At 40.6% G+C, this 102,613-nt stretch overlaps 1 protein-coding gene across 2 annotated transcripts; it reads left to right on the top strand.

Annotated features, from left to right (window-relative positions):
* The first annotated feature begins 27,944 nt into the window (after positions 1–27,944).
* SLC1A3 (solute carrier family 1 member 3) lies at positions 27,945–102,000 on the top strand. 2 transcript variants are annotated; one of them, XM_006207663.4, is made up of 10 exons: positions 27,945–28,077; positions 29,685–29,956; positions 48,776–48,913; positions 84,542–84,746; positions 87,619–87,661; positions 90,552–90,844; positions 93,270–93,503; positions 94,056–94,250; positions 97,868–98,002; positions 100,246–102,000. In XM_006207663.4, exons 2-10 carry the CDS (start codon positions 29,776–29,778, stop codon positions 100,448–100,450), a joined length of 1,629 nt encoding a protein of 542 aa, XP_006207725.1. In that variant the 5' UTR covers positions 27,945–28,077; positions 29,685–29,775; the 3' UTR covers positions 100,451–102,000. The 2 variants fall into 2 exon arrangements, with proteins under 2 accessions (XP_006207725.1, XP_031532500.1); XM_031676640.2 differs by lacking the exons at positions 27,945–28,077; positions 29,685–29,956; positions 48,776–48,913 and adding an exon at positions 49,265–49,366.
* The last annotated feature ends 613 nt before the right edge of the window (positions 102,001–102,613 follow it).

Here is a 102,613-nt window from a genome sequence, read left to right as displayed (position 1 = left end):
AATTGTACATTTATGGAGTTATTTATTTATTTATTTATTTATTTATTTATTTATTTATTTATTTGTAATGGAGGTACCGAGGATTGAACCCAGGAGCTTGTACATGCCAGGCTTGTACTCTACCACTGAGATATATCCTCCCCCTGTAGGCATTTATTTTTGAAAGCCCTTTTGGATCTGTTTTTTCATTTGATAACCCTACACAGCAAGCAGATGAAATATTTTCATCCACATTTATCCTGTGAAAAACCTGAAGCCCTGGGAGATAAAGTGATGCTCAGAAGATCATAGTAGAAGTTTAACTTAGCCAGAAATGCAGCTTTAACCTCTTAAATCCAAGCCTGGGACAGGTCAACCATACTTCATTGCCTCCCATTCCCCTCCTGGAGTCTAACACTGATCATCAGCCCCTGAGACTCATGGCAATAGGAAGAAAAGAGAGGAGCAGAAAGGAAAGAAACTCCACTAAATACTCTGGATTTTTTTCTTCACTGAAGACCCTATAGATCTTATAGAAAACAAATTTATGGTTACCAAAGGGAAAAGACAGGGAGAAGTGGGTGCAGGGAGCGGGGGGAACAAATTAGGAGTTTGAGATTAGCAGATACAAACTACTGCTATATACAAAATGGATAAATAGCAAGGTCTTACTGTATAGCACAGGGAACTATATCCAATAGTTTGTAATAACTCATAATGAAAAAGAATATGAAAAAATACATATCTATGTATAACTGAATCACCATGCTGTACACTAGAACTAACACAACATTATAAATTATACTTCAACAAAAAATAAAAATAGAGGGCATGTCTTAGAATTAGGGCCACACTAACCATAGAGTAAAAGTGACTCCAGTCTAACTTTAATAAAACTTAAAAACAACCCTCCAAATGATGAAGCCGATCTGCCAGTAAATTAATTGCATCACACAGCAAATCTATCCAGTCTTCCATTAAAGGAAAATAAAAAGATCTAGCCAGGAGGAAATGGACCACAGTTTTTTCAAGTGTAAAGAGAGAGGAGTGGAAGTCAACCTAGAATTCTATTTTAAAAAAAGAAAAAAAAAAACCTTCAAAACTGAATTTGAAAAAAAGACATTTTCAGACAAACAAAAGTTGAGAGAATTCATTGCCGTTGTTAAAGGAAGTGCTTCAGGCTGAAGGACAATAATTTCAGATAGAAATTTAAACCTCTGGAGATAAATATAAAAGACACTTATTTCTCATTTTTTAAAGTCTTTAAACAATAATTGACTTTTAAAACAAACCAAAAAATGAACTGTGAGATTTATACCCTAAGGAGAAGTAAAAATCTATCACAGTAATAGAACAAAGAAAGGGCGGGATAAGAGGAAGTATATTGCTATAAGGTTTTTAAATGTTATGAGAAATAGCATAGAATCAACTTCTTACTTAACTCTTATCCAGCTCTTACCCTGACACTATCTTATCCCATCAAATCCTAATGAACCCAATCTTTGTCCTCATCCTGACTTCCAGTTCCTACTCTTCTACTCTGCTGGCATCATTCCCATGCCTTCTCACTCAGCAGGACCCTGTGGCCACAACAGACACTCATAGATGCTAGAGTGCTAAGGGTCAGATATCATCCACTGCAAACTCCTTACTTTCTAGATAAAGAAAGAGAATTAGGACCTACAGCTCCTTTTCCTGCAGTGATGTTCTTACCATGACCCTTTGCTTCCATGACCCATGCTCTGTTTGCCTTGCAATCCCCAATCCCTATGCTATGCAAACACCTCCATTTAATATCTCCAACTTCATCTTTTTATACTTATTGCAGTTAATTGCATAAGAAATCATTAATAGTACCAAGGGCTTCTGTTGCTATTTTCTGCATCTAACTTCAGCCAAGCTTTCAACATTGTTCCACATTCTTTTTGCCCAACTCTGTTTAGTTCCCTAGTAGAATTCATTTCCTTTTTTTTTTGTTTCTTTAAATGGAGGCACTGGAGATCAAACCAAGTACCTCATGCATGCTCAGCATGTGCGCTACCAACTGAGCTATACCCCCACCAGTTCCCCCCCCCCCAGTAGAATTCATAATTTCAATCTCAGATGCTTATCTTTTAGTTTTCCTATGCCTCTATTTGTCCTCTTTCTTCCTGTAGTGGCCATGGTAAAGTTTTTGATTTCCCAACATTTGAGCCACCTGTACACCTCCCTAAGTTTGGGAAATTTCCCATTGTGGGAAGCAGATTTCTAAAATAGCCTCCAAGATTCCTGGCCCTGGTGTACATACACCTACTCCCAGTTATTCAGACACTACTGCTGTGAACTCCCAGTTATTCAAACACTAGTTTCAGATGTAACCATGTTCCCAAATCAATGGGCCTTAAAATAAGGAGATTATGCAGGTGAATCTGACCTAATCCCGGTAGCCCTTTAAATTTGGACCCAATGGTCAGAGACAGAAAGTCAGAGAGTGTGAAGCATAAGAGAGGAATTCAATGAGAGAGAAATTCTCCACTTCTGGCTTTGAAAATGGAGGGGGCCACTTGACAAGAACTATAGGCTGTTTCTAGTCTCTGAGAGTAGCCCCTTGACAGTCAGCAAGGAAGCAGAGACCTCAATATTACAACTACAAGGAACTGAACTTTCTACAACCACACGAGTTTGGAAGAGGACCCCAAGCTCTAGCTGAGAATGCAGTCTGACCAACAGCTTGCTTGGAGTTTTGTAAGACCCTGAGTCATGATCCCAAGACTACTGAGGTACAGAATTATGAGCTAATGCACAAGTCTTGTTTCAAGCCACTAAGTCTGTGGTAATTTGTCAGGCAGCAGAAAAAAAAAAAAACTACTATATCACCTTTACCTTTGGGTAAAAGCAGAAAACCATCCCTTTGCAGGATGAGGACATATGGTTTAGCTATGCCTCTGGAAAAACAAGACAACAGGCCCAAAATGGAGTCACTTATGCTAAGCCCCATGTCACAAAACTGACTTAATTATAGTCTCGGCTCTCCCAGAAATGGAATCTTAAACCAGTCCATTAGGAATCACCTGATCAGCACTAGTTAGGCAGTTTGCCTGATAGACCCCTGCCATCTCCTAAAAGAAAGTAACTTTGAAATAACCAGCCTGCTTTTTGGCCTCATATAATTTCCTTCTTCCTGTTCCCTTTTGCCTATAAAGTCTTTTCATTTTGTACAGCTGCTTCGAGCTCCGTTCTGTCTGCTAAATTGGATGCTGTCTGATTTGAATCGATTTTTGCTCAAACTCTTAAAATTTGTCATATGTCTCAATGTGTCTTTTAACAGTTCTGGTATCAGAAGAGGGGGTCGAAGGAAATCCCCACCAGGATCAGACAGAGGCCCCTGGGGAGCCCCTTGACCTCTCTGCCCTCTTGCTGCCCCTGGAGGTGGTGGGAAAGACCCTCTCCCCAGTTTTTCAGCTTTGAGTTTTTAGGCTTTATTTAAACATTTCTTTTTACTGACTAGGCTCAGAAAGTGACAAAGTGGTTTCAACTTAGAAACCAGTCTGCATTGGACCAGGTCTGACTTAGAAACTGGACTAGGTTCAGGTTCAGACTGGGGTCCAACATAGGAACTGGGAGGCCTCAGCTGAGCAAAATGTCTTTTTAAGGCTGAACAAAGAGGCTAACCTCACCAAAGATAATCTGGAATTACAGTGGCCAATTTTTAATCTTGATAGGCTTATCTATGAGGTGCCCCTAGAGAGAAAGTGGTCTCAGCCAAGCACTCACCACCAAGGGTAGAAGGAGAATTATTTTTCCTCCTCTACAGTTTTTGGTGACCAGGGTGAGACCCACTGGGACACCCAGCTCAATCCAGAACCTGCAGACAGGATCCTGGGAAAACTGGCAGAAGCCTGCAAACAGTGAAAATTCTTAGCCAAGTCAGTGCTCCCAGTCTGTGGTGCCAGCTCGGGAGAGAAGGTAAAGTTTCATGTTGTCCTTTCCTTTTACATTGGCGGGCAAAAAAGAAAGAAAGAAAGAGAGGAAGAGAGGAAGGAAGGAAGGAAGGAAGGAAGGAAGGAAGGAAGGAAGGAAGGAAGGAAGGAAGGAAGGAAGGAAGGAAGGAAGGAAGGAAGAGGAAGGAAGGAAAGTAAGAATCAGATCTTTGAATTGTGACTTGTGAATCTGCTTTCAGGTACCCGTTGGCTGTCCATCCTTTCCCAGAGGCAACTATCCACTTCTTATTTGTCTCTTTTTTGTCTCCTGAGAACTTGACTTGACAACTGTTAGGTTAGAGGCCCCCAAAATACAGCCAGATAGAAATTTGAGTTGCAATTCATTCGCAGCTGGGATTCTACAAACTGTTGCCAGCTCTCAGGGGAATTATCTGAGTCTTTCTTTTGATTATCTGAGAGAGGCTCCGGATCTTGGGAAGGTCATATATTTTGCGCCCTCTTTGGGAACTCCTCTGTGTTCATGGAGTCATTTGGTACCGCCAGGAATATTTGCTCTTTGTACCTGCTGAAACCTGACAAGACATTTGAAATTATTTTTTCTTTTACCTTTATTTACTTATTCATTTTTATTATCTCTGTGTTCTGAAGTTGGGCAAATCAGTAGCTGATATTCAGAGCCTGATAGGAGCTTTTTTTGAGGTCATCTCCCCTAAGCTAAAATGAAACTATGTACCCAGCAGGAAAGAAAACCTTTCTGAAGACTTTGTGGAAGGATTCACTAAAACACTCCAAAAAAGCACTAAATCGACACAGCTCTAAATCTGGAACATAGGAATCTTTTGATTTTCATCTTATCTGAAGATCTTCTCCCAGATATAAAGAAACAATTTGAAGATGTCTAGTTGGATGTGGGGCAGCCTCCCTACCATCCAGGTTGCAACCTAGCTCCTTAAGAAATTAAAAACCACAGCACTTGTCTTACAAACTGAGTCTTTTACAAGAACAGAAATGTAGCTCTAGAAACAATTCAAAGCCCACGTATTCTTTTTTTATAAGTCCTTTAAAACCTCCCCTATTCATCTCAAAAGACTTGAAGATACTGTAAAAGATCTGGACTTAGGAAACTAACGTCTTTCTTGGTGGAACTTACCCTCTTTCTCTGTGCCCTTTGAGATGTAGCTGTTCTGCTGGTCTTTTCCAGGAATTGAGGTAAGTCTTAACAGAAGGAGAAAAAAAAAAAGGAAAGGGTATTTTGAAAACTAGGCCAATAAAAATAAAACTTAAAAGTCTCTTTTAATCACTCAATCACCATGCTATACATTAGTCTCTGGTGTACAACATTGTACAAAGCACAACAGTGTAAATCAGCTATACTTCAATTTTAAAAAATCTCTTTCACAAACATTAGCAAAAAGCATTAGCCATCTGAACAGGCAATCTTAACTTCTGCCAGAAATACATTTTGGCTCTGTTATTTTTTGAACTGAAGAGTTTTATATCATCATACTAGTCTCATGATTAAAATTTTAAAACAAAAGCTGTAAGAGTTCTGGTTGAGTATGTATGTTTATGTCTGTCTAAGTACGTATTTATAGATGTGTGATATTTCTCTACCATGGGAAGGTATTGCCAAAATTAATTTCTAAAAATCTCTACTTAATAGGCTTAAAGACAAACAAGCACTTATGTATATCATGTACACTCTCAGAAATGTAGAAACTAATTCAAATGTTCCTCAAGTTCATGTGATCCAGGATAATCTTCAATAAATAAAAGCTAGTTTTGAGTTTGTTGGCTTAATTAAAACGTTGGTCTTTAAAGTTATCAGCATTAAATAGAAGACCTTTATTCTACCTAAGTTTACCAAGTCAAATAACCTCATGCTATCTCTGTTACAGAATTTATCTGCCGAGAGAGAACTTTAAGTGATGATTGGCTATTTAATGTCTCATGAAAGTTATATGAATGATCCAAACATAATTGTTAAGAACAAGTAAATTAAATAGACATGAAAGTCTATAAATAAACTTTTCAACAATTATTATGCTTTCTGGTAAGTCTACTTTAACATAGTTTCCATAATCTTTTTGGTAACTTGAAACCTTTAAGTTGCACGGAGATAAACTAAATGATGAATATTCATTGACTATCTGATCTTTTCCAAATAAGATAAAATGCTGAAACATTAACTACTGAACACAGGTTTACCCATGTCACCAGAGAATTATATTACCGAACACAAGTTCATGTGCCTGACACGCTGTGAGGCCAAACAAACCAAAACGTTGGAGTTTGGAGCAGAGGAAAGTGTATAACAGGGCCAAACAAAAAGAATTGGTGGCTTGTGCTCAGAAAAACCCCAAACTCCCTGATGGTTTTCAGGGAGAAATTTTTATAGGAAAAATTTGAGTTGAGGGCTGCCGGGTATGTGACTTTCTTCTGCTTGGTTGATGGTGAGGTAACAGGGAGATGCTTCAGGGACCCTCTGTGCTCAGCCTGAAGTTACCATCACCCACCTGGGGGAAAGGCGGGTGTAGTTCCTGCAGAAGAACTCAAAGATACACAGTTATGTATATCCCTTGAGGAGGAGCCAGCACCCAGCTTTAATCGCTGCACTATTGTTTTTTGATTGCCCCTCCTTTGTTTCTGCATTCCCTTACTTCCCTGATTAGAAACTCTTTGAATCTGCCCTTTGCAATTCAGGGAAGTTTGTAGGAGGCTGAATGAAGTCTGTTTCCTACAAACAAGAAACCGTGGACATGGAAAGGATTTGCAGCCAGGAGGGCCCCACAGGGCATCTCAGATCCCCCAGAGATGGAATCTTCAACCAGTCAACTAGGAATCTCCTGATCAGCACCAGTCAGGCAATATGGCTCTTAGACCCCTGCCATCCCCTAAAGGAAGTAACTTTGCAATAACCAACCTGTTTTTTTGTCTCATAACTTCCTTCCTCCTATTCCCTTTCACCTGTTAAAGTCTTTTGCTTTGTGCAGTTAATCGGAGCTCCTTTCTATCTGCTGGATCAGATGCTGCTTGATTCAAATCAGATTTTGCCCAAATGAACTCTTAAATTTTTTTAAATGCTTCATTTTATCTTTAACACCTCTCAGATCCACTTGTGCCATATTCAGGAGCCGGTAGCCCAATAAAAAGGAATTGTGGTGTTTCCACTCTCCCAGTGTTATTAGTGTCAGCTACTTAAAATCAGAATTTCCCCATGTAGAAGTGATGGTGCACAGGTGTCAGGCTAGTAATGAACAGCAAGGGCCAACATTCCCCAGTCCTTAGCCTGGATATTCTGTGGCACTGGAATGGATTGATTTTTCTCTTCATTCTCCTGTTCAACAGACTTTCATTGACCACACACTATGTGACTTCTTCCATAAGCATTAACAATACAGTGGTTTAAAATAAGACAGGTCAGGCCTCTGACCTCACGGAGTGTGATAGCTTAAAACATGTTCACAAATTCCTGACCAGTCCTCTCATCAAGCCCTGGAACATGGGCTGGCGTCAGTGATTCACGTCTAATGAATCAAATGCAGTAGAAATGCCGCTGTGTGACTCTGTAATGAACAGCGATACAGCTTCTGCTTGGCTCTGTCTAGGATGTGTGTTCCTGGAGCCCAGTCACCATGCTATGAACAACCCAGGCCACATGGAGAGGTCACAGTCACATAGAGGTTTTCTGGCCAACAGTCTCAGCTGAAGTCTCAATTGATAGCCACCATCAACCAGACGTGTGAGTTTTGGGGATGATTCCAACTCCAGCTCTTGTCTGGCTAGAACAGAGAGATCCTGAGTGACAGTCACTTAGCTGATTCAAGTCAACCTTCAGAACCATAAGAGATAATAGTAATGAAGAATTTTTGTTTGTTTTATGCCACAAAGTTTGAGATGGTTTATTGCACAGCTATAGGTAAGTTTATAGTCTCATGCTCTAATGTCTAGAGCAGACATTAAACAAGTACCCAAAAAAATAAAAGTAAATTCAACTTTAAGGGTACCATGAAACTCTCTCCTTCCCTGGCTCACAAGATGCTACCCAATCCTGGCTCTTCTCTCTCCTCCTCCCAGCTTTCCTGTCCTTGTTCATGACATCGTTGTCCTGACAAAAGCCAAGCTGAAAAATCTGGGTTGTTCTTGACCCATTTTTCTCACACCCATACTCAATCAGTTATCATATCCCTGGTGATTCTGTTTCCAAAGGTGCCTCCCCTCCAGTTCTATCTGACCAATCCCACCACCACCTTGGCCCAGTTCAGGGCCTCAAAACCTCATCCCTGGTTTATTGAAATGACTTCCACAATTGGTCATTCACCTCCTTGCCTATTCACTACTATCAGATATGTGTTCTTAAACCACATCCCCTCTCTCTTCCTCCCCTCCAAAAAAAAAAAAAAAAAAAGCCTTTCTCTCTCTTCACTGCCTGAAAAATGCAGTCCAAGCATCTCGGGCCCTTCAGTGGGCTCTGGCTTTGCTTCGCACGCATACTGCTATTTCACTGCAGGTAATCTGGACTTCTCAGTGTGCTCTGATCACACCCCCTCTCTGATGCCTCTGAGCTCTGTCTCCCTCCATTGAAAATGTTTTTTCCTTCTCCCGTGTGTCCAGGAGTCTACTTCCTATGACTTCTGAGGCTCCCATGGCCCTATGGCTGGGTAACACTGATAGCGGAGATGGTTCGTGGCAATCATTTCACACAGCATAAGTTGTAAGTTTTAGCTGAGCACGTGGCCAGCCAGACCTTACAATTCCTGCCCTTCTAATGCAGCTTGACACCATCAGATGACTAAATTGTGGCACATGTGATGTAACCAAAAACGGAATGTGCCATTTCTGGGTTATTCCCTTAAAAAGAATAAGCAGGGCCTCTCCTGGCCTTTTCCCTTTCTTGCCAGCTCGGATGTGATGAGGGCTGGAACGACCATCTGGGTCTTAGAGATGAAACTACATTTTGAAAATGGCAAAGATATCATTACAGCCCCAGACCTCTCAGCTCTGAACAGAGAAAATAAGTTTCTATTATGCTATGCTGCTGGATTTGGGGGCCTCTTTGCTACAGTAGCTTAGATCATATCTTATCTAATATGATAGCTAATCTCTAGGTTGAATGTTGATCACGTAGCAGACACTGTGCATCACTTCATTTAATTCTCACGATAATAGTATGAGGCAGATGATATTAGAGACAAGGAAATTGAAGCTCAGAAAGAGTTTGCAACTTGCCCAAGGCCACATAGCTAGTAGGTAATGGAGTTAGAACTCAAATCAAGGCCAGTTGCTTTCGGAAACTACACCGTTAGTCACTACTCATCCCTTTGCTCTGATCCACAGTCTTGAAGGCATACACAGACCTCATTGAGTTTTGCCAACCGTCCCCATAAACACTTAGAAAAATGCTTTGTTTGAAGTAGATTCTCAATAAATGTTTGTTGAATGAATGATTTATTGGCTTTAGGTGAACAGGCTTTTTCAAGTTCTTAACTACAGTCCTATGATACAGTTAACTGTTTCTGGTCAGCCAGCAGCCCTATATCCCTGCTGTATACAGAACACTCTCCTGCGTGCTTAACACCAGACAATTTTCTCTCTGAAGAATACCATGTGTTGTTGCACATTGGGCCCATGTCTTCATCCACCCTGCACAAAGTCACAGAGTCTATGTGAGTGTAGCAGGCAGTTGGGGAAGTGTGCAGGCAGTTGCAGTCATCTGTATTTATTTACACAGCTGCCCTTCCCCCTGTTCGGGTAGAAGACTCTGGCCCAGAAATCAGAGACAGAAATAAAATTAGGGGGCTTTTTGAGGACTGCTGCGCAGTATCCTGCATCCTGGGCTCTCAGCAGGGATGTGGGGTCCAGGGACGTTCAAAGTCTTCCTTTGTGCTGGGTTAAGGGTACTAGTACAAAGTGAATAGTGCTTGGGGCTGTGGGAGAGGTTATTATAAAGTACTGATGTCCCGCTGTGAGGACTGAATGTGTTCCCTTCTTCAGGGCTCTTATCTGGAGCCCGAGGATAGAAAAGAAATAAGAGAGACCGCCTGAACTGTTCTAGGGTTGCCTTCAGCCCTCCCCTGGGAAAACTTTTAGCAATAAACACAAATCAAGGGGAAACTAAAGAACGATTTTTTAAATGGGTCTTCAAACAGCCAGGCTTTATTTTTTCAAGTGGGGGGACTAAAAGAAGAAATTAAAGCCAACTTTCTTTCTAATTAAGTTCCACGGGCCTCCCAAAATACAAGACAGATGCTGTGACGAACATTACCAAGCTCTTCAGCAGAGTATGCTTGAACTCAGTAGCAGCACTAAGACAGAGAATAATTTTTAAAACTAAAAAAAAAAAAAAAAAAAAACCAAACCAAAAACCACCACACACAGACAGAAAGACCATAAAAGCCTGTTGTAATCATGACTTTAGGAGGTTATGCAATAAAGCTGAATTCTTTTTCATCAGTACATTCAAAAGTAAATTCATTCTTCTCCTTTGGTTCCAATAATGATGTACATTTAAGATGGTTCTCTCTCTTCCTTTGGGCACCTAGCATATTGATATATCTATCTAAAAGTAAGCACCAGGGTTCAATCTCCAGGACCTCCTCTAAGAATAAATAAATAAGTAAACCTAATTATCTCCCCCCACCAAAAAATAAATAAAATAACAATAACAATAAAATAAAAGTAAGCGTTATTTTGTTTCAGAACATATGTTTGGGAGTAATGTCCCTGCCCTGGAATTCCGCAGAGTCATGGTCTCAAGGGTAGGGTGCAGGGGTTGGAGGGGTAGGATGGATTTACCACCTAGAGGAACATGTAGATTAGGAAGAGCTAAGAAACTGAAGAAACAAGTTTGATCCACTATGTTTGATCAGTTTTGGTGCAGCCAATCCTGTGGGAGAGAAGTAGATTGGGTATAAGGTAGAGGATTGGTTTTAGGTAATTCTAGCTTCAAATTCAGAAAATTGGAGGATGCTGGGTATTTCTCCTTCAGTTTTAGGGTCCACAGCAATAACCCCATAGATATTGTCAAAGGTATGGAAAATACACAATGGAGAAGAAACTGTGCATGGAAGTTGGCATCACTTTGGGGTTAATGAATATGAGGTAAGGGTCAGACAGGAACAAGCTATGTGATAGATGCCAGAAAGATAGATGATATTGTCCTGAAACTGAAAAGAGTAGATCTCAATGTCAGAATTCCAAATGGAAGTAGTTCAAGGTCGGCTTGAAGATTATTTGGATTATTTATTGTATTAAGGATTATTTGTAAATCTTGTCAATGAAGAAAAGAAACCAATGGAGAAATTTATCTTTATGATTTCTACTATGTTTACATGGAAATGAGAGACTCTAACAATGTAATTAACATAGGGGGTTTGTTGAAGGCAACAAAGCTTTGCATACAGAGTGAACTGAAGTAGGAGATGGAGGTTTCTATGTCTCTTCTTAACATCTCTGTGTACTATGTATCTCATCTAAAAACGTGGAATAATAATTTACTCTGCCCAACATCAAATTGTTAGAAGAGAAAGCCTGAGCTTTCTTCCCTGTAGAGGGTTAATTTTCAAGGCCTCTTTCTAACTCAGTCCTCCATCTCCTTCTCTGGCAAATTTGGGAAGAATGAAGTAGACCTTCTTGGCTCCATTCCTTCCTTTTTCTTGGAAGTGAGCAGGCCACAAGGATCATGATTTCAAGAGTCTTACCTGAACAGTTCCCATTTCAAGAGGCCATCCCCAGTCCAAGGTTGCCTGTGGCTTGGGGACATATCTGCCTAATTCTAGGTTTAGTTCACAAGGCCATTTGGAGGTATATTTGGCTATCTAACTCAGCCGTAGTCTCTAATAAAGGTTATATTTTATTTCCCATATGCCTAATTCTTTACCTTTATTCTTACTTTGTTCATAACCTGGACAGAGAAAAGAAATGCTATATATTGGGCTCCCTGGGAAATCTCAACAAAATAATAAGATACTGGAATACATGAGCTGATGTTAAAGTACTCGTGGGAAAATAAGCAAGCAAGAATAGCTAAGACAATTGAGAAACCAAGAGCAGTAAATCACAAAGCTGCAATAACTAAACCTGCTGTATTGGCACATATGCAGATAGATCAATGGATCAGAGTAAAAAGGCATGACACAGACATAAATATCTGTGGAAATTCAGTAGTTATAAAGATGGCATTTAAAATCAATGGAGAAAAGAAAATTTATTTAACAAATTGTGTTGGGCAGTCATCTAGGAAAGAAAAATTAAGTTGGGTCCTTATTTTATGGCATGGTAATTTCAGGCAAATAAAACATTTAAATTCAAAAAGTGAAATAATAAAAATTCAAGAAGAAATCACTGGAGTCTTTTCTATAATCCTGCAGTGGGAAATGTTTTTCTTAGTACCATAAAACCTCCCAGAATCCAAAAAAGGAAAGATTGATCATTTAAATTCCATACAAATGAAAATTTATGTAAGGCAAAACTGATCAAATATCAAAAGATAAATGACAAACTGGTCAAAATATTAGAAGCTTAAATCACAGAAAAGGCCAAAACTTCCTAACACATACCTTTTATAAATCAGCAAGGAAAGACTAACAATTCAATAGATAAACAGACAAAAGATATGAAATAGAAATGGCTCTTAAAGATATGAAAAGATGCCCAGTACCATCCATCAAAAGAAACATGCAAATAACTCTACAACGACTGGTCATCTTTTTGCCTACTAAACTGGCAAAAATAAAAAACCTGCATAGAACAATGAACGGAGGAACCAGCACTATCAATGTATTGCTGGTAGGAGTGTAAACTGATTTATCCTCTACTGAGAATAATATGATCATATCAGTTACAAATGTACATACACTTTGACCCAGAAATGCCTCTTCTAGAACTGTATTCTGATATATTTGCATTTGTGCAAAATGACATATATAGGGTACCCACTAGAGCACTGTTCGTAATAGCAAAAAATTAAAAACTATCTAAATATCCATTATTAGGGAGCTGGTTAATAAACTACGATCAATCTCATTAGAATATAAGCTCTACGAAGGAAAAAAGGATTTTTGTTTGCTTTGCTCACTGATATATTAGAGCTTAGGAAAGTGCTTCACATGTAGTATGTATTTGTTGAGTATATCCATACGACAGAATTCTAAGTACAAGTAAAAGAGAATGAGGAATCTATTTAAATGATGTCCAAAATACATTGGTGAAGAAAAACAACATGTATCATATGCTGGTTTGTGGATGTACAATATATATGTTTGCTTATATATGCATAAATATTTCTATTTTTGGATAGTCAATCTTTTCCTCCCTTATATTTTTAGCCGTTTCCTGAAGTATAATTGATATATAGTAATGAATATATGCATAAAAAACTGTCTCTGTGAGAACGCAAAGTAAACTAATGACATTGATTGAAATGAACAGTTGGGGCTGGAATTGAATACGAGTAACAAAGAAACTTTTTACAACATAACATTTTGTGTATTTAAATTTTGAAACATGTGACTTCATTAACTATTCAAAAGGTGAATAAATAAAATGTAAGATATTAAGAAAAACTATCTTGATTGCAATGATGATTTCATGGGTGTATACATATGTCATACTTATCAAGTTGTACACTTTATTTGTTTGTTTGTTATTTTTTAATGGAGGTACTGGGGATTGAACCCAGGACCTTGTGCATGCTAGGTATACATTCTACCACTGAGTTATACCCTCCCCCCAAATTGTACACTTTAACTATGTAGAGTTTATTGTGTATCAATTACACTTCAATAAAGCTATTAAAAAATATGGTAAATGAAGAAAAGATTGCCTATTCAATAAATGGTGTTGGAGTATTTGGCTATCATTTTAGGAGAAGAAATATAAAAATTAGATCTTTGCATCACAGAAGACATAAGAACAAATTCCAATTGGATTAAAGTGCTAGGTGAAGAATGAAACAAAACAAAAACCCCATTAAAATGTTGGAAGAAAACATTGGAAAGTACAGTTCTTTTATAACTTTAGACTGGGTGAAGGCTTTTCAAGAAATACTCAAAACCCAGAAGACATGAAGAAAAAAGTAACAATAGCAGACTTCTGCCTAAGATTTCAAACCTCAAATGAGAAGAGACATGATGAACGAAGATAATGTCACTGACCAAAGCCCCAAGATATCCAGTAGACTATCATTACACTATTTTTAAGAGTGGGATGTGGTGCCAAGAACTAAGAAGTACATGGAAAGAAGGATCAGAGACAGCAAGCGCTCTCCACCTTTCTGCACCACTGTCCCCTTCGGCAATCTAATGGCGGCCCTTCTCAGAATAAAATAAAAAATACAAGTACATAAGATATAATGCAAAAGATGACAAAGGGAAACAATTATATTGAAATACACTTACATGGACAGGTGCTTCTTAACTAACACAATAAAAAAGATACAGAGTCAGCTCTAATATCGACTGCAATTATGAAGCAGTGAGGAGTGTAGATGACAGGCTGAGAGATCTGAATTGTCAGGCGATGTAATAATGTCTGTTCTTTCTATTGGTGACAAAGGCCAGGAGTTGCTAATACTAATCTCTAGCTACACTCACACCCTGTGGACATGAAATCCATGTTATTAACACTAAACTGTGCAATAGCTTTAAACACTCTCTAGAGGTTGATAACACTAAATTTGATCTGAAACTAGACCTCTCCCCTGAATTCCTTCTCTTATATCTAACAACATATTTAACATCTCCACTTGATTGTCTTTTGATTTCTTGCCCTGAACACACCCCACACATTCACAAGTGAAGGAATTGCTGCATTTCAGTTAATATTAATTCAATTAAAGTTAATGAAAATAAGTTCATTTGTATGATTTTTAAAAATTCCACATGTAAGTGATATCATATATCATAAATGATTTCACATACACAGAAAATAAAGTTGTAATGTGTTTCACATCCAAGTTCACAGGTAGGCCTGGGTTCTATCCCCAGAAGACCCTTTGGACAGCTCCTCCATCCTTAGGTTCAGAATTCCAATGGAAGAGTTTGACTTAACCTCAAAAGATAAAGAAACGCAAAGTCCAATCAAGTGCTGTAGCTCCTCTGTGGTTGCTTAAAGACTCCAATATGACTTAAATGTTAGGTAAAGAAACTCACCCCCTGGGAGTTGAGTTCTGTGACCACCAGGCTCTCTACCCTCCAAACTCATGACAGAGAGACTTAAAGAGCACTTCAGCATGGCAGTCAGGAGATAAGAAGCCACACCCTGACATCTGCCACTTCACCTATCACCCCCAGCCAAAATCTCTGGTCAGTGTGCAACACTGATTAGCTACAAATATATAGCTGGAAACATAATTCCAAAACATTCATTTGAGAAAGCCACCCCCAAATCATTTGAATGACATAATTATTTTCTTAGCAGGCAAGGATATAAAATCCTGGGGAGATTTAGAATTAAATACAAAGACCATGTCCTCTCTGCTTGTGTTAAATTTAAAAAGAATCTGTGACTATTTGATATTTTAAGTATTTGTAATGTTTAAAATAATTTGACGTTATTAGGCAATACTTCTCTGCTTTTTCCTCCCTCACCTCATTGTCTCCCTTCTAATTCCTCCATATCTTTTCCATCTCTGGATATTGGAGAGCCCCCAGGCCCAATCTTGACTATCTATTCTTGATTATCTCTCTCTAGGTACACTCACACCCTGTGGGGATGAAATCCATATTATTAATATTAAACTTCGCAATAGCTTTAAACACTATCCAGAGGTCGATAACACCAAATCTGATCTCAAACCAGACCTCTCCCCAGAATTCCGTCTCTTACATCTAACAGCCTATTCAACATCTCCACTTGATTATCTTTTGATTTCGGGCTCTCACCACACCCACACAAGTCTGTTCCCAGTCTTTCCCAAATCAGTAAACTACAACCACAATCTTCCAGTTTCTCAGGCCAAAAATCTTGGTGTCATCCTTTTTTGAGCCAGTAGATGCTTATAAAAAATTTGGCTAACAATATGGGGCAGAATAATAGAGATTCCATTAGATGGAATTTCAGTCTTTGAAACAGTGTTTGGTGTACTAGCATGTATAATGTTAAACAAAATAAACTGGGCTATTTCATTTTCAGTGATTCCATTCCATTTCAGTTACGAATCTGCTGCTCTGTCTCCATGCGCTCACACGCACACCCTTGGCACATTCGTGCAGAGCTGGTGCTTTTAATCCCATGTGTGTGACAAGCCCCGAAAGTGGCCTTCCAGCTTTCTGTCTCTCTTGAGTGCCACTGCCACCTGGCCATCTCCACTTGGAGATCTGGAGGGATCCAAAAGGGAACTCTTTATTCCCCTACAGCCAGCCTGAGCCGTAGGCTTTCCACTCCCATTTCAGTGAGAGTCTATTAACCCCATTTCCGTCTATCAAGCCTGAAACGTGAGTTCTATCCTTTGCTATTCTCTTTCTTTTACAGCCTTTGTCCAATTTATAATCAAATCCTGACAGTTCTTTCAAAAGATATCCCCTAATAGGACAGCTCCTCACCACCTCTCTGCTTAGTCACCTGCATCCTAGCCACCATCATCTCTCCTTGGGGCTTTTCCAGTGGCCTCCAGCTAGTCTCTCACCCTACTAAACATTCACCAGGGAGCAGCCAGAGTTTGCTTTTTTAAAAGGCCATTTCACTCCTCTGTGCTAAGCTAGGCCCTACAGTGGCTTCCTATCCCACTCAGTGAGGTCCAAAGTCCTTTTCTGAAGCCATGTGCATTTCTTTGCTTAGTAGGGGGGCTCCGTCTTCCCCCACTAGAATGTAAGCTCCAGGAGAGTCCAGAACCCTTCTCCTTTCTTCCCCACACTACTCAAAGCACCTTAAACAGTGCCGTGCATGGAGCAGGGACTCCAGAGATAGTTTTTGCGTGAAGAATGAATAAACTGCTGAATGTGGAGTGAAGATTGGGGGTGTGAAGACATATAGAAGGGCAACACTTACATTTTACTTTAAAATTTTTACTCTTTTGTAAAGAAAAAAAAACATTTTTAAGACCTAAATGCTCAAAAATTTTAGAGGAAAAAAAAATTTTGCTTAAAAATGTTAGCAAGTCCTAGCTCTCTAAATGGACTAAAGAATGAGAGAGAGAAATCTACAGGTCCCACGTTGGTGGAGAAGAGGAATCTGAAAATGTTAAATCAATCATAAGAGAAAGATCAGAAAGAAGCCTGCCTCTATTCTACGCTGACTTTATAATGAGAATCAAAATCCCAGCTTTCACCATAGCCTGTTTCCATTCTTTTGAAGATTGTTTGTGCCCTTGCCCACTCTCTTCTCTTGTTTATTCTTTTCCTTTTTCTCACCCTAATCACACTGATTTGAAATCAGACCGTCAGTTGTGCATTTTTAAATCTCCAGGCAACTCTTAGCAACCCCAGACCAGCCTGAAGGCAGGCCCTTCATCCATAAAGCCTCAGTATCTCAAATACAAATCGCAGCAAGAGAGCAGTTCTAAAAGGCCAGCGAGAAAGCAGTGAATTATCTGTGATAAAAGGTTGGGAAGACCAGAACTTGTAGGTGGACAAGGGAATGCCAGAGGCATAGCTCTGGACTGACATATATATATTGACCGTATTCCAGGTGTAGGCTTTGCTTGGTCCCACCCTGATACTGAATTTGTAGTAAAAGACGGGTCAAAAGGTTGTTCATCCAGGGGAAAATGTACCCTTCAGCATGCCTTCTTTCCCTAGTGCCAACCCCACACATTTCAACCCGGAGACAAGCCCTGGGCTGAAATTAGGTTGGGATTACATGTTACTCACTAAACTGCTCCATAACAATTGGCCTCACCTGGTGGCTCCAGTTTCCTGGAAGAATTTGAAAGCAGGACCGGCAGTTCTGAGTCACAATGAATCTGGTGGAAAATATCATCTAAGCAGAGGAAGGAAAACTCCAGCTACTGTGTTAAGGATGAGAGGAGTGAGTTCTGTCTTTAAAATTACGTTTGAAAAGCTTAACACTACTTAAACTTAAACTAGTGTATAGCACAGGGAACTATATCCAATTTCTTGTAATAACATATAATGGAAAAGAATCTGAAAAGAAAAAATATATATGTATGTACATGTATAGCTGAATCACTTTGCTGTACACCTGAAACTAACACTGTAAGTCAACTACACTTCAATAAAAATTAAAAAAAAAAAAAAAGAAACTTCACAGGCATCTAAAAAGGGATTCCAACAGATTATCTAATAAAATCATTCACTCTCTTCTATATGCTGGTGAAAGCTGCTTTTCCTAGGCTTCTCAGTCTTCCATGTAAATGTTAGCAATTATTATCCTTTCGTACATTGATTGCCCCCGAGACAGATCTCCTTGAATGCAGAAGAAAAGTCAAGATTTTGACCAGAGCATGGAGTGGTGTGGGCTGGGGCAGGGGTGTAGGTGAGAAGGTATTTTGTTTCTGCTGATAAGGATCCTGGAATATGAAAGAATGTTGGCCACCAGGCGATCACTCCTGTGGTGTCCTTGTTACATTTGAATATACTATTCTTTTTGACTCTTGTAGATCTTGGGAGATCTTAGAGGCTGATTTTGCAGTGGTTAGAGTGAATGCTGGTTTGGCCAGATTCTAGAAAAAAGGACTTGAGCATTTTACAAATTGCATTAATACAAAGCTACCTTTGTTTTTGAAAGTCACATCTAAAGACTTCTTTTTTTTTTTTTAACCCAAGAAATGCTTGTCAAGAAAGCAAGGTATCCAAGCCCTTTCCAACTTCTTGCTTCCCACTCCCCTCTTGTCCAAAACATGAAATGCTCTGCCTCTTCAACATTTTCTTCCACCTGCACAATGTATGAATAACCACTCTGCAGTCTGTGCTGTGTCCTTGCTCCTGGGTTCTTCCAGGAATGACTCTCCCTTGGAAAAAAATTCATTTTTATAGAGTTTCTTCTGAAATATTTCCTCTTCTGTGCAACACTCCCTTACCCTACCCAAACCGGGAATTAATCTCTCTCCTGTCTAGAATGTTTGATGTTTCAGTCTCCTCGGGTCTTATTTCGTCATTTATCTCATCATGCATATGTTTCCTCTGCAGGATTGTAAGATCCTTGAGGACCACAGCCCTTTCGATGCAGGAAAAGGGATATGGGGCATGAGAAGGGCTATGTCCCAGATCTCAGTTGAGCCCCCGGGACGTGCCCCGCCAGGTGTGGGTCCTTGGCTTCAGGCAGGAAAGAATTCAAGTGTGAGCCACCGTTGAGTAAAGGTAGATTTATTTAGAGAGATACATACTGCATACAGCATAAGGCAAGAGAGAGGCAGGAAAGAGGTGTGGGAATTGGGTGCTTAGTAAAAGTAGGTACACACTCCATAGACAGAATGCGGGCCGTCCAAAGGGGAGAGAGAGTGCAAAGGGCCCCTAGGCGTGGTGTTGTCACTTTTTATGATCTCAGTAGCTTCACACGCCTACAGGTGGGATCAATCCAACTGCCCTGGGGAAGGGGCTGGGATTCCCAGGGACTGGGCCACCACCCATTCTTCGGCCTTTTGCGGTTAGCCTTGGGGCTGTCATGGCACCTGCGGGCATGTTATTTGATCACGCTGTTACAATGAGCATGTAATGAAGCTCAAGGTCTACTAGAAGTTAAACCTTTTAATCTTCAAGGCCAACTAGGAGGTGAATCTTCCACCATTTTGGTTGCTATCATTTCTTGAGTGGCTGTGCCCTGCCCCCTTCCCTCCTGTCTCACTTTGGCCCGTCTCTGTGTATCCTACCTTCCCTCCAGGGTCTTCCAACCTAGTGGGCATGTGTAGAACTTGCAGGGCAGTATTTTCACTGGGAGCGCCCGTTCCTGCACAGCAGCTTTGTGTGGCACTCAGGTGCCTGAGCAAGTGGCCTGGGGTGGAATCTCCGTCCAACCACTTAACCAGCTTGTGACCTTGGCTGGTTGCTAATTCTCTCAGGAGCTCAATCCCTTCGTTGGTAAAGTGGGAACAATAAAACCAAGTAACAACAGGGTTGTTGTGACAAGTAAATGAGGCATATGTAAAGCACTTGGCACAGTGCCTGGTGCATAGCAAAGATTTCATAAATGACAGCTATTTTTATTATTACTACTATTACCATTAGCATTAACCTCTGGGCAGACCAAACTATTGTCACCATGGGCTGATCTATTTAAATAAATTGGAAGAGAATGGGCTGGGGAGGAGATTTTGCTAGCTTGGCCAAGTCCAGGAACTCCTCTATAGGGATAAGTTGGGAGTTCAAGATTTGCAGAAACTAGCTACTATATATAAAATAGATAAACAACCAGCTTCTACTGTAGAGCACAGGGAACTATAGTCAATATCTTGTAGTAACCTATAACGAAAAAGAATATGAAAACAAATATATGTACGCATATGTATGGCTGAAACATTATGCTGTACACCAGATACTGACACAGCATTGTAAACTGACTATACTTCAATAAAAAAGAATGCAATTTTTTTTTAAAAAGAGTAATTACTTCATAACAATGCTGTCCAATAGAAAAACAATGCAAGTCACATATGTCATTTTAAATTTTCTATTAGCTACATTTAAAGAAGCAAAGAGAAAGAGGTGAAATTGTCCTTAATATATTTTTAATATATTTTACTTAACCCAATATCTAAAATATTGTCATTACACGTATGTAATAAATATGAATAATTATTAATGGGATACTTAACATATTTTTGGATTAAATTTTCAAAATCCAATATATACTTTACACTTACAGCCCATCTCAGTTTGCTACTAGCCACGTCCAAGTGCTTCCTGGCCACGTGGGACTAGTGGCTACCATATTGGGCAACACAGCTTTATCACAAGGGATCTGGAAATAACTGCCTCATAAATGAATCACATCATACCAGGCTTTCACTGAAAATGTGTCTCTGAAAATGATCAGGGCTGGAAGTGTGAACACCAGGGTCTGGTGCTGACTTTGACATTCACTTGGTTGACTTTAGGCAAACCATTACTTGGGCTGTGTTTCATTTTCCCCATGTGTGCTGGGGCTTAGCAGCTAAGTCACCAGGCCATAAAAAATATGACGAGTCCCTCAGTCCAATCTGTCTCATCAACACCCACCCTCTCCCCTACCCCAGGCCTGGGCCTGAGCCCTGAAAAACATACCCCCACACATCTTACCTCTTTTGAATTTAGTAAAACAAGTCATGCCTCTGTAAGATTTATTAGTTGAGGCATCACTAACACTGTGGGGTCGTTAGAGTTTACTTTATGTCTTTTGTCTTTTCCTCTGAGGTTATCCCAGTGTATGTTACTCTTAGAATCTGAGTACTTCGACTTACCTGATCCTGTCGTATCAATATGCTGCCCTGGGAACCCACTCAGGGTCCAGGTGCTGCTGGTGGAGACAAGGCAGGGGAAGCCAGAGGCAGGGCAAATCTAGTGGCTCTGAGCATCCTACCCCAACAGTTGGTTTATCCTTGATCATCATATTGCCGTTTGTTTCATCATGAGATTTTATTTGAACAAAGGGTTTGTCACATGACAAAATTAATACAATTTAGAAATGAGTTTGATGTCCTTTGTTCAAGGGCAAACAATCCACAGACTGGGGGAGAGCAGTGCCTCCCAAGCAGTGGACCACCCATCCCGAGGGATTCTGGGCAAAAGTGCGTTTACAGAGCTTGAGGAGAGGTCACCCTGAAACAGGGCATGATTGGCCAGAAGGCCATTATAAGGCTAGCAGGTCCCATCCTCTAAGGGGAGGTAAGCTAGCTGAAGCTGAGTTGGAGGTTTGTAGTTCGTGTATGTTAGGTTTCCATGGGCAGACTGACTCAGGTTTTAATTTGTGATATGGGCTGATATATGAACTAACTTCATCCATTTAAAAAATGTTGGAAACTCAGCTCCTGTCTCACCTTTTCTTTAGAAGGGAGGATCACAGTACTTGCCCAAGACCCCAGCCTCAGTATATTTTTTCTCCAGTGCTATATTAGCTCCCTTAGTTTCACCTGTTGATATTAAGAGATTTTTGAAGAACTTAACGAACTCATGCAACTCTGATAAAAACACTCTTTTACAATTGAGGTCTGTCGACAGGAGTGAACTGGTCACCCTGGGTGAATTTCGTTTCAACAGATGTGATGCTGGGTGGGGAGGCAGCAGGGTGCAGGAGGAGGCTTGGCTTTGCCACTTCTGTGACCCAGAGGTGAACTGCCTCCTGAGGCCACAGCAGGTCCCCTGCCCAGCCAAGGACAGGAAATTGGTAGCATTTTGGAAGCTTTTTTTTCCTGGTCTATCGCTTTAGAATCAGTCTATTGTCATGGCATTAGCAGATAATAGACTTTGAAGCACAGCACAAATCTTAAATGTATGTTTTAAAGCATAAAATAACTTTATTTTGACCTCACTCCAAATTACTCGCACAGCATCTGATGACCAAAAATTATTTCAGTGGTTTGTGATTGATTTGTGAGCAAGACCCAGACAGTTTCCACCATTCACCCTGTTTTCTCAACTCAAAGCTGCATTTTCTCTTGCTTAAAAAATTTGCATATTTTCTCAGTGCCTGTTTCTGACTCACAATAAACAATGCCCAGACCTCCTGCCAAAAAAATGTCCAAATGTGAAATAGTTGCTATAATAGTCGTTTTTGTGATGGCAACTTTGAGCTGTGTGCTTTTAAATTATAATTACTTTTTTTCCTTACAAAAGATGTGTATCTGTCTTGATTGCTGTAATTATGATTCTATACTAGCAAACACTTATAAAAGATTCATGTCATCACTGTGCTTCATAAAACCCATGCCCTTCAGTAAGCTTCCTTTGGTGACTGTTTATATGTTTGTGTTTAATTTGTGGCAGAGAAATCTAATGAGAAGCCATTAATCACTGAGTGAATATAAAAATTTGTGTCCCTTAACTAAATAGACCAAAGTGGAGGGGGCAAGCCCATTATTGGCATGACATGATTTAGAATCATAGAATGTTAATAGGGAAAGCAACTTGAACAAAGTAATCTAGTCTAACCTCATTTTACAGATGACGTTCAAAATTGGGAGGGGAGGAATATGTGGTTTAGTGATTGAAAACACAATGGGAGCAGGAATGGGGCGCCCTAAGTTCTAATCCTGGACCTGGCACTGAGGAATCCTGGGACAAGCCAACTTGACTTCCTCATTCATCCTTGTTCTCAAGCATAATAGGTGGAATCCATGGATTGAAGAGAGACCTACCTGAGGAAGAGAAAAGGGGGTTACTGAGATAGGTTCTGCCCCCCCCCACCTCCCACCCATTCCATTACAGCAGCTCCAATGGGACCTATTCTATGGTAATGATTGAAAAAGGAATCCATTGGCTACCCCCCCACCTTTTAATGTTGATGTTTACTGATGTCTTTTCTCCAAGTTTTAAGATTGGAGATGGATTGATACAATGTCTCATATTCTTGGTTGTGTTGTATCCATTTATTCAGGCAGTGACACTTAACTGAGCACCTTTTGTCCTGGTGACTGGGTATGCAGTTATAAATGAAGGCTCTGCTCTCAAAGAGCCACAGTCTAGAAAGGGAAGGTTCCAGACCAGGGTGGTAATCACTCTGGAAATTTAAGCCCAGGGTGCCTTGGGAGCACACAGGAGGGGCAGTCAACCCTGTTAGGAATTGGAGGAGGAGGAGAGGGAAGGGGAGTTTAGGATTGACTTTCCAGAAGAAATAACAGATGGCACACCTTTCTTTTGATGTTCTTTTCTTTTCTCTCTGTCTTAATAAAAGCTACCGAGGACTTCTCTGGAAAAAGGTGAGAAACCAAAGTTCAGAGAACTGTTAAGGACTCTTGTCACTCACTGACTGTAATCCTGTGAAAATTGCTTAATCCCTATGAAACTCCATGTCAACATCTGGATCTACAGGACTGGTAATGATAGGATGTACCTCAAAGCACTGTCACAAGATCAAATTAGATCATGTGTGTACAAGTGTTTGTAAAACTATAAAGCCCGATAATAACATTGACTATCGTCATTGTCAACACTCTGCCGAAAACTGTAATGCCAACTAACCTACCCAATCTTTCCCAACTACACTAAGATTCTTGTCCTTCAGAGGTTTGACTCATGTTGAACAACTGGGAAAAGAGCCATTTCTCAATGTGAGTCATAATTAATAGCAATAACACTTGTGAAATCTTCATTAAAAAGCAGATCCTCGTCAGTTTAGGATGGAGAAAATGTGTTAAATTTCTTTCAACTAGCATTATGGCCAACTCTTAGCTCACTGGTCATAGAATGGTTGGTATGATCTCTCACTACCTGCGGATTTCATGAGGCGGTTCCTGTTCTTCTTCCCTCTTATGCTGGGGTTCCCTAGGCTTCTACCCTTGCTCAGACTGCTTCTTAAACCCCTTCAGAGGTCAAAACATTAGAATGTGCTGAAGGAACATGCTGGTAACTAAAAGGAGAGAAGAGGGCCGGCACAGTGACCTGGAGAGGAAGCACCTTTAGTGGAGGTGGTCTCAACTCTATGCCACCCTATCCTTTGAAGGGCCTCAATATCGTGAAGTTGTCTGTAATGTTCAGTGGCATCTTTTTTTTTTTTAATATATGAACAATCCCAGTTGCTAAATGCTCCTCTTCCCCCTCAGCTTCCTAACTCAAGTCTTGTTCCCTTAAAGAATTTACATCAACCTAAAACTAAAATCATTCCTCTGTTTAAGTCCTGTGCCTCCCTCTTGCCTAGGGATAGAGTTCAAGTTCTTTAATTTGGTGTTTTGGGCCCTCTGTACATACGGTGTTGAGCCAGGCATATCTCCTCTAAAGAGCTCTGTCTTATAGGGAGACTTGGTAAATAGGCTCCAGCACAGAGTTCCCGTAATTGTCTGTGGGGCTCTCCCATCACCCACAACATCATAATTACAGGTGTGTCTGTGGGCTCCTTGAGGAAAGGGACTGGTATTCAGAGCACAGTACTAGTTCAAGGTTTCTTGAATAAGTGAATATGATAAAGCTTAATAGGTTCACTTTTACAGTTGAGTTTTCCAGGCTTCATATAGGCTTGAGATAAACCAAATCGGCAAAGAATCTAACTAACCAGAATTCACTACCAGTTTTTTGTTGTTTTGCTTTTTACATTCAAACCTAAGGAAAGAATTTAAGACAAAATGAAAGCCCACCTTCCAGAAGTGCCACTTCTGCTCCTACTATGTCTAGTACTTTCACTTGGGTCAAGTCGTATCCCCTACATTGTCTGAAGATTCTAGAATTTCCAAAATGTAGAAGGAAAATTGACATTTTTTCTGATGATCCTAAAATGCATGCTATTTAAACAAGGAATGACGAAATCTCCCATGAAATTAAAAATTAAAGTGGAAAATATTCCATAAAGGTTAATAGGGTTTCTAACCATTTTCTTCCTCAGTTTCCGGAATTCCCTTATCTTGAATGCTGAAATCTGACTTTTGTGTTCTATGTTACAGCACTTACTTGTTAATCAGGAGCCCTCATGCTTCAAACTAATGAATGGGAGCAGTGCATTTAAGGATAAGTTGGACTTGGTTGTTTCTTGTGATAGTGACATTCCCTGCCCTATTCCACCAAAATGAATTTACCCACAACCTACTTCCTAGTAGCGTGTTCAAAGAAAATCTTGAAAAGTTTTTCAAAAGGAGCAGCATTTGCTGCATCTTTTTTTTTTTTTAAACTCTAGAATACCAAAATTAACATGATTTCCTGGCTCTGTGTTTCCTACCCAGAGTAGCTTTAAATGAAATACAGCACATAGAGACTTGTTCATAATTTCCTGCTCTTTCACTGATTTAATATTTCTAGGAAAGAAAACAAATGTTTTAACGCCTGAGGGTCTTATTTATAAAATAGAGGAAAAGGAAGAAACATGTGTTGAGTAAAGCCAGGTTGTCCTGAGGGCATGATTGCTACAGCTTTCCAAAAGAGAAAGTGATACTTAAAAGAAGTAATTTCCCAATATTTCCCCCAGACTAAAACCTTGCAATGCAGATGAACTCTGAACCAAGACTCTTTGCATCTCATTTTCTCATTAGGTTTTTATTACAGCCAACAAAACTTTCAAAGGTGAATTACTTCCCTTCTCAAGGGTTCACTAGACTCCCATAATGTCTGTGCAAATTAAAATAGTGAAATGGTTTTTAACCAAGCTTTGGGGATTAGGAAAAAGGAAAAAGAAGGAAGGAGCACTAGGGCCTTCTCATCCCTCTGCTAACCAAAGTGTGGTTTTTCCAGTCCTTTTTCTTTCCTATTAAAAAACAGAAATGCCACTTGTCTTGAAACTCCACTTAAAATCATATAAAGAGTTCTCTTTTAAGTCCTCTTGACATGCAAGTCACTTCCACAAGAAATGTAGACAAATTAGTCTTAAACCCAAGGCTCAGAGAGGACTCAGTGTAGTAAACAAATGCTTTAAACTGTCATGGTACTGAGACATGACATCTGCTCTGTGTACCTAGGCCAGAAGCACCAACATAAAAACTAACGATTTTGTTTTAACACAAAAGGTTGAAAAATGTTTTGCTTAATACCCTTATATTATGCCACTCATTTATAGGAGCTATTTAATGTTCACTATGTATCAGACATAAGACTGGATCTTGCCCTCAGAGAACTTACAATTTAGTTGGGAAGCCAAAGGTTAAGATTTTTTTTAAAAAAGGAGTTGTAGGAGACAGTGTGATTAAGTGTTAAGCAATGTGATGCAGATGCTAAGTGACCTGGGAGATTAGAGGAAGAGAAAGATTACTGAAGGTTGGGACTGTCAAGAACATATATTTTCAGTAAACTCTCAAAATGACGCCAAATGTAAAAGTTGCTATAATGGCTGCTGATTTATAATTTTAAAGCATTTACATGATTCACCATTGCTTTCTAACTAGTAGCTGTTCAAAAGGGTATATGGAACAGCTGAACATAAAAGGAGATAAATCTTTAGAATCTCCCTGGATTTGCTAATGAGGGGAAAAGACAGACGTACTTTTCTGTTGGAAAACAGACACAAGAATTTAGGAGATTTTGAATAGGGAATATGAGATTTAACAAACAGAAATACAGAACTCTAGCTGTAATTTTTGGTATGGGTTTTTGTTTCCATTAAACATTTTTCTTTATAAATTCTAAGTTTTGAATTGAGTCAGGCTCAAAAAAATTTTTTTTAATTTTTAAAAATCTATTTTCACCATCTATTGTCCTTAAGAAAAGTGTACACGAGGTAGAAGTTATAGTCTCAAGGCAATAAGAATTTTCTAATTCCTAAAAATGATGAGGTGGGAGGGGGTGTGGGAGACATTTAGCCTCCTTTGAAATTAAGGCATCTGTCTGCACAGCAACTTGTCTTTTGAAAGTACTAAACTCCAAGCATGCATTTATAATCTCGGCCTTAAAATGCTTTTTATAAGTAGTTTAGCAAAGATCCTGGTCTCTTTGTGTTTCTTACCTTTTTTAGTCTTTGCAATGCAGACAGTTTGAGCTAAATTAGGTTTGTTATAATAGAGTTTAAACTGCTAAAATAGAGACATGTCTCATCTTGTACTTTGAGTAAGCTTAGAAAAGTTTAGAGAATTGTAGTAAGCAATTTTTTCTCCGTACTTGATTGTGTCCTGGGTCTTCCCAAGAAATGTCAGTTGTTTCCCCAATTCTAAAAAGAGGGACTCTTTCGTAACAGTTGTACAACCAGGCAAAAGAGCACACTCTCGCGTTTCCTTAGGGGAGGAAACTTGTGATAATGTGAGATAATTAAATTTAGCTTTAGAAAAGTCTTCTTGGAAACCTTCTAATCAAGACTTCAGCTTTCCGAGTGTGTGTGCGCTTTATTTGTCAATTCTTCCTGGTCCCCGTATTGCATTTCTAATGAAAGTGAACTGACCGAGCGGGTAAGTGGTCTAAGAAGCAAAACAAAGCCAGCAAACGGGCTTCTAGTGCGTCAAGATTAATCAATATTCCAGAAACCTCGGGCTTGCCTCCTCCTTTCCTGTGGTGTTTTCATTTTTCCCCACTCCCCTTTCCCGGGCGCAGACTCCTCCCCTTTTCTTAAGTTGCCCTGATAGTAATTTGCAGTTTCAGAGCACATGCACGCCTTGCTCGCTGCGCTTGGTTGCTCCGCTCTACCTGCTGAGAATTCACCTTGTCATTGCCTGGGGTATCTTCCACCCGTTACAAAATCAGAAAAGGTAAGTCTAACGTCCTGTATTCTTGCGGGGCTTAATTTCTCATTCCGTTTCTCTGCCAGTGGATCCTGTTTCCCAAGCAGAGGAGTAGCGAGAGTAAAAGCTAGCCATTTTGGTAGATAAAGTCCACGTTAGTAATTTAATGCAACGAGCGGCGTGGTGTCTATTTACGCTGTGCCCTCTCTTAATCTGGAGTTGAGTCATTCAGGGTGGATTGGGGGCAGACTGTGGCTCCAGCTCTAGAAAAGAACCAAGGCTGAGCTGGTCTGTTTAAAAGTGACTGGTAAAGGGAATCAGAGATTAGCAGAAGAAAAGAAAATCTGATCTCTCGCGTCTCCCCTTTTTTTGCTTCTCCCTAAACTTTTCATCTGCTGTGAAGCCTTAAACAAGTTGTAGGTCTTAGTATCACTGACCGCAACTTGCAATTTTATTTAAAAGTCAAAACTGTTAAGACAAATCTTTTTTTCTCCGCTCTTGGATTTGCCAAAAGCTCCCGAGGAGTCCCCTGCTTTCTAGTTACCTCCCCCACGGACGCACACGCTGGCTGTTCGCGTGGCCAGATACACAAGTCTACAGGCAGGACTAATTTTTACTTCGATTTATCATGGGAAGGATTATGGATTCGAAATCTTATTAAAAACAGCAGGAGCAATCCCTTGATCTTTCAAAACAGCTGATTTCCACCCAGGAGAGATTTACTTAGAGATCTTTGAATAACCTAGGAGCACTTTAAAGAAACTAGAAACCACACGCTGTAATGTTTGGAATGAAAATTGGATTCATCTCATCTGTTCTCGAAATCTTAAATTTTAAAATACTGAGAAGTCGCTGAGAGTCTCCTCAGAAGACTCCAGCATGTGTACCACAAAGGCAAATGTTACTTTGTACTTCTATTTGCGACAGAAATGAAAATGAATTATGATTTCAGATAATATATAAATGTGCCCAACCTACTTTGCTTATTTCACACACAAAAAATTTATAAGTTATTATGTGAAATAGTCAGAAGTATTTCCCAAGTCCTGGGGGTAGTTGTGTTCCTTTCATAAGCATATTTACTGGTTGATATTATCAGGTTTTTTTTTTTTTCTTAATGAAGAAAATAGTTCCTTTATTATATATAACAGAAAGCTCTCACTGTGAAATCTCAATATCTTAATTCATTTTATTGACCTGGTTATGCCTTTGCCATGTATACAACAGAAGCCATTAAGTAATTATTGAGCACTTCCTGTGCGTTCAATTCAATTGGATATTTATTAAGGATGCACACGGTGCAAACAGCGCTCAGAGCGCTCGGCTAGGTTCTGGGGGATTCAGTGGGGGCGACACCCAGCTTTGATGAGCCCTTTTGTAGCTTTTCTGGAGAGGGAAAGACACATTTTTTAAAATGTTAACACAACTTTCTGCTCCTATTCTGAATTTATGCACATGTCTCACACGTGATCAAGGAAAGGATGCACAGTCTAGCCTTGAGACCTGGCATTGCAGCTCTCCAGCCCTCGATTCCTGTTGAGATGATGCGGTTTGGCAACAGCTTCCCCTGCAGTGGGGCAGCCCTGATTTCTCACCCCTGGACGCTGTAACGCTCCTCTTTCTCTCCCGTCTAGTTGGGTTCTTTAACACCAAAGACGACTGGCTTTCTGGGGCTGATTCCGTGACACTGAAGTGTGAAGAAGAGACACTCTAGAGAAGTAAAATATGACTAAAAGCAATGGAGAAGAGGCCAGGTTGGGAGGCAGGATGGAGAGATTCCAGCAAGGAGTCCGCAAACGCACACTCTTGGCCAAGAAGAAAGTGCAGAACATCACAAAGGAGGATGTTAAAAGTTACCTGTTTCGGAATGCTTTTGTGCTGCTCACTGTCACCGCAGTCATTGTGGGTAAGTCATTTGATAACAACCAAAAAAAAAAAAAAAAAAAACTGGATCTTGTTTCTGTGGGGCCTCTGACTGGGAATATTATCAGATGAACTGCTTGTAGATATTCAGAATGATAGCCCAGGCTTTTCTCTGAATTTGTAAGTTTTTTTTCCATTAAATGAATGACTGTTTGGAGCAATATATGTAAGCACATGGGAATCCAAAAGAAGCATCATTAGGCATTCTGCAAATCAATGAATTGTGTGGAGAAGGAAAATAAATGTTTTTCCAGCTCAATAATAGGATAAAAGAGGATAATTGAATCGTTAGGCCTGAGTAGTTAAATAGCAAGATTTGGCCAAAATATGATGATTATACAATGTCACTTTCACTTAAAACTAATTTACACAATTAGTACACCCAAAATGAGACGCAGGCCCCTAACAGTAATTATATTCTAACTGGTGCTGACTTGAAGCTGAGTATCAACACTTAGATGTAGATGTCTGCGCACTCTCTCATCCAGTGACGGGAGAAGGTAAACTGGGGAAAATGTGAAGCCAGACCTCTCATTCATTGCCTCTAAGAGCCTGTCATAAAGGGCTATACCTTTTTGGAACCATTTTGGCCTCTTGCTAATTTAGCATTGTTGACAGCAGTCTGTCCAAATAAAACATGGTTTTGTTTGATTTATTGGCATCTAAAGTTACAGTTCATTACTTGTGGGTGGCATTAATCCTTCTTTAAAATACAGCTGAAAAAAACGACTTGCTTGGAATTTTTGACTGAACCAACATAGAAATCCTTAGGCTGGTAAACAAATAAGCCAATGCCATGTTGTAAAAAAAAAAAAAGGTGCTATAATTGAAATTTCTATTAATCTGCCACAAAAAAAAAAGTCATTTGTATACAGATTTAATCTCTACCTTGGAGTTCGCCAAGACCTCCATCAAATATAATAGGTAATGACAATAAAAACTAAGAAGACTCTGTAGTAAATACTATTATAATTTTATTTTAATAAATAGGATTCTTAGATTTCAGACAAATAGGAATACAGTAGAAGAGTAGTTTGTCACAAGATTTTAGATATATTCTGTTTCAACCTCTTTGGCTCCTTTTAGTAATTATTGGTGATGAATGACTTTTCAATTAGCTTTAGAGATGTTCGAAGAGAAATTGTCCTGATTGACTCGGAGAAGTAATGGCTTTCTTTAGGAGGTGCCCCGGTTTGAATACCTTCCTGGAAGAAGTATTTCAGTATGTTTCATTGTTTTGGAAGTTAATGTAAAATGCGATACTCTCACCTCATTTTTTGTTTCAATTACAATGATTGTCAAGCCAAGCAATAGCCTAATAATAGTGAACGTTTATATACTACTACGGCTACTTTCTGGGTGTTTGCATATATTAGCTCACTTAATCCTTAAATAAGCTATGAAGGCAGTGGGTAGGTATGATTACTCTCTTCATTTTGTAGTTGAGGAAACTGAGCATGGAAAGATTAAGCAATTTGTCTGAAGTCATGCAGCTGGTAAATGCTAGAGCTGGAAGTCAAACTCAGGCTGTCTCGTTCCAGAGGCCATTCTCTTAACCACTCTGCCATCCTACCTCTGCTCTCTTGACTAGTTGACATCCTCTGAGAGAGGCCAGGAAGAAAAATGCTGCGATGCCTTGGTAGAGGCCAATTACCAAGCAATGTTAGATGCATGCACACAGCATTGTCATTTTGCTATATGATTTACCCAGTTAAACTCAGCAGAAAACGTGTAATTCTCCTACAAATGATTAAGCCACATCCCTCTCATCCATTTAACAAATACCCATTTATTTCACAACCTTATACATATAATAGAGCTCAGTGATACTGGAGTATGTTTGGAAAGATGCAGAGATGCTTATTCAAAATGGTGTTCTAAACATAAGAGTTCAATTTCTAGGACAGAAATGTTTCAGTTGAAGAATAGAGAAATGGAAAGTGATAAAACTTGAACATGGAAAGCAGATGATGGAGAAGGAAGTTCCTAAGTGATTACAAAGAAATAATATCTCTAATAGAAGGAGATAACGCCAGGATTTAAGAGTCCGTTTTCTCTATGAGTTCTGGGATCGTTTCCTGGCCCAATGAGGACTTCCTAAGATTTGTGAGAACTGTGATGAGTTGGCTGAGCTGGGGTAGATAAATTGGCAGGAGGCCCTCAGGGTTGGCTTTACTAATGGAAACTGAGGAGGTAGAAGTAACAAGAAGAAGGCACTAACAAAGAAACCAATAAAAAGAGCTCATTGACAGTCAGAGAGACCACTGAGTCTACACCAAATACTTGGAATCGCAATTTAGTAGCAAATAGATTAAGGAGAGTGGGAAGAACTGTTCAGTTATCTCTTGGTGCCTCTTGCATTGAGGGCCCAGTGAAAACAAAGACTCATTTAGCTTGTTACTGGGTACCATGTTTACATCAACCCTAAAAGAAATAATGGGGAAAGCACATGTCTGGATATCAGCTCTCTAATTTATTTGCCTCAGCATAAGGAAAGATGCTAGGAAGGAAGAAGAAAATAGTTGTTTTCACCAAAGATGAGATGAGAAGAAAGAACTATAGCTATTACAAAATTTTCAATTTCTTAGCTTTTGATTACTTTCACTTAAAAAGACTGAAAAAATGTATATATTGGGGTGAATTTTTTTGTTAAATCAGTTTTCTTTGTCTTTTTGAAATAAAATAAGCATGCAGTTGGTATGTGAAAGAAGGAACTAGAAAAATATAGAAGAGGAGTAGAGACATGTGTATCCATATTTTCAAAATAAAGCACAGAATTGCAAATATTTCAATACCAATTTCTCCACGAACACAGGCATAGAATCATGTGTGCAATTTGATGTCATTTCTATGCTATGACATTTCTAATGTCATTTCTAAGCAACATCAAAGTCTGAAAGCACCAGGCTGCAAAGCCAAGGTAACAGGAGCAGGTTAATAACCTGGGAGAAGGAGTGCCAAGTCCTAAGTCCCTTTAAGATGGTTCATCACTAAAGCACTAGATGAAGTGTCTTCCGGGGCTACTGCAGACATCTGTCTGACACAAACCACACCGAGAAGAGTGGTTGCTGTCTTTCTTCCTCCAGGAAGCACTTTCTCATGTCAAACTGTGGTAAGTTGTGTTAGAGTGACCTCAGACATCTCACTGAGAGAAAGGAAAACCCTTTGTCACATTCAAGTTACAGAATGACACTCTTCCCATGTCCAGGGAATGAATAGCACAAGTGAAAATGAAATCTCAGTTCAAAGAATTATGAAGAAATGGATCGTAAGATCAGCTTCAAGGGGAGGGAATCTGTAAATAGAATTGTATAGAGGTAGGTGGTGGCTTTACCTAAGGGAGTTTGCAAACACAGCGACTAACACCTTTCTCTGCTTTTGGTCTTGACACACACACACACATACACACACAAAGTTAATGTTTAGGTTGTTCTTTATATGGCTTAGAAAGACACTGGTGACTTTTCAGGAAAGAAAACATACTGACTAAATGTGTAAAAAGCATTTCTCACCATTCCCTAGTACTCTTCAGCAATAAATTTAAATTACACTAAAATTCAATTTGACTGGATAATATCTCTAAAAAGATACACAAGAAACTGGTTGCTGTGACTGCCTGTTGGCATAAGAGCTGGTATCTGGGGGGTGGGATGAAAGGAATATTACTTTCCTCTAAATAACTTGTTACATAGTTTAAATGCATTTTACCACATTCACATATTATCCATTGTTATCTATTATCTGCTAAATAAATAAGTTATTATTTTTTAAAGATTCAAGGGAGAGGAGGGTATAGCTCAGTGGTAAAGTGTGTGCTTAGCACGCACCAGGTCCGGGGTTCCATCTCCGGTACTTACACTAAAAATAATAAATAAACCTAATTACCACCCCCCAAAATTTTTTAAAAAAATATTCAATGCTATTCAGCAATTTAACAAATATCAGATGTTGTGTATCTGACCCTGTTCTATGCAGTGGGCAGTCTCTGCTCTCGGATCATTTAGTAGGAGAGATGGATGAAATAATGAGATGACAAAGAAATACAAGAAGTTCAGAGGTGGTAACAGGAAAGTTTGTAACATCTTTTTAAATGAGACTGTTGCGTATACTGTTCTGTATCAGATATGATGTCTTCCTGCATTGGCACTTTAGAGGTTCTACATTCTTATTAATAACCACTTTTGGATCCCTAGCTGTACCATGTGGAAAAGCTTTTTAAGTGTGGCTTTTGGTGAAGGATAGATCTGGACTCATGTGCCAGCTGTGTTTAACTGCCATATGACCCTAAAGAAGGTGTTTAATTGCTCTGAGCTTCAGTTTCCTCATCTATTGTTACATGTGTGATATACATTTGTGAACACTGACATGGTGCCAAGCAGTGCTATAAGTATTGTTATATGTAATTAGCTTTATTTAATCCTCACAACAAGCCAGAGAGGGAGCTATTTTTATTCTCACTTCATAGATCAGGAAACTGAAGCTCAGATACTTTATCCCACAGCTGATGCATTTTGATCGAGATTCAAATCCAGCCTTCCAGCTCCAAGGTCATACTCTTATCTACCACAGTATTCTGGGTGCTGGCCCCTGCTCTCAGGAAATGTCCATTCTTATTACAGCAGTTAGCTAGTGATGTGAACTGACACGTCAACAGGAGGGGTAGAAAGGAGAGGTTGAATTGAGAACTCATTACAAGGGTCACTCCTGAGTCCTGGTGACTGATTGCATGTGAGTTGACAGAGAAGGTGGACTGCAGGCCAGTGGTCCAATTTCTGACTTGGGTAACCAAGTGGTGATGATGCCACCAGGAAAGGTAGACCACAGGAAGCAGATGGGGACGGGGGCCTAATAAGTTCCATCTTGGATGTGTGGAGTTGGAGATACAGTTGCCACTGCAGTGGAGAAAGTGCAAGAGGTTCAACGTAAACAGATTTGGAAGGTAGTCTTACCATCCCCCGATGCAATGAGGACAGGTTCTCCCTTTGAATGTAAATGAATAACGATCAAAGAATCAGGTTAAGTGAGTCTATTCCCACAGCAGTATTAAGTCTAGGGCTCTTCTTTATGACGAGAAGCAATCATCTCCCAGAACTGCAGCAGCGGTGTTCTGAGCCTCGGACATGTAACACAGTATCTAGCAGAGTCAGTTAGCTCAGCCAGACAGGCTCATCAATGCGGGTAACTATCAGCTGCTGCCCCGAAGTCACCGCTGGTGGGACCAAATGAGCCAACTGCTCGAGTCAGTGTGGTGCCCACGCCGGCATCTTTCAGCTTCCCACGCGGCGGGCATCTCCACACAGGTTGAACAACGGGAATCCTGAATGGTGAACAGGTTTCTGGGTTCAGATTTGTAGTGTCTTCAACACTCCCTGGAAATCAGGAGAGGGAGCTCAGGAAGCTGGGGGAGGGTGGCTCCCAAGGCAGGCCCTGCCCCGATGTTATCAGAGCCCAGCTATCTGTTGTCACTCACAGAGTCTCCCCGGGCTGAGGACTGGGAGGGCGGAAAGAGGCCTTCAGAGCTGAGGGGCATTTGGGTTCATGATGCCCTGCTCTGGAGAACTGACACAGGGGGCGGGGGTAAGGACTAGATTCTGATTTTTCTCTGCTTCTCTCCCCCAGGGAGCAGAACTACAAACAAATTGTCAGAGACAGCCATAGCAAATCCCTGACCTGTGTTAGACCCCAGCCCTCTCTCCCACCTCCTCCACAAGCCGCCTCCTATCCTGGGGATGTAGTCCAGTGTGGGGTAAGGGAGCGATTTGGAGCCACGGATCCCGGAGTCAGACACTTAGGTTTATGTCCCAGTTCTGGCAAGGAGCCTCTGTTTCTTCACGTGTAAAATAGAACAATTACAACACCTCTCAGCCAAGATTTTTATCCAAGTTCTGCCGCTTACGACCATGTAATCTTAAATAATGTCCTTAAATGCTTGGCAGGTAAAATGTCCATAGAATCTGTAAACCCTTCGTCTTTGGCTTCTGCCTGTGCTATGGCATCCAGGGGAAATACACACGGGTTGGATGATGTTGATGTGCCAGACACCTGAGACCCAGAGATGAGGGAGGACTGGGGCAGGAAGGGGAGAAGATGGTCACCTGGTTTAGGTCTAGAAGTGGCTTCAATTTCCTTGGCTGGAGAAGAAAGCCAGGAGAATCTTAGGGAGAGACTTAATAGGTGTAAAGGGCTTGGAGAGGCAGAGATGAAAGCCTCGGGGTAAGGAAAACCATCATTGTCTGTCCCTTACCTACTTGGCCTCCTGGGCGGGAGCAGAAAGCAATCCCCAGACGGCATTACCACAACACCGACCTCTCAGTGCAGGGAGCGCCTCACAGCAGTTGTCTGTCTGGAAAATGGGAAGCTGCTGAGGAAACGTTTTCCATAAATGTTTTAACATACCCAGTAGTGTATTTTTGTTCATACCACTTGGGACCATTCAGAGAGTTCACCACCTCCCTGGTTTTTCCGTTTTCCCAGCGTTTTGGTGTCTATTGCTCATAAACTGTCACCCCCATCAGGGTAGGGGCCAGCGAGATAAGTGGTTCTAGAAACTCGGGGAAAATGTTACTGGGTTTCTAACAGAGATGGTAAAGGTTATTTGGAAGTAGGGGTTAGTAGGTTTAATGCGCTGAGATTATCTCTGGATTTTATTTTGCTTCTGTTTTCTCATATAATAAAAATAAGCAGGCAATTTCAAATTTGTTTCTCTTTCAAGTAAGTAATCAAGTAAGCAGGTGCGTTCAGAACAATTACCTGCAATAATAATACCTTCCACTGTTGCAGTGTTCCACTTTACAAAGCACTGCCCCTTGCGCTCTGCTCTGTAGCAATGCAAGTCCGTGGCCAGTTCATCCCCCCTTCTGGTTAGCATCTGTGAATGTCTGAAACACAGCTGAGAAAGCACTGAGAGGCTAACAGTCCTGCTTACAGACCTAGCTCTGCCATCAGCTCCCTGTAGGATTTAAGACAAGTCTCTGGACTTCATATTGCCTCATCAGCAAGGACCTTTTCCCCCATATTCACAATCTCCCAACGCATAATCAGTCTCTCTAATCTAACAAGCAGCTGCCTTCTCCTGCTTTGAATTCTTGATGACCTTCATGTTCCTGACTCTGGGTGTGATGACCAATGTTTCTTAAGCAATGTTGCAGGACACAAGTGAGGCACACCTCTGCGGGAGCTACTTCTGCCCTCCCATCTTCTGCTCACCTTTCATAAATCAGAGGATGAAAATTGTGGGCCGTTGTTTTTGCTACAGAGTAAACAAGGTTGTGGAAAGCCTACACTATTTGGAAGAGGCAGCTGGAATTTAAGCACTGTCTTTTCCAAGCTGTACATTCCAGGTGTTCGAGTTCTTGATATTTATGGAACACTAGGGCGCCATCATTCATCAAGTATTTGGCCTGGCAACTAGGTGAGCTGTGTCAGGGCTGTGAGATGTGGAAACACAGAGCACATCAGGGCACAGAGGTTAGCCATTGTGCTCACTGAGGATAAAAATTATGAAGTTTATGTCAAGCTTTAGTGCTATCAAAATGGCCCAGAGCTTCTTTCCTAGACCAAGAATATTCTCAACACTATGGCCAGTCAACAGGTGTGCTCAGGTGGTCTTGGAACCGAAAAGAGAGGAATAAAACCCCCAAAACCAGATGAAGGAAGAGAGACCCTGGCTGAGTCAAGATATAAGGTGGGGGAAAGGCCCTCCTTTTTCTCTGTGTTTCTTATCAGAGATTTGAAGGTAAATTTAGAAGCAGTGAGTTGAAAGGTACACTTAAGTTCTGAATTTCAAGACTGAGCTCCTGTCTCCCGAGAGGACAACTTCATTCTTCTTGTCCCCAAAGAGACTTCTCCAGTTCTCCAACAACAGTGATTCCAGGCCACAGACGGCTGCTGCTTCCCAGAGAGAAAACAGTGGGCTATTAGTGAGAGACCGTTCTATTCAGAATCTTGTAAGACGAAGCTCATTTGTCCCTAATGAGAGTAAAGATGGACAATTGCTGCCCTTCTCTCTTCAGTGACACATTGCATCACTGGAAATTCCATCTTTAAAGCAAGTCAAGCGAAACCCCAGGGCTACATGTGCCTGCCACTGTCTTAAGTGTGTTGAGTGTGAAGGAAATTACATCTTTTAAGAGACTGCCTATGAGCCAAGTTGTTTTTTATTACGTATTTATTTTTGTCTCCTTAGATTTGCTTTTTTAAGGCAAATGAAGTAGCCCGGTACACAGAGCTGAGACTCAGTAAACTTGCCAGGGCTTTGCAAGTTCTGGCATCAGGATGCTTTACACAACATTGTGATGGATGCAGAGAGAGCCTACCTTAGCCGAGGGGTGTACGCTGTGGGTTTTCAGCTTTGGTATCCCTGTAACTCCGAGGGCTAATTGGAGCAGCACATGAGCCTATAATGACTGTGTTCAGAGTTTTTTCAGATTTACCTCCTTGTCTCCAGAAAGAGAGGCATTTGGTCAGAAAGTGACCCACTCACTAGAAATCTGAGCAGAACTGGTGTCCCTCCTCTCCATGGCCCAAATTAAGTGAACTCATTGTTAAAGCAAATTAAAGCAGATTGAGGTGAAACCAACCCAGACCCAAAATGACTTTTTAGAAAGATCCAGGCATCTAGCAAAAAAGATGGAAAATAGAATTCAGTCAGATTTTTTAAAATTGTGGGCCCTTTCTGTCTGTGTGTTTGTTATGCTACTTATGGAATAAATCTACATTGTCCAGAGTCAAAAAGGACAAAAGGATATAAAAGGAAAGTGTCCGACCCACCCAGGTCTCCCAGGGGTTCCGTTTACATCGTTATCAGTTTCTTCTGTGCCTTTGGAGTTATTTTACGAGTATAAAAATAAATTAACATTTATTCTCTCTCTCTCTCTTTTTTTTTTTTTTTTTTTTTTTGCTGTTTTCACTTTACAATATTCCTGGAGTTTATCGTTCCTTCCTGGCACATGAAGAGCCTGCTCATTTTCTCTTGGGGATGGGGGTACCATAATTTATTTAAGCATTTCCCAACTGATGGACAACCTGTTTCCAACAACCTGTTTCCAGTCCTTCAATACCATTTTTCAAATGGGCATAGTGAATGATCTTGGATAAAAGTTATTTCACCCTGGTAAGACATATCTGTGGGATACATCCCTAGAAGTGAAATTGCTGAGACTAAGGGTATATATTTTCATGATTTTGATTATTACCACTAATTTGTATCCCATAGAGGTTGTAGCAAAAAACTCTCCCAAACTGTGAGATTTAAAAGAGTTTGCCCTAGTACTGCTAATACCACAGGTAAAGATGAGTGGACTTTGCAGTTTGTGTGGCTAGCAAGTGAATGACACAGTTTGCACAGAGGGAGCCTGGAAAATTTAAAATGTTTCGTTTCCTGCTCACTCACAGCTATATATATATAATATATTATATATATTAAAATATATTTTATTGTTTAAATAATATATTATATATATAATAAATAATTAATATGTAATAAATTGTATATATGTATATAACCAGAAGGGAAGGCAACAGATTCTGGTGTTTTTAGTTACTATTTCTAAAGTAAAAAGAAATATATATATACAACTGAATCACTATGCTGTACACCAGAAACTAACACAACATTGTAAATTAACTAAAAATAAATAAATAAAATAGAAGATGCTTTAAATGACAATGGATTGGACATGTAAAAAGCCTGCATGATTATTTATCAATTAAATTACCATTTTAAGAAGAAAGCACCTGGCTTTTCAGAACTCCAGGGTTCTTCTGATACAGTTGTCTCTCGGTGTTGCCCACCACATGGAAGGGAGTCTGCATCAGCACCCTGCTCAGTCTTCAGTCACCCAGGGCTGATTATCTGGGCACCGCTGGTGGAGCAAGGCTGGAACAGGTATTTCCCACCTCCAGCAACAGGAAATACCAAAGGACAAAAGAATGAGCCAAGCCAGGGCCCAAATCTCTGAAGGATGTGGGAACAGGAGTGGGGGAGGGTTGCAAGGTTTGCCTCAAACACAGAATAGCTCCTCATCAGGAAATGCCTGGAAGTTTGGGCTGAACAAAAGACCAGGGACCAAGACCTCTTAGGCAGGTAAATTTGCCATTATGCCCTTGCCCTCTTTATAAAAACAGGCTATGGAACTTTATTCTAGTCACTTCAGCAGGCTGGCATGAGAAAGGCCTACGACGTCTCCAAAGTGGGCCACGATCTAGCCAAGTTCTGAAATAGAAACTTTGGTTCAATCTCTCAGATAATTATTCATTGAGTACCTGCCATTAAAACCACAAGGGCCACGCTGATAAAGCATTTTATGACTTATTACAAGCTTTCATAAGTATTATCAAGGACTTTAGGATTCATTAGAAGAAACAGGATGAATTCATATAAAGCACCTAAGATTTATAATGCTTTTGGTTTACATGTTCTCTTAAACTCAGAACATTTAGCTGAGAATATTAAAGTTCAAGAAGATCTTAGATACTGCCTTTCTGATCTATGTCTCTCATTTTTCAGATTAAAAAAAAGGAGGGGGAAGGCAAGGATTTGATTTGAAGATGTCAGCTGTGAAAATAGGTAGATCTAAGTTTGCACTGCATTTTGCCAACATCATTTACTGACCATGTCATCTTAGTCAAATGGCTTACTTATTCTGGGGCTTAGTCTCCTTGTCTATAGGATGGTGATGTTAAGTTCTGTAGTTTTGCTATGAAGTCATTTAAATAAAGTATCTACTAACATAATTTACTGGCAGCATCAGGCCCAGAATCCTCATCTCTGACTCTCAAGTCCATGATCTGTCTACAGCATCATACCTGCTTTCCTTCATACTGAAGAAAAAAAACCCAGTCTTGTCAGAGAATTAGGGATCGAGAGCTATCACTCTTAGTTTGTGAATCTAGAAACCATAGTTTAGTCAAGAACCAGTTTCCCAAATCATAAGAGAAATCAGTTTGGAAGAAAGGGGCTGTTTCTAAGGGTAGGCACCTGTGTTCACAGAGTGCAGTAGGGAATCAGATTCCCTGGAGAGCTAAGCGATTCCTCTGCTCAGGGAAGGACTTTGCAGGTCAGACAAACTCCTACCCAACCTATGCAGCTCACTTGGTGGGGGTGGGAACTGTGACCTTGCTCTTAACCAGTAGAATGTGACAGAGGTGACGCCACTCCTGTGATTTTTGTTTCATCATGCGTTAGATTGTTGTAACCTTGAGGGAAAGCAGTGCTAGCTTTTTTGTTTGTGTGTTTGTTTCTTTTTTTAAATAAATATTTTTATTTATTTATTTTGGTCTGAGGTGGGGAGGTAATTAGGTTTATTTATTTATATTTTTAGAGGAGGTACTGGGGATTGAACCCAGGACCCTGTGCATGCGAAATGTGTGCTCTACCACTTAAGCTACACCCTCCCCACTGTGTGTTTGTTTCTTTGCTACAAAAATGAAAAGCTGCTAGCAGGGAAATAGTAGTATCTTATCACATAAAGTCAGTGGTGCGCTGTCAACAAAAATATGTGATACTGTTGTACCCTTGAGACATCTTGCATACAGGTAGACAGCCTGGCCTCCTTTCTGGCTGAAGATCTACAGGCCACGCTGTTTCTGGGCAGCAGTTTGAATGCGCTTTGACTGGTTTGCCGTGTAAATACTAGAAGAGCTGGTTGGTATTTGGTAGTTTCCTTATGGTTGGCCTTAGAATGTGAGGTCTTTCAAGACCAAGGCCACTACTATTTTTAAATTCTCCTTTGACATCTGAGCTGTTGGGCATCATCCCTTTTTCTGGAGAATTCTGCAGTGTGAGTAATAATTCTAGAAGGCTTTGGTCTATCAATCTGTTCATGACAGAGGATGCAGGTAAAGCAGGGACCTTAGTAAAATTTTACTATTTTAAACGCCAACATCCAGCAAAAGTTAAATTGAGTGATTCGGCCTAAATTTTACTTCAGATTGTACCTTTTTCTTTTATTCGTAAGCCTCTTAATATTTTCAATAGTTTTTTCAGATTAGATGTGGATCAAATTCTTAAAACAGGTCTTTAGCTTTTAACCTGTGTGTGTCTGGCTTTCAAAAGCAAGCCAGTGAGGTGCTCTTTCTGAGGCTACAGTGTGCACATTGTGCCTTAGTTTAGAAGATAAAGTGATATTTAATCTTCCAAAGAAGTTTTTGTTGTATAGAATCCCCAGGGGAAACAGTGAACCCCTGAAGGTCTTCCTTTTTGAGCTTTCCATGTTAGGAAAGAGAAAGTATTTAAGTAAACATGCATCTTTGTTCATATCATTCAACCAGCACAGTTAATTTTGATCACTGTGGATATTTTTGTGAAGATATTTCCTAGATTCTAGAAATCTGGTTAACGTGCTACAACAGGAATGCTGTAAGACTGTTGGCCGATGCTGTACAGTGTAAGCTTGTTGTCTATCTGTTTTATGTACAGAAACATGCTGTGCACCAGAGACTGACACAACATTGTAAACTGACAATACTTCAATAAAAAATAAAATTAAAATTAAAAAAATTTAAAAGACACTAAAAGATAAATTAATAAAAAAGACTGTTGGCCAAGACAGCAATCCGGATATTGCTCATGACATCTATGTCACCGAGATGCCAACTTCGCAGTTTGCTTCACCTCTAACAAATCCTGTTAGGAAGTTATTCTGGTTTTTATTGTTATTTTTGCAGAGTAATCAATACTAAAGGATCTTTTCTCCTGCACTGAAGGTCTGGTGGCCATAAAGGTTTTTATTAGTTCTCGGAATATCAATCAATGTGCTTACGTAAATGCCCACTAATGGGACTCAGCTCTGCAAGGGAGTGAGCTGCCTGACCAAAGGGACCTAGGCCTCTCCCCACCCCTCTCTCTCTAAGTGGTCTTAAGGGCATCGTGGAGGGGGCTCTGAGAAGTCTGCATGAGGCTGTGAGGGAGGCCCTTTTCATTGCTGGGCTCTGTAATCAGAAACCTGAACTGCTTACCCCAAAAAGCAGTCTTCGCATTCAGAGCATTTCCTCTTGATTTGATGCTGATAACTGACCTTCCCATACTGGCTTCACCTCTAACGCTGCCTGTCCCAGCAGAAAGCTGAAGGAAAAAAAAGTCTTTTGTTTTTTAATGCAAATTCTGAATACTACATATTATTATTAATTTATTTTTTGCAGCAGGGGGAGGTAATTAGATTTATTTGTTTAGTTTTTTTACATTCTATTTTTTATTTTTATTTTCTTATTGAAGTACAGTCAATTACAATGTGTCAATTTCTGATGTACAGCACAATGTCCCAGTCATGTATATACATACATATATTCGTTTTCATTAAAAATGTCTTTTGTCTATTCACTCAACAAATGAATTGAAAAAAGGTAGATGTTGACTTCATTAAGTAAAACCCACAAAAATCCTTCTTCAGCTTAAGCTCTGCATTTAGTTAACGTAATTCAAAATAGAATGAAAAGGTAGATAAAATATTGTATACTAACAGGCTCTTGAAATTAGTACTGTGACTACCTAGAAGCCGTGAGTACAACAGAGTGGGTGGCGGTCTGGGCCCTGGAGCCGGACAGGCTGGGTGTGAAGTCCACCTCAGTTGCCCAGCTGGCTCTGTGAAGAGCTTGACCCGTGTCTGTGTTGACTGTAGCCCCAGCTTGTGCAGCTTTGTGATTGTGGTCAGTAACCTACGTTCTCAGTGGCTGCTTCCTCATCTGTGATATGGGTAACACCAGTCCTGGCCTCCATGGCATCTGTGCTTGTGAGAACCTGGTGTCTTGCCTGTGCTCAGGACTGCTAGCTGCTGTCGTTAAGCATGGGAACCTGAAGCATGTTTTCATTTAATGCCTCTCCCACCCTTGTTGCTGACAGTTACCAAGGATTAAAATGTACTCAGTGGAGAGAAAAGGCAGGCTACTTTAATTAATAAGTTCTAAGTAAGTTTAGTTAAATCATTCCATAAAAAGGGATTTGGTGTTACTGTTTTAAACAGTGACTTGATACTAATAACAGTACTGTGAGATCCTCAAAAGTAAGAGGACCTGTGAAAAGTTCCAAGATGTGCTGGGTGCCTCTGGGACATCTCTATCTAGCAGGTCCAAGATTAGTACCCAAGTGCTTCTACAATGCAGTGGGCCAGAGATGCTGAAGACCCGAGGCCAGGCTATAGGATATGTTTGTGTTTGAGAGACATTAAAGTGTAGTATGAAGAGAACTGGCTTTTGTTTAGAATCCCCCAGGTCAAACACTTGCTTTGTAACCTTGAGCAAGTTAACTAACTTCTGAGCATCTTTAAAATAAATATGATAATGCCCATCTCATAAAGCTGTGATGAGGATCACCTGACCATTAACACATAGTAAGAGCTCAATAAACATTGACTTCCCCTAACATAGTCTCTTTCCCGAGAAGAGAAGTAGCTTACTTAGTAAATCCGGAGGTAGTAAACAGACGAAAGCATAGTCAGGGACAAAACTGATTCAAAGTGTAATTGCAATGTGCTATCACTCTGCACAACTCCTCTATTCAAAGCATTTGACCTAATGCTATCCCTTATAAATAAATGATATCACCTTTCTGCTGTTACTACTATAAATAAGAGCTTTTCAAAAATGGGGCTTCCATGTTGGAGAGGGTAAAGAAGCACGGATATTCTAGAGTAGCTGATGCCAGGACTACACTTCCCAGCAAGGCTAGCTTGTTGACTGGAAAGAGACAGATGAAAAATATCAACACTTCTTGAGATTTTGCCTCCTTGACTGTCTTTCTGTTGCTCTGTTAGACATCTTCTTAGCGTATTGGAGAGTTAAGAGGCATTGTCATTCACATATTGCCCAAAATTCATTCACTGAGCTGACTTGCTTCCCCTCCTAACACCTAGATGAAAATTGGTTGCACCAAATAAATGTGGGGTTTCATGAGCGAAGGGAAGAGAAGGTACATGGAGAACTCAAGGAGAGAAAGAGGCTGGGGACAGCTGATGTGGTTGTAAGAGGGGAGTACAGTCAGTATTGGCAAAGGTTCAACTTTGGAAAATAGGATCCAATGCACCCAGTATTAGAAAGAATAATCCCTTCTTTCGTCTACACTGGCTTGTCTCTTGCCCCTAGAACCTGTGTTGGTAGAGCAGCTATTCTGTCATTTTGTTCTAAATTATAACTTAAATAGGTATTTCTGGACTAGCCAGGGGCATACTCACCCTTAGAAATATTGTTGTATGTGAGTAAATACATTTCTAAAGACAGTCAACTTAGGAATGAACTTGTAAAACCAAGCCTGCTCTGAAATTGTTATTTGAAGGGTATCTAAAATTCCTATTAACTTGGTATGGTCAAATTCCAAAAGACCAAAATGAGTTTCTTGTGTTTACTGTCCATATTTTTTGTTATAATTGAGTCACCAATGTTTAAATGCAGTTAAATAAAAGCCAGGAAACATAATCAACTCCAGTAAAAATATATTTGATTGAAAGTAAACTGTATAAATATTTATTTGTTTACTTACACACATTATAAGGAGATGCACTTACTTTAATGTGACTTGACCTTTATATGAACACGCAGGAAAGAACCAGATATAACCAGAGCCTTTTATAATTCCTATGTGCTGTTAATACTGCTGTGTTGAATAATGCATGCTGAAAATTGAAATTAAATGCCTCACCCCAAACTGAGTTCCAGGAAGATTAAAGATTCATTATTTTAGAGCCAAGCAAACTATCAAAAAAGCAAAAATGTAATAAAGATTTATCAAACATGAGAGGGTGAAGGAAATTAAAGTTTACAACTCTTGAAGAAATCATCTAATAAAGAAGATGTGTAGACATTACTTTCATAAAATGCAGAACACCTGTACATTTTAAGTGATAATATATGGCAAGCAAATTAGAAAATTGTTATAGCAAATATTATTTTAAGTATAGGCAAAGGGTAATTATCTTTATTTAAAGAATCTATATGAAATACATACACACATATGCAAACTTTTAACCATTAGGATTTAGTAAATGATTAGAGAAAATGCAATTAGGAAAAATGGTCAATATCATTAGATGTTAAATAAATTCAAACAAAAACAAAAAGAAACATACATACTGTTTACTCATCTCATTCACAAACTTTGCTTCTTTTAATAATTTTTTGGATAATATTCTGCTCCTAGAGATAGGAAATAAAGCCTTCTCATTCACGAATGGAACATTAAACTGTTGGCCAACCCACTGGGAAGGCAGTTTGACAGCATGGATTGAGGCAGTAATAAGCTTTATTTTTCTTTTCCTTCCAGTTTTATTAGATATAATTGACATATATCACTGTGTAAATGTAAGGGGTCCAGCATGATTTGACTTAACACACATCACAGAATGACCATCACAATAAGTTTAGTGAACATCCATCATCTTACAGATTAAAGAAATAGAAAAAAAATTGTTTTCCTTGCGATGAGAACTCTCAAGATTCAGTCCCTTAACAACTTTCATATATAATGTACAGCAGTGTTAATTGTATTTATCATGTTGTACCTTATACCCTAGTACTTACTTATCATGTAACTGAAAGTGTGTACCTTTTGACTGCCTTCATCCAATTCCCCCTCCTCCCACATCCCAGCTCCAACAACCATAATTCTGATCTCTTTTTCTATGAGTTTGCTTTTGAAGTATAATTGACCTACAACAAACACTATGGTAGTGCCTGGTATAAAACATGGTGATTCAATATTTCTGTACATTTCAAAATGGTCCTCATGATAAGTCTAGTTACCATGTCATGCTACAAAGATATTACATAATTATGACTATGCTCCCCACATTGTACATTTCATACCCATGACTCATTTATTTTGTAACTGAAAGTTTATACCACTCAACCTCCCTCACCTATTTCTCTCTTCCCACTACCTGGTAGTCAGATTCTTTAATGCACTGGTTCCCTTTCTCTAAACTACACAAAACCAAATATCCCTAGGTAAAAAACATCCTTCATATATTCATTATGGTGTTATTCATAAAAGTAAAAAATGCTAAACAGCTTAGTGTTCAAAAAAAGATACAGAGTAAATTTTGATACAATCATTGGATCTGATATCATGAGGCTTAAAAAGCTCTTTATTGTGACCATATATGGAAAAGTATAGCCCATGTGATTTCTGTATATTTAACTCTGTTTGGGAACATTCTGGAAAGAAACTCTCAAAAGCACTAAAAGCGTGTCTTTGCTCTACTGAAGAGGCAGGAAATGTGAAAGGTAGTCAAGAATGTGAGATTGAGTCCAAACATCCTGGGTTTCAATCCCAGCTCTGCAACTTGAGTGCTATTTGACTTTGATATGGAAGAGCTATTGGAATCGCGCAAGTTTTAAATTCACTACGATTTGATTTCTGTCAGTATATTGGTGGTAAAATAATACCTACGTCCTAGGGTTTTTATGAGGATTAAATATACTAATACAAGTAAAGCACTAACAATAATGCCTGGCAAATAGTAAGAGCTCAGTCAGCATTAGCTCTTTGCTATTTAAAAACCAATATAAAAGGCTTTTTCCTCCACATTTCTACATTTTCCAAATCAACTTTTCTCTCCCGAATATATTACTGTTATATTGGGAAAAAGCAATATATTTTTTCTGAAGGTCCTGTAAACAGGGTCAGCCGGATTTTCTAGTTAAATAGATTCAGCTCTATTGGAATATCATGGTATGTAATCAAAGAATGGATACTTCATGTTGCTGGGACCCAAGAATTGACGCTGGAATTGCAGTGACGATTGAAATGAACTTTGTGTTCCATTTCATAAGTTAGGATGGTTCAATGTCTTTAAAGGACTGCTTGCTTCCTTTGGAAAAATTTGTGTCTGCACAGTATTCTCTCCCCTTTCCTAACCTCTAGCTTCTAGACAACTCAGCACTTCTCTATAACTCACATGTTTTAGTAACAGCAAGGCAAAGTTTTTGAAAATATTTACGATAATGTAATAAGCAAATTTGGAGGGCAAGGAAAGTTGATTAGGGAAAGGGAGTAAATTTATTCAATACATTCGTTAATTTCCAAACATTTCAAAAGGCATCATGCATAATTTGGTTTATGTATAAAATTATGATTTAAAACTATTTTTTAAAGTTCCAGGAGCAGAATCAAATTAAGGGGAAAATTGCTCTCTCTTTCCCCTATTTTCCCTTAAGTTTTTTGGGAAAAAAAAACTGTTAATTTTGGAGTCTTCTCTTGCCAGCAACTAGCAAGTCTGTACAATTCAGTTGCCAAGGCAATATCAAGACCATGTAGACAGAAAGTGTGGTGTGCAGACAGGGAGATGATGAAAACGAATTAATAATGTGAACAAGAAGAGTTTTTTTGATTGGAAAAATAAAATTACACCACCTCTTTTCACCCTTTGTAAGTGGCTGCGCTAGGAGTTCTAACATCTGTTGTTACAAAAGAATTTCAACATAAGGTTTTATTTTTTCCCTATATTGCTTTGTTCATGGATACATGATTTTTGTTTCCAGCTTATGCCCCAATCTTCATAACTCTGTATTGAGCCATGTCAAAATTGGTCCCACAGCATTCAAGTTAGACAAAGGAATTTTTTACTTGCTATGATCAGGAACGTTTTTTTCTGTAAGGTCTACTTGAAGCCCTGGATTCAGCCAGACCTTTCCAGACTACAACTGAGAAGATAAGCATACCCCTTGCTCCCAAGCAGCACAAATATTTGATGCTTAACTAAATTTGCTCTTGTCAGACAGAAGTGATCACCAGCCAAATACTTGCTTATTTTTCTAGGACTGTTACTTCAGTTTCAAAAAAGACTCAGTTTTTCTTCTTTTTCTCTTCTTTCAGGTACAATCCTTGGATTTACTCTCCGACCGTACAAAATGAGTTACCGCGAAGTCAAATACTTCTCCTTTCCTGGGGAGCTTCTGATGAGGATGTTACAGATGTTGGTGTTACCACTTATCATCTCCAGTCTCGTCACAGGTACCATATGCAGTTTTGTTTTGTTTTTGTTTTTCAAGTGTGCTTATCGCAAAAGATCGCTTAGAAAAAAACGAATGCTTTAGGTTTCTGCTGGATGCATGCTCTGTTCTAGAAAATAAAAGTCCCTTCGAAATGATGGAAAGGAGGCTTTAGTAATGCATGAATGATTATAACTCTCGTATTTTACCAATCACAAGAGGAAACGGATTGAAACAGCCACGTAATCTGGTCCGCCTCGCTACGAAAGAGGCGCCCTGCTAAACACTACACAACCAGTCTCCTCTGACCACAGCGATGTAGTTGACAACAGCGTACAACAGGTCTGTTTTCTCACCCTCTTATCCCACCCAGATAACATCTGGTTGGACAGCCTATTAGCTATTGATGCAAGAATGCTTGTTCTCAGAGCCACCACGACTTGAGCGGGAGCCTTCTTGGAAGCCTCATCAAGAGGTAATGCCCACAACACACTCACCAACTCTGCTGCCACCAACACTGTATCTTTTCCTGGTGAACCCGCATGATTTCATTCCCTTCTCCATTGTCCCCCACCCCCGTTGCCTTTTACGCTGGTGGGAGAATGGGGAGGGGGTGGGCGATTTCCCCAGCCAGATGTTTTGTCAGTTGACGCTTGGATTTTCAAGGCTTGGAAGCTTTGCAGGCTAGGAGTCTTATTTTCTATGACAGAGAGAGAGCGATTTACTCCTGCATGGGACGTGGTTGAAGAGTTTTGGTACATGCGATTGGTGAATACAGACAGAGCCAAGAAGTTTTAGAAGAATGTTGCTGTACATTCCTTCCTGCCCACTCTTCTCTTTCCCCACAGCACATCTCTGACTTGGAGAAGGAATATCCGTAGCCACTGCCCCAGCAGGATGGTTTCTAGGTTTGTAGCTAAAGCCCAGAACTCAGGTATTACTGGCCCTGTTTTCTTTTTCCTCCTTGGCTTACTGTCCACCCTTAGGCAGATCCTTCTGTGAGTTGGCTCTGAGCATCTTTTCCCCTCCCAGGGAGTTCTCAAGGATATTTATAATCTCCTTTCAAGATCTCTATAATAAGAACTTCATAGAACAACTCAAAAGTCTTGGGGCAAGATTCTAACTACCACATGCCTTGGAAGGTTGGCCATTTCTTGGATAGAAACTATGTTAGTTTTTGTTTTTTTCGATGCCTTGCAGATCTCTGCTGGCTTCTACTTGTCCAGGTGTTTAGACAAGTGATTGCATGTACAGAAAGCTCCCATTGGAGGATTAATTGCCCACAATAAAACAACCAGGTAGACAGGGTGATTTGGGGGTGCTTGTTTTTGAAACTGGCCTGGCCCATTGCTGATCAGAGGTAATCATAGCAGCCACGATTCTTATCACAGAAGCTAGATTAATGCTGACACAAGGGCACATCCTCATAATCCAGGCTCTGCCATTGTTCTGGGAGACAAGTCCAGGCAGTAAGCACTTAGAGGATAGAATTCTCATCTGCCATTTTATTTAGTGGAGCAGAGGCTCCCTTTCCACCATCTCTACCGGCTGGAGTCTGAACTGAGTGCCTACAGGTTCCTGGATGCAAACAGAGGGGTCCTGGATTCCTTTATACTATCTCTTCAAGGGTGAGACCAGTGTACAGAGGTTTCTGCTTTCAGATAATTGTGCTGAAAAACCCACCTTGTTACCCTTTATGGGAGCAAAGCCTTCATTCGGTACAATTAGAGAAAATATTACTTCCCCTTAGTAGCAGTCCTAGTTAACAGTGACTTTGAAGTGGAATTTCCTCATATTTTCTTAGTACTTAATAGATAAACTTTACTGAAGGAAAAAGAGTTTTCACTGAGTAATTTTTCAGGAAAAAAAAAAACCACTATAACGCAATCCCTCTGTGTGGTTAAAAAGAAATTTGTGGGTAAACCTTGGAGAAATTATCAATATTTATAATATTGGTGTTAAAGAAAAAGGAATTGTAAGCTGCAAACAACCAGTGTAAAATGAACTTTTAAAATGTAACCTAATGAAGTTGGGAAGGCTGCCACTGGGACCATTAAAGGAGTCTCCGCTCTTTTCCAGGACTGTTAAGACAAGGGGCATAATTTAGTTTGCGAAAGATCTTTTTAAGATGTTAGTCTCAAAGGAATACTTTCCAAACTACATGGTAATTTAGATCCTTATGATCAATTGCAATGAATGATAGATTCAATAAGAATTTCCTTCAGGGTTTTAAGTATCATGATTCTAAACCAAAGCAGGATGAGGGGGTGGAGGGAATTCTGCAAATTACACACACCTCTGGAGGATCCCTGTGTGTGCTGGGAGATGTGATTGGAGAATGTGTTGCCTAGGGAGAAAACAAAGTCAGGGTCCTCTATTTGAGAATGGAAAAGCAAACCAAATTTCACCCAGTGGCCAAGCAGTTGACATGTATATATATGAAGCTGCCCTTTTTGTTTTCCTACATAACAGAATCATGAATACAGAGAAATATTTTTCTTTGACAAGAGAAGTAACAGGGACAAGTGTGATGATAATGGAAAGTGACTTGCTGCAGAATAATGTAGACAAAGGGAGGCAGGAGGCAATAGGGACCTGAAAACTACCAGCTCCAGCCCATTGTTGCCATGTGCCAACAAGGGGCACGTCTTCCAATTTCTCAAGAGAATCCAGAAATCTAGAAATGTCTAAGAACCTCTAGATTTTTAAATGTTGGTATCATTAACAGAACAAGAATAGGGCAAGCCAAACTAAGCACATCTGTAGGCTCAGTCCAACCCTTTGGGCTACCAATATTGGAACTCAGGATTCAGTGTCAGTGCTATTAACACTAAGAAATGCACTGATAAACTTGTGCAGCCATCGGGCTACTGCTGGGTTTCCTGTGTTGCGTATTCCACTGTCGGCAGTTCCACGCCAAAGCTTAACTCTAGGTGGAATCAGCTACTGAACACCACATTCATTGTCTGCTAATAGTTGGTGGAAAACCTCTCCATCTTCTGTGTATAACCATGTTGTGGTCAGAGTTGTGCTGTCCTTTTCTGCCTGTGTCAGGAACACAAGACCGCAACGCTCCAAGTTCAAAAATCCCAGGGTCTGTGCAGACAGAAACTGCTATGCATGAAATTATTGCATTGTTTGCATTTGATGTTTTGTTTTAGAAGATTCTGTACATTTCATCATTTTTAAAGTCTGAGAAATTTAAGTTAGGTTTTCATACTTAAGACATCCCTGTTGGTGAATTATGGTTCTGCAGCCCCTGGAAGCCATGTTCACCTCCCAAATTTGAAATTTTAATCTTTCTAAACATCTTTGGTGTGTACTAGCATTCCAGAAGCTGCCAGAGAGAAGCTGCGAAAAAGCCTAATGGCTAGATTTGTACTCAAGTACCTATTTGTTTTGAATAAGAAGAATATATCTGGGCCAGCATACTACACAATAAAACAGGGGGTTGGCGCCAATTTCTGTTGATTTGGTCAAGATAGGTGGTCAAACTAGATACATCATGCCAGAAATATGAGTTGGATTGAATGATTTACCCTGATTAAATCCACGACGTAATACTTAAATTCTATTTCAGGTTGTTCTGTGTAGACATAGCGATCACCTCCTCTTTCAGAATCTTTTCAGGAAACTAGTGCTTTCTCCTTACTGTAAGTGTGCATTCTGCCTCAATCACTTACCTCGAAAGGAAACTTTTCGTGTCTGCAGTTTTCTAGAAGGGGGAAGTGTAAGCGTCATTTCTGACAGTCCCTGTGGAGGTGGGCATTTTGTAAGTGAAAGTGGGGGGGGGGCCCACAGGAAGAGTAAAAGCAGAGCAGGGTCTGGGCCAGCGGCGGGCACCCTGGAGGTGGGATTATAAAATGGATAAAATTTCTCTTTTAACACTCGTTTGTTTCATTCATTAACAGCTATTTTTTGAGCTCCATGTCAAATATCAAGCTAGGAACAGGGACACGTGAACAGAAAGATACAGTCCCTGAGAGAAATGTTGGGGGGGTTCCCCACATCCCTTAAATCACACAATATACATAAGCAAATTCCAGTTCCAACTAGTGTAAGGGAGTAAGGCTGGTCCTCTGTACTCAGAAAGAGGATGTTTGATTGATTTAAGAACATGACCCCCAAGTCTGATTTTTCTACTCATAGCATCCCCATCCCAAAGTAATATGTGTACCACATCTATTCTCATTTACTTAAGATGGTCTTTAAGCCAGCGCCTCTAATCATTACAGAAAATGGAAATTTCCTTTTATTTTTCTTTTGAGGAAGGTAATTTACAATATAATGAAATTCTGAATTGATACTGTTGAGGGCCAGAGTTTCTGAGAGCCTGAGACCTGACTCTCATTGTTAAAAAAAAAAAAAATGTGTGTGCGTGGAGGTTGCAAATTAGTACCAAAATAAGACTTTGTCTTTCCTGTGATACAGGGGATTAAAAGTGAATTGAAAGGAATGATTTTCTTATTATGTGATATAATATTAATTATGGAGGGAGTTTCTGTACCACCAGAATAAACAAATACCACTGAATTTACCCCATCTGGGGGAGCCCTGATCTAGTCCAACTGTCCTTGCAGTATCCCTTCCAAGTCATCGTCCAGCATCTGCCTAAACATCTCCAAAGACAAAAGATCTTTGGAACCCATTCATCCTTGGAAAACTCTATTTTTTGTAGCCAAAATGAAACAATTTTTTTTAAACAGGGAAAAAAAAACCACCCACCTGCCTATAACCCCTCCTCTATGTGGCAAGCTCTGTGACATGTCATACTTCTTAGGCAGCTTCCTTCCAATCTATAGGGCAATGAATTCAGTGGGATGTGGGGCTTGACTATAGTTGAAGCCAACAAGCTACACTCACCAGCAAGGGCTCTCTTACCAGAGAAAATAAAAGTAGAGAAGACAATGTTGTAACTCACAGTATGACCCTAAGCTTCAGAGACATGACAGTTACAGTAAGAATGAGCTAAAGTTTTATCATCTTATTTAACACCAGAGGGCAAAAAAATGAACTAGACAATTCTTAATTCTTGGACATGTGAAGAGTTTGTTAAGGGCTTGCAAAAATGAAAGCCAAAAGCATTTAAGAAAAATTTAGTATTTTGAACTACTCATTGCCATGGCCCTGGTGTATAGCTGAGGCCTTCTTAAAATATTCCAGGCATTATGCACAAGAAAAGGGACTGTAGATTTCTCCCCTTTGCCCTCGCATGTACATTTCATAGAAGAAGAAAAAAAGTATCTCGGGTGGGGAGGGGTTTCTTTGGCCCTTCCTCCATTTTATTCCCTGTAAAATGAAGGTGAAAATAGTGTCCGTACCTATGTCATGTGGCTGCTCAGAGGCTTTACGTGTTGCACACAGTGTGCTCTCAATTAATGGTACCTATTAGCAGTAAGAGCTGTCCTGGTGGTCTACACCATAGAAATAGAAAATTCTAGAACAAGAAGAGCTTCAGTTCAGGGGCAGGTAACTAAGCCTCCAGATTCCACGGGTCTCATTTGTCTGTGATCCATGCAGCAATCACTTTCCTATTAAGGCTAAATTAAAGAAACCATGAAGTTAATCAAGGAACATGGGAGCCAGGGAGAATTCCTTCCTCTCCACTGGAAGGGATTGGTTTCTGCCCTGCAGCATGAGATGTGATTACCTTATCACAGCTGCATATTTAATTCTAAATATTATCATTGGTTATACAACCGCCCGGTCTTTCCTGAGAAACTCAGCTCCAGTGTGTGGCACCCTGGAATCCACGCGGCAGCAAATTCCACACGCTGCTTCCACGCTGTGAGCAGAGCCTCTCTGGCTAATCAAACTGAGTCTCTGTCTCAACACGCGAACACACTTCATGGTGGCCTGGAAACAAGCCAACCAGAAAGAAGCTTCTGCCCAGCTCATCTAAAGCCAACGGGCTGGCCTTGGTTGATTTTCTCTCTAGATCTGTTTCCACACATGGGAAGGGAGGCTAAATAATGTCCATCTAGAGAGGGAGCTTGCCGGAGATAATGGGAAGACCCACCTGCGGGCTAGAGAGATCACCTGGCTTCTTTGCGTTGTGTAGAAAGGAAAGCTGGGTAATGGAATGCTTTTTGTTGATTTCTTTTTAGTGGATTTGGGTTTTAGTAAAATAAGAACAAAATCATTTAAGTCTAGCCGTCCGAGAAAATGTCCATCTTTCCATTGCGGACAATTTTGTTCAATAAGCATCTGTTGAGTTTTTTTTTTTACATACCAGCCACTTTTCCTAGGACCTGAGGATACCAAAATGAGGAAGATAAGGCCCATGACCTCAAGGAGTTCAAAGTCTGGTTGGGAGATAGATTTGTGATTGTAGTATCACAGAGGATCAGTGACCCAGGGAGCAAGAGCCCAGTGGGGGACAAAGTAGGGAATGAGTAACAGGCCATCCCCCTTCCTGAGTCTCCAGTTTTCAGGCTCCCTAGTCAGGAAACAACTCTATTAGCAGGGAAGAAGCAGCGTTTTTTGTTGTTTTCCTCACACTTGACTCACCCTTAAATGAGGTAAGGGCCAGAGGTGGGGCCCCATGAGGTTTCCAACAAAAGTAACCTTGGAGAAAGTGGCCTCACAGATGGGAAGCCAGGGAGGAGAAGCACCTGACAGAGTTTCAGCCACAGAAACTTTCCCTTTCAGAGCAGAGCCACTCAGCTTTCAGGAGGGGAGCACAGAGACCTGAGGCTCCCTGAGCTAGAAGGCCAGTAGAGGTAATACTGTGTGCAACCTGGCACCCAGAGTGGGAACCCCCTCCAGCACCCCTGGAAGGTGGCCATCACTGTGGTCTGGAGGTTTCATTCTTAGATGTTGAGCTGAAGTTGTCTCCTGTGTGGTCTACCCACCAGTGGTCCTAATTGTGCCTTATGGAGCAATAAAGGATGATGGTCTTCAGATGGTTTCAGGAGGGCGCAACTGAGCACAGCCTAGAATTTCTGTCCCAATTCTTCTCATGTACCCAACTCTTCTAGGCCCTTCACTGACCTGGCTGCCCTTCCCTACACCCCACTGTGTTCTCAGAACTGACCCTAGTGCTCCAGGTGTCACATGACCAGATAGGGACAGTCACCAGGACTAGACCCTCTGTTAACATCATCTGGGGTTGGGTCAGCCATTGTATCGGCTGCAACAAACTACTGGCTCAGAATGGTTCAATTCTAACCCCTCAGAATTGAATGTTTGTGGAAAAATTTTTGTGGTAAACATGGAGCAGTTCTTGAAAGATCCGAAGCCCCAGGCTCAAGGCTTTGTGTGAGATTTAACTTTCTAGAAGGCTTGAGCCTCTGTGAGTTGGGAATTCTTATCTGTGAATTTCAACAGCTTCAAGGTAGCCTGTGGTTTTGATCAGTTCTGGTTTGTAAGACATTTTTGAAAGTTTCTTGAAAAAACCTAAAAAGAAACGATTAAAGCTTCCTTTAAAATTAAATTACTCTCTAAAAAAAAAATTTTTTTCCCCATGATATTACCAACTTGTTGATTTCTTTCAAAGCTCTGTGGGAGGTGTTGGAAAGAGATGCTTTTCTTCTGTTGATATGATTATGGGTTTCAGTAGAGCGATGATGAATTCTGATGAATTCTTACTGGAGATTTGTACTTAAGGATGTACACAGTCACCCAGTCTATTGACTGTGATTTGAATGGACTGTTGTTGGGAGAACCGTTCACCTTGGGAATGATGGGGAGAGAGAGAAAGAGAGAGAGAGAGAAAGATTTTACTGCCAGACAAGGCTTTCTGTGACGATGTCATGGATTGTATGTCTTCAGAGGACAGTACCTCATCTTCCTTCTTTTCCATGGTTAGTAGGTCTTGATGAGCAGAAAGAAGGCTTTGGATCAGTGGTATTCTCTGCTGAAGGACAGATAGATCTGCCAGAATGATCCAGCCAATTTTGAATATGGGTAGAATCTAGGTTCCCAAGTCTTATGCTTGTGCCAATTCATTTCTCCAGGCAAGATAAACAACTTTTTAGCTTCTTCATGGGGAAGATCTTTGCAATAATCCCAGATCCCCAGGCTGGAAGCCAGTGCACCACCTGTGACTGCTCTTGGTTTGCTAACCCATCAACATCTACATTACCAGTTAACACTGCTTTCAAATGTCCATTTCCTCATATGGGGAAATAGGTTTTGCCATCTTTATATTTACTTTTTTAAACAGTGTTCTTCCTCAGAGGGAAGAAACTTCCCCTAATTTACTAAGGGGATTTCCTCTCACAGGGCCCTGGATTAAGGGTGACCAGTGCCTGAGCCCTGTGATGGTGGGGGCAAGCAAATAAGACAGAAGAAGATCTTGGCTAATCATTTAGAAAGGGTTTCACAAAAAGAGGAAGATGGCAAAATGATTGTGGGCCTCTTAGATCCAGCCTGTTGAAATGACATTCATATTACGAGGAGTTGTCACTACTGTTAGGAGAAAACACACACACACACACATACAAACACACACACAAACACACACATGCAATCTTGTCTCATCTATAATGACCCTGGATCCCCTTCCCCGCCTACACTCCTTCACACCACTGGATTATTTTGAAGCAAATACCAGTATTTCATTACACTCCTAAAAGCAAAGAACACAGAAGACAGGTACAATATTTTGACATGATTTTAATCTGTTTCATGTTTCTTTAATGTCTTACGATACACACACACACACACACACACATACATCCATCCATACACACCAAGAGCTGTCAGTCACTTAAAAGTGTTGCCAACCAAGCTCTTTACTTTCTTTCCACTTATGGTACAATCTCCTCTACCGGTGCTTTGTATTAATGACCACAACTGTCAGACAGCCAGGACATATGTCTTTAGTAGGAGATAGTGTAATAAAATATGGATGCGGTGAAATCTGGGGACAGTTTTTCATTATAGCACAATATGAGTGTGTGTACATGCGTGCATAGCTTTGTATGTATGTTTTTTTCCAAAGTCCCTCCAACTGTGAAAAGTACTGCAGTCTGATGGTGCCTCTACTGTTGGTAACTCTTTAATTTACAACTTTTCCTGAACTTGTTTCTGTACTCTAAGGCTTCCCAACTAGATCGTTTCTAGTTAAGCTGTCATTTGAATGCATTGATCTCAAAGGGGTTTGTGCTCCAAGCTGTAGTTTCAAATAAAGCTAACTTTTCCAAAAGGATATCATGATATTTTCCTAAATTGTAATGTACATACCATAAAATCCTTAATATCAGCATGTCTTACCTAAACACTAAGTATTTAAGAAAAAAACAAACATTGTATAGTATAGTAGCTTCTATACTAGAATCTTGCTGTATTTTTAAATTTTAGAATAGAATTTGGTAGTCTTATCTTGGGACCCATGTTTAATGACATCTGAAAGCATTCCTTTGGCATGGACCCCAAAGTTAGTCTTAGAGCCAGACATTAATGTAGTAGCTCTTTCTTAAACATTTAAAAGAATAACACACTAGAAATGCCTAACATTTTATGGCTACATTGAAAATGTTTACATATTGGGGGGAGGGTATAGCTGAAGGGGTAGAGCACATGCTTAGCCTGCACAAGGTCCTGGGTTGCATCCCCAGTACCTTTTCTGAAAAGAAATAAACCTAATTACCTCCCCCCACACACAAAAAAAATGTTTACATACTGAATTCTGTATGACATAGAAACACATGTACTATGAGAAAATATGGCTCTTAGGCAATGCCAGAACAAAACTATGAGCATATTTCCATAAACAGTATAAGCTATTAAATCTAAGCATGATGACAATTTCAAATTTTCTAACATTTAGGTATAATATTTCATAGTTTTTAAGCCCTTTTTCTGCTGTCATTCACATGAATAGAGGCAAGAAATGCTAAAGAAAAACGTATAATTAAAAGTCTTTAAATTGAGAGAATTCAGTCTATTGACTTTAATTTATTCATTTTTTTTTTAACCTCGGAATTGGGCAATGGCATCATTACTTGATTGTAGCAGAAAACAGATGTTCTGTGGGAACATGGCTGACATCACTATAGTTCCCATTAAATAAACATCTGAACACTAACTTAACAACTACCAAGGGAGGTCAAGTGCCTGAAAAGCACTGTATACATCACATAAGCACATTTTCCATATGTGAAAGATATATATATAGCAAATGCCCATCAGACTTTCAACTGCTAAAAACATCCTTGTTGCCAAAACTTGCCCTCCACCACTAACTTCCCCTTGTTCCTTGGAACAATAGAAATCTATTTTACGATAGAAAGAAGGGTTCTTTTATTTATATGATGTCCCTAAAATTACTTCTTGATATTGGTTGACTTTGGTTTATCCTATTTCAAGATGGCATTTATTTTTAACAGCTTTATTGAAAAATAATTCACATGCATACAATTTACTCATATTAAGTGTGTAATTCAGTGGCTTTTAGTGTATTCACAGTCATTGTATGGACATATCATGTTTTATTCCTCTGTTCATTAGTGGGTGGACATTCGAGTTTTTTGACAGTGTGTGAGGGTGCTCTTATGGATAACACTGCTACGAACTTTCAGTGACGTGTTTTTTCATTTCTCTTGGGTGTATACGTTGAAATGGAATTGCTGGGTCATATGGTAACTCTGTTTAACCTTTTGAAGAACTGCCAGACTGATTTCCAAAGTAGCTGGACTATTTCGCATCCCCATCAGCAGTGTACGAGGGTTCTAATTTCTCCACATTCTCGTCAACACTTTTTTTTTTTTTGCTTTTACCTGTAAAAGATGTATGTTTAAGCTAAAACTTTTGAGGTCATAAGATATGTGTCTGGCTATTGTAATTGCGCACTTTACATTTCAAAAAAGGTAACATTCAAATATTAAGTCTTTGGTTATACTTAAATAATTATTGAAATCCTTCAAAATGTATGTAGACTCAACCATAACTTCATACATTAAAATATAATGCATTAGTTTCTTATTACAGGGAGGTAAAATCAGCTTAATTTTTAAAAAGGCTTAAAATACTTAACATTACTGAACTGTACATTTAAAAATGCTTAAGATGGTAAATTTCATGTTATATAATCTTTAACGCAGTTAAGCATTTTAAAAATAAGGTAGGTGAAACATTTTAATGTCAGTTCTTTGGAAAGGGGCATTCTCAATGCTTGCTTCCTTATTAACCTACTCTACCACAGCTTAGGGTTTTACACATAGCTTTCAAAGGACATCATCACACTGCTTGTGTCAGATAGCTTTCTCTTCGTGCCTTCACTTTACTTTTGGAAATGTGTAGCACAGATGCTTGCGTTATCCAGAATGTTAAGTCTTGAGGGCAGTGATCAGATAATCTCTCCAAATTGAGACATTCCTCAGAGGCCCCTGTGGTTGCCCTGAGAAGGTGGTTGGGGTGAGGGTGGGGGTGGGGGTGGGGGAAGAGACAAACTGAAGCAAGAGGACCTCTGGATTACATACTCGAATTTCCTCCAAGGAATGTAGATGCTAAGCCTGGAGTGCTGATACAAACCTGACTGGTTTGAAGTGGGTTTTATAGGCTCCTTCAGTGGCCTGGTACATCTTAATTTACAGAATGGCACCCATTTTTGAAGTTCTGTTCAGATCTTTTACAGCACCATTGAATTACATATTCATTATAATTCTTTTCATTATGATCTAAGATTCTGAGTCACTTATTTTCAACTCAGAAAGAAAGTGTTTGCTTCCTTAGGTGATCTGCACTCGGGTCATTCAGGAAGAGCCCCTGAAATTCCATTCTTTTAGGACATTCCCCTTTTTAAAGCACTCAAATCCGAATCTTGAGCTATGTCTTTGCCAAATGACTTCTACTGCCTTTTGCCCATTAGTAAGACAGTGCAGCTCGCCGGCTGACCATTCTCAGTAATTTGGGGATTGTTTCATTCAGCTTCCATCTCATTTCTTGAATTCCCAGCAGTGAGTTTTACTTCTGCTTGATGAGCTAGTTCGTTGTGATACTGATTATTGCTAATTTTTACACCTGAATAAGGTTAATAGCCCAAGCAACTTCTTGCATTGATGGTGACATCCTCTTACAGACATATAAATAATTTACAGGCTAATTACAAGTCATTCCTCTGTGTACATTACAGTACACCCCCAAGACTTTTTGCTGTAAGCGAAATTTAAGCCACTGACCACTCTATAAAGAAACACAACTACATTGTCGAGGGAAAACTAAAGATGGTTGGGTCTTTTGAAGTTGGTGTCAAGGATGGCGGCACTGGTGCTGCTGCCAGAGACAGGATGGATTATTGCTCTGACCAAGGGAAGTCTGGAAGTTTAAAGAACGCTGATAGAGTATTACATGGACTATCCTTGATAACAAAGGCTGGCTTTTTTCCCCCTAACGATTGGTTTCCTCTGTTTGTTTTGCTGTTTCAGATTATCCTTTTCTTTGTCAAAAGCCACACAAGGGGCATAAGATTAAAACCCTCAAAAAATAAACAAAATATCCCAAGCTTTTTGGAAATCTAAATGTTAAGCATTGTTCAGTCATGTCTGCGCCCCGTGGCTGGACAAACCACGCTCTGGTCTGTGTGTCCGCTTGAATCCGCCAGCCCTGGGATTTGCTTTGGGTGGCTCCGGGCCAGAGTGTCCTCCCCAAGTGCAAGCTGCATGAAGGGAGACAGCGCGTCTCCGCTCTGATTAAGCTTTGCAGTCATGCTCCCCCATCGGTGCCACCCTGGCACGGTGCTGCGCAACTCTGTGCATGTTGACAATGACAATTTAACCTCCTTGCTGGGAAATGGGAGTGGGGTGGTAGAAGGAAAACAATTTGTGGTATCCTATTTGTGGTCTCTTTAAGGAGAAAATTCCTAGTGGTTCCTCAGTCTTTGAGAACCTCCTATTTTAGTATTTCTATTTCAGGAATACTCAGAAATAATGCTCAAAGAATAGAATATTTTTGAGAAAAAACAATATTCCTTGCAAATTTGGAGGTACAAGAAAATTCCTGCCTCGGTAAAGTACAGATGTGCTATGTGAAGGAAGCAGAGGCGTGGGCAGGAATTTAAGAGTAAATTACATCCACCCGTATTCCTTGTGCTATTAGGATGTAAGGGTCAGGGGTTGAATTGGTCCCATGGGATGCTTCTCATTGAAATCATTTCTGTCCACAGTCCTGGTGTCACTAGCCAAAATGTATCCATTCTAATGAAATATAGGTTCCGTATGACAACATATCATTATGAAATACGTATTTGTGAGAGTTGTAATGGCATTAGACTTTGCCCACCTCATGCTGACACACAAGAGAGGCAGAGAAATCTTCATGATTCTGCATAACTAATTTTTAGGTTTTTACTTGTCTTCTTTAATTACTCTATTTGAAATATGCAGTTCTTCTTTTTGCAGTTTCAAGTAAGAATCTAATTTGACCATTTTCTGCTTAATACTTTGAGTCCTGTGAGTATTCAGCTAACACTCACTGGTAACCAATTCCTATTTTCAGCCACATGCCAGTCATAATGCAATTTATTAAGAGGATTTGAATAAAATGATTATTTTCAATACACAAAAGGCAAAATTAGCTGCCGTGAATTTCTCTGGAACAAAGAATACTTAATCCTTCCAAATAAATGTTCATTTTTGACATTCAATCTCGATACACTCAAATTCAAATATATCTTTTGCTAAGTAGACTATTTCATTTGGCATTCAGAATGATTCCAAACTTTGCTCAGAAAAGACAAAGAGGGAGAAAGATCAAATGTATTAAAGAGGAGGGAAGGCTATAGCTCAGTGGTAGAGCGTGTACCTAGATTGCACACTGGGTTCAATTCCCAGTAGCTCCATTAAAAAATGATTTAAAAAATCTAATTACCTCCTCCAACAAAAAAAAAGTTCGAAAAAAAAAATGTAGGGGCAGGGGAGGGCAGCTCAGTGGTGGAGCCCATGCTTGGCATGCACAAGGTCCTGGGTTCAATCCCAGGTACCTCCGTTAAATAAATAACATAACATAACATAACATAACATAACATAACATAACATAATTACTCCCCCCCAAAAAAACCAAAAATGTAATTTTAAAAAGTGAAAACAAAATAAAATAATGCATCAAAGAAATTTAATCAATTTTACTTTAGCGCATTATTCCTGCCAATCTACCCATTGGTCTAGTTACACCACAGAGTACCTATAAAAGTTAAGATAGAATCCGTGATTCTTTTATGGAAAGAGATCTTTGTCAACACTAGAAAAAGGCAGATTTGGGTCAAATTTTGACTGAAAAGCTATTTCCTTAAATATCCAGACTCCAATCATCCATTTTATTTTATTTTTACAACTGAAATCAGTTTTTGAGAAAAAGCAGGAGTTGCAACAACTAATATACTTTAAAAGAGAGCAGTTTCTTTTCTCTCAACTTATCACAATAACTTCATGGCTTTTTTGTTTCTTGTTTTTGATTTATCCCAACCTTCATGTGCAGGAGGCTAAAATGGACTCTGGGCATTGTGACTTTGTAGTGAGCGTTCTAGTCTGATTTTTAAGTGATTACTTAGAACGTTCTTTTAATTAAGTGTTAATTAGCATTAAACTTACCATTTGGCTCTATTTTTTTTTTTGAGGGTCAAGCATACAGATGTGCAAGAAATTGTATTTTTCTGCCAAATACCTTTCCACCATTTTTTTTTTAATGATTGCACTGTCTCAATGTCAAAAGGAAAAATTTTAAGACTTGTATGTTTGACTGTTTTACCTATAGTCAGAACTATGCCACTCTGAGCAACAAACTCAGGTTTCAGGAATTTAACTGGGGAACTTTTCAGGAAAAATTTGAGACTTGTCTCAAACCTTTTTCACTAACAGAAGTTGGAACACAGCCCTTAAATTATCTCTACCATTTTTGCCCTCTAGTTAATCAGATCTTTGGACAACCTCCCAATGCCTTCTGTACCACACCTCACAGTCTCCTCCTCTGTGAGTTGGAGTTTGGCTTTTACAGCCTGTGGTCACCTGTGGAAGGTATTTATGGCTTCAGTGGGCTTTGTTCACATCACAGCGTTCTTATAGAATAAATCCCTTGTCTTTCTTGTGACACTGAACTACTGATACCAACTTCTCACATGTACAGATAGTCAAAATCCACATTCAAAGAGTGCAGCCTCACAGGGGAGGGGCTGGGAAGGGACTTCTTAGGTGGGAGCAGGCCCCCTGACTGGTCTTTAGAGAGAGCAATTCTCTCTGTTTTTTCCTTTCAACCGCAGACATTGTGAAAAGACTCAACGGATTAAAATCCAGGATTTGATCTCTTGACTCTTAACTGCATTAATGACTTGTGCTTCAAGAGGTACTAAGAATTCAATAGAAGAAAAAAAATATGAAAACAAAAACGCCGCAAATACAGTTTTTTTGCTACATACAATGAGCAGTCCTAACTGCACAGTTCCGGTATTAGATTCCTTATGTATGTTGAATTATAAAAGTCACGAGCCCATCCTAACTGAAAGCATTCATCTGATTGACTCAAAGGTAAAAGATTCTCTTTCATTATTTCTAATGGAAAAATGGACAGTTGGTTTAAATTCCTATTTCTAGACTTCCCCAAGAAAAAAACACCATCCTAACTTCTGTTAGTTGACAAGATCAAGTTTGGAAGGCAGGGCTCTGGCCTCTTTGCAGCTTGTTGTATGTTAAAAAGAAAGATATCCCGGGGGAGGGTATAGCTTAAGTGGTAGAGCACATGCTTAGCATGCATGAGGTCCTGGGTTCAGTTCCCACTACTTCCATTAAAAAGATAATTAAATTTAAAAAATAAAAAAGAAAGATATTCCTAACTCTTTCAGGAACTTCTTTCTAACATATTTGTTCTAAAACAAACCCTGACTGTGTTGAAAGATCAGGCAGACTTCATTTTGAGAAAATACCCTAAAGTGAAGTCCAGATCAATGATTCTCAAAATGTTTCCAGTCCCAACTTGAGAGGGAAAAATCACTCTTCTTAAGGAACTAATATAATCCCTTATTTTTGTTTTTGTTGGCGTGGGGGGAGCAGAAGGAGCCTCGTAAACGTGCATTGCTTAAAAGGGCTTTAAAGATACACGTTCTGATACTCGTTTCCCCCGCTCCCCAGCTCTTGAGGGAGATGTGCCTTCCTGATGGAGAAGAATTGTGTTTTCCAAAAATAGTACGTTATAGAATGATTCACCGTGGATTACTTTAGCACATTTAAAATTTGACTCAATCTTTTAGGAAGCTCGATTTCACTTTCAGTTCCCTTTCAGGATTAAATAGCTGGGCAAGTGTGAAAGTAGAGTTTGGGAATGTCAGTCTACCTTGCTGTTTTCATCTGGGGCATCCAACTCTTCATGTAGAGGCAGGTGAGGAAAGTAGATTAAATGTTAGGGAAACTTGTCCACTGTTTCTGCCCTGACCTCCAGCTCTGGGATGAAAGTGAAAGTCATCTTTTCTGAATACAGGCTAGGGACTTTTATAGCCTGATGGAAAGTCTGGTTTCTGTTGGAGTCATTCGGGTCTAAAAGAGAAGTGTTTTCCCTACACATAACCATAACGCCCATTATCACTTGTTTAATAATTAACAATAATCTCTTAATATCATCCAGTTTTCAAAAATCCCCATTTCTTTTCTCCCTCTTTTTTTTTTTTTTTACAATTTGTTGATTTGAATTTGTTTTGTGTTTCTTTTAAATCTCATGATCAATAGGGTCCTTCTGTCTCTCTGTCTCTGTATATGTCTCTCTCCCTGTTTCTCTTTCTTTATGTCTCTATCTTTTCCACCCTTTTCCTTTGCAATTTATTTTTTGAAGAGAACAGATTGTTCCCCGTGTAAAATTAGTATTCCGCATGTTGGATTTTGCTGATCACCCCTCGCTGGTGTTGTTTACCATCTTCCTCTGTCCCCCAGACTATGGTCTTTTGGTCAAGAGAGTCATAGATAGATAAAGCAGTAGAAATCTGTATTGGAAAGAGGCCTTGAAGAGCCTTAGTAACTACAGCTTTTAGGAGCTGAAGTAAAATTCGAGTGGCCAAAGGCTATTGAGTTAGGCCACTTTTGACAATGTGATTGCTTCTTTAGACTCAAAAAAATTTTTGTTTCCCAGATGGGAGATGTGTTGCCAGGTATATGAACACTAGAATCATCTGCAAAATAAGCTTAAAGACACAGTAAAGACTTCATAATTCTGAGCCTGTCTCCCTGCCTGGAAAGGACCCACAGGTCCTTTTCAAGTTACTGAGATTTTACAGAGCTGGTTCATTATTATGAAGACAATGTGTACAAATAGAATAAATGTATCCCTGGTGAAAGAACACAAACGTGGAGGAGAATGCAGCCATTTTAGATTTAGGAACAGTAGGAAACTATTAAAGAGTTGTGTTTTTTTCTAAATCAAAGGGAATGCAGAAAATACAGGCTAAATCAGAAATTCTGACACTCCAGCTCCCCCCTACCCCTAGACTTGTTGATTCTACCTCCTTAACTCTGACTTCTGGCTCTGGCCTCCCCTCCACCAAGTCCAGACGGCACCATCTCAATCCTAATCTTCATCGGCAGTGCCCTCACTGGTCTCCCGGCCTGCTCCCCCCACCCCCGGGACTTGCCCTTTCCTGACCTGCTTTTTTACATGGAGACGGTATGGTCTTGCTAAAACCCAATTCTGAGCCTATCCCCCACTTTGCTTTTGAAGTAAAGGTCAGAATTCTGAGCATGTCTTGTATGGCTCCTGCTTATCTCTTTGCAGCTCATTTCTCACTGCCTTCCCCCCATGTCTGCTTGGACTCTTTTCTTTACCTGAAACCCCTCCTGACCCTCAGGTCTTATCTTGGATGTCACTTCCTCCAGGAAACCTTTCCTACCCGGGCTATGCAATCCGGTGGCCCCATTGTCATACTCCACCTCCTCCAGCCAACTGTCAGTTTCAAGAAAGTGAGGGACCATTTTTGTTTGGTACTCTATCCCTGGGAGCCAGCAGCCATCATTTTTTGAGATCCCAGAGAGTCTTTAGTTATTTTAGAAAAAGTCATGAAAGTCTCCGTTTTCCTGTAAAAAAGTGTTACACCCTGCATAACATTTTTCAGGGAGGTTAATACAGGAGGGAAGAGGGTCAAAGTTCCAAGGTGACCCAGGTCCTCCTGAAACTATTCTACTGCTTCCGTAAGCAGCATCAGACCAGAAAAGCCAACATTTGGAATCCTGACTTAGAGAAATGTTGCATCCTCCTGCCAATTTATGCAGTTGTTTAAAAAAAAAAAAAAGGCAAAGAGAGCTTTGCCATGCTTTTCCTGGAAAGATTTGCTGATTCAATCTTTCAGTTAATATTTGGTGGCGTGCCTTCTAAAGCTACAGTATTGGCATGCAATTCTGCCCTAGGACATGAGAGTGTGTGCCGTTTAAAACAGTGAACATTATGTGGGAGTTTCTGATTGCCAGCTAGTTTGCTTCCCTGATAGGCATTTCCGGATGTGAGGAAAGGTTTTGGCACCCCCAGCTCCAACTGGTATGCACACACACATACACACACACACACACACACACACCCCGTACTTTCTCCCTCAGTGCTTAAGATCATCTGTCTTCAAAGTTTGGAAATTGAATTTACACCACAGCAGAATAACTGGCCCTCGATAACTTTCAAGGGGAGAAAGGGCATCTTTCCCTTCCTTGGAACTGAGTACAACAGCTTAAAAATAGAACAATGTGTATTTGGTATTTTTCTTTTCATCCTTTGCATCAATAGCAGGTGTACAGTTACAGACACAAAGAGCTAGATTCACGTCTTATGCACGCCCAGAGAATTCCCATAGTTACCCAGGGAGCAAGAACTGGCCTAAAATGTTTAGTAAAAGGAAAGTAACCCAATATAGCTGAGTGTTCCTAACACTGCCATATCACATGGCTTTATTATTCTCATCACATACTGATTCTAGGAGGTACATGCACAGTGGAAGAAAATTTCACCAAGGACAATTCTTAGGTACCAGTAAACAATATAAAGTCAAAACCTTGAAAAGTCAAATTAGAGCCACTGACAAGGCTTCTGTAAATTGCAGGCTTGGCAATGGTTACGGTGAGGGTACTGAAAATTGAAATGCTGCCACTAGAGAGCAGAGGTACAGTTTCATAAGCAAATGTGAGATGTCTGGTTGATTTGCTAGTTTGCTTGTTAATGCATTTTCTAAGATGTACTTAAGTTGTTGTATGACCTCTTAGCAGCACTGACTTCTCATGTGCTGTGTGACTGAATTCCTCGTCCATTTTGTGGCCTGGCCATGGTCAGTGATGGTGCTTCTTACTGAATCAGTTCGCACATAAATCTGCGGCGTGGAAGTGGCATCCCCGGCTAGCACGCTTCTCGGCAGCTGCTTGCAATTCTTTCACGTTCCTCCCCGAGGAAATGGTTCGTAATAGATTTGAGCAGATGCTAGGTGTTTGGCAGCATTGCGAGGGGTACTAGTTTTCAAAATTGGGGTTATTGCATGTCTCGTAATTAGAATTTCAACAGCCTTCATGCCTTCGATGTGCTCCAGTGTTCACATAAATACCTAACCTCTGACTCCACATTTACCCCTGAGTTCTCCTAACCTATTTATTGGTTCTGACGACACCACTACTAAATCCTTGGCTCCCGGAGTCCGATCTGGTAAACATGCACAGGCAAATCTGATTTGGCACTAAAATTGCTCCTTCTTTCTAAATGTGCTTTTCCGGTTGTCCCGACAGCAAAGTCAAGTGTTGCCAGAACTCCAGCTTATAGGTTATTACAGTCCCCAGGAGCCCCTTCCCCAGCGTCTCCTCTTTTCTTCCGCCGCACACGCGGGCCTCCTTTCCCACCCCCCGGAATGTGGCTCACCCAGCACTGCCCTGCCTGCCGGGACAGGACGCCGGGCTCCCCGCCGGCCCGGGGGCATTGAGGGCAAGCCCTGGGGAACACTTCTGTCTGTTACTCTGGGCCTGACATACAATAAGCGCTCAATAAATTTCTTTCAAATGAGCCAAGGATGGTTCTGTAGGAAAAAAAGGAAAATGTTCATGTTTTCTTATTCATCAGCTTTAATGTCAGAATCTTCCTCTGCAGGGGTTCATATGCGCCTCCAGGGCCTCTTCAGGAGCACAGAGAAGACTGTGCTGCCGGGAAATGCACCGTGCTCCCAGGAAATGCACCGTGCTCCGAGAAGCCGGTGGAAATGTTCTCACCGAACACCACTGGTGGATTAAGGGGCGTGTTTGTGTAGCATGTGCGCTGATTCCCCAGGGATGGCTAGCCCATTCACCTTCTTTACACACTTCGCCTCCCTCTGCTCACTTGAAAGTTATTCCACAAGCACTCCCGAGGCGTTTACATGTGCTGTGGCCTCGATAAGACTGTCCATACACATCTCAGGGCGCAGGCCCTGCACCACCTCCTTTATGTTCCCTGTCAAACCTTGTCTAGCTCTGCGCTTTCACCGAATACACAGTAAATAGTCCTGACAGCATCTGCCATAAGTTCTCGTGCTTCATTCCGTTCCGTGTCCACGTCGCTTCTGTGCTCTGAGTCGTGTACAGCGGCTATTGTCTGGTTGAGGTTGTCGCTGCATTCAGTATTGAGCCCCGCCAGTCAGCTGTGCCAGGTGCTGGAGAAGGAAGTCACAGGGCTGCTAGACAGAGTCTCCAGACCCTGGATGTCTTTACTCTGCAGAGAGATGAGATGTTTAATTCTGCAGAGTCTAGGATCAAAGACCACAAGTCTCCCTCTGGCTGCATTTATTTGCGGTAATCCCTGTTTGGTTCTTAAGAGCACACACTCTGGAGCCATCAGACTGATTTTATACCAGTCGCAGCACTGACTCACTGTGGAGAAAGTCACTTTGGCATTCAAGGCTTATCAATAGAGTGGAAATAATGGTAAGGATAGAATTAGAAATATTTGTCGTCCATGCCACGTCGGGGACTCTGAGGTAAGTTCAGCTAGGATTGCAGCTGTGGGCGTGCTGTGAGTGTGTAGGCACTGGACCAGTGTGGGTGATTACTGCCACTCTTGGATCTGCTTCAATACTGTAAACATCAAGTTCAAAGGACCTATGGCTTCCTTGCTGGAGAATATCTGTTGCAAGATCCTTCCTTGATTGCGCATCTGGGTTGTGCCCGGAGGATCATTTCCTCCATTTGGTCCAGGTCATCTGATGGTGCCCTCATCAGTGACCACTCCTGGGCTTTGTCACTGATTCGTAGCCAGTTTCAGAGATCCGTGTTGTGTGTTACTTTGCGTCCTTTCAGCTGATTTGCTACTTCCTAGGACAGGCTGGCTGCAGCTTGTCAGTATTCCTGAACAAGAAAGCTGCTTGTGGCTGACCCTGAGTAAACGATTAAAGTTGCTTTTTTTTTCTATGTTAGAGTGAAAAACCCATTTGCCAAAAATGGCTCATAACCTTCCAAGACTGGGAAAAGTTTGTCGCAGACTTCACTGGTTTCAGATTGGTATGCTAAGACAGAACTTTAAATTGCTTTGCGAAAGCCCACGGTGAAGTTTTGATTCTGTCCTAGTCTCACCACTAACTAGTGGTGTCATTTTGTACATTATAGAACCTCTTGTTTCTTGGACTCAGTCTTCTTAGCCATGGCCTAGCCCCAGTTTTAAGCATTTAATTTTGGCTTTTTGATAACAGACTTGGTTTCCAAGGGTGTTTGCAGATTCCCCATGGGATTATGTTCTCTACAATCAGGTTTCCATAGCATTAGGATGTGTGCAAATTAGACAGTGCTACATGGTTTTCTTAGTCTGGGACAGAGCCTGGCACATGGTAATTCCTTAAAAATTGACCAAACAGTGTGTGATTTACATCTGAAGCTGAAGATGTATGAGAACATTGGTATTGCCATTAAGATCATGTTTAGTCTCTTCTACCTCAAAGTGGTGAAGTGATGATCTTGATTGTAGATTTATTCTCTGATTGGTCAGTGACTTTTTAAATTTCACCTGCATAACAATTGCTAGCAGTTGTGAATCTAAAAGACATGTGGGGCCTTGAGCACACATACTTGTTACTCCTTCTGTAAGGTCATTATTATTCTCTTTTTCAGATGAGGAAACTTCCCAAGGTGTCCCTGCCAGTAAGCGGCTGAACTTGTGTTCAAACTAAGATCTGTTTGTCACAAATGCTCTCTCTCTTCTCCGTCTCTAGCACCTTAAGTGGTGTGGCCACTAGATTTGTACGGGATCAGTTTATAAAGCTAAAGTGCATTTGATGCCTTAATGTTACTGCCTGTGATTAAAGTCTTTTCTCCACGGGAACTAAGTATTCCCACACTTTCTCCATACTTGTGCACTTAACTTTTTATGTCACACGTGGTTGATCATTTGATTATTTGGTGAGAATATGACTTGTCTACTCGATGAAAGAACTCCTTGAGAACAGAAACTACTGTTTGTACCTTTGCAGCTCAGCCCTTGCTACAGTGACAAGCTCCTGTGACACTAGATGTTACATAAATAACTCAGTGATTTGTGGACAGCTGCTTAATTCTATCTCACCTAGTGAATTTGCAGACTTTGTCAGTCATCATTTATTCAACAAAATATCTATTGAGTCCCTATTGTAATTCATAGTCACTGGTCATATAGCAATAGACACAGACCATAATGTATATTTAGAATTGAAAGACTATAACCTGGAGATAAAAAACTGATATGTTATTGGTGGAAGGAGTAAAAGTGAAGATGAATTAAAGGCATGTATTTCTATATAATGGACTTTCCAATGATCAGTGTAACACATGCAGAATTATTTGCCAGTGAGTTATCTAATGAACTTTCCTGAAGTCTAAAATAATCATTATGCCTTTTCTTTCTCATATGCATAGCTTCTGTTTGTGTTAATCCTTGATGTATTTACATCTCTACCCAAATGATATCACATTCCCATTTAGTAGAGAAAGAAATTTATCAGCGTATAATTTTCTAGATTTTTTTTTCTACTGACAGTTTTAGGGAAGGAGAGTTATTTCCTAAAGTTACAAAGTCAGGCTTACTGTATTCTCACAAGGCATCTTGTAATAGTTTCCTATAGTACAAGGAATCTTTTTATGTCTTAAAAATATTCCCTTTCTATAATAACATCTGGCTGTGGAATTCCTGATACAATTTATTTTGTTTATTCTGAAAATTTGAGTCTTCTATAATACCTTTGACAAAAAAAAAGATAAGGCATAATGAAACAGTGAAAAGGACTTGAAATTGACTGAACATTTAGACCTAAGGAGCGTTTAAGGCTCCACGTCAGCCTGGAAAGATACCTGGTAAAGTACTCTAGTGTATTTAAAAATACCCTGTCCTGTTCCACATTTTTATCAACAACTTAAAGACCTAGAAGGCACCTACATTGTGTTTTCAGATGATATAAAGCCCCCCAAAATGGCTTCTACCACGTATGCCTATGGGCACGATTCAGAATGACTTCAATAGGCTGCAATGCTGGATGGAAACCAACAAGATGAAGTTGAGCAGGGGATAAACGCACATTTCTGCTTTTCGATTCAAAAGGCTATTGCGCAATTGCAGGATGGGGAGCGAGGGAGCTTGGCAGCAGTTCATGTGACTAAAAGCTTAATGTGAACCAACAGTAGGATGTGATGGCTAAAAAAGAATGAATATAGTCGTGTGCTTCCTCAGGAGAATTATTAATAGTTCACTGTACTCTGCAGTGCTCACACTGCATCGGGAGTAGTTTGTTGAGTGCCGAGCACATTCGGGAGCACCTTTTGACAAAGCAGAGTAGCTACTGAGAGGGTGTTGAATCCAATCCAAGACATGTCTATTGGACTCCTGTTTTGGACAGACAATGTTCTAATCGGTGTGCAGAATAAAGATGTGAAGAGACATGGCCCGTCTCTAGCCTCAAGGAGTTGAAAATGTTAATGGAGAGCCCAACAGGTATGCACACGACTGTAAAACAAAGCCAGCTGTGACGCCAAGAAACACAAAGAAAGTGCTGTGGGAATTCAGGAGCTGGACTGGCGGTAGGATTTCCACAGGAAATGAGGACAAGAGCAGGGGAAGCCTTGAAAGCAAAGATGCAGAGACAGGAAAACTCAAGACTTGTCTAGGGAATATTGAGTAGTGTAGGTTGCCAAGATGAATGGGGTAAGCTCTAGTAGGAAATGAAGCTGAGAAAAGAAGTTTTGGATCAGAGCGTGCGGGCCCTGACTGGTCGGCAGGGGGAAGGATTACAGGTTGGCGAACATCTGAAAACAGTGATATGTGGGGGTCAGTTGAACAAGTGGTGTGTATTTAGTCTGGGGGAAAGATGACCAAGGTCCCTCTGGTACATGTGGACCAGACTTGCTCTGTGTTTCTCCAGAAACAAAAATTTATCTTAAGGGAAAAGAGTTATAAAGAACCAGATTTCAGTTCTTTCTAAGCACTGTTGTTTTTTTTTTTTATATCAAAGCTGCTCAACAATGAAGAGCAAGCCTAGGAGATGGTGCACGTCATCACGGAGGGGCTCAGAGAGTTTGATAGCCAACACTCTAAAGGGCATGGGGTGGAGGGGGTGCTGCAGCCTCACTGAGAGCCCTGGGAGTTCTAGGAAATAGCCAAGGCCTTGGCAGTAGGTAATTATTCATGGCTGAGGTTTCTTTTTTCTTCTTTGATTTAGGATATCCCTCAGTATATTAACTTCTGGATACAGTCGACATGTTATGACTCCCCAGTTCAATAAGATGTCAGACGAAATCTGGTGCAGACTGCCCACTGCTTTGACAGTCGCCACTCAGCCTCACCGTTTTATGCGCACACAACTTCTTACCATGATATGTGACATCCCTTCAAATGTGAATTTAACAGATCATTGTCAGAATTCCCCATTAGGCGAATCGATTGCAAATCAACAATTGATACAAGTCCAGTGCAAAGAAGACTATTTCACAAAGAATCTCCAGGGCAGTAGCTGTAAACAGTGGGTTATGGGGGTGGAAACATTTGATTTCAGATGCCAGCAGTTGCCACTTACGAGCTTTGTGATCCTGAGCACGTGATTTCACCTCCCAGTTTCCTAATCTGTGCATGGGAACTGACCATTGTTAAGTCCCAGCCATGCAGGTGGTTTGGGAGGATTAAATCAGAAAAAGCACTTAGCATGTGCCTGGAAATAAAGGGTCTAATTTTATTTACTGACTTCTCACACTTTACAGCGGTGTTCCAAGGAGTCTTTCAGACCTAAAAATATTTTGAAAAAACAAAGAAAAAATCACCATCATCATGGCTATGATATGTGCCAGCTATTGTTCTAAGTAAAGCATCACATGCTGAACCTATTTAATCCTCAGAACAATCCTATGAAGTAAATACTATTATTATCCCTCCTTTACTGAGAGACTGAGAGGTTACATATCTCCACCGGTCACAAGCTAGTAAGTGAGGGAGCCAGGATTCAAACCAAGCAAACGCTACAGCTTACTACAACCATTTCCTTCCAATATCTACCAACAAATTTCCTTGTTTTCCTCTCAATTCCATTCCAAATCATTCTACTGGATAATTTCATGCATTTTATTTGTTCAGGGCTGTTTTAAGTAATATATTTTTAAGTCCTACTTATTACTAAGTACATGAGGGCCCTAATGAGTGTGTCTTTGGCCAGAGCATTAATGAAAGTTGAATGAATACATGAATACATGAGAAAATTTTAATTGTAGAAGTAATCAATATAGCCACATTCAAAAGAAGTAAGTTGCCCTTAATATAACTTCACTACCTTACAGCCTCTTTCCATTGTTTGTGATGGAGCGGTCAGAGTCATTTGAAATCAATGATTTTGTACCCGCTGTTCTTTACCTTATTAATAGATCTTTTATACCATATTCCTGTTTAACAACAATGTCCCCAGTTCATTCTCTCTCTCTTTCTCTTTGCCATTTTGTGTTACCAGATTTTACTCAACTGTGTGTTTTTTTCCAAACACTCTGGTGACTATACTGTTACCCAACCCCCATCCTAAATTACAAGTTAGAGAATAACACGACCAGTCCAATGCATGCAACATCAGTCTCAAACCAGCCAAATGTCATTTCCACATCTTTTCTTTGACAGCCTTCTCCATCCCTGAAATCTACTCAGGGTAAGTGAGATTTGATGTAAGGGACTGCCCGTAATTTTCTTTGGAGAATTTTTGGAAATTCCTAAATACCCCTTAAAAAAAAACCCATCAAAATATGAAACTGATGTTACAAAACTAAAGTAGAATTTGCAGAAACGGCTCCCTCCTGTAGAAGGAAAAAAGTTCTCAAGAGTTGTGCCACTTCTTGCAGAATATATCAGGAATCATTCAGTTCCATTGTCGCCCTTGGCCTTGGGGGCAAAAATGCAGCTTTTCCTGTTCCAAGGAGAGAATGTTCTCTTCCTTACACGTAAGGCAGAGATGAGGGAAGCCCATTAGTTCCAGAGTTTACAGTCTTTTTCACTCCGTGAATTGATACTGCTTTCTTGTCTGGGTCAGGTAGCGGGAGCATAATCTCTCACTCCCTGGGTGCGACTATTCCTTTACAGATTAGATAAGAACAATTGATGAACTTTTAAATGCTGAGAAAACTAATAGAACTGAAAGGGGGGTGGGGGGTGTTGGCCACAGCCCAAGAAATATGCTGACTGAGATAAAAGCACCTTCTGAACTTTTTCTCCATTCCAGACGTCTGTGCTTTTAAGTCGCCCTTTCTTTCTCTTTTCTCTCCTCTTCTCTCTTATTCCCTCAAGTCTCTTAACTCCACAATCTCCTCCTCTTCTCTTCAACCTCAGCTCCATCCCCAAAGACTTGATGCTGCAAACTCTCAAATGGCCAAAACATGGACTTAAATTTTTTTTTAATTTTATTCTTTTATATAGTATATAAGATTCTCCATTCAGGGTTTAATTCAGAAAATAGCTGAGATGAACATGTTTTACTCTCAGTTATTATTATTATTACTACTATTATTATTATTATTTTAAGAAATACACCATTTGGAAAGTCTTAATTGAAGTTTCAGGCAACAGACTTAACCTCAGTTCATTTTGGAGTTTTCAGGTTGGACTATGGTCCCAGAATCATTTGATGGTAGGGGATTAGAGGGGAGGGAGGACCTTGGGTGGCACAGTTTGTAGGACTCCTTTGGCCCCAGCAATGTCTGCTGCTTCCCAGTCTTATTTCAAGGCCTGGAATCTCATTCCTGCTTCAACTGTTCTGGGAATCTGGGCCAGACAGATTTGGGTTTTAATGTCCATATGTTGCTTTCAGTTTCTAGGAGGCTTTCAATGCCTTTTTTGCTTGAAGGACAGGTCTTCCATGGGAAGAAAGAGCACCCCTTAGGTCTGCCATATTCTGCCGTCAACCTGTAACAACCTTTGATTAACTCCAAACAAGTCTGGCCCGGTGTGGAACTCAGTCCCAGTCAGCATCCTGCCAGTTAGAAAACATGCTGTCTTGATCACCATCTCCTTTAGAAAGTTGCACGAGGTCCAGAACGTAAAGTTCTTTTCCGTAGCAAGTTAGACAACCCAAAGTCAAAGAGGCTGTTACGGAAATTGCAAACACCTCATCTGGTGGTTGGTTGTAAATCGTGATTCTTTGGGGGAAGAAAAGGCAGAGGGGGCTGGAGCTCTGGCCCTCAAAGAACTTCCTCTCATTAAACCAAAGCAATTTGCTGCTCTCTTTCTGCTCCGAGTGAAGTCACCTACTTTCCCCATTCACACCAGTGCCCCTGATGGGGGCTGGTTGAGGGTCCACTGATTCTTGGTGCATCTTTCCACATTGTAGAGGTTCTTTCTCAAGACCAGGCTTTACAGGTATGACCAAGATTGGTCTGATCGGCCCCTTCCTTGCCCCCACTACCCAACCCACACTTTATCTTTTAGCTGCTATTTTGTGGTCCTGGGTTTCTAAGTCTTGGCAAGAAGACAGTCATTCCTTTGTGCTTGGCTGTTACAATGAGGTAACCAAAGAAAGGGTCTTGGTCCGAGGCTGTCAGCTGTTACTAATCACTCCTACCCAGCCCATCGTGGGTCCCGCTCGCCTCTCCCTCTTGCTCTGCTTAGCACACATAAAGAAGATGAATTACTCCCTGGTTGCTCTTCAAAAAAGCACATTGTGCGGCACATTCCAATACCATGAGCAAAGGATGGGCTGGTGTGCGGGGGAAAGTGGTATCTCAGTCAGCCCTCGGCGGGCCTTGCACCGGCAGCTGTGGCCTGTGAGACGTGAACCTCAGAGCTGGCCCTTCAGAGAGGGGGGACCTTGCAGAGACAGAGAGGACGTTCGAGTGCTGGGTTCCCCGACAGAGTGCGTCACTGGGACCATTGCGGGCTGTACTGGGCTGTGACGAGTCTGTTGGATGGTTAAGACTACTTGGTGTGGAGAACGGCAAAGCTTGCCCGCTCAGAGGGCCTCACCAGCTAGTGAGCCAGGAGAAGCAGTCTCCCCCTAATGGTGACGGAGAAGGGCCCAGAAGCTTTCAGATAATCAGAGGTAGCAGCAGTTGAAGTTGGGCCTCAGTTTCCCCCCTGTGAAAGTTCATTTTCAAGGTTGTCTAGAGCCAGGGGATGGAGTTGTCTGCTTAGTCCTACCAGACTGAGAAGAAAAGGTGATTTATGATACGACTTTTGCTGCTACTGATAACAGCGTCCCCTCCACTCATTTTTCTACTTAACAGTCTTTTGAGAGAGCGTTTAACCAGTGAATGCTGGGGCTCAAAACGACTTTTGTTGACAAGTCATAAGGGTCAAATTAAAAATTCAATTTGCCTGACAAATTATATGCCATTGCAAGTGCTAAATGTGTAAGGAAGCTTCCTTGCCTCCCTGTGGTATAACCTCAGAAAACTAAGTTGTGCTTAGCAGCAAATGAAATGTCAAGTTTTGTGATACTGTGAACAACCCTCATGCAAAGGAAATGCTAGCCAGGGTGAAAACCCACATAAAAATACTTGTGACTTAATTGACTGAATTCCACAAAATCCTTTGCAGATCTGTGTGGAGATGCTGTAACTCTATTCACTAAGAATCACTGATTAAATGCTCAAAATTCCATGAAGTGGACCTCTTCTGCATTTTCTTCCCTCACTGTAGTGTCCAGAGAAGTTGGAATGACTTGGCTAGCTACCAGAGAGCAGCACGCTCGTTTCCGCAGTCTCCACTCGTGAGACGGAATAAGTTCATGGGTGTGGAGGGTGGGCAGCCCAAGGTGATGCGAAGCAGGGTGAGAGGCAGGGAAGACCAAGCTCGTGGTTCCTTCTTAAAGCCCCTGCTGATAACTGAATGGGGATACCTACCAGTATTTGCAAACTTTTTTTTTTTAAGCCAGAACCTACAAATAAAATACAGATGTGTTTTACACTATGCCCTGGCCACACACAAACACACACCTACACAACTGAAAAAAGTTTCACAAAATGATATTTACCTTTACCACCTGGGATGCACTCTAACCTTTACGTTTTCTATTTATCCTCTTTCATTAATGGATAAAAGTACTAATCATGACCCACTAAATTGATCTCACGATTTGCATCATAAGCACTTAGACCCCACTCCCTTTTCCCATTCCCTTCTCTGCGTTTAGTTTTCCGTTGATTTGCTCATCCTTCTGTTAACATGTGGACCAGTAGGACTATAGCAATTACTTACATAGGTTCATCTGCAGGAGTGAGTCCTGTTCCCTGAAGAGGGAAAATAATAAAGGAGTTGGGGAGGGAGAGGAAGGGATGGAGGGAGGGGTGCTCCTGGGGTGAGTAGTGGAGTTATGCTGGCCCCCTGCCCAGCTCTGATGACCTCCCAGTGCCCGAAATAAAGCTCCAGGAGATGCTGGGTCACTCTTTCCCTGCAAGGTCTGTCTCTCCTTCTTCAAGGTAGAAGGAACCTCACTCTTTTGGATTAACTGAGGGAAGAGCCACCAAAATTGATGAGTCAGAAATTTCAGAGTATTTTAAACAAAGGCAACTTTAGTGCTTGTCATTCATACAGTAACCTAGTCCAAATGTTTTTGAAAGTGTGTGGTTTCCTCCCAGTGTAACAACAACAGTGGTTGTTAAGATGGACTATTCAACAAATATGGATTGGGTGCCTTCCTGTGCAGGCACTGTGCTAGGCAGGGAGGCTACATCAATGAATCAAGGAGATGGTTCTGCTCTCTTGGCACTGAAATTCTAGTAGAGAGAGTCATAATGGTCATAATGATCTTAATCAGCATTTATCAAGGGCCTACTTTGTACAAATCCTTTATGTCAGTTTTCCCTAAGCTTACAATGTAGGTATGGTTATCTTCTTGTCCAGGTGAAAGAGAGGTCAAATAACACTTACAGAGTAGATTGTTTATTATTTAATCTGATTAATTAATAATAATAACAGCTAACATTCGTTGAGTGCTTACTGTGTGCCAAACACTATGCTAAGTGCTTTCTGTACAGAAGTCCCTTTAAACCATGAAAACTCTGAGAGAGCTTTCGTTATTCCCATTCTACAGATGAGGAAACTAAGGCTTACAGAGGTCATATGGTACCGGAGCTAGAAGTGGAATCCAGGTATTCTAACCCCAGAGCTTGAACCCTTTAATCACTGTATTGCAATTTTTAAAATAGAATGTGCTTCTAAAAATGCCTCAGGTTGGCCTTAAATAGTTTGAAATATTATCTCTTAGATTAAATTCTGAGGTTATAATCAGCTTATTCATTGTGATGCAAAATTGTGATACAACTTCTAACTTGTAAAGATTTGCCTTCTGTCCCCAAACCCCTAGAATCATAGAACTTACAGTTTTTTTTTTTTACAAGCTAGTCTGTAAAGAATCAAGAAGAAAATATTTCAGTGAAAAAAAGCTTAAGGTAGTTTTAGACAGAGATTTACAGTGCTTTGTCTGATGCTCACTCCCGCCCCCTCACCCTGAGCTTTTTGGCCTCCTTGCTCACTGTCTGTGGTGAGGGTTCCTGTGTCATCACCTTGTATTCAAATAAATACGGTACATAAGAGTGCTCATCCTTGATTTCCTTGTAAGCTGCCCATCTTGGAATTCTCCAGGGGTTGAGAACAGGCGGCTTTCATTAGAGGAGGGTTGGAGATGCCCACTGTGAAGGAGGAGTACACCTAAAATAAAATAAAAACTGAAACAGAACAGTATTCTTGAATCAGCAATTGCCACCCCTCGGTTTTCGTTCTTTCTGGGCCTGGTCCAGTGGTCCTGGAAGAACAGTGAAACACAGTAAAACAATTCCTAACAGAAGGCTACATTTTTAGATTTCGTATTTCAAGACCAAAGACAAGAATTTCTGGGGAATATACTGAGACCCATTAATGTACAGATTTTTAGCAGATGGGAGAATAAAATCCATGTAAATAACAGAGCCTTGGGAACTTGACATTATTTATATGTTATCCTTTAATACTGGACTGAATACATATTTCATTTATCCAAGAAGTCATACCAGATATTATATCAGAAGAAATCTAATTCACAATAGACTTACAGAGTTCCACACACATTTGTGAAACACTCCCTTTCTAACCCAGCACCCCCAAAACCATGAATTTGGTGCATATCTTTGTACTAAAGTGATTACCAAAAGACTGTCTTCATAAATAAAAGGTAAATGCATGTTGACCATTTGCATCAGGAAACTCTCTTCCCTTTCCTCTCTTTTCAAAGTGACTGCTGCCTAAAATACCCAGGTAATTGTAGCAAAGTCTAAATCTTTTACATTCTAGAAAATGTCTTGTTTATTCTCTTTTAGATGCTTAACTCACTGGTGAACATGTAATAGGTTTGCGGAAATGAATGATTGATTGCTTTCTTGGTGACTGATTATTGATGAGTTGATTTTTAGAAAGGAAAGTAAGACTCATGTGCCCACAGCCAGCAAGTATGCATGGCCCACCGCACTCTATGAAAACATGCTCTGGACTGTTTTTCTTGGAACAGTGAGGAATTTGAACTGATTGATCAGCTCTCTAGCCAGTCCTTCTGGTGACCAGTCTTGCCCATGTTCCCTCAAGGTGGAGAACACTGAGGAATGTGTCATCGTTTTTCCACAGTTACCTCTCACCACGGAGTTTTCTTCCAACCAGGTGGCTCATTTCAGCATTGAACTCGAATGCAAGAAAGTTAGAGAAAGCTAGCATGGATAACAAGCAAATGAAATGTGGGTGACTCCTAGCTTGTCCATAAGAATCAAGGTATAGTGGGAAGGGTGCTCCCTGGAGTGTGGGTTCAAATCCTGCCACTGCTGTTTACCAGCTGTGCAACAGTGGGCAAGTAACTTAACTTCTCTGGTCTCTTGTAGCTTTCCCTTTAAAATGGTATCAACAATATGCACAATATACAGGTGTCTTGAAATCAGATGAATATGAGCCATTGATCATGGAGAATTTGGTTAGGGAATTAGTGGATCAGCACAAAAGTTAACTCACAATATACAAAACATAAACTTGCAAACACGTCATTGTAATTAGAAGAGCTATCACAGTACTTGTAGAAATAGTACAATATAGTACTTCTTTAGGTTTCAAAAGGATCTCAATCCTGATGACAGATTGTTGACATAATAAAGATGTCAGGATGTCTTGAATGAGGCTGGTGTAGCTAAGCCCGGATCAAATGAAGAAAAAGAGACCAGTCAAGATCATTATCTTTACTACTTGCTCTGGAATGTGTTTCTCAAATACGTATTTATTTGATCGCATAGTTGTCATAACACACTCCCAGAAGCATCTACATACCCAAGTGGCCTCCTCTTTCCCCCTGCCCCCCATACCCTTTGCTATCATATATTTTAGAATGACAAGGTTCAGTGCAAACTGTCCCCTTCTCAAACATTTAGGGCACTTCCTGCCAAAGGTCCCTTTTCTACAAAGTGATTTAGTGCTTTCCCCCTGCGCCCGGACACGCTGACATTTGTGTGTAGTCTCTGGTGTAGAGCTCTGTCTGGAATTTCAGGAGGCTGGGGAGAGGAGATGGTCACAGAGTTTGGGTACGAGAGAGGAAGAATGACATCTTTGTGGGGTTTTGTCTTCCAGCTCTTCCTCCATTTTCCTGGTTCTGTCAGAATCACGGCCATTCTCTTTCAGGCCCAGTGCTGTGACAGGTTGTCCACATCTGTCCTGCTGTTGCCCTGAGGACAGGGTGTGGCCTTGCTTCTGCTGGTCCCTTAAGTTTAACAAGCCTGTCAGAAAGGTGGAGTGGTTGGAGTTCGAAGGGGCTGGGGGGAGGCTGCTGGGGGAGCGGGAGCAGAAGCAAGCAGCCCACTTAGGGGCAGGACCTACTTGGAGACTTGGTTAATGAAGACAGCCCCGCACACCCCCTTCCTTGGCTGAAATAACAGCAGCGGCTGCTTCGTTCCCTTTCAAAGGAAAAGGTCAATATGCAGAGGCTGGTGACACCTCGCATTTGACTATGGATTCTCCTGCTGGGCTCACTGCTAAAAAAATGCCTCCGTGTTTGTCTTCAGCTATTTCAGAATTAGAAAGTATGAAGAAAATACTTTCACACTGGTTTTCATTTAAAAAAAAATTTTTTAAAACATCTATAAACTTTGCTATTGCTGTGGATTCTGGGATGACGTCCTCCACCCCTCCCCCAGTGGTGGGAGGGAGGGAGATTTAAGCCTCCTCCTTTGTCTGCCACGTTGGTTTCCAGTGCTCTGCCTTGACCACTTAGCGCTCTCTCTGAATAGCTATAGGTTGGGAGTAGTGGGCAGGAGCCTCAGAGAAGAGTTGGCGTGAGAACGGAACAGCACCACAGGATAGAAGGCAAGAGGGAGAGAAAGCATCTCGGAGGAAGAAAATACCGGTACCCCTAGCAGAGATATCCGGCCTATTGTGCCCCCACCACTCACCCGCCGGAGAGTTGCAGGCTTCAGTGGTGACAAGCTCAGGCAATGATGGGAAAGAGAGTGGGCCCTTCTGGGAGACGTGATCTCAAGCACAGGAAAGCCAAGATGTTTTGAGATGTGACTGAGACCTGAGAATGAACCTGGGGGGATGGGAGCACTTGGATTGAGGACACATTAGCCCATTTTTAATGATGGTGCCGTGTTAAATGGGCACCACCCCAAAAAGTGGGTATTCACCCTGGGTTTCTTGAAACCTAGGGCAAGAATGAAATAAGCTTAATTTATGCACGGAAACCAAAATTGGCCTCCTCTTTGTGGGAGCTGCAGTTGCTTTTCTCAGGGCAGAAAGCACGCTCAATTCAGTTACACAAGATCTGGGTTCAAATTCCCACTCCATTTTACTTGGTGTTAACGAAGACCTTAGAGAGTTACTTAATTGCATTTCAGTCATCTTATAGGTTGTTGTTAAAAATAAGAACATGTCAGGTACTAAGTAAGTGCATATTATGAAAATTTTGAATGATGTGATTCATATACATGTGAAACTATAAATTGAAGATCATGGCTTCAATTTTCATATAAGTTCATTATCATTGTATCATGAATGGGGCAAACCCAGCCAGTTATCTGGCAGTCATGGACACTATTTTTTTCAGTGCTTTACCTTACTCTAAGTATAATATTAGTATGAACAGGGTCATTATCTAAATATTGAACAACTATTAAAACCTGATCCCAGTCATTGAACTACAGTATTTACTTTTAATACATTTATAGAATCACGATTTAAATAGTAAAGAAAAAAGTTTGACTACCCGTAATTGGATTATGCTATAATTGAATTTTAGTGTTTCAGTGGGTTTGGGGAAGAGAAAGAAGTGAACAAACAGCTAATGAAAGAGAATGGCCCATATTATTCTAGATGGCCGAATCTTCTAGGAATTTTGTGTCATTTTCAATTTTTTTCCCATTTCAAGGGTCACGGAGATTTATTCCATTTGCCAGAGCAGTTAGGGAACCCTTCAAAGTCATGCCGTCTTTCTTACCAAGGATAATACTTGCCTGCGGTAGACTTTGAAGATGTCCTAAACATGAGGGGAGGAATGTTCCACATGAGATAAGGCGCTGCAGGCCTGTGGGACAAGGGGGAGGCAGGCAGAGTGCAAAAATGAGAAGAACTCCACCAAAATCATTCCTTTTAAAAATTTTTGGTTAGATGAGATCAAATGAAACAACTGAGAAGCTATTTGAGAACTTTGGCCTACTTGAAATGCAAACTGAAGATACAGGAGTAGGTGATTAGACTATAACTTCAATTTTACATAAAAACATCCCCCAAAAGTTTCCCAAATACATACATAAGATAATAATTCTTGAAAGAATTTAATGGCAGTTAATCTATGTGAGTCACTACAGTGCTTGAACTTGACTGCTTAGATTATCCTGCTAGAAATCTTTTTAAGGTATCTCTTCACACATACGTGTACACACACACACGTGTACACACACACACACGTGTACACACACACACACACACCTTCACTAATTCATACTCACAGCTTCCTCAGCTAGTAGCAACCTAGGAAAGAATCTTTCAAACCATTAGAGAGCCACAGGAAATCAACTCTCGGGGCAGAAAACATTTGGGTGATGACATGTTGGCTGACACAGCTGATGCCCTGCCATTCTAAGGCTTTCCCTCTCACCTTTTGTGATCCCTTGATTAAATTTTGTGTCAAGTTGTCATAATGTGTATAAAACCCCGTTGCCGGGTGGGAGAGGGTAAGGGAATGTAGAAGGCAATGCTCTTCCTGGCATCCTCCACTGAAGACTTCCCTGAACTGATTTCCTGAAAATCTCCTTCTGTTTGCCTTCACCAGGAATGGCGGCCCTAGATAGTAAGGCATCAGGGAAGATGGGAATGCGAGCTGTAGTCTATTACATGACTACGACCATCATTGCCGTGGTGATTGGCATAATCATTGTCATCATCATCCATCCTGGGAAGGGCACAAAGGAAAACATGCACAGAGAAGGCAAAATTGTACAAGTGACAGCTGCAGACGCCTTCCTGGACTTGATCAGGTACGTCCTTGCGAGCCCATCCTTTTGGATATATTTTGACCACTCAACCCCTTTTCTTGGGGGGAGCTAACCAAACCCTAGAAGAGGTGTCCAACTGAACCAGCCCTGCTGGGCTTGAAGTGAAGGTCACATCTTCTTTCTAACAGAAACTGAAGGATCCATTTTCTGATCTCCTGTGAAAGAGGTGGGAAGAGCAAGGAAATAAAGATTTAAGAGCCCTGCTTTTAGGATGCTGAATCTGATCACTCAGTTCTCTCAACTGTGTAGCTCACCTTGTGATAATACTCTTTTGTGTGTGCAATTTTTTTTATTGAAGCATATTGCTGTACAACATTATGTAAGTTACAGGTGCACAGTATAGTGATTCATAATTTTTAAAGATCATGCTCCATTTATAGTGATTACAAAACATTGGCTGTATTCCCTGCATCATATTATATCCTTATAGCTTATTTTATGCCTAATAGTTTGTATCTTTTAATCCTTTTCCCCTATCTTGCCCCTCCCCACTTCCCTCTTCCCACTGGTAACCACTAGTTTGTTCTCTACATCTGTGAGTCTGCTTGTTTTTTTGTTATATTCACCAGCTTGTATTTTTTAGATTCCACATGTGAGTGATACCATACGGTATTTGTCTTTCTCTGTCAGACTTATTTCACTTAACAAACTGCTCTCCAATAATGATGCCCTCCTTAACCTACTTTCCTCAAGTCTTGCTCGCTAAGGCTAGTTTTTATTCAAGTGTAGCCTGTTCATTGGACTTTTCTAGTTTGGAACCTGTGATCTGTATCATCATCCATTATACATAATAATTGATTTCTGGAAGGGACTTTAGAGATCATCTGATCATATCTGGTCCAAGCTTTTCCTTTTGTACTGTTAAGGAATTAAGGCAAGGTTAAGGGAACCTACAACGGATGGTGAGACACTAGGAACTAACAGCTATAGGAAGTTGTTTTGTTACCACCTGTAGCTCTGAGGGGCAAAGGACTGGAGCTGTTAGTGGAACCAGGAAGAGCTGTAGCCTTGGGAAAGGGCCTTGAAGACAGGAGCTATGGCTGTAATTGGGAGGGAGGGAGTTGTTGCCCAACGTACCAAAGAAGAGAGAGTTGAAAGAACATATACATCCGCTCCTCTCCCACTGCCCTGTGTTCTGTCAGCGCCTCCCACTGGACAAACCCAGCAGGAAGCCAGAAAGCAACAGGTCAGCTTCTCAGGGCAGGAAGCAGGATGGAGAGTGAATCTAGAAGGGCAAATGGAAGACAGCCCAGCCCAGACATCTAGATCCCCCACCTGCTTCGTTTTCCTCCACCAAGTAGCCCACCTGGTCTGTCTCCCCCAAACCTTGTCCTTTCCTCCCTTCTTTACAGCTTACTTACAGTGACTGGTTTGCCAATCCTAGATTTCTACTCTAAAGAATTCCCCATTGATCATCTCAAACACGCTCCTCCTAGGGACTTGATGTCACATGCCATCTCAAGGAACGGGTCTGTGGCTCACAGATTCAAGAGCGATTTGGGCGACAAAGGGTCTCTTCGGCAGCACCTCTCAATTCTTCCCATGAGTGACTTTGTACCCTCTGTGTGTAAGCACAACACGGCCCCACAGTGCCTCTTGAAAGCCCTTTACAGGGAGTTAATTCCAATTACCTGAAGGTAACAAGCCACTCTGTTATTTCATACCAAGTTGTCACCTGGTAGCTATGATTTTATTTATTAGTTCATACCGTTCATTAAGGCTTTTCACCTTTATTTGCCCCCCAAGGAACTTTACCCTCATGTAGTTTTGATTAGGAGTATTTTATTACAGTCTCTTTCTGTATAATTTCTACTCCTTGTTTGAAGATTTGGGATCTTCATTTCGGGTTGCTCCATTGGCGCACCATGTGTTTCTGCCCCCTCCTTGCCCCAGTGACAGGTATATGATTAACCTGTCCCCACCCAGTCACGTAGTTTGAGCATTTATCTTGGAATCTCCTAAACTCACATTTTTATCAGTGTTTGTAGACACGGACCTATAGAGCATAGATGGGAAGGACAAAGGAACAGGATGGTCCAGACAGTAAGAAGAAAGCACAAGAGCTTATCATCTTAAAATAAGTCTTTGATGGCATACATCTGCTGGACTCCATGCCTCCTTCTCCCACAGGCTTCAGTCTTGGAGCCCTAGTGATCATTTCATTCTCTAATCTCTGCTTTATCAGATGAATCAACTGACACCTAAGTAGGTACCATGAATTAGTCAAAGTCACACGTAGAGATTCCCCAGCTAGAGTGTTGCCCCTTCTTCCTTCCCCATCATGAACTCAAACACTGCTCTGAGGGAGTGACGAACTCTGCCTCGAGTTAAATTTTGTGGGGCCATCTCTCTAGGGTCACCAAATAGCCTCAGAAGTTCCAGCAATTCAGAGTCCATATCTTGTTCTCCAGAGGGCCTTTGGGAGGACTTTGTGAAGAACTATTTCCACAGTCCCATCATGACATTTAATTCAGAACATTTGGTCCCTAAACATAGGGCAAAACACCAAAATGGCCACTGATGAATAATACCTCAGTTAGCCAAAATGCTTATGGTAAAGGGCATTTCTGTTCTTACTTGAGTTCTTCTAGGAGCAGCGTTTGATGTCTGAATAAAGAATGTCTGATGAAAGGACAGATGAGTTGAATTTGGGACTTCCTTGAAAAATATGAACTACATGGGCCACCATTAAGTATGACCTATGTCCCATTTAATAAAATCCACCAAAATCATTCTCTTTTTCCATTTGCTGCTTAGTTCAATGCAGTTTTTACCTTAGACAAAATCAAAAAGCATTTAAGGAGCTAATTTATTATTTGGGAAAATTTTCAAGTGACTGTTACTTTCTTTGCAGGAATATGTTTCCTCCAAATCTGGTAGAAGCCTGCTTTAAACAGGTAAATACCCTATAGCTAGTAATTCACCTTTGAAATTCTTCTTTGACATACCAAACAAAGTGGGACTCTCTTTTTTATTTTATCTTATCTTATCTTATCTTATCTTATTTTATTTTATTTTATTTTATTTTCCATTTCTTTGTAATAAGAAACACTTCTCTCTCCAACCAGATGGAAAGCACTAAAGTTTTCTGGGGAATTGGGAGGGGGGAGGTCTTTCCTTGTCTTGAAGGCTATTAGTTGCCAGACACTGTATGTCTTGCATACAAATGGCTTATTAAGTCTCTGTTAATTGTTAAAAGGGCTGATCAGGAGACTCCCTCCCCCTCCCCCACATCCCACACACAAAAGTTCACCAAGCAAGCAAACTCCAGTATTAAATATATTTATATTTTGTTTTAAAGATTAGGGAGGTTATTCAAGTTTCTGGTTTTGATTTTAAAAATCAATGGGTTGGTTTTTTTTTTTCAAAAGTTTATGTAGGGTCTTATAGATCCTAAAGGAGGAACCATGTCGATCAGAAACAATTGCCACCGTCATGTATTGAAGGTCTGCTATGTGCCAAGCACTGATGTTGTCTTTACTCCTCACACAAATATGACAGGTATCATTATCTTCATTACACTGATGAGGCAACTCACCGGTGATAATTCAGAGGGGTTCTGTAACAGGCACAAGCTTTACAAGTAGTAAATGGCAGACTGAGAATTCAGATCCACTGTGTTGACTTCAAATTCTGTCTTTTTTATACGCCTACATTTTATTCTGTCTCATGGAAAGGGGTATCCAGGCTGATGAGACACCTACCAGGGGACCATAGTGAGGTCTAGTTCCTTTTAGCCCCCAATCCAAGCAACTCTTGGCCCTCTCTATTGAAGATACCAATACATTTTACTATTAAGGGATGAAATTAGTTCATTCTAACCTCCCTAGAGTAAAAAAGATTTGTTGCCTAAAATATTAAAAGGGAAACAATTAGACATTCTAAAATTAATAATCGTTCCCAAACATTTCTCCAGATGGTGTCACTTCAGACTTGTTATAATTCCCTAAACTTTCTGCTTGGAATCTGTAAAACAAAACCAAACCATGATCTCATGGGAGACCAAGTATTACACTTTCTTTCCCCCTTTTCAAAATTTGTATTGACCATTTTTAATGGGTGATGCATGTATACCCTGCAAAATTCTAACAGAATTCTTTAAAAAAAAAAAAGCCTGAGAGGGTAAAATCATTCTTTATTCAAAACAACTGTAACCATAAATAATAAACCCTTTTCAATTCAACCAGCCAAGCCTAGCACCATGGGGCTGACTATTCCAGTTAGTCAGCTGGCACTGGACAACATCAAAAATGCTGATTTCTAGCAGCCCTGGGAAAAGTGCTGACTCACGCAGATTTATTGTATTTGGTTTTGGATTACAGTCACAAGATTTTGAAGAGGAAGCAAATGTGTCTTCCCGATGTATTTGTCTTAGATTGGAATGCAAATGAGATTGCAGTTTCTGTGTAGGCTGCAAACTGTGTCTAAGGGGAAAGTGTTAGAAGCATAGGAGAGACTAGTCAGGATTGAACATTCAGCCTAGACAACCCATAAAATGCATAAGCTCCCCCAATAGAACAGAGATTTGAGAGTTGACTGGAATAGGAGACAAAGAGGGATCAGTTTCTTTCTTAGAACTGCCAGCAGTGCCACAGATTGTTTAAGGATGTGTCCACAGTATTGACAGCTGGCCATGTCCTTGTTTGGGAGTAGTGATTTCCCACTGGACAAAAATGTCTTCCGTTTATTCTTTTTTTTTTTTTTTTTTACTTTTTTTTATTGAGTTATAGTCATTTTACAATGTTGCGTCCCATTTATTCTTGGTAAAGAAATGGCCCAGCACTTCATGTACAGCTGTGCTTTCTTCCCCTGGATTCTAGATGCAGTCAACATCTGTACATTGTTACTCTCTCTAGGGTTTTATTACTATCAACATGGAAGCCTGGAATCCTACTCTCATTAAAATCATGGCGGGATGGGCTTGTTTCAAATGGCCGCAGTAACACACTCAGTATCTTCCCCTTGGAGCATTTTGCAGAAGCTATGGGAAAGAGACCATTTATTGAATAAGAGGAGAAACTCCTATAGACTTGATTAAGCAAGCTCTAATATTAATCAAGCACCTCTTCTTAAGAAATGATACTATCAGGAACCTTGAAGAATGTTATTCGGGGATTTTAAAACTTAATATTCACTGAAAAAAAAAATATTCACTGAAATCTCCAGCTAAGCCTAGTCCCTGAAGGGCTTTGTTACTGAGCACCATTAGCCAATATTAGTATAGTGCTTTAGAATTTACCAGATGTTCTCATATTCTGTTTAATTTGACCCTTCCAACCACTCTGGGAGGTGGAACCAGCACAGTTATCCCTGTTTCACAGTTGTGGAATATGAGGAAAGGGATGGTAGATGATTTGTCCATGACCCCATGACATGAACCCATGGAGAGGAAAGGGACGGTTTTGGATCTTTGAATTTATAGTTTTTTAAAAGCCTGCTATAGTCATTTTATTAGGGTTTCAGAAAAAAGCAAAAACATGTATATGTTTTCTCCAACATCTTCAACCAGATACCTCATTCCCATTATGATTTGTTAATGTATCTGAGTGTGTGTGTGTTTGTCTCTGCTGAGGAATTAATAGAAGTTTGATAGATTAGACACATAGATAGATAGATAGATAGATAGATAGATAGATAGATAGATAGATAGATAGACAGACAGACAGATTTTCTATTACAGTATCCAAATTGAGAGTAATGTATATCATTACAGAAACTTTGAGCGGAAAAGTACAAAGAAGAAAACAAAAGCCACCTGTAATTCCTGTTGTGCCTTTTCTTTTTAAGTTTAAAACCAACTATGAGAAGAGAAGCTTTAGAGTGCCCATCCAACCCAATGAAACCCTCATGGGTGCCGTGATAAACAATGTGTCAGAGGCCATGGAAACACTGACGAGGATCACAGAGGAGTTAGTCCCAGTTCCAGGGTCTGTGAACGGGGTCAACGCCCTGGGCCTAGTGGTCTTCTCCATGTGCTTCGGATTTGTGATTGGAAACATGAAGGAGCAGGGGCAAGCCCTGAGAGAGTTCTTTGATTCTCTTAACGAAGCCATCATGAGATTGGTAGCAGTGATCATGTGGTATGTATTTCCATTTGCTATGTATGCTATATAGAAGATGCTTTTTGCCATCAACGTGTGTTCTGTATGAGGAAGATGCCACCAGGCAGGATGGCCAATTGCAATGATCTCATTCGGGTAAGCACAAGAGAATCAATGACTTTCTGGGTCAGTAGTGACCCTGAATATATCTGCCAGCCTCTCTTAATAAATTTACTTCCTTGTTTTTGAAAAGTGTCAACTCCTTTACTTCAGTACTGATGAGATCCCACTCCTCATTCCTCCATTTTTAATCTACCTAATTATTCATTCAATACATGTTTATTGAGTGTCTACTATATACCAAGTAAATAATGCCAGGCACTATGGATGTAGCAATGAGGAAAACAGACAAAGATGTCCTGGATTTTATATTCTTAAACAAACAAAGAAATCAACCATATGCTTTAGTCACCATGCTATGAGGGAAAATGATTAAATAAAACATCAGGTTTTATTTTATGTAATATGGTATCATGTTAAAAAGTGACTGAGGAAGAGGCTTAAAATTTGCCTTGGATTGGACAGAAAGGCCTCTAAGGAGGTGGGTAACATTTTTTGCTAATATCTGAATGACCAGGAGAAGCCAGCCAGGCAGAGCACTAGGGGAAGAGCATTCCTAGGAGAGGAAAATGCAAATGTAGAGGCTCCTAGACCATCAGAAAAACTAAGCTCTCCTCTCCTCCATTTCGGCCCTAAGAAAGAAGTGCAAATGGTCCTTCTACGGCAAGCCTGAAAGACTCATGGGAAGTATTACCGAAGGCCAAGCCATAACTTACAACAAAACTTCTTTCAAAGCAAGTTCAGAGCAGGAGACAAAGGGAAAGACTAAATCCAAAGAGGAACATTGACCTTGCAAAGTAAACTCTTCCCAGCAGGGAGAGAGCCCTGTGATTGGTTTAGGCCTCCTGTGGGGGTTGCTTTCCCTTTATCTTTTATTTTTAATCCGGACTCCCTCTTGGCACCTGAGGCAGGAAGGCATCCATTCCTAAGAAAAGCACTCACCAACATGATTAAAAATATCCTTTGTCTTTATTGCTAACAAAGCCTAGAGGAATCCATTTTTCAGGAGTCTGTACAAGATGGATGTGAACTTGGGGGCACAAAAGTGAACAGAATGTGATCTCCACAGGAGTCCCTGTTGAAATCCTGGGGGCCCTCCTTAGAAATCCTGGCAGGGCTGAAAGTGGACATTTATCTTCATATTATTCAAATGCCTCCACCTCTCACCTCTTTTATGAAAGAAGCCTATTCAAGGCAGCTGAATGAACCACACATGTAGCTTTTCTCGCCGTCTGTTCGCCTGCACGTTCAACATTGAGTTATTACATTTCTGAAAACAGGTACTCTTATGATTTCCTGGCCTGTGTTTTTAAAGGACTTTTCAAAGAACCATTGTATTTTTCTACTTGAAATAAGTCCTCCACAGTTCCCAGCAGACCCTTCTCCTGAAGGGTGATTGGCTCCTCTGTTTTTGGTAACGTGGGTTTGGTTGTAGTTTTCTGCACACATCAGACAAAAGGGAGTTGACAGCCAGGCAGCAGGGCCTTGATTCAATAAGTGCAAGCCATTTCGTGTCTCAGTTGTTCGTTCCTGCTGGGTCTACAGGGGGAGGGTCACAGATGGCGGTAGCAGCCTGTGGATAATAATTGCTTAATTAGAACCCCTATCCCCTGATTTTGGTGGTACATTCATGCAGGTTGTTAACTGGAATAGCTCAATTTATTTTCTGATTGCCTTCCACTTATGGCAAATGGTACTAGTTTTTCATTTGCACTAAAACATAAGATTTTCTCTTAGAGGACCTTTACTTAAGTAAAAGAGTTGATTTCAATATGACTTAGTAATATTGTAAGTAGTGTGTCATATGGGAAAAAATAATAAATGTGGTTCTTGATTAAGAGAGCTGACTGCAAATCTAAAACACTGAAATGGCATTGTGTGCATCTTGTTCTAGCTGGGGAATCAGGCTCTGATGTGGGAGAGGCTCCTAGAAGTCTGGGCATTGGTTCAGTGGATTCTGACTGTTTAAAGTATTTAGCAGGGGAGTGGGAGGCAGAGGGAGTGGGTGGCATCTGAGGATCACAAAAGTGACCCAGTTATGGTGACACGAGAGTTATTTGGGAAAAAAGAGGTGAGTAACAAAACCTCCATACCTGCCTTTTCTCATGGTTTAGGAGAAAAAACAAAATTGTGACCTAGAGAAATTCTGAGCGAGGAAAGCCTAATGATGCACTGTTTATATTTAGATTTATATTTTAAAAAAGTAAGGAAAGACGTTCAGAGTTTCTGCAAGTCCTAATAGTATCCTGGGCAGAAAAGTTCCTTTTCTTATCACTTGGTAATGTCTGTGGAACAGCTTGTTGGAAATCAGACTTCCAACTGTGCGTGTGTTACTTCTACATAGGTACGCCCCTCTGGGCATCCTCTTCCTGATTGCAGGGAAAATTGTTGAGATGGAAGACATGGGAGTGATTGGGGGGCAGCTTGCCATGTACACAGTGACAGTCATCGTGGGCTTACTCATTCACGCAGTCATTGTCCTGCCCCTCCTCTACTTCTTGGTAACACGGAAAAACCCCTGGGTGTTCATCGGAGGGCTGCTGCAAGCACTCATCACGGCTCTAGGAACCTCCTCCAGGTACGGAGAGATCCGTGGCTTACTCCTGTGAGAAAATGTGTCTCAAACTTTACTTCAAACCAGAATTTTCAGAAGTGGGGTGAGTGGGGTGGGTGGGCATTTTTGGAGGGGGGTTTAAACTGCCAGGTATATGCATTGGCTTTTTGACTCTGATCAGATCTAGGTGGGATAAAGGGAATGGGTGGCCAAATACCCTTTTAGAAAAAGGATGAGATGGAAATCAGCTCTCTTCGTCTGCCCACTCCCACCTCCCTCCTCCCACTGCCATTTGCGGGGAGGGAGAGATGGCAGAGGAGGGTGAAGGCTGTTGTGTGGGGGAGTGATTACAAGCGATATGTCATGGAGGAACCCAGAAGCAGGAGAGTTGCCGAATGACCCAGTGAGGGGACCCACTGTTCCCAACCCTGCTCCCCGACTTACACTAGTGCTGACTTAGTTCCCTTTAACTTAGGATATGGGAGAGGAAGGAACTCTGTCCAAAACACCAAACACACAGGCACGGTCTGAACTGTCAGGATGGTCAGCTGACATGCCTTGTTTCACTGTGCTCAGCTCGGCCACCCTACCCATCACCTTCAAGTGCCTGGAGGAGAACAATGGCGTGGACAAACGTGTCACCAGATTTGTGCTCCCGGTAGGGGCCACCATTAACATGGATGGGACTGCCCTCTATGAGGCTTTGGCTGCCATTTTCATTGCTCAAGTGAACAACTTCGAACTGAACTTTGGACAGATTATTACAATCAGGTACAAGGAAAGTTCTATACAACATTTTCTTAATGACTTTACATGATGAGACGACGATCGGGAATTGGGTGAAGAAACTGGTTGGGAAGGGAATCACGTAAATAGGAGGTTGGGGTATAGGGGAATCATTTTACTTTTGATATTTATAGATTTTTATTTGTTTTTTTAAAAGTGCAGATGTGCACACTTATTAATAATGAATTTCTAATAATACAGACATGTATAAAGTAAAGAGTGAGACTCGCCACATTACTCCCCATTATTTTGTAGGTACCACTGTTAATGTCTGGTGTGCAAAGATCTTTTCCTATGCATAGATAGACACACACTTTTTTTTTGGTAATTAATGGAATCATACCATACTGCTTGCCTATTGGTTGGTTTACTTATCAGTGTCCCATTTACAAATATATCTATAGCTCTTTCTTTTTAAAATCTGTAGAATACGTAATACGGTTATCACTCTTTTTTTTTAAATGTTAGATTAAGCCTCAATAAAAGGCATTAAAATTTTTGCTTCTATTATTCATTAGCTCTTATTGAGAGTATTGACACATAAAAATACACTTGAAAAACTGGATTAACATTTTCTCTTAGGTCACTTATTAGGCAGTATAAAACAGATGACACAAAAAAATAGGTTGAGGATTTTATTTGTGTGGACTATTTTTTAAACTATTATATTTGAGGTGTCTAGTGAAAGGTAGCTGTCTGTCTCATACCTTCCCCTAACCTCTTAGTTTCCTTCTCCAGAGGCAAACATTGTTGTTGCTTGTTAGTTTCTTTTGCTAATTTCTTCTGGAGACAGTCCATGCACGTTCATATGCACGTGCGAATATACTCCCCTCTTTCTGCTTCCTGAAAGTTAGTATGCACAACAGACCAATAAGTGTGATGGAGACTTGAAACCTCACAATCTAGATCAAACCCTGCTCTTTAGTGTGTGTGCATTTTAATTATTAGTAGTAAGTTGTGCTGGAGATTGAAATAGATTTTTTTCCACAACTTTTTTATTATTAATTGTCTTGTATTGTCTTACATATATTGAAAGTTGAAAGAATATTACAACAGACATCTTTTACCTAGATCCAACAATTGTTAACATTTTCCCATTTTTGCTTCTCCTTTCTCCCCCACCCCGTCTTTCTCTGCCTTCATGACATTTCATTTGTACATAGTTCAGCATGCATCACCTAAGAATGAGGATAGTGTTCTACATAACCACAATAGTAAGATTCTTAAAAATACTTCCAGAATATCCAGTCTGTATTCAGATTTCCCCAGGTGTCCCCAAAACGCCTTTTATAGTTTTTTCCCCCAGACTAACATCAAATCCAGGTTTACAGCTTGTGTTTATTTTTTAAGTCACTTCAGTCCTTTTAAATCTCTATCAGTTCCTTCACATTCTTTTGGTGTGTGTACGTATGTTTATTTAGAAATAAGTTATGTCAGACTCTGTATATATGTTTTGTGTTATTGGAAAATGATGACAGTTGCAGGATGCATTGGGATAAAGAAGATGAGGCTGATGATGGCTAGAAGTGACTGGCCTGGAGGGTCTAGGAGCCCTGGGCTCAGCCTAGCTACACTGGGGCTGGGAAATCAGTATCTCAGCTCACTGTAACCCATTCTCGGACATACCTTGGCATACTGGTTGAAAAGCGCTGCGTTATGAAAAAGTTTCAGTTGCATGTGACAGAATTTAAAATAATGACAATAACAGTGATTCAACAAGATGGAACTGTACTTCTCCCTCACGTGGAGCAGCTCTGCCCCACGAAGCCCTCCAGGCTGGTAGGTGTTTCACAGTGTACAGCACCAAAGCGTGAGTTTCCGTCACCCCTGGGGTGTTACTCTCAACCGGGTGGTCCAGGACAGCTCATCATCACCTCCAAATTTTAGCCAGTGGGAGAGGAAGCCCGACCCCCAGGTAGCCTAGTCTCTTTCACCCATGTCTCACTGGCCAGGTCTTAGTCTCAGCTCCAAAAGAGACAGGGTAATAGACACGGTCTTCACTGTGGGCAGCCGTGCACCAGCTGAGAATTCTAGTGCTATGGAAGGGAACGACATGGGGGGGGCCATGAACAGTCTCTTCCACAGACTTACTGCTTTCTTAATACCACTTTATACCTAGGTAATACTTCACTATTCAGAAAACACTTTCACGTTCTCACATAAGCCTATCAAGTAGGTATTTAACAAACTGAATCCTGGACAGGTTACGTGCCTTACAAACCAAGTTCACTCTGCCTCCATAAAAAATATTGATAGTGCCACGGGACTTTTTATTTCATTTTGCTTTTGAAATAATAAATTTGATTTCTTTTTTCTGACCACATTAAGTGTTTAAGTTGAGTATCTTTACAATCCTCTGCTTGGATAGAGGAATTATTAGAAACAAATTGTTATAACGGTATAGTACTTTAGACCTTACAGAACTTTCAAGTACCTGAGAAAATAGTTACATTACTGACCAGCGTTCTTGGCCTCCTTAATAAATACAAATGAATAAAAGGCCAGAGGAGAAATTCAGGCAAGGCTTTATTGGGAGGGAGAGGAAACAAGTAACAGAGTTCCTTGCTTGCTCCGGAGGAGGGGCGAGCTGGTTCCTTAAATGGGGTGAGGGGAGAGGAAAGTCCAGGGGTCGGGCCGCCCACCCCTTTGGTGGTGCTGTGTGCAGGGATCATGCACAGTCCCCTGCTTTTGCTCCTAACACCTCAGAAGTGGCCCTTGGGTTTTTGGTCTTTTTGTATCTTGTTCATAACTTGCCGCAAATGCACATGCACATAGTTATTTTTAGTCCTTTATAGTTCCTTTGTATTCTGTTGCTTGGTCCAGTGCACTGCAACCCAGGGTCCCAGGTCCCAGGTCCCAGCCTGTCTCAGATAGACACAAGTTTCTTCATTTAAAAATGGCTATAATGACATTAAAATAATACAGTAATGTCATTTACAGCAACATGGATGGACTTGGAGACTGTCATCTTAAGTGAAGTAAGAGAGAAAGAGAAATACTACATGATATCACTTGTATGTCGAATCTTAAAAAAAAAAGTACATAAATGAACTTATCTACAAAACAGAAACAGACTCACAAACATAGAGGACAAATTTCTGGTTACCTGGGGGTAAGGACAGTGGGAAGGAATAAATCAGGAGTTCAAAATTTGCGCCTCCTGGGGAGTGATGGAAATGTTAGCTATCTTGATTGTGGTGGTGGTTTCATAGGTGTATACATCTGTCAAAATTCATCAAATTATATATCTGAAATAAGTGTAGTTTACTGTGTAGGAATTATACCACAATAAAGTGATAGATAGATAAATAAATAAATAAATAAAAATGCTGTAATGATAGGACCAACTTCCTAAGTGTTGTCACAAAGAGCAAATGAGACAGCCATGCTTAACATATCAGGTGGTACATAACAGGCATCTGATAATCATTAGTTAATATGATTATTAGCTCAGTGGGGTTTTCACAACCTCATTTACATTTTTCTAAGGCACATCCTCTTATGGCAAGTCAGACATTGCCACTGTGCATGTTTCACAGGGTATGCTCTCTATCTGGGGAGATTTAAACAAATGTTTTCTATCTGGGGACTTCCTCTAACAGCATCACAGCCACAGCTGCCAGTATCGGGGCAGCTGGGATTCCTCAGGCGGGCCTGGTGACCATGGTCATCGTGCTGACATCTGTGGGCCTGCCCACCGACGACATCACGCTCATCATCGCAGTGGACTGGTTCCTGTGAGTACACCGGGACTGCGTTCGGCTTGCTGTCCCGCCCCCTACCCCCATCCCCTTGGCATCCCAGGGCACCAGGCAGCCTGGCATGCCTGCCCAAGGGCTCCACGAAGAGGGACAGTTTGGCCTGTAATTAATGTGTCCTCCCTGCCTGATCCTTGTGGTCATCTGGAGACTAAGCCCCCGACGCTGTGCACACCCTCCTCGGTTATCAGCCCACAGGGCACATCTGGCTGCTACACGTCTCAGTCCATAAAGCCACTCGGGGATTGGGAAACCCACTGTCTGCCAAGTCAACACAAATCAGCAAAGCCATTTCTGAATTGCACAACACATCCCTGTGGCGGCTGGGACGGAACGGTGGGCCTCCCCTGCTGCCCCTGGCTTGCTCTTCATGCTTCCCATTCCGATGGCGTAATACAGCCCAGATGTTCCCATCTCAGCCCAACAGGGAGAGGGGCGGCCGTGCAGACAGTGGGAAGAGTGCTGGCGTCATTAGACAGAATTGATTTTTGGCTCTGGGGAAAGTTCCAAGAAAAGTACCCTCAGACCTTCACCTCTGGGACCCACCTTGCCAGCTGACATTTCCTCTCCCTTCCACTTACGAGCCATGTCTTCCCAAGATGCCCGAGGTCAAAGCCCAGAAGGACCCGTAGGTGCTGGAGTCGACCTGGACTCCATTCACTAGCGCTAATGACCGCGCAGAGCTCAGCGAGCTCGAGGCGAGATGTGTGGGGGGAAGGGCATCCACTAAGGGCGAGAGCCACAGTCACTCGGATCTGGGCTTGTGTCCTGCCCCTGTGTGACGCTGGGCAGGTTACCCAACCACCTGAGTTTCCTCCTCCGTTAAGTGGGACGATAATGCCATTTACCTCCCAGTGGTGCTGCGAGGATTAAGTGCAGTGATGCATGGAAAGCATTCAGCCCACTGTCTGGGTGACAGTCGGTGACTGTGAGAACTGTTACAGTATAAAGCTGTGGTCTTCAAAGATTTTAGTCTTACAATCCCTTTACATTTATTAAAATTATTATACTTATAAAATGCAATTTATTAAAATTATGACACATAAAAATTATTGAGGACCTCAAAAGCTTTTATCTGTGTGGGTCCTGTCAGTATTTATCATGTCAGAAAAACCTAGACATTTTTTAAATGTTAAGTTCATTTAAAGGTTATAATAACAAATTCATTACATGTTAACATTTAATATTTTTATGAAAAAAAATACCATTTTCCAAGCCAAAAATTTAGGGAAAAGAATGATACCATTTTGTACTTTTGCAAATCTCCTATTAATGTCTGGCTTAATACAAGACTAGCTGCTTCTGCATTCAATCTGTTGTGGTATCTTTTGTGTTGTGTTGTATTCAAAATTCCACTAGACCAACGTTCATGAGAAAATGAGGGTGAAACGAGCAAATACCATCTTAGCATTATTATGAAAATTGTTTTCACCTCAGGGGCCCCCAGAGGTCTCTAGACCATGCTTTGAGAACTTCTGGTACAAGGAAGATGAGTTGTTCCAGAGAAATTTTAAATAAAAGGAGAAAGGGAAAAGTCATTCCTACCATTGGCACACTAACTAGTGACTGAAAATTAATAATCTAGATGACCTTATTACTCTTAATAACTACGATTATAAATCATGTGTCTATTACGTAATGATGCAATTGGTGGCTACACCAAGCAGAATTTTAAGAGACGCCTCCAGTGACTTAGCCAGGTGGTTCAAAATATGAGCTGAAACATGGAGGCACCTAGAGATTATCACACTAAGTGAAATAAATAAGACAAAGAAAACCAAATATCATATGATACTGCTTTCATGTGGAATCTAAAAGAAATGATACAAACTTATTTACAAATCAGAAACAGACTCATAGACATAGAAAACAAACTTATGGTTATCAAAGGAGAAAAGAGGTGAGGGAGGGATAAATTAGTAGTTTGGGATTAGCAGATACAAACTAGTATACATATAAAGCAGATAAACAAGACCTACTGTATAGCACAGGGAACTACATTCAATATCCTGTAATCAACCATAATGGAAAAGAATATGAAAAAGAACATATGTATTATGTATAATTGAATCACTTTGCTATATACCAGAAACTACCATAACATTGATTCACTATACTTCAATTTTTAAAAAATATTCATTTGTGAAAAAAAAAAAATCTGAGCTGAAATCACATGATGTTCACAGGAGCCTCATTTTTCCTTGCTCCTCACCCTTCCCCAGGGACCGCCTTCGCACCACCACCAACGTGCTGGGAGACTCTCTGGGAGCCGGCATTGTTGAACACTTGTCACGACATGAACTGAAGAACCGGGATGTTGAAATGGGTAACTCAGTGATAGAAGAGAATGAAATGAAGAAACCCTATCAGCTGATTGCCCAGGAAAGCGAAATTGAGAAACCCATCGACAGTGAAACCAAGATGTAGACTAACATAAAGAAATGCTTCCTTGCGCACCAGGTGTTTGAAAAACGATTATCAAATGTTTCCATCTCATGACATCTCATTCTCTCCAGTAAGCCCTTTACCTCCCTTTTCCTCCCACTCTGATAGAATTGGGAAGTATTCGTCCAAAATCAAGGGAGGATTTTGCAGTGGCCAAAATGTATCGTTTTCATCCCACGTTTGAAATGTTTAACTCATTTCGTGTTAGTTTTATCTGATAAGGTACTGAGATCAAAAATAGCCCTGATCAAATCTTACATGCTTATATAGCACACAACCAGTAAATGTGATAGTTAAAAATTACTGAGTCAAAACAAATGGGAGGGTAAAAACAAAGTTGGTTTTAAATCAACTTTCAGAATTGAAAAATCCTTGAGAATACAATTCAGTTTTAGTATCAAAACAAAACAACTTGATAGATAACGGGTCATCAGTTGGACATTAGAAGGGTTTTTTTTTCCCCCTTTCTCATGTTTTGTGTCCTTATTTTATTAGTAGCCTGACAATATGAATACACACCTAGCACAGCTGTGAGGAGGCACATAAAGTGAAATTTCTACGTGGCCATGGGAAAGTTACGCCTATCTCTTGGCCTCAGTGTTCTCATCTGTAAAATGAGCACATTCCTTAGACAACCTTATGGTCTCTTCTAGCCCAAACATCCTGTGGCGCCCTAAAAGAACCTGCCCGGTTTCCCCTCAGAACATTCTGTAGCAAGTATCATTCCATGGAGCGCAGGGCTTTCAGAGTAGACATTTATTGAGAATGAATATTTCTAAGTAGGGGCAGGATGGCTGTGTGGTTGACCAGGTCCTGTGTCCAAGATGTCAGTTATGCAAGTCACCAGGCTGGAGGCCATTCCAGGAGAGGAATTGTTCCTGAAATCTGCGTAGTTCTTCCCAACAGGGGAAGTATCCTTTCCTACTCTTCCCAAACTGAAGGGACTACTCGGGGAAGGATGTCTCCCATCACTCCTCAACTGACGATAGTCTCTTAGAAAATAAAACGTAAGACTAGCAACTAGCAAGGGTGCGCGTGGTCTTACTATGGAACACTAAAGAGCCAGCCAGGAAAGAATGGAGCATGGTTGATGTTACAAAGAGAGGATTTTAAAACAACAAGACAATAAGTCATCTTCAAGGAAGAGTATTTTAAAAGGAGAGGGTTTTTTTTTTCCTCTTTTAACCTGAAACACTTTTCCTCTTTAGTTCAAAGTCATTCCCCAAACTAAGAAAGTCTGCACACAAAATATAAGGCCACTTGTTATATATTTTAGAGAAGTCAAATGAATGAGCTCTGTCTCTACTAGAGGTCTATGAGCTGGGTGGGTGGTCTCGTATTTGAAAAGGTTTTTGACTATAATCAAAAGTTCTCTGAATGAGAGAAACAAGATATTTCTTTGTGTTGGAACTCCACTCACCAAATCATTCAAAACCTTCTGCTGGAGTGGGGTCTGATTTGGTTTGGTTCGTGTCCCTGAGAGAAATGGTAGAAGATGAATCAGTATGAGGCCATGCCAGTGTCGTTCCAAGGAAAAACAAAAAAGGAACAAAACAGCAGGGGCATTAGTTTCAGGCAAGGCAGCTACCAGGTTTAGAGAAGGTTACATTTTTTTTTTACCCCCTAAGGAATATCCAGTCAAAGATGTGGAATATAAGACAATACCAGCTGTGTTTGAGTTTCTGACTGAACATGGTGAAGAATGGACCTAATTATGCTAACAGACTGAAAATCTAGATATACATCCTCCAATATACAATTAGAGATATTTTTATATAGATCTTGAGCATTATGTGTGTACAAAAGTTAACATTAGGCCATGATGGAGTAACCATTTAATGTCAAGGCTCTATTTGGGAAATACACTACAAAAGTTAATGTATATGGCTGTCATCTTATGACACCAGTAGAGCAAAAATTAATCATGTCAAATTAATTCTGTTACAGTGTGATCTTTTTTTTTTTTTATACTAACTCTTTCTTATGGAGAGCAGGTCCTCTGGGCAGATCCTCTCGCCAGCTCATCACAGGCTCTGCATCTTACATGCACCCAGGGTGGACTGAGAAGCATTACTTTGTAGATGTATTTTCAATAAAGAAAAAAAAATTAGTTTTACATTATACCGTTGCATGTTGTTCTTCTTC

This window comes from Vicugna pacos, chromosome 3, assembly GCF_048564905.1.
Source record: "Vicugna pacos chromosome 3, VicPac4, whole genome shotgun sequence".
NCBI classification, from domain to species: Eukaryota; Metazoa; Chordata; class Mammalia; order Artiodactyla; family Camelidae; genus Vicugna; species Vicugna pacos.
The sequence above is the reverse complement of the archived record's forward strand: the minus strand, read 5'-3'. Positions and strand labels throughout refer to the sequence as shown.

Coding starts and splice junctions, on each gene's coding strand:
- SLC1A3 (XM_006207663.4), top strand. CDS start 29,776: ATGACTAAAAGCAATGGAGAAGAGGCCAGGTTGGGAGGCAGGATGGAG. Junction 29,957..48,775: donor TGTCACCGCAGTCATTGTGG/GTAAGTCATTTG, acceptor CTCTTCTTTCAG/GTACAATCCTTGGATTTACT. Junction 90,845..93,269: donor TTGGTAGCAGTGATCATGTG/GTATGTATTTCC, acceptor ACTTCTACATAG/GTACGCCCCTCTGGGCATCC.